The 144,179-nt window shown below is 41.5% G+C and overlaps 1 protein-coding gene across 1 annotated transcript; it reads left to right on the forward strand.

The window, feature by feature from the left end:
- Positions 1–38,063: 38,063 nt before the first annotated feature.
- LOC126260380 (matrix metalloproteinase-18-like) lies at positions 38,064–97,950 on the forward strand. The gene is made up of 4 exons (XM_049957707.1): positions 38,064–38,226; positions 47,341–48,711; positions 58,379–58,663; positions 97,844–97,950. Exons 1-4 carry the CDS (start codon positions 38,064–38,066, stop codon positions 97,948–97,950), a joined length of 1,926 nt encoding a protein of 641 aa, XP_049813664.1.
- Positions 97,951–144,179: the final 46,229 nt, after the last annotated feature.

A 144,179-nucleotide genomic window follows, 5' to 3' on the forward strand; every position in this document is an offset into this window, starting at 1 on the left:
AGTTCGACGACGTTTGCAGCTGCATGGACTATCAGCTCTGAGACCACGGCTGCGGTTACCCTTCACGCTGCTCACAGACGGGAGCGCTTGCGATGGTGTACTGAACGACGAACCTGGGTGCACGAATGGCAAAACGTCATTTTTTCGGCTGAATCCAGGTTCTGCTTGAACAGTGGACGTTACATTTCTGATGTGTTTCGACCCGTGGCTCTACCCTTCATTCTACCCCTGCGAAACTCTACATATCAGCAGGATTATGCACGACCGCATGTTGCAGGTCGTGTACGGGCCTTTCTGGATACAGAAAATGTTCGACTGCTACCCTGGCCAGCACATTCTCCAGATCTCTCACCAAGTGAAAACGTGTGGTCAATGGTGGCCGAGAAACTGGCTCGTCACAATACGCCAGTCACTACTCTCGATGAACTGCGGTATCGTGTTGAATCTACATGGGCAGCTGTACCCGTACAAGCCATCCAAGCTCTGTTTGACTCAATGCCCAGGCGTACCCAGGCCGTTATTACGGCCAGAGGTGGTTGTTCTGGGTACTGATTTCTCAGGTTCTATGCACCCAAATTGCGTGAAAATGTAATCACATGTCAGTTCTAGTATAATATATTTGTCCAGTGAATACCCGTTTACCATCTGCATTTCTTCTTGGCGTAGTAATTTTAATGGCCAGTAGTGTAATTTTACTCTACCAAGAAGGTTTAATAGACTGCACCAAAATGTTATTGCTGTCCACCTACTTCTTCTAAAAATTAAACATCCTTACGGGAGACCGAGTGAGGTGACGCAGTGCTTAGCACACTGGACTCGCCGCATTCGGGAGGACGACGGTTCAATCCCGCTTCCGGTCATCCTGATTTAGATTTTCCGTGGTTTCCCTAAATCGCTCCAGGCAAATGCCGGGATGGTTCCTTTGAAAGGGTGCGGCCGACTTCCTTCCCCGTCCTTTCCTCATCCAATGAGGCCGATGACCTCGCAGTTTGGTCTCTTCCCCCAAACAACCCAACCTTTACGAGAAACAGTAAAATATGAAAATCAAACATTTGACGTTATTGAAACTACGCTCTTGAGCCATGCAAAATTATCTTGTCACTAAATATTTTCTGAATCGTACTTTGTGCTTGATGACCATTTATAGACATCCCTTGCTGGTTTTCGGGATTCCTGTCATAGTATTTTCACTACTTTATCGATGACTAGGGGCTTCTAGACTACAGAAAATATTCCTTTATCTTGAAAGGCATTGCTAGGCAGTAAGAGAATCATCGATCCTAATGAGATCTACTGACGTACTTTATTACCAATTTACTTGTTATCTTATCACTGAGTAAAATCTACATTTACTGAGTACTGATGCGGTGCTTCTGAAAGTAAGTAAATCGGTTTGTTTGATGTTTTTATTTCTACAGTAGCTATCTGTTTCGCTTACGTACCCTTAGAATATGTCATATTTGAGAAGAACTCTGTCTGGTATTGATTTTATTTTAATTTATATATGCCTGCAATGTACCAGTAGTTTGTGGCTCTCGGTTTTCTGCATGTGCCTTTTAATTGGGAATTATTCTTTGAATAACGAAAATCTTTTTTTATACACCCTTCTCTTTATGTTATGAGTTGATCCACCATTTATAGAGTCTGAAGATCGTGAATAGCAGATGTATCATCTGGCTAGAATGTGTAAAGTCCAAAGGGAAAATCAAGGCAATTTAATTTTTTCAGGTGAATATATTCATTTTTGTCGGTACTGCGTAAGTTTGTAACTAATTTACGTAGGAAGATAAACGATAGATGTTTTTACATTACAAATTATAGCTGTAAGTTCTGAATATAGTGTTTTTTATCGATACTATATGGCGTTCTCATATATACGTACACTTATTGACTACTGCGTAACTACTTCTATAATCTTCAGGCATGTGTTTTGGCATACACCACGTTAAAGCTCACTAAAATGCTCATAGTGTCATAAAGAATAAAAGAATTTGTAAAGTGTTAGTGAAGAATCGACAAACTTTCACGCGGGTCCTTTTGGAGGAACGTTTTGATGCAAATGTAGCAAAGGAGGTTGTTACAATTAATAAATCAGTAAATCAACAATTGTAAAATTAATCATAGGTTATTTACTGCGATAAAAAATAGAAGTGAGAAGGAGTATCATTTATATGAGATACTTTCTTTCCACTTACATGAGTTACCTGCTTTGAACAGTAATATTCCTTTTTGTACGAAGCAGTCTTTCTGGATACTTAAGTACAGTGCTATGGACAAATCATACATCTTCGTACATTCATTTCGACTTAACGTTTAACGTCATTTTCGTTCATATCTCATTATCGTGTTGTTTCTTTTTTCTCATATATTTTCTTTAAATATGGGTTTCATCGAGATACGATCTATTCTGCACCAAAAAGAAGAGCTTCACGTACTGATATGAAATAAGTTGATTTGTTGACAGCCGCTGTACTAGTCATATATTCTCTCTGACATGTCGGTGCTATGTCGAACTTTTTTGAACTAGTTTTTTTGGAATTAGCGTTGCTAGCTACAATGTAATATAGTGCCTAGTGTTACGTTTAAGTACTCAGATTGAACTCTGCTTCCGAGAAAAATTTCGCTTCTCAGAAATAAACCACATATTCTTTCAGAACAATGTTGTTCGTCAAAATTCGTGTGTGATATGTAGGTGAATTAATTTACAGTAAGATAGATAAATACCCTATCGCTGTCGATAAGTTCACATGTCAACGGTATATCATGGACGCTTGATAGGTTGCTGAAATATTCCGACAGGCGTTCATCGGTGTATATCTCATCGGAAATAAATGAGTTGTCATCCCATTTGACATGAGATATGTGATTTGGGGGTGGAGGTTGGAGGGGGTGGGCGATAAGGCTGGGAGATGATAGGGGAATATTGGAGGACGTAGGAAAATAGCGGCTGCTGTCACATTTGGACAGCAGTTAGCTTAATGGGCATAAACACGTTGAGAGGAGAGTTATTTTCGGTCGTATAGGTGACATAAACTTGCATAAAATCTGTTTAAGACTGTTAAAACGTCTGGATCCACTACGAAGTAATAGATCCTTCAATTGGATATTTATATTAAACTTAATGGTCACTGCTTGAGAAGTCAGACTAATAAGTAAAATATTTTAAGGCCAGCTCTCGATTGGTTACAGCATTTTTTTCTGATTACCTTTACTTTTGAAATAGCGCCTTGTTTATCGGACATGCAAAACTTTTCGGTGGTTTGATTTTTCTACGTTAAAAATTAACTTCTCCATTGGACAATTTGCGTAAACTTGTTCATTAGCGTATGAGAAATGATAGTATTTATACGGACCTTCAAGTTGATCACATAATGGGAACAATGCCATGTGCTGAATTCACCATACACTGATGAGTATTTTGAAGGCTTTTTGAACAAACATTGAACAAATATGTTTGAGAAGGCTGTGCGCAGAACCGCTGTTGGGGTGGGGGGGGGGGGGTCTTGGTGCTCGGTTCCTATTTGAGATAGGAACATGGGGTAAAATTTCTGGTTTAGGCCAGATGAGCGGCTATTTGTACAGCCATTCGAACATCTGTCTTACGGTTACTATGTTACAGTATATTAAGGAAGTTTCGAACGGCGAACTGGAGCTTGCACCGAGGCAAATTGAGCGAATCGATTAATTCCTTTTTCAAAAGACGTTAATCTGACTGAAACTGATGCTGAGCTAATGGTATCATTTGTATATGCACCGTTCACATTTTACGTACAAATACGTGCAAAAAAAAAAAAAAGTTTTCTGGGAGGCTTTTGAAGGGCGCCTCTGCTGTTCTTCAAACTTGAACGGATCGGTTCAAACATTGCCGTATGGTAGATAAATGGATAAACTCAGAAACAGTTTTTCAATGCAGCCGAGATACGAAGGTTTAAAGTCGAGCTAATGTGGCACGTAAATTTAATTATAACGTGAACTGAATGCTTGGAAACGGTTTGAAGCGAATCAGATAGACAGATAATACATTCTTACGAAAAAATTGTAAACTCACTCTCAAAAATTTGGCTTCATTTGGATTTTATGTGCAAAAACACGTTTTTTGTAAGAGTTTTTTTTTTTTTTTCGTGCGCCACTGTTGTGTTACAGACATGTGCGAGTCAGTTCAAATTTTGAAGAAGGTAGACAGATACAGCTAATTAATGGTCGTCCAGTTAATTTGTGAAAGCTTCATCCCTCGCCACGATACAAAAACCTATACCTGATCAGTCGTTTCTTAGTCAAGAAAAATCTACATCGATTCACTAGCTATGGCCGTCTAATGTCAAAATTACAGTAAGAATTCGGAGCCAGATTAAAAATTTTCCTATCATAGCACAAAAAAGGCGAATATGTCCTGGGTAGAGTTAGGTATTTAAAAGGAAGGGTTTTTAGATTTATCTTCTAGCTTCAAAGACGTATAAATCAAAACATCTTGACATATTTCCGCCTTTTTACGAGTTAATACTACTTCTACAGCGCAGTGAACTCTTTTAGCTGCGTGGTGCAGGAACACGTGCATCTTGGTATGTGTAGGGCCGGTCGAAGTGGCCGAGCGGTTCTAGGCGCTACAGTCTGGAACCGCGCGACCGCTACGGTCGCAGGTTCGAATCCTGCCTCGGGCATGGATGTGTATGATGTCCTTAGGTTAGTTAGGTTTAAGTAGTTCTGATGACCTCAGAAATTAAGTCCCATAGTGCTCAGAGCCATTTGAACCATTTGCTATGTGTAGGCTGAAGTCCCCGATCCTGTGCGCAAAATCCAGAAGATTCACCAGCCACAGTAAATATACGTATCATCATATGGCTGAAGAGCATACGTGTAACAGCCGCAAACGTTATTGTGGGGAGACAAAATTTCTGGGAATGGATTTGTTTCAGAGGGAAGACATCACACATTGTGTGAAACGATGCATTACATTACGTGACATGGGTATTAATACTGACGCTTATGGAAGCTCGAATATGTCAAGCTGTTTTGATTTAAATGTCTTTGACGCTTCCTGAAAAGTCAAACGCTAGTTCCCTTCGCCTTATTGTGCTATGATAGGAGACTTTTTCATTCTGGTAAGAGTATACTGATAAACGTTTGTGATGTTACAATTGTCTATCTTTCCCCGAAATAGTGTGATCAATTGTTATCTTACCTTACCTTACCTACCGATTCGAAGTTCGTATTTATTACTAAGTAGCCTCTTTTATTTCAACCTCACTAAAGTTCCCTCACTAGTCTAGCATTGTAGTAGGAACGAACGAGTAGATAGGTCGAATTAGCAACAAACACAAGAATGAAACTTAAATGAGATAACTGTAACGTAAATGTATAGTTGCTATCCATCCAGAGGTTGGTATGCAGTACATCATGCGTTATTAGGCGTAGTCCTATTGGAGGTAGTACGACGGTTGCCCAGAAAGTAATGCACCGATATTTTTTTCTTCAAGAATTGTTTATTGAACATAATGAGAATTACATACACGAAATAATGATGTTTTATCTACACACCTATTTTTCCACGTAATCTCCATCCCGTTCTATGGCCTTCTTACAGTGCAAAACAAGGGCATGAATGCCCAGTCCGTATCAAACCTTGTCCTGGTGGCGGAGCCAGTGCTTCACCATGTGAATAACCTCCTCATCGTCCTCAAAATGTCTTCCACGAATGGGATCCTTTAATGGCCCAAGCAAGTGGAAGCCTGAGAGGGCTAGGACAGTGCTTTTAGATGTGACAGCCGTGGATGGTCACCCCGACCGCTGCAAATCGTGCAGCTCCGCGGAACCGACTTCTGATGACCTCACCCTCCTTGCCCAGCGACTAACTGTACTTTTGTCTATACCAGATGCTCCATAGACTTTGCACAAGCGATTGTGAATATTCCCCGCAGTTTCTGTCTCTGTAATGAGGAACTCAATGACGGCACGTTGCATGTGACGTACATCACCTGCAGACGCCATTTTTAAACTGTCCTGCAGCTACACTATCTGTTGGAAGTGACAGAAAGTTGGCGCGCTCACTCAGGAGACTTCAAATAATACATACGTAACGTTTCGCATTCGCAGAATTGTTTTCAGCTGAGAAACATAAAATGCGGTGCATCACTTTCTGGGCAACCCTCGTATATTGTAGCGACCTTTCGGTCTTTTAAACTGAATAATGAGAGTAGTTGTAAAGGAACCTGCAGTTTAAAACAGAGGCCGAACTACGGTGTAATTACGAATTTTCCGAAAATTCGTTGTAAGCGGAGAGCCATCAGTATTGTGATTGGTTTCCTGCGCCCCGCCGTCGTTTCCTACATGGGTCATTTTCTTCATCTCAGAGTAGCATCTGCCACAATGTCCTCAATTATTTGCACTATTTATTCCAATATCTGTCTTCCTCTACAATGTTTGTTCTTTATTACTCACTCTAGTACCATGGAATTTATTCCCTGATGTCTTAACACATATATTTACACAATACCCAGAGGTTTCCTATAAAAGCAGTTCCACTCAACACTGTTACCCTTTCACAGAATTTAATATTTGTGATGATCATGCATGCCAATGGAAAGTAATCGGATTATAATTCGTCACCACAAGGGTGAAGTATTGAAAGAACGCAACAGTTATTCTAGGGGGAGTTGAACTGACGATACCATAATTGAAACATAAAGCTGTGATCATGAGAAATAAGTAGGTCGACGCCTAATTAGGAGAAAGTAAATGTACAGCAAACCCCTGTAAACTAACTGCTGTATTAAACTTATTTCAATTAGAAATTTGTCTCGTAAATCGGACACGAAAACAACAACACACAATACCATGTATTAGCAAAATGAATAATTATGAGCAGAGCTGCTTAAGATCAGTGGCAACAAGTTATTTCATACTGACCTACACTGTCTACTTTGATGTATAGAGGAAAATGCTAATTACAATGTCTCACTCAACAGAAGAAAAGTACTGAAGATTTGGACATGGGGTGACTCCAACACTTCACTACTGAGAAACAGTAATTTTGAAATAGTTACCAAGATGTTACGTTAACTAACAGGAACGCTAATTGTTTGGGTAGAGCATACATAAGATTTTGCACTGTACAGAGCGTATGAGGACCCTAAATCTCATAAGGCTTAGGGGAAATATTACCACTCATAATCTTGAAAGCACAAACATTTCAGAAACACTTAAGTAAGCTTGACACTAATTTTCACAATTAGTTTTTCTGGCAGAATGACTAAAACTGTGGGACACTGAAACTGTTCTGTATGCCTCAACATATTTTCAGAATAACTCTTTCACTAAAAATCATACTAACAAGAGACAAAAGAAGGAATATACATACAAAAACACTGGTTACAAACCTAATACATCAATATGACCGTCGTAGGCTTTGAAACTACTAAGGTCTTGACTTTGTTTCTGTCATCACTATTCTGTAGTAAATTGTATATCCAGAGAAATAAATTTTAATTATCCATGCTAATTTCGCTTCAAATTGCTATTTTAATTATACATTCTTTTTCTGTAACTGAACTTAAGAATTTTGGCTGTTATATGGAGTACTTCACTCAGAGGGCTACTTGAAATACCAAAACTTATTCACGGGGTTATCAATTCTTTTAATGATTGTGAGTAATCGTTTCATAAGAGGAAAACTCGGAAAATTGTTGTGGCAGGTACGCGATGCTATGAATGTAAGTGATTTGGGACGAAACACCATTCGTGATACAAAGATAGATTTCAGTGCTTATTATTTGATATCTTCAGCAAACACTGGTCCATTCAAGCTTTTACAAAATTAATTGTTACAAATACATAATTTATCTTATGCTGGAAGCAGTTGTGGTCTTCTGTGACTATAGAACAAACAGTAAGATGTGTCCATGGTTCTTGATGCAATGTGCTCTGCAGGATATCTTCTTGGAGTCGTAAACGTAGGTTCTAGAGCAACCCAATGAAGACCGTGATACACCAGTAATAACAGTCTACATTCGAGGCATGATTACTGTTCTTTTCCAGATATCCTTGCCTCATTGATCACTCTGAATGCTGACTCGTCGGGATCTAGCTACTGGCTGTATGTGCTACAAGGATTTCCCGCGCCAGTTCACGCCCTTCTACCTCTTACGTTCTCGCCAACCTTTTCATTGTGGAGGCACTTCCCACCAACTTCCGCCAGCTACAGTTCTAAATTCACAATGCACGAACCAGTTAAGTTTCACAATTCAGTACAATGCAGCATCGGTTAATGGTGGTATGGATTCCACCCTTAGGTTTTGTTTCATGGCTTCCGTAGCCCCGCACTTTGCTCTCTTTCTTTATACCTTTTGCTACAACTATAAGCATGTTTTTAGTTATGTGCGTCTCCAACTTGACGCAACGAGGGAACTAACTTGTTTTCAGTTACGTACTGTTAAAAAAATTTTAAAAATCAAAAACAAATAAATAAAATAACAAAAAACATTCACAATAATACACCAACTGCATCTTTTGTACCACATCCCCAGGATGGGAGGGAGGAGACTTCGTTGCCAGGCCTCGGGTTGCGACCCCTGCCCGTCTTGCCTCCGCAAAAAAAGAGGATAGAACAAAACAGAAAAAATTAAAAAAAGAAAAATAAAAAGTCTAAAAATAAAAAGAACAAGTAACAACAAAAAAGTGACAAGGGAGCTAGACTCCCGTCCAGGCGACCCTGGTTCGAGACCCGTCTGTGCTACTTTTGTATTAAATTGATTAAAAAGAATTGCAAGCCTCTATAAATCAAAATTTACAAATTGAATGTCACTTTTGTTTCAATCTTTTTGTTTTTTTTATTTTAACAGGAAATTAACCGTAATGTAATTTCTTGAAATATTTTATTATTGTTCAATTTGTTTTCGTTGTATTTTTAATTTTGTTCCGTTGAGGTAGGGAATATTAAAAAAAAACCAACGAATGAGGAATTAAAAATATGTTTCATTTAATGGAAAGTTAATCGATATTTCCTATATTTTGACAAGTACATTCCGACGGATGATACTTTTTATAAAAACAATCAAAACATTTGTACTTTCGACACCACGAACATCGTACGAATGCACATTCATTTTCGTCGCAATCGCATCTGTATTTTTTCAAGTCCGCAGGAAACGCCATTGCATTGACGTTATGGAATACTTCTTTTTGCGATGGATCTAGCGTCGCGCAAACAAAAGTAGCATAGACGTGTCTCGAACCAGGGTTGCCTGGACGGGAGCCTCGCTCGCTTGTCACTGGACTACTCGGTCACTTGCCACAATAGTGAAACTTTTCTGTATGTACAGAGCTGCCCAAACTTTAACAGACAATGTTTCAAAAACGAGGCCGCATTGGCACCTACAATTTTAGGGTATGATAGGTACATACCCACACTTTAAGCAGGAGAAGTAGGAGCTCATAACTCGATGCACCTGCCAGAAGGTCCCCTCGTAAGAATTTTTTTTTTTTCATTTCAAATCAAACGAATGACATAATACGGATATTAAAGTATAGGTATCCTTTCTTCTCCGATTCTGCAGAGGTCCACCTAATTTCAGTCATTAACAGTATACTTAATTTTCTGCGCTCTTTTGTGAAACTCTTTGTTTCACTTCTTCTTGGTTTTCTCTGATATACTTTCGTACAATGAGTCCCCAGATGCACATTCTCAGAATTTTGTTTCTCAGGTTCAGGCTTATGTTTGATACAATTTGACATCTACTGGCGAGGGATGTTCTGTTTGCATGTGCTGCTCTGTTTCTTGTCGTCCTTGCTTCGTTGTCATGCGTTGAAAAGTTTGCTTTCGTTTCTTCTGTTACGTGGTGTCCTGTTTTGATATTAAGTTGAGGTCATTTCATTTCAGCTACACCTCAAAAACTGAAGGTGGCATTTTCCCACTTACGCTTAAGAGAACCAACATCTACGAAACAAATTAAGAACAGCTCATTTCGTGGGCGTACCCTCATATGGCTAGAGTTGCGGACACTTCATGCACCCAGGAACGTTATCTAATTTGATGGTTTTGGTGGTCCGGGTGTTACGGTGTGGGAAGGCGTAACGTTGCTTGGACATATTGACCTTGAGATCTTTCAGTAGGGTACATTCACCGGTCAGCTACATACTGACACTGTATTCCTTCTCCGTGTACGTCTTTCCACGGGTGCGTTCGGCCCTGAGTTCATTTTTATGGATGACAATGCGCGACCTCTCCGAACACCGCAGGTGGAGGGGCACTTGGAAGGTGAGCACTTATGGGTTGATTTCACAAGACGTATTGCACCACTTTCATATGCACCAACGATCATCCAGCAATTGTCGAGCACGTTGGAGGAAGAGTCGAAGATCTTACCAAAGTTTTGGCCAGCATGGGAACACGTTACAGAGCATGCATTGCCGTCCGTGGGCATCACAAACCTTGTCCTGCAATTTATAATGTCCTGGGAACCATCACAAATTTCGGTGCCTTCAGTGTACTTTTTGTCTTTGGGTAAAAGCGTCATTTCTGTTCGCTTCAGAGAGTATTTCTGTAAGTTACCTTCCGTACTATAATGTAACGGTTCTTTCTATACAGGGTGTCCCATTTATCTTGACCACCCTAAATAACTGTTTGTCCAGATGCAAATTACAATATGTTTCTAGCAAATGTTCTTTAGCCGTCAGGGGGAGATCAATCAGCATGATTGCCCTCGTTGTACCTTTCTTTTTTACAAAGATATGAACAGCGGTACGACTTTTTTAAATGGCACCCTGTATTTTTTATTCGGTAATTCATTTCCTCTCCTAAAGACCTATTCAAAATTGTATCACAGTGTACCATCCATTGAAACACAACGTTTTTAATTACACAACACAACATTGACGTTGTCGCTCCCTGCGCTTAGTGCTGGCATTCGGGGTAATGGAACACATCCACGTGCTGACGTCGACAGAGAACAAATGTAAACATAAGTAGAATGCACACCCGTCGTTCCGTCAACAATCGTTAGTTGAAGAGTTGTTTGAGTAGAACGTACACCAACGAAGAGAAGGTAGAAATGCTACTCATCTATGTGGAATGTAAGTTAGCAGAACAGTAATACTGTTTTCTTATGTATGGGTACATGTAGTGCGTTAGTTTAGTCCTTTTAAATACTGTTGTGTAGAGTATGCACACAGTAAAGGCTGTCCTTCCTACAAACTGCATCGACATAACGTTTCTTTTATTGTTGTTGTTGTTGTTTTTGAAGGCAGACGAAATGCTACGCAGGAAGCGGAACTGTACAGAGAGAGATATCCTGACAAGAACCCACCTTCCCGACGGATGTTTTCTCGTCTTGTTGCGACGCTTCAGGAAGCGAGAAGTTTCAACCCACGGCAACGCAATCATCGTAGCACTAGCACAGACGAAGCTGCCGAAGTTACTGCTCTCGCTTCCGTTGCTATGATCCACATGTGGGCACGCGACAGCTTGAACAAAAGATCGGCATTCCTAAGACCAGTGGACATCGTATTCTTACACGTCACCGGTTCCATCCTTACCATGTACACCTACATCAAGAATTGCGTGGGAATGATTTCCAGAATCGGGTACAGTTCTGTCAGTGGGCACAGCAGCAAATCCTCGCCAGCCCGAACTTGTTCTCCAATGTTCTATTTACCGATAAATGTTACTTCTCAAACGAAGGACAGGTAAATCCTAGGAACAAGCGTTATTGGTCCAGCGACAACCCACGATGACTTAGACACGTTGAACATCAGTGTCAATGAAGAGTTAACGTCTGGTGTGGGATGCTTGGTGCTACAGTTATTGGCACTTATTTCATCAGTGGTAGTCTAAACGGCACAGCGTACGCCAACTTTCTCAGACGAATTCTTCCTCCTCTTTTGGATGAAGTGCCGCTAAGAACCAGAATGCTTATGTGGTATTAACACGATGGATGTCCAGCCCATAATGCCTTGCGTGCACGTCGTGTTCTGAACCGAAGGTATCCCGCCAGATGTTTTGGTCGAGGAGGAACAGTTACTTGGCATGCTAGCTCTCCTGATTTAAACCCTCTGGACTTCTTTCTTTGGCGATGCATTAATGACGTTGTCTATCGCGATATTCCAACAATTCCAGAAGACATGCAGGAACGTATCGTGCTTGCTTGTAATTCTCTTCAGCAGGCAACACTGGAAGCAATAAATAATTCTTTCATTCAACGAGTGCACCAAAGTATCGGTGTCCAGGGTCACCACTTTGAGCATCTCTGAATGTTCTTCATGTCTATTGTCACACAGTCAACATGGATTTAGAAAAAAATCGTTCTTGTGAAACACAAGTATAAGCGTTGAGTGCTATTGACAAGGGATTTCAAATTAATTCCGTATTTCTTGATTTCCGGAAGGCTTTTGACACTGTACCACACAAGCTCCTTGTAGTGAAATTGCTTGCTTATGGTATATCGTCTCAGTTATGTGACTGGATTCGTGATTTCCTGTCAGAGAGGTCACAGTTCGTATTAACTGACGGAAAGTCATTGAGTAAAACAGAAGTGATTTCTGGCGTTCTCCAAGGTAGAGTTATAGGCCCTTTGCTGTTCCTTATCTATGTAAACGATTAGGGAAACAATCTGAGCAGCCGTCGTAGGTTGCTTAAAGATGAGACTGTCGTTTATCGACTAATGAAGTCATCAGAAGATCAAAAAAAGTTGCAAAACTATTTACAAAAGATATCTCTGTGGTGTGAAAATTGGCAGTTGACCCTCAATAACGAAAACTGTGAGGTCATCCACATGAGTACTAAAAGGAATCCGTTAAACTTCGGTTACACGATGTAATATTATTTAATAAAATTTTAAATTTATTTTCTCTGCTTTGATAGTTATTAATGAAATGACGTCAAAACAAAAGAGAAATAACTAATAATACTATGAACAGTGTAATGTATTTTAATTTAGCCCAACGCGGATCTGCAATCATCAAATTAGCTAAGTACTCAGGATGGTTACGGGATTATAAATAATTAATTGTCTCTTTCTTGAATCATCACAGATATTCCCCAATGTACATATATCCAAAGTATAGTTAAAACTCATGTGCTTATAGCACCCGATAATATTCCGTGTGTCAGTTCAATGAGAAGTAATGAAACCCGTAACGCAAGATTGTGGTTTCGTCTCGAATACCAATATAAGATAAAAAGCCTAAACTTTTGCAGATGAAATCTTATACTAGAATTAGAATCCTGTGAACGGGCCTTTCTGCCTGGGATTTTATCTCGTAAACTTGAGAAAATGTGAAAATGCAGTATATTAAATTATTCATAGCGGCTGCATAGCTCGTGGAATCTGAAAGTTTGGTGTCCTAACCGGCTGCACGTCTCGAAGATAAGCTGAAAGAAAATTACTAATAATTTTGTAGTATGGCGCCTAACAATGGTCAATATTCCGTTAAGGCCACGTCTACTCAGACCAAGCAAGGTTGAAGAATACACATTATTGAATACGGTACACACATCTTAAGTTACGAATCACTATATTTTTTCTTTGTTTTAAACTTACATGGACAATTACAGCAAGATGAACTTCAGACAATCGTTCTTTTCTCTTCAAGTCCACTAACAGAAGAAGACGATAAAAGAATCGAGAGTTCAGACACAGAATCTCGAATGTCCATAGAATTGCTATAAAATGCGTTTGTTTACGCCCTGGCATGCTTCGCCAGCTATTAATACAATAATTATCGAAACATGGCATTCACACATTTCAAGCTCATGACCACCTCAGGAGATACAGTACAACGATAAATCTATCAAATCTAAAGGGCGTAAATACAACTAAATACCAAGGAATTACAATTACGAACAACTTAAATTGGAAGGAACTCATAGAACATGTTGTAGGGAAGGCTAACAATAGACTGTGTTTTTTTGGCAGGACACTTAGAAAATTTAACAGATCAACTAAGGAGACTGCCTATACTACGCTTGTCCGTCTCTTTTATAATACTGCTGCGCAGTGTGGTATCCTTACCAGATAGGATTGACGGAGTACATCGAAAAAGTTCAAAGAAGGACAGCACGTTTTCTATAGCTGCGGAACAGGAGACTGTACTGAAATGATACAGGATTTGGGGTGGACATAATTAAAACAAAAGCGTTTCTCGTTGCGGCGGAATCTGCTCACGAAATTCCAAACACCAGCTTTCTCCTCCGAATGCGAAAATATTTTGTTGACACCGATCTACATAGGGAGAAACGATCACGATGATAAAATAAGGAAATCAGATCTCGTACGGAAAGATATAGTTGATCGCTCTTTCCGCGCGCTATATGAGATTGGAATAATGGAAAACTGTGAAGGTGGTCCGATGAACCCTCTGCCAAGCACTTAAATGTGATTTGCATTCATATCGATGAAAATGTAGATGTCTGTATACGCACAGCCTCAGGATAAAAATGTTATGAGGTGTCCAGTATGAAGAAGATGATAATTTCGTGTTCCTTCTGTTCACTCTCAATCCATTTTCTCTCCTCAATAGATTGTTCCTTCCATTGAACAGATACTGTAAATCTGTCTCATTTTCACATACGTCAGCAATGACATTCCGCCCTAAACTTTATTCCCATATCTGAGTTTTTCATTTATTTCCGTCGGTGCTTCTCCGATGTGGAACAGGAGAAAAGAGAGACAACTTCTCTCTTACACCCGTTTTCATAAGAAGGCTTCTCTCTTGATCTTCCATTTTTATTGTTCCCTCTTAATTATTCTATATATTGTATATTATCCACCTTTTCCCTTAATGCATGTCTATTGTTATGTGATTTTTAAATACCTTGTACCAATTAAAGTCGTCGAACGCTTTTTCTGGGTGGTATGAAAGTGGCATGATTTTTCTTAAGTCACGTTTTCATTATCAAGCGCAGCGTCACCACTGCTTCTTTGGTGCCTTTAGTTTTCCTATAGCCAAACCTTTCATTATGTAACAGGTACTCAGTTTTCTTATGCATTCTTCCCCTTTTTTTTGGGAATTTGTGGTAAGTTCCTGTGGGACCAAACTACTCAAGTCATCAGTCCCTGGCTTCATCACTACTTAATCTAACTTAAACTAACTTACGCTAAGAACAACACACACACCCATGCCCGAGGGAGGACTCGAACCTCCGACGGTTAGCGCCGCGTTAACTGTGGCAAGGCGCCCTAGACCGCGGCGCTACCCTGCGCGGCAGTTTCCATTCTTCTCCATATATTTCTTGTTAGTAAATTGGATGCAGAAACTGTTAATCGGTTTGTACGAACATTATGTTCAAAAAATGGGTTCAAATGGCTCTGAGCACTATGGGACTTAACAGCTATGGTCATCAGTCCCCTAGAACTACGTAAACCTAACTAACCTAAGGACATCACACAACACCCAGGCATCACGAGGCAGAGAAAATCCCTGACCCCGCCGGGAATCGAACCAGGGAACCAGGGCGCGGGAAGCGAGAACGCTACCGCACGACCACGAGCTGCGGCCGAACAGTATGTAACAGGTACTCAGTTTTTCTTATACATTCTTCTACATTTATTTCTTGTTAGCAAATTTGATGCAGATGCTGTTAATCTGTTTGTATGACAGTTTTCGCATTTATCTTACTCTGATATCTCGTGGATTATGTAAATATTCTTTCGAACGTCTGATGGTAAGTCTCCAGTCTCAAGAACTCAATACACTTACTTGAATAGCCATTCTGTTGCCTCTCACCCCTTTGATTTAAGGAATACTAGATGCCCTATGTCCAGCATATCGGTACGCACTTCTTCTGTCCTCTCGATAGACGCCCTCACAGCACTCTGCGCACCTATCCCTCCTCCCTACTGAATAGTAGAATTCCTTCGGCACCGTAGCTTTTATTTTCATCCATATCTGTTTCTGCATTTCTACAAGCACTTGCTCTTCGATTTCTTCACAGTTGCCCTTCAGTCATTTCGCTTTAACTTCCGAGTACTTCGTGTTGATTTCAATTTTTAAGTTGGAAATTTTGACACAGCCATTTCCGCCACGAACATTTTTTATGTGCTTCTTCTGTTGCTCGAAGTTCTTCGCAGCTGCCTTTCTTCGTCTGGCCAGTTTTTCAGATTACTTTGTGTAGGACTTCAGCTCCTCACTATACGAACTGTTTACTGTGGCTGTGGTATTCATTATCGCAAAATCTGTACCGTCGGCTTACTCCAGATGCATATGATCACCAGTATTCCGCATCCTTACATGGTGATTGTTTCTAACGATTATCTTACACTTCTGCCTATTATTCATCGTTACTAAATTGTGATTGATGCCTATTACTGTGCCTGGGTACGCTTGACAAACCAGTATCTGATACGAGAATCTACATCTTACCCTGTGGTAATCCAAATAAAATCTCCCCATTTCTTTTAGCCTTTTCCAAACAGTCTTCTTCCTCTTAAGATTCTTAAACAGTCCGTTTGCTAGTACTAACTAAAGCTTACTGCAGAGTTGAAGGAGTCTCTTTGCTCTCACATTCCCACACTATAACGCTGCAAACTCGCTTGATTATTAGATTTTCATCTCGGTTTGAATAATGAATTGTCCGCCCCCGTAGCCGAATGCTCACTGTAGGCAACTGTCATCCAGAAGTCCCGAGTTCGATTCCCGATATGAACAGGGATTTTTCCTTGCTTGCAGGACTGGAAAAGGGTCCAGTCTCCCCCGTGATATTAACTAAAGACTGAGGAGTAGCGTTTCCAGGTCTGCTAACTCATCAACGACCAGGAGAGCTGTTTCTTGTCTACACGTTCCTTCCATATTGGACCCAAGCGGGACCGTTGATGACACGCAGTCAGTGAGCCACGACTGTACCGTCTGTTGCCAGAAAGGTGGAGCTTTTACATACCGAATTACGCCTTCAGTGGTTGTCTTCCTCATTACCGCCTGCTTTTGACGAAAAGCTGTGAGTGACAGAAACTATCCAAGGACGAACTAATTGTGCCTCAATCCTTTGTATTTGCAGTCTGACGTCTATTGAGCCATCATGTCACACTGTTACGCGCAGCGACCAAAGACAATGTGGCCACATTAGCTTAGTTTTGGGGGACGAAAATATTAGCCTAGGCTTACCTGAAAGAAGATCGGAGAATACTTTCAATATATTCCTTCGAGCCCTTGCTGTTTCTTTCGAACTGTTGCCGAACCTGATAAATTGCGGAATTTCAGAGAAAAATCTTGTGTAGATTGTGCTCTGGCTTTATGAGAGGCTCACATTCGACATACTCTCTGAAAGCAAGCAGATGGTACTGAAAAGCAGCAATTTTACGATTTTCAGAGAATGTCGTCTAGGAAATTTTAAAAAGAAAACAGTCTAGACTGCAAAATAATGAATATATCATGGCACGTTTTATCCTATCGCCGGCCGGAGTGGCCGTGTGGTTCTAGGCGCTACAGTCGCAGGTTCGAATCCTGCCTCGGGCGTGGATGTGTGTGATGCCCCTAGGTTAGTTAGGTTTAATTAGTTCTAAATTCTAGGCGATGGATGACCTCAGGAGTTAAGTCGCATAGTGCTCAGAGCCGTTTGAACCATTTTAATCCTTTCGGAGCATAGTGAGATTATTGACAAAGAAAGGAGAACATTAATAAGAATAGGGGTAGCGGTCTATCTGGCACCTCTACAACAAGTAAATAAGTAATTCAAAAAACATCGTAAGTGAAAAATTACGTAGGCTTCCTACGAACGAACATTCCCCAAAAAAGATGCGACATAGGGCGTGGACCCATAAGGCAAAGATAACGGCAAGAACATTTTGAATGTAATAGGTAAAACTGGACAAAAAGCGCAAAGAAGCCAGAGCAACAATCGCAACTTTACCTAAAACATACCAGCAACCTTGCTTTGTAATTCCTTTAAGCGTGTGTAGTTTTTATTGTTGAAGTCTGTTATAACTGTTCGTCGTATCTTAAATGTAATGTCTGTGTTAATGCATGTCCCAGCACTTACACTACTAAACTTCACGCAGCTTAGAATTTTACTCCAGTTCGACGTACATGCTTACATCTGTATTTTGAGGAAACTACTGCAGTTTAGACAGAGGTCATATTCGTGCAGATTTGTGAACTTGGTCTAATTTCTGCGCTTCTACGTCATGGGATCGCGACATGAACATATACAGATGGCGGCAGAATCGTGTACACAAGGCATAAAAGGGCAGTGCATTATCGGAGCGGCCATTTGTTCTCAGGTGATTCATGTGAAAAGGTGTGCGACGTTGATTATGGTTGCCCGACGAGAATTAACAGATTTTCACCACGGAACAGTACTTGGAGCTATAGGCATGGGACATTCTATTTCGTAAATCGCTAGGGAATTCAATATTCCGAGATCTACAACGCCAATAGTGTGCCAAGAATACCAAATTTCAGGCATTACCTCTCACCACGCACAATACAGTCGATGGCCTTCATTTAACGACCGAGAACAGCGACGTTTGCTTGTCGGTGCTAAGAGACAAGCAATACTGCATCAAATAACCGCAGAGATCAATCTGGGACGTACGACGAACGTATCCGTTAGGGCAGTGCGGCAAAATATTGGGTTAATGTTTCATGGTAGCGGGCGATCGACACGAATGTCTTCGTTAAGAGCACAAGATCGCCTGCAGCGGCTCTCCTGGGCTGCTGACCATATCGGTTGACCCTAGACTACTGGAAAAGCGTGGGCTGGTCAGACAAGTCCCGACTGCAGTTGGCAGGGTTCGAGTGTGGCGTAGGCACCACTCAGCAGTGGACCAAAGATGTCAACATGGCAATGTGCAGGATGGTGGCGGCTCCATAGTGGTGTGGGCTACATGGAATAGAGTCGAACATATGGTCCAGCTGCGTCGATCATTGACTGCAAATGGCTACGTTCCGCTACTTGGAGACCATTTGCAGCCGTTCATGGACTTCATGTTCCGAAACAATGATACAGTTTTTAAGGATGACCGCCGGCCGCGGTGGACGTGCGGTTCTAGGCGCTACAGTCCGGAACCGCGAGACTGCTACGGTCGCAGGTTCGAATCCTGCCTCGGGCATGGATGTGTGTGATGTCCTTAGGTTAGTTAGGTTTAAGTAGTTCTAAGTTCTAGGGGACTGATGACCTCAGATGTTAAGCCCCATAGTGCTCAGAGCCATTTGAACCATTTTTTTAAGGATAACATTGCTCCATGTCAGCGGGCTACAGGTGTCCGCCATTGGTTTGATGATTAATCTGGAAAATTTGAAAGAATGATTTGGCCACCTAGATCGCCCGACATGAATCTCATCGATGGTCTATGGGATATAATCGATATATCAGTGCGAGCACAAAATCCTGCAGTGGCAACCCTTTCGCAATTAGGGACGGCTATAGAGCATGGTTCAGTATTTTTGCTGGGGACTTTGAGCGACTTGTGGAGTCCATGTCACGATCAGGTGCTGCACTACACCGTGAAAAAGGAGGTCGGAAACGATATTTGGATGTATCCCATAACTTTTGTCCCCTCAATGTATTTTGAAAGCAAGGATGTTTTTCTTTTGAATGTAGTGTCTAGGAAACCTGCGTACTCGGTTTGCTAGACAAACAGTCAAACAAGTCGTATTAAAGAGTTTTGTCGCAATAAGAAAATTACAATACTTTGATAACTACACATATGTGTCACGAGCAAAGGGCGATATACGAAATAATCAGTCTTCTTCGTTATAGTCAGTCCCAGGTCTTTGCTAAATAGAGTACAAGCAAAGTGATCTAGCGTTGATGCTGCTATCGAAGCCACTAATATTGAAGCTGCTATTGAACTGGGGCGTCACCAGTCGGTCGCGGCGCTTATGTGCTCTTCACATGGGGGCCGCTGCTGTAGCGTTGTCGTCCTGGAGGGAGGTCCTGACTTCTTCTCAAAGCCTTCTCTGCTTTGTCGTTCCCGACTGGCGTGCCGGCGCTTGACTTCACGCTGTAACATTGACATAAATTGAAATTGTTGCTGTACATGCCAGCCAATAGAGTGGAAAAGATTCGGATATAGTGATTACTTACATCTTAATAAAATCACAGGGAAACTAGAGAAATTAATGACTCTGCCATTTGCAATAGGCGTAGGAACGAGAGCTGTTGACTTTGGAATACTATATGTGCTGCGGCATATTTTATAAGTAGTCTTGTTTGATGCAAGTGGAGCTATAGTGACAGAAGAGTGTAAATTCGAGTAGTTTCACACATACTTGTTAGGCTGTACAGATTCCTCCGCTGTAGAATCTAGTTGCAGTGCTTGGATAAGAAACGTTACAGCGGTGTGGAAGTTCAACGGCCACGCACTAAATGCTCTTGACGCGGTGTACTAACGACACAATTTCGCTTCCTGTCCGCCAGACGAATTTGCCTATTAGGGTGATGAAGTGTCGCCCAGGCGTGGAAATAATGGGGCGACGGTCGAACAGGTGACCGTGCAGGGATTTAGCGGCGGCCGGCGTCCATCGGGAGCGCAGTAGATGGCCGGCTCATCTGTTCCCTCCCACGCATACATCGGACGATGTCGCATGGCTTGAGCTATTCTGTGATACTAAATTCCGTGGCGACTTTTTTTTTCTAGAGTAAAGCGCCTTTGTATACGTGTCCCCATTACGTGACTTACTATATATCACTTCCTCGTTGCCGGAGGTAGAGAGTGAAATAAGAGTAGAAACGCTGGACGTCTCTTATCCACCGTGTGGCTCGACAGGATCCATGGTAAAATCTTTAGGTAAATAATATACCGTATCGTATTATACAGAGACGATATGTTGACTTTAACACGCAGTTGGGTAGATGTGACCAGATATTGTAGTGTGCGAGATTTACGAAATAGAAAAAAATTATTTATCTCCTTTTAATGATATCCTCATTGGCTAGTCTTAAAAATCGAGACAGTGGAATGAATAGAAACTGTATTACTAAAATACGTATACTTTATTTCAGACGGTGTTTTCACTTCGCCAATGTACTCGTGGAAGACCAAGAGATCAATACACTAAGCAGATTCAGAAGGATGTAGGTTGCAGTAGGTACTGGGAGATGAAGAAGCTTGCACAGGATAGAGTAGCATGGAGAGCTGCATCAAACCAGTCTCAGGACTGAAGACCACAACAACAACAACAACAATGTACTCGTATATTTTTAAGTCACGATTTCAGCATCATATTAGAAGTATAATGTCGTAATGAGATCACAAGGGAGATCCCTTTTCAACAATCAAATGCCCTTCGATGAAATTATGCATCGGTAAAGCAAAAATCGCTGTTTAAAACATTATAGGCAGATTTTATTATGATGTTGTAAGCTGTTATCTGTTTATTCAGCCTGGCAACATTAACGCCATAGTCGTCTCTTACGTATAGCCAGACGTTCCTCACACTTTTTATTGCACTCATTATGCCACACTCGTTACGGGTCGTCTTACATAAAACATACGAGCTAAGAATTAAAATAGTTACTACAAAATACCAAAATCAGCTACAGCTAAAGAAGGAAAACGCTGAAATATAGAAGTATAGATTAATAAAGACAAATACAACACCGACATCTGCTGTGTCTAGGAATCTCGCATACTCAGTTTGCTAGACAAACAATCAAACAACTCGTATTAATGTGTGTTATTACACAAGACAATTGCAATACTCAACTTTAATAGATGTGCCGCAAGCAAAGGGCGACATACAAAATAATTAGGCTTCTTGAGAATAGCCAAACATAAGGCTGTGCTACATAGAGATTCCTAACCAAGTGGCTAATGTTGACGCTGTTAGCGAAGTGGGCCGCCACCAGTCGGGTGCGGCTCTTACGTCGTCTTCACGTAGGGGCCGATGCTGTCGCGTTGTTGTCCTGGAGAGGGGTCGGTCAGCGTGCCATTGGCTGACCTCTTCTCATAGCCTTCTCTTCCTTGTCGTTTCCGACTGGCCTGCCGGCGCTGACTTCATGCCGTAACAAAATCAAACCGCACAGTTGTCGCTTTCTTAGACTTCATCACCGTGTTCAGTGAACTTCATGAATACTGTGTGAATAGCGAAACAGTTATGTTAATCGAACAGGCCTCGACAGACACGTTATCTAAAGTAAAATTCATGGGTGGAATCTCCGAAACTTCTCAAATTAGAAATGGAGTAAAAGAGGGTGATGGACTGTTCTCAGTACTGTTCTACCCAGTGCTCGATAAGATCATGGAAATTTGGGAGCAAGTAATACCTGGAATAAGTATGAGAACGAAAGAGAAACGATTCAACATTAAGTGCCTTCCTTTTGCTGACGACCTATCAATAATTACAAGTACTCCTGAGGAAGCCAGCCACGCCTTCGATTCGTGAGACCGCCATAAAGACATGAACCCATATCTCTTAAAAAACTCAATTCATAGACTCCAAGAGCCCAAACCTGTCATCACTTGCAGTCATGTATGGTAACATAATAGAAGTTAAACACTTCAAGTAGGTAGATAAAATTACTGGAAACACTAGCAATGAAAATGTAGCCAACAAAGCACTTGCAGAAAAATTGCATAAGACCTTCACAATTACACGGAATATGTAACACAATAAATCCGTGTTCATCAAAGCCCCACTTTGTCACAACCACAGTGCCATTCTTACGTAAGCACTCTACACAATGGAGACGTCATCATTTACTACCAGTTTTAAAGACACCGAGAAAATAGAATGAAAAATACCGAGAAAAGTGTTTAGATGCAAAAATTCACGATGGTACCCGGATGCGCCAAAGGTCAGAAGAACCGTATTCACAGACCGAGCGGTTAACCTCACATGCATGGTAAAAAACACATGAAATTCTACGGTCATATAGACGAAAGGATGACTCTCGCTTGACCAAGAAAATTTTCCGTATCAGCAACGGAACACGAAGCTCTAAAATATGTTGGCTGTAGACACTCAAAGTGACCTCAGAGAAATCGGCATTGACACACTGGAAACAACATGGACTATATACAACCAGAAATCAACACATATAACTTTGTGCAGAAGAATCCAAACAGAAAGGAATTGGAAACTTAACAACGCATGGACGCAAGAAAGAAGACAGGCCAAAAGTGAAAGACCGAGGAAGGTTTAAGGAGTGGGTTTTGGCAGCAACGGCAATGGGAGACGAGATGGCAGAGGGCGTATAATCTTTCCTTAAACAAAATTCCAAAATCTAATTCTTGAATACATTTGTCTCACAATGATCGATAAGTCCAAACAAAAAAATAAAAAAACAAAAATATTCCTGATCTGGATGTCTGATGAACCAAGAATACGGCCGCAAATACGACCAACTTTGTCATAACCTGTATTCCATTCTTCACAGACAGCACAATCATAGCAATGTAAAAATCAGTTATTTTTCTTCCCACAATAAATTTTCCATTTCGATAATATAGTTCCCAAAAATCTGGTGCAAAGTTCACCTCTAACTCATCTCTGAGTAGCGCAGCTTCTCTGACGAGGCTGCGCACGCATGTCTAAACAATTAAAACCTTACGAGCGCTATTTCAGAGATCCAAAACAAGAAAAATTCCTACGTAAATTAACATTCACATCTAAGAACCACAAATATCACGAAAACGGAAAGTGCTATTCACGGCGGTTTTCACAGATGGGATTCCTAGTTGGAGGCTCGTAATGTTAGCAAATCAACAGATTGTAATAACACTTAGGAAATATATTTCGTGTGCAAATATACACATTTTTAAACGGAATAATGCCTATTGACTTTAGTGTAAGTCAGAATGTCAGTGCTGTTGGTTGCAGGATTCTAGTGAGAGTCGTTTACTAGATATCGTGTTTTGAAAAGTTCCCACATCGAGTTTGTGCTATTCAACTTGCGTAGTTGCTAGGTACGATGTTGTGTTTGCTTATAGTACGCTTGTGTATTCATTGATTGGACTGTGACTATGCTAGTCGGTCAGTGTGTAACAGTCCAAGTAGTAGGTCACCAGTGGACGATGGGATTTACCAATGCAATATAAGCCACATGTGCATAGTGTATGGAGAGTATAGAAGTAATACATTTCGTCCTTGTAGGGTGCATGCGGCAACGTATCCCAATACAAGTCAACCATCTAGGTAATTATTTTCAACCTCTTAAGTTATAGAAATAAGAGTGGTAATACAGCACCTAGACAACATAACAGAAGGAAACAAGTGAAGACAGAAGGAGAAATTAATGTACTTACTGATTTTGCAGTTCACCGGCACGGTAGCTCCCATGCAAACGCATGAGGAAGTTGCGTGAGGCAAGCAAGTGTCCTACGAATTCTCCATCGACATAGATTGTATCCCTATCGTACCTTTCTCCATAAAAAGCTACATAAAAACGATTATGAGAATCATATTAACTTCTGTATGTGTGTATTATGGCAGCATACTCCAGATTTATCACCTATTTTTTTAGTGATGAAACCACATTTACCAATCATGGACATGGAACCGCGCGACCGCTACGATCGCAGGTTAGAATCCTGCCTCGGGCTTGGATGTGTGTGATGTCCTTAGGTTAGGTTTAAGTAGTTCTAAGTTCTAGGGGACTGATGACCTCAGAAGTTAAGTCCCATAGTGCTCAGAGCAATTTGAACCGTTTTGAACCAATCATGGACAGGTAAACCGTCAAGACATGCATTTGTTGGCTTCGTCAGGTGGAGTGTCATCGTCCATGTAGTGTAAACCTGAGGTGCGGGATAGTGAACCATCAGCTCACAGGTTTGTTTTTAATAGAACGCTGAACACACATAATTATAGCAGCCTCCTTACAGATCATCTTCCGCTTTTAGAAGACGTTCCTCTGCAGGCATGCAACATGATGACTGTCTAGTCCATAGTGCACGAAGTATTATGGTATGTCATCCACGAATTGTTTCCAAATCATAGGATTGGACGCAGAGGACCTTCACCATGGCCGGTCTGTTCCACAGGTTGGCGCCTGTAGACTTTTCTGTGTGGAAATCTGAAAGACTTTGTCTACAGTGACATGCCTACTACATCTGATCATATGCAGTGACATTTTATGGCAGCCCACTCGGACATCCCCTCTTTAATGGTAGCAAGTGTGCAGTAGTAGTTCCATACCAGACTCTAAGTATGTACTTCCGCTGCCGGTGATCGTTCTGAACTCAACCAGCGGTGACCAGTTATCTTGTCACTGGTCAGAATCCAAATGACTAGTGTATGTCGGTGTGGGAACTTCTCAAATTACGGTATCTCGTGAACGCACTAGAATCCTGAAACAAGCTCCATTGAAATTTTCACACGTATTAGGCCGATCCACGCGCAGATTCAAGCAGGTCGCCGGAATGATGACACCCAACGCGTTTTTCGTTTGCTTTCCTGAAACTGAGCAAGACAGCGATACAAAATTCGGAAATGCGACGGTACTAAGCATCGAACCCGAGCCAAAGTCTCTTGCGATTTCGTCCACGCTGTGAGAACAAATGACAAGGACCGCTTCAATTTGCGCTCTCAATGGCCAAGTGGTTACTTCAATGCTATTTATTTCGGAAACGGCGAACAGTTATATCTCACCACAACCTATACTGACAGCACCGTTGTCGTTCCAAGCATTCCGCTATATTATAGCTGGACTTAAAAAACTCACCCAACATTTTTATATTCTCTCGCTCGCAGCCCTACAAAATTTATGTAGGAAATTTAATGTAGTTGCGGGATGTACGTATAAAGCGACAGTCGCAGGAGCAACTTAACATACATGTACACTGGAGAGCCAAAAAATTGGTACACCAGCTTAGCTTCGGGGAGAGCCTCAACGAGCACGCAGAAGTGCCGCAACACAACGTGGCATGGACTCGGCTAATGTCAGAAGCAGTGCTGGAGAGAAAGGACACCATAAATCCTGCAGGGCTGTCCATAAATCCGTAAGGGTACGAGGGGATGGAGATCTCTTCTCAACAGCACTTTGCGAGGCATCCCAGATATGCTGTAATGTCCATCCCTTGGGAGTTTGGTTGACAGCGAAAGTGTTTAAACTCAGAAGAGTTTTTCTGGAGCCACTCTGTAGCAATTCTGGACGTGTAGGGTGCCGCATTGTCCTGCTGGAAGTCAGTCGGAAAGCACAATGGACATGAATGGATGCAGGTAATCAGATAGATTGCTTACGTACGTGTCACCTGTCAGAGTCGTATCTAGACGTATCAGACGTCCCGTATCACTCCAACTGCACACGCGACACATCATTACAGAGCCTCCACCAGCTTGAACAGTCTACTGCTGACAAGCAGGGCCATGGATTCATGAGGTTGACCATCTGCACGATAAAATCTGAAACAAGACTCGTTCAACCAGCCAACATGTTTCCAGTCATCAACAGTCCATTGCCGGCGTTGACGGGTGGAGGCGAGACGTAAGGCTTTGTGTCGTGCAGTCATCAAGGGTACACGGATGGACCTTCGGCTCCGAAAACCCATCTCGTTGATTTTTCGTTGAATGGTTCGCATGCTGACACTTGTTGATGGCTCAGCATTGAAATCTGAAGCAGTTTGTGGACGGGTTGCTCTTCTACCACGATGTACGATTCTCTGCAGTCGTCGTTAGTCCTGTTCTTGCAGGATCTTTTTCGGGCCGCGATAGTGTAGGTGATCTGATGTTTTACCGGATTCCTGATATTCACAGTATACTCGTGAAATCGTCGTACGGGAAAAGCTCCAATTCGTCGCTACCTCGGAGATGCTATGTCCCATCGCTCGTGCGCCGACTACACCATCACGTTTGAACTCACTTAAATCTTGATAACCTGCTACTGTAGCCGCAGTAACCAGTGTAACAACTGCGGCAGACACTTGTTGTCTTATATAGCGATTGCCGACCGCAGCGCTGTATTCTGCCTGGTTAGATATCTCTGTAATTGAAGACGCATACCTATACCAGTTACTTTGACCCTCAGTTGTTTGTAGCTAGCGCCGTTCCTTCCATCTCAACCTCCGTAGTTCCCAGTCATCCAAAATCCCACTTCAAATTCCTAGAGTTCATAGCTTTCTTGACATCTAGCTGCCGTCTTCCAGGAGATCGACTTCGTTCCCTTTTCCCCTCTGGGATCAACCTGCAAGTCTTCTTTTGTCATTTTTTGTCATCCTTTAAATGTCAGTATCATGGTAGCGTCTTCCTACAAATAGCTTTCACGGTGTTCCCTACCATTTCTATAATTTTTTATGATTTCTTATTTCTCGTACGATCTTCACACTCCTGTATTTCGTCTCCGGTATTGGCATGGACAGCAGTTGTTCCTTTTCTTGTTGCGCAAAGTTTCTCATCCTGATGCATCCTATAGTTGTTGTGAGTAATGACTTAATTTAATTGTGTAATCACACACTTACCTTGTCCAGTCTATTTTCTAATATCTGCTACACTCTTTCCATTCGCAGACATGTTTAAAAAGAGAGCAATATATAATACTAAATAAATAATACTCGTGTCTCTACCCACTATCGCACATTCAGTTTTCTTTGTGTTTAAGCTCTGTTTCTCATATTCTTCCAACAGCTTTAGCTACCTTATTCACCCGAGTACACAGAAGTTTCTCCATGTCTTGATCGTTCGTCTAATGGACGAACGTTGATACGCCTCACTATTAACATCAGGGTAATTGAAAAACAGGGTGTTTGTAACTCGACGTCGGATGTCACACAAAACCGAGAGACAGTAATTACTTGAAATCATGACAGGGATGAAAGTGCAAAATCTTAAGGTAGAAGGAAAAGCATTTGCTTGGAATTCTAAGATCAGTTTAGCTGTTATGAATTGTGTATAAATGTATGAATCATAATATTTATTGAACAAAGAACCACAGAGAGCTGGGCTGGCGTCTAACTTTCACCATATGTTCCAATCATTGGAGAGAAATGTGCGAGTTGTAGTTTTTTTTCTGGCTACCATAGAGGATTCGCTATTTACATCAGAAAATCCTACAGAACTTAGCATAGGAGCTCAGCCAGTATATAGTTAAGATACTTCAACGATTCATCGCTTCTACTGATATCCATTGGTGGACGACAGTTTCCCGGAACTGTCGCTGCTGTGTACAGATCAGATTGATATCTATTCATGCTCCATAATACCCCTCGTCTATAGGCTAGAATCTAGTCTCGGGTCTAACTCAGCTCGATTGTCTGAGATCAATCTACTGTACAGGAAGAGACAGAGTGGTATCTGATAGATCTGAACAAAAATAAGCAGAATAGGAAACTTTAAGAGGAAGAGGTTCACGTTCGAGTGGCGAGTGGCCAGTCCTGGAGAACAGCGAGAGAGACACAAATGGTGAGAAGCAAAGGAGGCGAAGGTGGTGCGATCGTGATACCACGGTTCCCAGGCTGTAAGTCTCAGGAAGGTTGTATTGGAAAATTGCCCCAAAGACTCGATAGACGAAATTCCAAAAAAATATTTTACACGAAAATCCTAAATATGCCCAGACTAACTGGCTATCCTGTACACCAACAAAGACTAAAGACACTGCAATCGCTATCAGGGCAGAGAACATTCCACTCTTTTATTTCGGGGCAGGCCTTTGCTGTACCTCTCGGATGATGTTAGGCCTTCCACCTTGTACGTGTCACATGAACGTTCTAATGACGTGCCAAGGTCTTTAAAATTTCTCTTTCACCCGTTTTGAAAGCTATGATCAGTGGGTGCATGACCCTTCGTTCGTTGCACTGCCAGTTGCACATCTTTTACATGTTACGCTGTGGTTCAGCAACTCGTTTCTCATTTGCTGAGGGTAAATGGTACTGGTAGCTGACCCTGCTACTGAATTGAAGGACTTAGAAAAAAGAAATTCATATTTGTTAATATTCTCCATGACCCACGATAAAACGAAGCTATTTTCGTATCAAGATATGAAGAGATTGACACACGAGCGGAAGTAGTGGTGGACTGCAGTGAATCAGTCAGAAGACTGATAATCTAAAAGAAACTGGCAGGTGCGAGTAAGAGTCGCGCTCTCTGGATTCGGTACAGACTTAATTTTATATTTATCACATAATCGTCTTGAGAGATTTAGCAACTGTTTAGATAATTAAGGTAATTCTCAGTTATTGCTCCGTCTCAGTTACACATTTCTAATTAGATTACTCTAATATGTGGTCCTCAGTAGTCAAGACGACTTGCTGACGCATCTGCTTACATCTGAAGACGATCCAGAGTGATCGAAGCATGTAATCTAATTAAAATCACCAAATGAGACGAGCAATAAATGAGAATTATCTTAATTAATTTGATAACGTAAAGGGAAATTACGGTGTCTTAAGTGACTACAATACTTGACGGGAAGGACTGGGCCTAAGGGATATCAAACGCTTCACTCACTGGTTTCATATAAACATATAATGTATGCAACAATCTTCGTTACTAATTACACTCAGTTTCTCATAAAACTTAAAATAACGTAAGAAATACGATGCAACAAACAGAGAAATTACACCAAGTAACATGTTACTTTAAAAAATTACAACCAATTAGAATACAAATGAATAACAGTCCTAACAGGAGCAGTTAATCTGAACTTATGGATTAACAATATGCAAATGCCCCTGGATAACTGAACACACAATACTCAGTATTGCACAATACAAATTTGAAAACTTGCTTTGAAATAACAACGGACCTGATCCGTCCTTTAACAAAGCTATTAAAATAGAAACTTGCAGTTTGATTTAAATAAATAATAACTTACACTGCAGTTTCAAATCGACAAGGAATTAAGTTAAATTCCCCTACCTTACAGAAAATACCTGATACAAATACAGAGGAGTCCAAAAAATGTATCCACTGTTTAAAAGTCCATAACTGGCAAACTAATTGACGGAGTTGTCCCATCTTTGGTAGTGTAATAGTTTGTAATTCCGGCAATCGCCACACAAGCGTTGTATTGCGTCGTTTTGTTTTCTCAGATGACTGTCGCCAGATAGTCAGTGTTTTGTTCTTAGTTGCACCTAGTTACTGGAGTAAGCATGGCTGGCGCAAGGCTTACATTCGATGAAAGGAAGTTTTGAAGTGGTATTATAAGTACGGAAACATTAATGAGGTTCAACGGCAATGGCGAAATGAGTATCAAACAGACCCACCGAGACGTTTAACTATTCGTCGCATTCGAGACAAATTTGAAGCCGAAGGCTGTGTTAAAGATGTACACAAACAACGAGCTGGACGACCTGTAACAGTAACAAGTCCAGCTAACTCCCGTCGTGTGTTACAACAATTCACTCGCTCACCACAGAAGTCTGTGAGACAGTGTGCCCGTGAAACTGGAGTGAGTCGCTCAAGTGTTCGGCGAATTTTGAAGACAGCAAAGTGGAAGTGCTACATCCCACGACTGCTACACGCAATGAACAAGGACGACCCAGATCATAGAATAGAGCAATGCGTGTGGTTTACTAACATGGTACGCAGTGATGAAGAGTTTGCAGAGATGATTGTGTGGTCTGATGAGGCACAGTTCAAACTCAATGGTACAGTAAATCCCCACAACTGCATCTCCTGGGCCGCCGAAAATGCGAACGTCCATGTAGACAAAGCCGTGAATTTGGCCAGGAGTAAATGTGTGGTGTGGGTTGTCTTACCGGGGCTTGATTGGGACATTCTTCTTTGACGGCACAGTTACCGCAGAGATGTACCTTCAGAAGCTTCAGAAATCCATTTTACCTGCCATCCGAGACTTTTATGGAGACGGAAGAATTTACTTTCAACAAGATGGTGCCCCAGCCCACTGCCAAAATCGTGTTAGGGCGTATCTCGATGAAAATCTACTAGGAAGATGGATACACCATACAGGTGCTGTGGAGTATCCACCAAATTCCCCAGACCTAAATCCTCTGGACTTTTACCTGTGTGGAACACTAAAGGACGTCGTGTATCGACAAAAGCCACGCACATTGGATGAACTTCGAAAATTCATCATACATTCATGTGCAAACATCCAACTGAAAACGTTGCAGTCAGTAGTTCGTGCTGCAGTTTGTGTGTGGATGTTAATGGTGACCATTTCGAACACCTACAGTGATATCTTTAAGTTGGACTATAAGCTACACTTTCACCAAAAATGAGACAACTCCGTCAATTAGTTTGCAAGTTATGTATGGACATTTACACAGTGGATACATTTTTTGGACCCCTCTGTAGTGTATTAATTTACTGAAACTGAATTTAGCTGTGATAGAACGACATTAAGAATGGCTGAGGACCCACTTAAACGGGTTAATCCTTAGAGACCTCAGGTAGTCCTGAAATATGACACTCACGGAGTGAGTAGAAAATCGATATGTCCAAATCAGGGTAACGTAACTTGTCCACAATACAGGTGAGCGGAACTGTGGCCGACGTCGCGCCTCGGTGAACGCAGAATGTCGTAGACGTGTGGCGGCAAGAGGGCAGATACTGCGGCTGTGTTGAAATACAAGGACAGCGCGTTAGCGGCACCAGCTTGGCCGACTGCCTCAGGTTGAGTAGGCCGCTTCCATACGAACCGCGTCACCGATTACCCCTTAGAGAAATCTCAATGACATGCTCCTGCAGTACAGAACATTTACCGTAAGGTTATATTAATAAAGAAACTACAAAGTGATACGCTCCAAAATAGACACTGAAGCGCCAAAGAAACTGGTATGGGCATGTGTATTCAAAACAGTGATACGTAAACAGGCAGAGGACGGAGCTGCGGTCGGCAACGCCTACATAAGACAACAAGTGTCTGGCGCAGTTGTTACACCGGTTATCGCTACGACAATGGCAGGTTATCAAGATTTCAGTGAGTCTGAACGTGTAGTTATAGTCGGCGTACGAGCGATGTGACACAGCGTCTCCGAGGTAGCGATGAAGTGGGGAGTATCCCGCACGAGCATTTCACGAGTGTACCGTGAGAAAGTATTTGTACGGAGTGTAGCCATGTATGGAAGTGAAACATGGACGATAAATAGTTTGGACGATAAGAGAATAGAAGCTTTCTAAATGTGGTGCTACAGAAGAATGCTGAAGATTAGATGGGTAAATCACATATCTAATGAGGAGGTATTGAATAGAAATGGGGAGATGAGGAGTTTGTGGCACAACTTGACAAGAAGAAGGGAGCGGTTGTCAGGACATGTTCTGAGGCATCAAGGGATCACAAATTTAACATTGGAGGGCAGCGTGGAGGGTAAAACTCGTAGAGGGAGACCAAGAGATGAATACAATAAGCAGATTCAGAAGGATGTAGGTTGCAGTAAGTACTGGGAAATGAAGAAGTTTGCACAGGATAGAGTAGCATGGAGAACTGCATCAAACCAGTCTCAGGACTGAAGACCCACAACAACAACAACAACAAACCGTGGATATCAGCAATCCTGCAAAACATCAAATCTGCCATTTCGCTGGGGTGGAAAAATACTGCAAGAACGAGACAGAACTGTAGCCCTTCCGCAGATTGCTGCAGATTTCTATGCTGGACCATCAAAAAGTGCCACCGTGCGAAACGTTCAACGAAACAGCATCGATTTGGGCTTTCGGAACCGAAGGTTCACTCGTGTGCCGTTGATGACTGCCCGACAAAAAGCTTTCCACCTCGCCTGGGCCCGTCGTGTTCACATTGGATTGTTAATGATTGGAAACATATTGCCTGGTCGGACGAGTCTCATTTCAAATTGTATAGAGCGGATGGATGTGTACGGGTACGTAGTAAACCTTATGAATCTATCGACCTTGTAGGCCAGCAGGAGCTGTTAGCTGATGGAGACTCTGTAATGGAGTGGCGCGTGTGCAGTTGGAGTAACACGGGACCCTTGAAACGTCTAGATACGACTCTGACAGGTGACACATACTAAGCATCCTATCTGATCACATGCATCCATTCATGCACGTTGTGCATTCCGACGGACTTAGGCAATTCCAGCAGGACAGTGCGACACCCAACAAGTCCAGAATTTCTACAGAGTGGCACCAGGAAAGCTCTTCTGAGTTTAAACACTTCCACTGGCCACCAAACTCACCGGATATGAACATTAATGAGCATATATTGAGCATATGTTGCCTTGCAACGTGGTGTTCAGAAGAGATCTCAACCCCCCCCCCCCCCCAATTGCTCTTACGGATTTATGGACAGCCCTGCAGTATTCATGGTGTCATTTCCCTCCAGTACTGCTTCTGACATTAGTCGAGTCCATGCCAAGTCGTGTTGCGGCACTTTTTCGTGCTTCCGGAGGCCCTACTCGATATTAGGCAAGTATGCCAGTTTCATTGGCTCTTCACTCTATTGTGTAACGTATACACTCCAAGAGGTCTAGAACGGCCTCCTTTAAATAGAGAACAACAATGTAAAGGCCTCAGCAAGGCCGAAAAACACCAAGGAATGTTTTACTTTTTTAAACTTGTAGCTTTAAAACAAAATTACAACTAAAATAGTGAAGTTGTACCTCACAGTGTATTTGGGGAAGGAGTAGAAGCCCTTCTACAATCGGCTGAGCACGTCATAATCACGTCAGTTACTCGGGGAAACATTGAGACAATGGTATGCAGTGGATGCTGAAACAGACTGGTTATTACGTGAGCCACTGTATTACAATACGCATGTAACATTCAGCCACTTCAGCAAAATCACAATTGCAATAATTTTAATTTTAAGCTAATATTTAAGAGAAACTGTATACCGTGATTAAGCACGCTTTAAACATGCATAAACGAATAACATCTTGTTTATATTTTAAATAATAAAATAATTCTGGGACTTTGGTCAGCAATACTCATTTCTCGGAATGGGTCATTCTCTTGAAACATTTGACTGAGGGCGTCGGCAACTTGATTGTGAGTACCTTTAATATACCTAATAGCAAACGTGAACGCAAATATACGGACCGACCACCGCTCGAGTCTCCCCGTTTGCCTAGCGCGCCCTTAAACCTAGCTGAAAGCTTATTTGTTCCTCTCTAGCTGAAACTCCTTATGTTCCAAATAAAATCCAAATTTTTCTAACGCAAAGAACACGGCAAGGGCTTCCCACTCTTACACAGAATACTTTAGTTCGACAGGAAATAACCCCTTTGATGCCCGTTGATGGGACGTCTTTGGCCCTCAAACTCTTGAAGAAGGGGGCAGCAAATCCTGAGTTGGAGGCATCCGTTTGGACGATAAATGGAAGTTCAAAAAAAATAAGGGGTTCCAAAACGGAGAGCTAGCTAGTGCTTCCTTAGGAGATTCAAAGGCTGCTGTTGGCTCTCAGCCTATGTAGAGGACTTCTCATTTTTACGCAGGTTATTAGGATGAGCTGCTAATTGCGGAAAGTTCGGAACGAATTTGTGGAAGAAGTTTGCCATACCAACAAACCTGGCCACTCCTTTTTTGTACTTGGGAATGAGAAACCTACGCAAATGACGCGTAGGTTATTGGTCATTTCTGACCCCGTCAGCTGACACCAAATGCCCCAAAAAGGAAATTGAATGTGGTCTAAGTTAATTTTAAATGGTTTAACGGTAAAGCCAGCTCCTCTAAGGCGAAGCAAAGCTTGTTCAAGATGACTAAAGTGCTCCTCAAAAGTTACACAATAAACTATAATATTGCGCAAATAATTACAAACATATTTAAGTTTGATATCTCCAAGAATATTATCCAACAGGCGAGAGAATACCGCAGCCCCTGTAGAAAGATCAAAAGGAAACGTGTCAAGTTCATAAAGGTTCCAATCGTCACAAAAGAAAAAAAAAAATGGTTCAAATGGTTCTGAGCACTATGGGACTTAACTGCTGTGGTCATCAGTCCCCTAGAACTTAGAACTACTTAAACCTAACTAACCTAAGGACATCACACACATCCATGCCCGAGGCAGGATTCGAACCTGCGACTGTAGCGGTCGCGCGGTTCCAGACTGTAGCGCCTAGAACCGCTCGGCCACACCGGCCGGCTCCAATCGACACAGATGAAGGTAATGTGTTTGTAGTCCTCTGTTAAAGGTATTTGGTAACAAGCTTGATTTACATGTAGGACTGTGAAGTAACACGCTCCAGAAAACTAACTGAAACAGTTGTGGAGATCCGGCTCATTCAAGAGCCCGTAGTCAACAACCGTTCGTTAACCACCTCCCTCCTTTTTAGGAACCAAGAAAACTGGAGAGGCGTAGGGAGAAGTAGGCCCCTTAATAACTCCCTCACGGAGCTGCCATTAATTATTTCCCTCAGAGCTTTCAACTTGGGTGTACATGTCCCATATGAAGCTTGTCTCTCGGGTACATAATCTTTTGAAGTGGATCTTTACTCTACGGGTTGACACCAAGACTATTGGTTAAAACGTCAGGGAATCCCAGGTGGGCGAGGTCGAAGCAGTCACTTTGCTCTCCCACCAAAAACCGCCCCTGGTAAGAACACAAGGCAAGACGTACACTAGGAGAAAATTAAAAACATGTAGTCTAGAACAAGGCCAGTACGTCGTATAAATTCACAGCCCAACAATAGGTTACCAGTAAGACCGTTAACCACCAAAACATTAATAATGGGCCATGATAACTACAGGATAGTCCATTGCACCCGCACTTCATCCGTCAGAGGCAACATCTGCCCATTCGCCTCACGACATCTCTGATCGGAAGCACATGAGGAAGGCAACTTACGAATAGCTCTAAATTTATGGTGTCATTGATAATCAAGAAGGGAAAAGCTACTATCTGAATCAAGTAGAGCGCAGACAGGCCATCGATTACGCTGAGCACAAAGGTAAGGCGGCGTTCGACCTACGACTGGTCTGATGTGATCACAGCGTCCAGGTGGCTCGGAAGCGCTACCCACGCTACGCCTCTTTCGACGTCAGTTGTTCGGACGGGGACCTTGCTTCATCGGGCAATCTCACACTAAATGCCCTCCGTCACCACAGTGATAACATCTGCTAGCTTTAGGTTCAAAGGAGGGGGCATTTACCAAATACTTGACATCGTCGTTAGCAAGAGGGACAAGATTACCGACTTTCTCAGGGCTTTCATCGGCAAACGTCAACCCCTCAATAGGAACTAGTAGTTCATCCAGTTCCGTCAGGGAAGTAGGGTTATTAGAAAATACGACCCATGAACGATCCTCGGGTTTCGTGACTCCCAAAATATTCTGGACAATATCTAACGCGCTGACTTGAACTCTAGTGCAGCAAAGGCGAACGGAACCTCTCAATATATTCAGCTAAATTTCCGCAAGTTGATTGTATACGCAAAAAATATTTGGGCTTAAGCTCCCATTTAATACAAGGAGGCAATTTAATCTGTGTTATTTCCTTGCTCAAGTCACTGAACAAGCCTTGATTTAACAACGCTTCCAAAAAAAATTCTATTTAACAATCCATGGTTAATGTTTATAGTAATTCAATAATGACTCTTTGCGAAGCGCCTAAACCGTTCGCATGATATTCGAAGCGAATTGTTAATCACAAAGAGCTTTCGAATTGGACATACTGTTCAACAGAAAGATCAGCAGTTCCCGCAATAAAGAAAGAAGGGGGTTAGGCAATTTAGCGTACTCCTCGGAAACAACGCTACTTGCCGAGAACTCTCCCACTCCAAAGGTGTTTTGCGAAAGCTGTCTAGTAATTCCGCCCCGGTACAGAGTAATAGTTTCAGCCTCTTTTCACTCTATGACACTGACACTAACCTGCAACTCTCCAACTTGATTAAGAAACATTTCTACCAAATTAATCTTCTCCGCAGTTAGACCTGCAGATCGTGGTCTAGTGGCTAGCTTTGCTTCCTCTGGGTCACGTGGTCACGGGTTCGAATCCCGGCCGGGTTGATGATTTTCTCTGCCCGGGGACTGGGTGTTTGTGTTGCCTTCTTCCTCCTCCTCATCAGTATCATCATTCGTAACAGTGGCTAGATAGAGTTATGTAAAAATTGGACTGTGAAAATGTTGGGACTTCGTACGGGTGCTCATGATCTCGCAGTTGAGCGTACTAGAAACCAAACATCATCCGCAGTTAACTGTAGTTGTTTTAAATCGATTTCCTCAATGCGCCAGTTGCACTTTCACCCGAAACAGCTGTTTCCTAATAGGCTGACTAACCTTAAGAAACATTATGAGTCAGTTCTACAACAAATGAAAAATAACAATCAGTAGCCGGACCTGTCGCACCGGTTCTGTCAGGGGCGATACACACAGGAAGCTCAAGAGCGAGACGTGTAAGCGTGCTGCCAATACACTGACGGTTTCTCGGTTGACTGACCATGAACTTAATGTTCTAGCTGAAACGCTATTCCCGGGCACATGCGAGCTTCCATGGCACAAGAGCGTTTACCTGCAACAGTATAATTCTTAATAACTAATCTTGGGAAGCAGCCACCAGTGAATGAAGGTACCTAGACAAAACAAAAATCTCCCTCACCACAAGAGCGCAACTACGCTCGGGTGTAAACCAGTTGTAATGGGAAATTACAGCCTCTTAAGTGGCCACAAGACTTTACGGGAAGAACTAGGCCTAAGGAATTTCAAACGCTTCAGTCACTGGTTTATTACACACACAAAATTAAGAACCAATTTTCGTTACAGATTCCATTAACTTTGGCATAAAATTTAATACAAGGTAAGAAATAGACTGTAGCAAACAGAGCAATTACCCCGAGTAAGAAATTACTTTAAAAATTATAAACACGTAGAAAGCAAATAATTAACAATTTTAACAGGAGCAATAACTTAGAACTGACGGGTTAACAATATGTAAACGCCCCTGGATAACACTAGACACAGTACCCAATAATTCACAGAACAAATATCAAAATTTACTCACAAATGACAACGCACATGGTCCGTCCTTTAACAAAGCCTTTAAAATAGAAACTTTCGGTTTGATTTCAGTTAATAATAACTTACATTGTAGTTTCAAATCAACAAAAGAAAATACCCAGATTCACTTTAAAAGAAACACTTCTTCGTAATAATTTACTAACAGTGAATTTAGCCATGATAGAACGGCAATAAGGATGGATAAGGACCCATTTAAACGGGTTAATCGTCAGAGACCTCAGGTAGCCCTGAAATCTAACACTCACGGAGTGCCTAGAAAACCGGTGTATCCAAATCACGGTAACGTAACTTGTCCACAATATAGATGAGCAGAAATGTGTCTGGCGCTCCGCCATGGCCAACGCAGAAATGACGCGGATATGTTGTGGGAAGAGAGCAGTCACCGCGGCCGAGCTAGAGAGCACCAGGGCAGCAGGACCAGGTAGAGAGGGCCGCTTCCATACGAACCCCGTCACCGACGATCCCCTTAGAGAAATCCCTATGATATGTTCCTGCAGTAAAGAATAGTTACCATAAATGTCGACTACTCTAAAGACTCTACAAAATTACCCTCTCCCATATATAACCTAACGCAGAGACTAAGAGATCGAGAATGGTCTCCTTTAAATAGAAAATAACAATCTAATGGCCTCAGCAGGGCCCGCAAACTGCAAGCAATCTTTTAAAAAGAATTTTTTTCTGAAAATTATAGGCTTAACACAAAGTCAACACAAAGTTTTATCTAGCATTGCATTTGGTGGAGGCGTAGAAACGTTTTTCCCGTCGGCTCAGCACCTCATAATCAAGTCAACTCTGCGGAGAAATCTTGAGACACCGGTATACAATATATGCTGAAACACACTGGTAGTACGTGATCCATTGTATTGCAAATACCACATAGCATTCAGCCACTGCAGCAAAAACACGACCTAGATTAGTTTTAATTTAAGCTGGTATTCAACTCACATGCGCGCTCGCCTGTGAATGAAGTGCGCCAGTCAAAAATAACATTGTCTTGTACCGTTCCAATGTTTTACAACTGCGAGCCCGTATTTATTCCTTCATTATTGCTTCAGTTAACACAGTGAGATGTCGTGTTGTCATACGTCCAAGTGGGCAGCAGTAATATAAAATAAACAGTGAGTATATCATCTTAATGTGCAGAGTACTCCACGCGCTAGGTCATATGAATAATATTTCCTTCACTTTCATTTCGTTAACTTTTGTGCGCAGAAAAATATAACTCCTAGCAAGCGGGTTGATATCACTTTGAACAGGACGAGGTCAAAACTGACCGACAACGAACTTGAAAGGCTACTCAACGAAGCTCCAGGTTTCAACACCGTTCAGGCAATGAAAATGGCGGATGACCACTCTGAGAAAGAAGCGGAACTTATCACAGAAAGTAACCACGATTCAGACTATGAACAAGAAAACGATTCAGATGATAACTGTGAAAGTCACTGTCCATTGGTAATACCATTATTGGGAGGGATAACTATTATAAATGAAAAAAATTGATAATGTGAGAACAAAAAGAAAAAAAATAGAATATTGTAAATATATTTCCTGGGCCTAAACGTCTTGACAGAAGAATCACAAGGCTTTATGGACAATACTTAGCCTGGAAATGACTGACGAAATAATAAGATACACGAAATTGTACATTAGGTCTAACAAAGGAAGTGTACAACATTCTGGAGAAAAGGGTGCTAAGGAAACTACTAAATGTGAAATAATGCTTTGCAACGATCTATTGCCGGACCTATCTCTTCGGAGCTAGGAATCCTAACCACACTAATGTCATTGAACTGAAGACAGGAGATGGCACAGATATGGAGGTTACGAGAGCTGTGATGATCTTCAGAAGATTTCTGTTCCTTATACAATGGGTCTGTTTTGACAACAAGGGCACAAGGCAAGAAACAAGAATAACTGATAAACTCGTTGCAGTACGGCAAATGTTAGATCAGCTTATGATGAACTGCAAGAAGAACTACAGCGATGGCAATTTTGTGACGAGTAGTTGAGAATTGAGAGACCTAGCGCATTTTTCATATAATCAAAAAATCGCAATAAATCAAAGATTTCTCGTAATTCACACACAAAAATCAGAAATAAATCGATTATTTTTATACTTTTAAAAAATCTCGATTTTTTGCGCCAGCCAAGCCTGAACGAAAAATCGCAAAATAAAAGAAAACAAGAAAATTAATTAAAAATAACATCAAAAACCTTAAAAAGTCATCCATTTAATCAAAATTTGAAAAATTACCCTGCACGAGCCTGCATCAGCCTGCACGAGCCTGCACAAGTAAATATATAAGTAAAAGAACACCATTGAGTCACTCATTGGATCGACCCTCCTTAAAAGAGCTATCTAATAAAATAAGAAAAAAATAAAAGAAACATTATCTTAAACTTGAGATTTCAAAATTTTTCATTTTTATCACACTTTTCTTTCTTAAAATATTTCACAATGAAATATAAACATGCTGTGAATACATCAACGACTTTCTCTAATTTTTTATTCATTTATTTAACTAAAAATTTTCGGTAAGAATTCTGTGTTGTGAGTCATATGTTAAATTTCTTTTCCCATACATAACTATATAAGCTAATGTTTTATCAGGTATCTTATCATTAAAGACAGCGCATAACTTCATTGTTGTTTTTTGAGTTGCTAATACATTCTTTCTACGGGTCATATTTATAACATAAATAGGACAGTTGGTAATAAAATTATATGGATTAACATCAATATCACCCTTCAACTGTGTAACACGTTTAAAATCTCTAAATGCATCATAAGCTTTCATAAAGTTATCTGGTGGATTCAAATTCCACATTTCCTGAGGAAAAACTTCATTTCTTCCATTCTTCAGATAAATGTTCTGCAGTTTAACATGATCAAATAGTGACGAATCTTTAAGCTGATTATTCTTTCTATCTGTTTGAAATACTACAAATATGAAGTAAGGCATATCAAATTCCATTGAATTATAATAATTTGTGATGTCTAATTCAAAATGTTTGCTACCACTTAATCCAGCAACCTCTTGAGTCTGTAAATCATAAAAAGATATTGGAATCTTTGGATTTTTAAGTCTTTCTTGTTCTAATTCAAGTTCATATTCAGGTTCATATTTTACGATTGGAACTCTAATTTCCATGCTGTTTATAACCATTTTACCTTCTTTTGGAAGTGTTCCAGCTACTTCACTTCCATCTGCATTTGTACTAGACCATCTAAGAAGAGCATCAGCCACAGATGAACTCCATGTAAAAGATATGGTTAAATCACCTTCCCACATCATTTCCTTGTAATCCTTGAAGAATCCACCAAGCAGTTCTAATGGATATAGAACTTCATTCTTCTTCCTAATTATTTTCCCATTGTTCATTATAATACCTTCCAAAGATATTTTATCAGAAAGAGATGAAGTTAACTGAAGTAAAACTGTTGAGGAAATAAAAGGGTTCTCAATTCTAGAAAGGATATTATTCCCCTTCTTTATTGTTATCAAATCAAAAAGCTTTGTAACAAAATTGTCAATTAATTTTGCGTTTGTTTTACCCTCATATTCAGAAAAATCTGTTCCATCTTCATGAATAACATCAAAACTCATATACAGCTGAGCTCGATTAGGATGTAACCAACCATCACCGATATTGATATTAATCTCCACATCTTTGTTGGGAACATTCAGATTAAACTTACTCTTCTCGTTTACTGGAAACGACTGAAATTGATAGCTCTCGATTCTGTTCATTTATATAGGATTAAAAATACTCTTATTTCATTTCTAAAATAACTGTCACATCAGCTCCATTAAAATCGATTATTTCTTCATTCTCATCAGTTACAGTTATTACTATATCCTGAACTTTATCATGTATTGGTACAAATAATGGATGACTCGGTTCATAAATAATGGGAGCACCAAACTCCACATTCGGCTTAAATGAAGCAATAATATTCGTTTCTCTGTGAAAATGATCACCATTTTTAACAAACATACCATCTGCTAAATTAAAGCTTACATTAATCAGTTCAAATGGAATAATTTTGGGAACATCAGTAGCAACAGTCTTTTCATTTGCATTAATTGTCTGATTACTAAAGCCTAACAGACTTCCAATACCATCCTTTACATCCATATATAATTTAACATCACTTTCAATAACAACTCTATTTAAAACTTCATCTGGTTTAATACTTATATTAGGTTTGTTCATGTGAAAAAATCTTTCCAAATTTTTCAAACTATACTGCCCTTCTGGAATAACAATAGTCTCTCCATCACAATACAGTTTATTATTTTTAGCTGTAACATTTGGTGTGAGAAATGTTGAATAAAAGCCAACTAATGCAACTTGTTTAAACTCATCTCTTAATGGAACATTTAATCGTTTTCTCAATACTGAGGTCTTACCATTCAATAGAAATAGTCTACTCATTTAAATGATGAAAAATTTATCTAAATAAATGACTAACTGGGAACCGAAAATACGCCTAAAAGAAAAGAAAACGAAAAATAAGCATGGGGAATTATTACCTAACTCAATAAGATGTGCAATTATTGGTCCAAGTGGATGTGGAAAAACTACTCTAATGATCGATAACTATATATTAGCTCCAGGGTGGTTAAATTGGGATAAAATAAATCATTTGTATGTTTATTCTAAAAGTTTGGATCAGCCAAAATACCAACAGTTTATAAAAAAGTGTAATAAAATTGAAGAAAAAATTGATGACAAAATTGTTACTTTCATTGATAACAATGAAGATTCAATAAGTCTAGATGAATGTGAAGATAATTCAGTTGTTTTGTTTGACGATTTCATTCTTGAAAATCAGGACATTGTTAGAGAATACTTTACTAGAGGTAGACATAAAGGAATAGATTGTTTTTATTTAGCTCAGACATATTCCAAGATTCCAAAACAATTAGTGAGAGATAATCTCAACTTCTTGAATATATTTCGACAGGATGACACAAATTTGAATCACATTTATCACGAGTTTGTAGGTGGAGATCTGAAATTCGATGAGTTTAAAGAAATGTGTAGTAAATGCTGGAATGATGATTTTGGTTTTATTACAATAGATTTAACAAGGAAAGCGAATGATGGAAAGTACAGAGATAGAATAAAAAATTTCTTGCTATGTAAACATAAACATTAAACATGAACATCAACATCAACGTGAATATTAAACACGTATGTTTAAGATGATTAATAAACATTGACAGAAATGACAATATTTTCTCCTTAATAAATGTTCGCAAAATACGATCACTCTAAGGAGGTTAGTAAGCATAGTGGTTATGATCCTGAAATTGTTAAGAAAGCAAAGAGAAATAGAAAGAAAAAAGAAGAGTTGAAAGAAGCTTTTCGAACATGGAAGAAACAACCAAGAACAGAGTATGAGAAATATAAAAAAGAAGATCAGCCTGTTATTGATGCAATTCAACAAGTTAAGGAAGGAATTGAGGGCTTAGGTGATAATGTGTTGAAAGCAATTGAAGAAAACAGAGAAGTTGAAAAACAGATGGTTCCTTACCATCATCATCATCAAGAAAATTATGATGATATATTTCCGATTCCTTCAACACCAACTGAAACATCATTTGAGAGAAGTTTATTCCCTAAAGATGATGATATTCCAAGTGTTTCTACTCCATCACCTCAAAAACAGAAACAACTTGAACAAATGCTGAAAAGTGTAGAACAAAAAGAAAAACAAAAGATGAGTACAGAGAAATTATTGCCTCCAACTACCTATATTGGTCCAACAGTATCAAAATACCTTGGAGCTCTTAATGACAGAGTATTTGGGCTACGATTTGAAAATGGAAAACATTATATAGGCGATTCACAAGTTAAATTTAATAATGACACCATTTTAATCAAAGGAAAAGTTTACAAAGCAACAGATGATTTAATGAAACTCTTAACTCAAAATAGTGTTGATGGTGATGGATATTATGAAGAAGATTTAGATACATATGAAGATATTTTACTATTAACTAATGCAATATTTCAAAACAATGATCCAGATTCTAAGAAACCCAAATCCAGTGTAAGTGATAAATATAATGAATTAATTAAACCGATATGGCAGAAACTGAGAAACAAATCAAGCCCAACAAGATCTGGTGAAGGATTGATAAAAAAGTATACAGAGAAACCTGTTGAATATGTTTGGATGAATGATGTGAGAGATTTAATCGATCGATTAACTGTTATTCATGGAGAAGAATTAGCTGGAAATAAAAACTTTCACAATGAAAAGGTGGCAATAACAAAAATGTTAACAAACAAATTTAATGATTTTATAATTAATAATCCTAAAGGTATTCCATATTTAATCAGATTTTTGAATAATTTACCACACACATTCTGGAAATCAGAGAAATATGGTAAAGGATTAGTCAACTGGGTTTTAAACAATGCACCATTTCCTGAGATGCATATTCCAGGATATTCATATTGTGGTCCCTTTACGAAGTTAGAAGAAAGATTGGCACGAGGGGATAAAGGAATCAATCCATTAGATGAGGCTTGTAAGAAACATGATATTGCATACAGAGATCATAAAGATTTAGAACATAGACATGAAGCGGATAAAATTTTACAACTTAAAGCAAAAGAGAGAATGCACAGTCCAGATGCTGATTTGAAAGAGAAAATAGCAGCAACTGCTGTAAGAGGAATAATGTATGGAAAAAGAAAATTAGGAATGGGTATTGAAATGGATGATAATGGCTGGGGACTATAACATAAATTTTTTTCCTATATAAATGAAAACATTTTCAATTGACTATAATATTACTCCAGGTGGTAAAACTAAACCAAAATCTGTAAAGATAAAATTATCCAGAGATGAATTAAATAAATATGATTTCCTTGATAATTATTAAACTGATGTTCAGAAGAGACAAAAGTCCAATCAGATTAAAAAAGGTGGCTCTCTTATTCTGACATTAGGTATTCCAGTTATTAAAAAGATCTTTGAATACTTGAAACAAAAGAAAGAAGGTTCTGGTTTAAATGAACATGAAGGAGGTTTTCTCCCACTATTATTTGCGGCATTAGGTGCATTAGGATCATTAGCAGGAGGTGCTGCAGCAATTACAAATGCAGTTCAGAAGAAAAAGAAAGATGATGCTGAATTGGTAGAACAAAAGAGACATAATTTGGAGATGGAGAAGAAGAAAGGTACTGGGATTAAAAAAAAATTTCAAAAAAATAATTGAGAACTATAAACACGCTTTAAGTAATTTTGATATAGAAAAATTAGTAAAAGAACTGAAAATTAAGAACTTTAGAGGTGTTTTCATGATTGATGAACTTCCGTTAAAGCCAAATAGAATTGAATGTGGTATCGTAAATTTAGATACATCAGATCATGTTGGCACACACTGGATTTGTTATTATAAAAGCAGTAACAAGAAGTATGTGTTTGATTCATTTGGAGGAAATATTCCAACAGAATTGGTTAAATATCTAGGATCAGATGAGTTGTATTATAATGTAGACAGGATTCAAAAATTCGATGATTATATTTGTGGACATTTATGTTTATTCGTTTTAAAACTGTTTTCCGATGGTTGTAAGTTTGATGAAATTTTAAATATATTAAATGGACATTTTTGGAAATAAGATAGCTGAGACAAGTGATATAGTGTTACCCGATTTAGACAAGCTGAAAGATGTAGAAAAGAATTTTCTCAAGTTTCAAAAGTATTTTACAGATCTTCTTAAGAAATCAAAGAGTTATATCAATTTTCTGGGAAGAAGAATAGTTAATATAGCTGATCCAATAAGTGGATATGATGCAGTTACAAAACAGTATCTTGAAAACAAATTATTGGATGTTGTTAGTAAAGCTGAATACTCAAGTATTCTAACACAGTTCAGTAACTACTACAGTAAAAAAGAGATTGAGAAAGTTTTATTTGATTATTTCACAAAAACTGATTTAGCACCTTACATTGCACAAATAGACAATTTTCAGAACAGAGTGTATGATAAACAGATAATTGAATTCACTTTTCATACTGGAGCTGAAGAAAAGATGCATACTTTTGAGTATAACTTCAAACTAAGAAGAATCATGGTACTTGGTAAAAATATAAATAGTGATCTATTTATTCAAGATTTTGATATTGCTATAAGTATATTTGACAAACTAAGCTTAATCAACTCGGAAAGTCAATCACTAGTAATAAGTAAAGGAAATTTTCTAACTATAAGGCTTAAAGAATCAGTTAAAACAGTCCCTGTAGATGTTGTAATTTATGTATTTGGTGAATTATTATCTGAAGGAGAATCATCTTAAATTATTTTATCTTTTTTATCACTTATAAATGAATGATCACATTTGGTGTTTAAAGTGTAAGAAGTATACAGAGACACATCATCCTCAAAGAGTGACAACTAAAAATGGTAGACAGAGAATTGAAGGTATTTGCACAGTATGTCAAAGCAAAAAGAGTAAATTCATTAAAAAAAATTTTGTTTAGATCAAAATAAAGTTGGTTCTGGAAGTGTGAATATTCGTGAAGAAATTATAAATGAATTGCATAAACCAATGAGGAAAAATTTTCCCAGAAGAGAGGTTATTTCACTCGGTATTGATGATTTATGGCAAGCAGATTTAGTAGAAATGGATTCTGGAAAACTGAAAGGAATTTCAAAAATAAATAGAGGCTATAAATATTTATTAACAGTAATTGATGTTTTCTCAAAGTATGCATGGGCTATTCCAGTTACAGATAAGAGAGGTAAAAATGTAGCTGATGCTTTTCAAAGAATATTCAATGAAAGGTATCCTAAACATCTACAAACAGATAATGGTAAAGAATTCTATAATAAAGATGTTGAAAAACTCATGAAGCAGTATGATATCAATCAATATTCTACTTTTACAGAGATGAAAGCATCTGTTGTAGAACGATTTAACAGAACACTTAAAGAGAAAATGTGGAAGAGATTCGCTCTTCAAGGTAATTATAAGTGGATTGATTTAGTCTCCAAATTGGTCAATGATTACAACAATACAAAGCATAGAACAACAAAAATGAAACCAAAAGAAGTTGATAAGAATTACAAACCACAGAGTGTTGTTACAGTCACTGAGAAAAATAAGTATAATGTTGGAGATAAAGTGAGAATTAGTAAACTGAAAGGAATATTTGAAAAGGGATATACTGCTAACTGGTCAACAGAGATATTTGAAATAACAGATGTTGTGTTATCCAATCCAGTTACATATAAATTAAAAGACAGTAGTGGTGAGGAGATAAAAGGTTCTTTCTATGAATATGAATTACAGAAGACAAATTACCCAGATGTATATCTTGTTGAAAAAATATTGAAGAAGAAAGGTGATAAGGTATATGTTAAGTGGTTAGGCTTCGATAATTCTCACAATGGTTGGGTTAATAAGAGTAATGTTATCCTGTAATTCTTTTATCTTTCTTTTTTATTTTAAGTGTAGACATTGGCTATTAGTACACTAAAGACAATAAATAATGCGGAAGTAGAGATTTTTTTATTTTCTTATTCATTCAATAATTTTAACCTATATAAATGAAAATATTAATTGTAACCTTGTTGTTAGTGAAGATAGCTACAGGAGAAGATAGTAATGAAAAAGAAAACATTATAAAGTATTTACAGGAATTTGGATATCTCGAAGCAGAATCAACAAATATTGGTGAAATTTCAGATATCAAAAATGCCTTAATTTTATTCCAAAAGAAGTTTAATTTGAAACCTACTGGTGAAATAGATCAAGAAACTTTAGATCTGATAAACAAACCTCGATGTGGTGTAGAAGATCATGCAGTATCTTTTACCTCACATATTGCTAAATGGAATAAGAAAACTATTAAATGGTATTATGCAGGTTCATCGAAAAGAATGAAAGAATTGAGTGAAATTGCTTTTAATACTTGGAAAGAGCATACAGATCTAATTTTTGAAGAAGATAGTTCAAATTATGACATCATCATTTCAAATAAGAGACGTTTGCATAGGAAAGAATCAAGTGGACAACATTATTGTCCTAAACGATTTGATGGTAAATCAGGTGTACTGGCTCATGCAAATTACCCAAATTCTAATAATGATGTTGTTGAAATCCATATGGATCAAGATGAAGATTGGTACTTTGAGATTGATACAAATACTCCAAAAGAGAAGATAAACTTTTATGCAGTTTTAGTTCATGAAATTGGTCATACATTAGGAATTCCTCATTCAGCAGAAAATACCTCAATCATGTATCCATTATATAACAGTTCCAATATTGAATTAAGTAAAGATGATATTCTTGTAGTACAAAGCTTATATGGGAAACCAGTTGTAGGAGATGATGATGATGATGAGGAAGATGAGGAGACTGATGATGAAGAAAAAGATTTAGATCCTCCAGAATTATGTAAGCTGAATAATAAAATTAAAAACTTTCTGATTGTCGATCAGGTCCTATATATTTACTATGAGAAATGGGTTTGGATAATGGATTTGGATAATTTAGATGTTCGCACTAAACCACAACTTATAAGTGATTGGTTAACATTTCTTCCAAAAGGATTTAACAATATAACTGCTTCATATCAAAGACCATCTGGAGATGTTATTTTATTCATTGACAACAAATTGTATATAATGGAAATACCCTCTTTTAGGTTAAAATTTGGTTATCCAACATCTTTAACATCTCTTTCATTACGAAAAAATGTAATTCTACATTCAGCTGTGAACACATATTCTGGTAAAAGCTTTATATTTTTTGATGATGTTTATTATGTAGAAATTGATGAATGTAAGGGAATAAGTAAAAAATATGGACGTATTACAAAAGAATTTTCAGGAATACCTCCAGGTATAGAATCTAGTTTCAGATATACAAATGGATTATTATACTTTATTAAAGATAAAACATTCTATGAGTATAGTGAATTTACAAATTCTGTTGTTAGAGCAGGTAAATTTGATCTTTCATTATTTGGAATAGATTGTTCAAAATCTACTTCCAAGATGTTGGATATCATAAGCAATTTGAAAGAATCACTTAATCAATTAGAGAATTTCAACTAATGTCATTTATGTTGTTGATTTACTATAATGACCATATGGTAATGTATCTATTTTATTTTCTAAAACAATTCTTTTATTATCATGAGGACTTAGAGCTTTTTTATTTACTTCTACAGTATATATCTCATGTTTCTCACTTCTAATGAGATTCATTGTTCTGTATTTTTCCCTATTATTAAAGAGGCAATCTTTATAATCTTCTAACGATATTTTATTTTTCACCACACATTTCTTCACACCTTTAGATTTTTTATTCTCTTTTTCGTCTACTTTATAGGCATACATTTTTGCTCTTAACCCTACAAATTCTGTCATAATTTTTCCACTACATTCATCTTTCATCTTACCCAAAACTTTCTTATTCACTTGTGGTATGCTATACTGGTTATCTTTTGGATAGTCACTTGTATCAAATAGTTCAACCATATCTTTCATATCTTTGTAGAAATCTTCAGTTTTTATGTTATATATGAATGAGTCAGTGTCTTGATAACACAGTTCAATATTATCCCCATACTTCGGTTTCATAATATTGTAATGGAAATCATACATCAATTCTTTTGATAAATCTAAGATACTCATACCCACATATATTGGCTTATTGAACTGTATTTTTATCTTCTGCATGTGTATTGCAACCAATTTTTCATTGAATATTGTTCTAGACTTGAAATTCGGTTTAGCTATTAATATATCACATACTTCAGCATCAGATACTAACTTTATATCCACTCTGTTCCTTATATTCTCCATCGTTTTCCCAAACACTGAGTTATTCATCAGTTTATAGAAATCTTTCTCAAAATCATTTGTTGCCTTAGTTCTCATTTGAGTATTCAAATCTATGTATTTCTTTAACCAATCTGACTGTTTAAATTTGAGAATTCTATGAATCTTTGTCATCTTTATCCCCAGTTTTAAATACTGTTTTAAATTTCTGTAATGTATCACATATTTCATTTTGTTTTGTAATGTTGTTATTAGTTTTGACTCTTTTGTTCCTGAAATAATTTTATTTTCTGGAGCAAGTGGAAGATCTTTATGTACATCATGTAATTCTTCTGGATATTCTAAATCCACTTCAAGAATATATCCATATTCAGAATTATCTTCCATTTTCATAATGTTTTTTCTCCAATGGTTTACATAAAATTGAGGATAATTCAACCATTCAAATTCACCATAAGGTAAATATTGTGACATTGCCCATCCATATAGATTATTAGCATCAAGATACATTAAATAATTTGAGTCCTTTTCTTTATCAAAATCTTTTATATATTTGTTATTTGCTTTTACATATCTCTTACAGCATTGTGATATTCCACCTCTAATTCCTTTCTCAATCATCAATATCATATCATAATCATGTAATAAATCAAGTGGTTGTTTAGTCATTTTCAGCATTGCATCCCAACTTAATCCTGGTGCTGTGTAGTACCATGCTGGATCCAAACTATATGCTTTCATGCATGTTTCTCTAAAGTTTTCAAATACATCAGCTAGTAATAGAACATCAGTTTTTAAATACAAGTCGTGGTATTCTCCAAGATTTTTGATATTAAACTTTTCCCAAACTAATTTCGCATGTTCATAATCTTCATCACTTATGTCACAATCACTCAGTTTACTATAGAATTCAGTTTTTGATGGTAGTTGTGTTTCTTCAAATCTTTTCCAGCTGTCCATGTAATCGTATGGATAAACACCTTTTCTGATAACCAGATCCACTTTACCTTCTGGAAAGAACTTTTTGGTATTTTCCATTTGATCTTTCTTCAAATTAGATGAGAGTTTATCTAAAGAAGAAGCCATGAATCTGAATGAATCTAAGAACTTCATCTTTATATTTTCAGTACATTTGCCAAAGCTTATGTATTTTTCTTCATTATTTGGAATCAGATCTATAGGTTTCTCATCATATCCAAGTTCTTTTACAAATAAATGTGAATCATATCCTGAGAGATTGTGGAGATAAATGGGGACAAATCTTGGTAACTGATATCGTAGGTTACAGTAACTATGTGCAGCACCTCTGAATAAACCAGTTAAATGATCATGATCATGAACTTTTTTAATATTACCTTCTGCATTATCATTGAAAGTTTCTAATTGCTTATTATTATATTGTAATGAGTTTTTATATCTTTGTACCTTCTCATTACTTTCATCTATATTTCTTTTCCTTAATGACTCCAATTGACCATTAATGTGTTTTATTTTATTTTCTATAGAATGTTTTAATCTCATCAATAAAGGAGGTAATTCACTTAATTTACCTTCACAGATATGACATATCTTTGCTTTAGAATATGCTTTTCTTTCATCTGTTGTTAGTGGTTTCATTGGTTCTTTTTCAGAATAAATATCACCTATCACCTCCACTTCTTTCTTAATCATCTCAATGAATTTGCTTTTTGCATCTGGCCCTCTATATATAACTGGATCTTTATAATGTCCATTAGCATACTTTATATAATAGCAGAATCCACATGGTTCATGTTTCTGATACTTCATCGTATATGATTCATCTGGATTTGGTTGACATGTGTCAATTTTATTTAACAAGCTCTCAAAGTCTGCATATATGACAAAAGGAACTTTCATTTTATTCTTGTAATTTTCAAATGTGATTGTGTCTCCTTTAGATGGTAGTTCTACTTTAACCGGTTTATTTACTAAGCAATCTGGAACATGTTTTTTCAATTTTTCTTCAGAATTGAAGTGGAGTAAACACATATCACAAATAAATTTGCGACCATTGTGTTTTGTAATCTGCATTGATGCTAATTTTGATAAGTCTTTAATCCAACAATAATGTCCATTGTCTTTTTCTTTAAAATATAGTAAGTTAATATGTTTATCTCTTTTATTTCCTGTCACTTTTAGTGGGTAGACAGAATAGAAATCATTATAAGAATATACATTAAATGAGATATTCAGAAGATTTTCTATCTTTTTAATGTCTTCTATTTTAATTGGATACTGGAATTTATTTAGTTTTTCATCAATTTCAAGTCCAACTTTTTTATATTTGGTCACTCTTTGTGGATCCTTTTGTACTGGATAGAGTGCTGATTTAATAGCCCAAAGAAAACATTTTTGGTCATTATTTTTCACATTAATACATGCTTTTTTATTTTTTATTTCCTCTGGCAATTCAATATAAGATGATCCTCTTAGAGGATTATATCTGTTAATTGCTATTTGTAATCCAATAACTCTTTCTAAAGTCCACCCTGATCCTCTTGCTTGAAACTCTGTTAGCTTTGGTAACTGTTCTCTTTTTGAATTCTTTAAAAATTTGTTAATATCTTTCTCATGAGTAATTGTATGATTGTATGACTGAAATTTAAATGTTTGAGTTTTATTGTTATTGGGTAGTTTAAATTCACAGAATAATTGCATATTCACTTTTAAGCCATTGTGGATCTTTAAATTATCTTTTATTAATTTAAACACATCCTTTTCAACAGAAGTAAGGAAATACCTTGGATCTATCAACTTGTTAGTATTTTCAATATTGATGGTTTGCAATCTGTTTGAAAAAGCTTTCTCAACGGAATAACTCCTGTTGGTATTTCTTGTTCTAGGCTTTTCAAATACATTTGTTGAGAAGGGGAATATTTCCTTCAACTCCTTCTTTGCTGTTGTTTGAAATATATCTGTAGAGAATGGAAATATATTCTTCAGATCTTTCTTTGATGGCTCTTGAAATACATCTGTAGAGAATGGAAATATATTCTTCAGATCTTTCGATTCTGCTTTATATTCTTCTTTTATATCTGCATCAAGAAATGGTAGAGTATCAAAATTTACTTTCTTAACTTGGTTAACATTATAATAATGTCTAGCAATAGTTCTGATTAATTCATCTTTTGTCATTTTATAATATCCTCTTATACCAAGAGACCTAGCTAGAGGTCTAAGATCAACAACTCTCATAGTGTTGAGATTCTGAGCTCTCAGATTTCTCTCCATTTATTAGGGGAAAAATTTATTCAATAATTATTCAATAACTTCAGTGTTCTCCATTTTCTTGATTTTCTCCATATTCTTGAGCCTCTCCATATGGACACCTGTTTGTTGATGTTTTTTGAGATATGTTTTACATACATATTTACCACACTCACAAGGAACTTTCTCAAGCAATTTTTCCTTATTTTCATGGTATTTTTTTAGCTTTTCATTATTTGTGATTGCATACCTTTCTGGATGTCTGTCTACATAGTTATGAAAATATGCTCGAATTTTTTCTCTATTATTTCTGCAGTATTCTTTATGTATCTCATCTGAACAAGTTTTACATGCAGTGGAACGTTTATCTTTTGTATTCTTATTTCTATAGAAATAGTCCAAGCTCTTGGTCTCACCACATTTATTACACACCTTTACTGACAGTGGAGTTTTTTCCTCCATTTATTAAGAAAGAAATTTTTTAATAAATATTTAGTAAATTTATTCCTATACAAATACAAACGAAAATGAATAATCAATTGTTCGCTAAGTTAAACAACTCATATGAGTTTATAAAGCTGAATGAACTTGAGATTAATAGAAAGTATAAAGCATCTAACTTTGAAATTGCTGATACTAACTTCGGTAAGAAAGTTAAGTGTATCCTAGATGGACAATTTAAAATTACATTACCAGATAGATATGTTAAGATATTTGACAAACATACTCTGAAAGCAGTGAATGATGAAAAAAATATTTTCTTCACATATAAAGGTTTAAAAGAAACGAAAACTGGGAAACCAATGCATGAAATACTTTTAACCAATGAATGAATCAATGATGTTCTTTTACTTATATATTTACTTGTGCAGGCTCGTTCAGGCTAATGCAGGCTCGTGCAGGCTGATGCAGGCTCGTGCAGGGTAATTTTTCAAATTTTGATTAAATGGATGACTTTTTAAGGTTTTTGATGTTATTTTTAATTAATTTTCTTGTTTTCTTTTATTTTGCGATTTTTCGTTCAGGCTTGGCTGGCGCAAAAAATCGAGATTTTTTAAAAGTATAAAAATAATCGATTTATTTCTGATTTTTGTGTGTGAATTACGAGAAATCTTTGATTTATTGCGATTTTTTGATTATATGAAAAATGCGCTAGGTCTCTCAATTCTCAACTACTGTGACGGCAAGAAGAACTACAGCGATGGCAATTTTGTGACGGCAAGTTACAAGATTCTCGGGGTAGCTGTCCTTTTGTTCAGTATATTCTGTAGAAACCGGATAAATGCGGCATAAAAATTTTTGTTTTAGGGGATGTTAAAACATTCTTCACAAGTAATATTGACGTGTATTGTGGGAAACAACGTACAGGACCAAACAATGCATCCATTTCTCCCTGTGATGTCGTAGGGAGCCTTGTTACTCACATTGATGGCTCTGGAACAAACTTTACAATGGGTAATTGGTACACCAGGAATTGCTTAGCCACGTCCTAGTGCACAAGGCAAGAAACAAGAATAACTGATATACTCGTTGCAGTACGGCTGAAGTGCATCGGTACATTGAGAGAAAACAAACACGTGATCCCACAAGAATTTTTGCCTGAGGAAGGTAGGGCTGTTCACACCTCTCTGTATGGTTTCCAGAAAGATATGACGTGAGTTCGTACGTTCCGAAAAAAGAAGACAGGTTTACTACTCTTAGCTATACACGATTTTGGAATTTTTGACGAAGCTACAGGTAAACCAGAGACAGTTTTGGATTATAGTGTAACAAAGGAGGAGTCGACACATTCGACCACCTAGGAGGTGCGTATTCCGTCGGACGGGTGACAGAAAGATAGCCACTGGTCGTATTCTACGCGCTAATGGCTATAACTAGAGTCAATGTTCAAATCATTATTCATGCAAATGAGGGAAATCCAAAATAGAAAAGAATGATTTTCTTCAAAGACATAGCATTTTCCCTTACGAAGCCTCAGCTAATGGAAAGAGCGAATCTTTCAATTCCTACCGACATATCAACCTTTCTTAAGACATACCAAAAACCACGAGTTCAAAGAATTAAGGAGTCTGCCACCAAGAAAAGAGGACGGTACGTGACACGTGGACGAGCAAGAACCATCTCTCCTGCCATGAGCTGTGACCCATGCCATAGCTTTGTTTCCAAAGGACATGTGAAAACAACACATACATATGGGATGTGGAGAGCAGTTCTCGAAAAAAATTCGCAGATCCAAAGAAATTTTTGATAACTGATACTGCCTCTATATAGAATGCCTAAGTTATGTTGCAATGCAATGAAAGAGTGTTGTTGTGCTGTGTGTGCTTTAGAAACCTGTTGGTATAGATTAATGAAGTCATCCGTGGCAACGGAGTGGTATAATGAAAGTTTATTTTATTACTTTTTAATTATAAAGTGATTTATCTCATGTAAGTTTATTCTACTTCTGTTTAATTCAACTCAAATTACCCTACTATTTAGCTCATAGTGGTTTGCCTAGGTCACAGAAAGACAGTTATTCTTTGCATGTGTACAAAGTACGCCACGCGCACGTTTGTGTTACGAAAAGCGGCGCGTCCATTCGAGGGTTAAGAGAAGTAGTACATCGTGATCAATCACTCATTAAACATGCATTAACTAGTAAGGCTACATCAGCCGGGCTGCATAATTTAGTGCCGACATGGCAAACTAAAGCCAACACAAATATGAAAATTAATCTCACTAAAATAATTGGGCACTGGCTAGAATTTATATTAATTCGTGACTCGTGTCTGAGACACGCAGGAGAATTACAATTTGAAGATCCTTTAAACACCAAACTGAGCTACCAGATAGCCATGAGGGAAAAAGGTGGGCACGTAAGAACACAATAACAGGAAGGATCGCTTAGCATAGTGGTCTCCTCCTTTCAAGAACACTTGACATCAGTTACAGGCAAATAAAATAATCCAGTAAGATAATAAAAATCCATACACACGGCATATCATAGCAAAAGTTCCGGTACGCAATTTGAAAGTCTCATAGGAACAAAATTCAACAGACCTTAATGTCAACTCGCTCTTTTAACCATAGGAAAACCACAGCAGTCTACCACCATGGAGACTAAAATAGTCACGAATCGAACTTAGCAGTAAAACACGCGACCGGCGACAGCCCAGTACATCCCTCGTATCCAACTCCACACTCCTAGAAGACGCCAAGCTATGAATACTGGGTTCGTTCAGGTCGCGATGTTGAGAGTCTGTTTCCTCTGTTGTACGAACGAGAGCGGACACCGCCAGAAGAATAAGTTTTTGATTCCGCTCCAAAGCCCTGCGGTGAAAGATGAGACTTCCAATGTCATTATCGCCCAAAAGACAGCCACGGCTCAGCTAATAACAATAATTTCGTGTAGGTCAATGGCCAGGTGGAAATCTTTTGAATTGGACGCCATTTCGGCAACTCTCGTGCTCCTACCTTCCCCAGTTATCCATCTGGGGAAAGGAGACCTACAATTTTGCGTAAATCCGAATCGCGTGTTGTTCCTTGCGATTCCTCATATCGTTGAGAGATGAAGGCTAGATTAAAACGAAGACTGTAAGAAATCATAGCCCCAGAGAACTTCGATCGCACGACTTCTGTATCCCTGTCATGTCCTTAACTGCTAGACCACCAGGTCCAACATGTAATACGTATAATATTAGTTCATCTATAGGTTTTAATGAATGAGTTTGCGAGTATGAAAATATGTGATATATATTGCCGTATCTTTTGACTGCTTTTGCTTATGCTATTTACACTGCGAAAGGAACGTAGAGAATATTCGACAAAATATTCAACTTAATACCTCATTCCATCAGTACCACCTGATGACGGTGGAACGATTGTTCGCCGAAACATCGTGGAACTTTGACGATTACATCCGGCAGTACACCCGACAACCTTGGAATCTTAATACCTCTACCTGTTTCTGAGAAAAAGAGGTACTTGCAGATAGCCGAACCTTTTGATTGTTTTGACTCGGAAGGTTACATTTTTTACCCCAAATGGACTTTAGTCCTTAGTATGTAACATAAATTTCAATTTGATAACTATACCCGTTCTTGATGGAAGGACGGACGCACAAACACAAGGACAAGAAATGACAAATAATTATAATTTTATGTGACATTATTAGAAGTTAACAGTTTTTGGGTTATTTTCCTTTACTTGTACTGGGAAACCTAGCTTCTATTCCAGTTTCATGGATATAGGTCGACAGAAAGTAACCCACAGATTTTGATGAGAGAAACTGCAAGTATCGAAATATGTGACATAAAAAGCCGTATATTTTTATTACATAGACTTAGAAGCTTAAATATCTCACATCCGAAGAAGGAAGATTGAGCTTAATGTGCCGTCGACATCGAGGTTATTAGAGAGTGAATTCAAATGGCTCTGAGCACTATGGGACTTAACTACTGAGGTCATCAGTCCCCTAGAACTTAAAACTACTTCAACCTAACTAACCTAAGGGCATCACGCACATCCATGCCCGAGGCAGGATTCGAACCTGCGACGGTAGCGTCAGAGAGTGAGTACAAGCTTGGATGGCATCACAGACGGGAAGGAAATTGGCCGTGCCCTTCCAAACGAACAATTCCGGCATTTGCCTGAAGCGATTTAGGCAAATCAAGGTAAAAACTAAATGACGATGGCCGGACGCAGGTTTGAGCCGTCGTGCTCCCGAGCACATCACCAAGCAAATGGTTCAAATGGTTCTGAGCACTATGGGAGTCAACTTCTGAGGTCATTAGTCCCCTAGAACTTAGAACTAGTTAAACCTAACTAACCTAAGGACATCACACACATCCATGCCCGAGGCAGGATTCGAACCTGCGACCGTAGCGGTCTCGCGGTTCCAGACTGCAGCGCCTAGAACCGCACGGCCACTTCGGCCGGCCATCACCAAGCAACCGCAGATGTCAGCGTGTAACGTAAGCTACAGATTGATATCTCTAACCGTTCGTGAGAAAAACGGGTCTAAAGAGAGAACAAAGTGATCATTTAAGGGTTCAGTTGCTACGATTGAGGTACGGAACCCCAAAAATTATCTATACGTCAGATAAATTTACCTGTCATGAAACTATGACTTCCACTTATGTCACATCATTCCCTTTGGTTTTTGAGCTTCATTATTCCTAACATGCTGCACACAGAGTCATTAGCACTAGGTGTGGAATGTCAGTGTAGCAGCATCGCTGTGGACATATGAGCGATAAAGAAGAGCGAGGTCGATTCTGATGTGTCCTTTTTTCTGTTAGTGCAGGCTAGAGTTTCAGTCCCAAATAGACCTCCTTAGAAGCACACGAAACTTCCACATGAACACACCACTATGCTAGCTAAAACGTGCACGATACTGCAATGGACCTACTCCGCTACGATGTAAATCTCGTTGAGGGGACTCGTGTCGTGGAGCGATTGCAGCGGCTCCGAACGATACACACCTGGGATGGAGGAGTCTCTGTAGACTGTAGCAGCATATAGCCGATCGGGACTCGAGCAGCGGAACGGCGGACACGTCGGCGTCTGTCAGTGGGGTGGCCGACCGGCCGGCTAACGCGTCGCCGATGGCGCAGATAGGCGGCCCGCAGCAGGCGCGCCGCAGATGGCGCTGATCGCCGTCCGCCATCGGCCGGTACTGGGCTGGACGTGGCGGGACGCGCGGCGACGTGCGCTATCTGGCGGCCATCGGCGGCCGTCCGCCGGCGCAGGCAGCCACGCCGCTGGCAAAAAGGAACGACCCGCTCCCCGGCCGAGCGCCGCTGCGGCTGCGGTGTCGGCGCGACACGCCGCGGAGGGCGGCTGGCTCCTCCAGGTCGTGCGCGCCGATGAAGTGCTCGAGCACTCTGGAGTCCTGCCTCGTAGGGATACTGGCTGTTCCGCAGTCGTTTCATAAGAACTTAGATCGACCCTACTGGCCATTAAAATTGCTACACCAAGAAGAAATGCAGATGGTAAACGGGTATTCATTGGACAAATATATTATACTAAAACTGACATGTGATTACATTTTCACGCAATTTGGGTACATAGATCCTGAGAAATCAGTACCCAGAACAACCACCTCTGGCCGTAATAACGGCCTTGATACGCCTGGGCATTGAGTCAAACAGAGCTTGGATGGCGTGTACAGGCACAGCTCCCCATCCAGCTTCAACACGATACCACAGTTCATCAAGAGTAGTGACTGGCGTATTGTGACGAGCCAGTTGCTCGGCCACCATTGACCAGACGTTTTCAGTTGGTGAGAGATCTGGAGAATGTGCTGGCCAGGGCAGCAGTCGAACATTTTCTGTATCCAGAAAGTCCCGTACAGGAGTTGCAACATTCGGTCGTGCATTATCCTGCTGAAATGTAGGGTTTCGCAGGGATCGAATGAAGTGTAGAGCCACGGGTCGTAACACATCTGAAATTTAACGCCCACTGTTCAAAGTGCCTTCAATGCGAACAAGAGGTGACGGAGATGTGTAACCAGTGGCACCCCATACCATCACGCCGAGTGATACGCCAGTATGGCGATGACGAATACACGCTTTCAATGTGCATTCACCGCGATGTCGCCAAACACGGATGCAACCATCATGATGGTGTAAACAGAACCTGGATTCACCCGAAAAAATGACGTTTTGCTGTTCGCGCACCCAGGTTCGTCGTTGAGTTTACCATCGCAGGCGCGCCTCTCTGTGATGCAGCGTCAGGGGTAATCGCAGCCATGGTCTCCGAGCTGATAGTCCATGCTACTGCAAACGTCGTCGAACTGTTCGTGAAGATGGTTGTTGTCTTGCAAACGCCCCCATGTGTTGACTCAGTGATCGAGACGTGGCTGCACGATCCGTTACAGCCATGCGGATAAGATGCCTGTCATCTCGACTGCTAGTGATACGAGGCCGTTGGGATCCAGCAAGGCGTTCCGTATTACCCTCCTGAACCCACCGATTCCATATCCTGCGAACAGTCATTGGATCTCGACCAACGCGAGCAGCAATTTCGCGATACGATAAACCGCAATCACGATAGGCTACAATCCGACCGTTATCAGAGTCGGAAACGTGATGGTACACATTTCTCCTCCTTACACGAGGCATCACAACAACGTTTCACGAGGCAACGCCGGTCAACTGCTGTGTATGAGCAATCGGTTGGAAACTTTCTTCATGTCAGCACGTTGTACATGTCGCCACCGGCGCCAGCCTTGTGTGAATGCTGTGAAAAGCTAATAATTTGCATATCACAGCATCTTGTTCCTGTCGGTTAAATTTCGCGTCTGCAGCACGTCATCTTCGTGTTGTAGTAATTTTAATGGCCAGTAGTGTAGCTATAGTTCATTAGTTCATTGGTGAGATTAATTTACAATAAGGGAGCCCCCCCCCCCCCCCCCTCGCAGTCAGTAGATTCTCAAACTCCGGTGGATACACTGAGTAATTACAAGGATTGGGCAAAAATACTGAAACACAGTGAGAGACGCATGCTTGAACTAAATGCAGATGGCAGCCAAGCCTGCAGGTCGATCTGCTGCGTTTGACCACATACGGTACCTGTACAATGTCCTCAGTACTCTGGAAGTGTCAGTCGTCGTCAGAACAGTGTACTGCGCACGTCAAATATATTCTTAGTTGTAAATATGGAGAACCTTCAGCTGTATCGTGTTACATGTTCGAAGGAACAATGTGTCATACTTCTGAACAACACAGGCACTGCGATACCGTAGTGTGCTGTGCAGTTGTTAGCGTATTATGTCGGCGCTAAGTGAAGTCAAATGCGTAGAAGTTGGTGCTCGTGTGGGGCCTTTTTCATAGCCAATGTAGCCAACGTGTTTGGTGCCTCTAGAGGTAGAGTATCGAAGATTTATCCTATGTATAGGGAAAGTTGGAAAACACCATCCACTAAGCCACCACGGTAAGTGATCGTGACACAGTCACTGATGGGTCATCATTTTCTTTGTGCCTTTGTCCTACTTCAACAAGGGGTCGGTATTGTTACCATGGATTTGGCTATGTTAGTGTCAGAGGATGGCCAGAGGCTCTTCCCGTCGCCACACCGCCCCCCCCCCCCCCCGGGACAGAATTAGTGTACCCCAGCTGTTGTGTCCAGTGTAAACCATGAACCAGTGCGAACGTTTTCAATCGTCAGGCCGGCCGCGGTGGTCTCGCGGTTCTAGGCGCTCAGTCCGGAACCGTGCGACTGCTACGGTCGCAGGTTCGAATCCTGCCTCGGGCATGGATGTGTGTGATGTGCTTAGGTTAGCTAGGTTTAAGTAGTTCTAAGTTCTAGGGGACTGATAACCACAGCAGTTGAGTCCCATAGTGCCCAGAGCCATTCAATCGTCGGCGAGTCGTGTAACTGAGGCGGGACGTTGGGGCCAGCGCAGTATTCACCTAGTGGGATGTGGAAAACCGCCTAAAAACCACATCCACGGCGACTGATACACCGTCACTCGTCGTTAATCCGCCGGGCGGTTTCGATCCGAGGCCGCCGCGCCTACCGGAGTCCAGGAAGCAGCCCATTAGCGCCCTTGGCTAACCTGGCGGGTCACACGGTCACTGAAGAGTATCGTGAAGAAAAACTAGAGGACGACAGCTGCAAAAGTCACTGCAGACCTGAATGTCGCACTTGCGAACACTGTCAGCAGCAAAACAACACGAAAGGAGGCTCGGAATTTCAAAGCGATCTGGAATTCCAAAACCACTTATCAGTGAAGCAAATTCCCGTAAGAGAATAGTGCGGTGCAGAAGCCATAAACCCTGGGCAATGGAGCAATGAACGAAAGTAATTTCGTCGGAGGAGACGTGTTTCAACCTGGTTCCTAATTCTGGCCGAGTTTATGTCCGAAGAATCAAATATAGTGGTGGTTCGGTGATGATTTGGGCAGTCACATCACGGTATTACATTGGCCCCCATTGTCGCTTTACTGCCAAGGACGATGATCGGGTTCATCCCCTTGTACAATGTTTATTCCTCAATGGTGTTGCTCTGTTCCAAGACGACGGGGCTCCTATTCACAATGCTCTCTTAGTGCAGGACTGGCTTTGTGAGCACGAGGAGCTACAGTCGCATCTCTGCTGAGCACCACAGTCACCAGATCTAAATGTTATTGAGCATTTGTGGCGTACTTTGCACAGAAGTGTGAGTGATCGTGTAACCCTACGCTACTGCGCACGATACTTATTAAAGCCTGTACTATGGTAAGTTGACGGGATTCACCTTATAAGAAAGGATTTTGGTATATATGTTGACCGCTTGTACCTGAATGGAGGCAAAATCAGACTTTCACCCACTCAGTGTGGTGTCACCGCTAGACACCACACTTGCTAGGTGGTAACTTAAATCGGCCGCGGTCCTGTAGTACATGTCGGACCCGCGTGTCGCCACTGTGGGATCGCAAACCTAGCGCCACCACAAGGCAGGTCTCGAGAGACTGAGGAGACCTCAGCCCCAGTTGTACGGACAACATAGCTAGCGATTGGACGTGCTAAGCCTTGCTCTCATTTGCCGAGAGATAGACAGTAGAATAGCCCTCTGCTAAGTTAAATGGCGACCACCTAGCAAGGCGCCATTTGTATCAGTGCCTATAGCTTACTAATATTCAAGAGAGATGTATTCCAAGGACTAATTAAAAGTTAAGTAACAAGCATCTCCGTACTTTTCTTCTTATTCATTTATAAGTTCTCATGTTCCAGACTTCACGCCCGTCTGCGTTAGCCTTGCGTGCCCTATCGGCTACAGCATTGTGTCTTGGCTGTATGGTCTAGACACAACACTCAGTAACAACAATGATACGTCAAGCAAGTCTGAAGTGCAACTACACGTTAGGACGGACAAGAAACAACACAGCAGATGCTACCAAATTGTTAATAATACGGTCGCCAGCCTAATTAGGCATTAACTGAGTTTCTCCCCTGTACAAGTTGATGTACTTTTATACAAAACAACACGTAATAACACTGCATAATATGGTAATTTTTAGAACCAAAATTCTACTGAACTAATAATTTCACTTTCTGTACTAATATGGACAAGCCATAAATACACAACAATACACTATAATGTTTACTACAAACTTCGTACTGTCTATTGATCTGATTAAAATCGGGCATAGGTTACCCTAGAAATAGCACTTTCGAAACACACATACAATGTCAATTTTGGAAAAAGTAAAACACTAATAAATTTTGATTTTATATTGACTTTAAATTTGCTGGTCGAATCAGTTCAGTACACTTCAGAATCTAACTGAATAGAAAAGAAAAGGTGGGGGGGGGGGGGACCCTGAAACTGTTATGATCACTGTACTGAATTTTTTTTTTATTATCGAAATCGTTAAGCACTCAAGATTTCCAATATATGAGTTATAGCTCTTTTTGGCTTATTTCCTGCTCATTTAATTACCATTATTTTTGTCTCAAATAAATTAAACTTCATTACTAAACCAATTTCAACATTATCTTCCAACTTTATCAGACCTTTGTTCTTTACTTATATACTCATTAACAATAAAGTTCATTAAACATCATACTAACACCGCTAGGTCTGCAGGTACTTATTATTAACATAAACTTTAAATCTTCATCTCGGGACACTCGGATTGCACAACATTTGGAAAGGACCCTGTCTAGGTTAGTGATGAGGATAATTAAATGATAGGACAGTTCTGGTAAAAGTTAAGTTGTTATTGAACGGTAAGGAACAAAAGTAACACTGGTCCACACGAATACAGTACTAAATGATTCAACCTGTTCGTATCGATGCGGCGGTTGGCGGGCGGCGAGATGGCGAGGCACAGAGCACACATACAATCACAGCTATGGCTCCTGATGTATCGGCACTTTACTTCTTCATAGCGTCGCAATATTTTTCCATTTAGTGCCTACGTAATTTTGCCATGCTGTATGGTCGTCGGAAACGGCACATCCGAGGCTCAATGAAACTACGTCTTCCAGGAGAGCCTCCTCGGTCCAGAACGAGTTACTCAGACCGATGCCCAACTCCGACTACCACTGCTGAGCCCGTTATGCCGTGCTGCGCCCGTGTGCATTTTCCCGCGCTCGCCTGCCATCCACCTTTTACCGCTCCCCTACAGACAGGGAATTCACCCGAGGTTTTGCATTCTACATATCCTAATACATTACCTACGTATGGATCAGGCTCACAATTACAACTTTAACATCTTACAATAGTTTCAACATTTCTTACATTTCATTTTGTTATAACATTGCTTGAAATTTCACATAAATATTAATATTCACATCGAAAGTTGTTTATAGTTTCCTCAACACAATTACATAAAAAGAAAAAAGAAACGAAATCAGAACATCGCTTACACCAATTTACCGAAAATCAGAAGAAAAAATTATTATATGTACAATAGAATAGCGTTGGTGTTGTTACAATCGCTATACGCCCTCATTATTGTTAACAAGACTTGTCACTGATTTGTAGGAAGAATGGTAAGAGATGTTCCTGAAAACCATAAACTGCCCATATTTGTTGATTTTATTGATTCTAACACGACTGGAAGCTGTATCGAGTGCCAGCGGGTTTCCTGTACCGCATTACGCTCGGTAATGTGTTTGCCGTGTATCCATATTTTTGACCAACCCCTTTAATAATGTCCACGGAACATTCCAAAAACTCGGTATGGATAAGTGACTACGAGCAATGTAATAAACGGGTGGGTGTGAATGACTAACTCTCACAACGTTTTTACATTGTTTACAAAATACTGTTCAATTTTTCCACCCCTCGTCACACGGGATGCATCGAATCGGTTGCTCCTTACTGGCGATACTCGATATGAGTGGCGGTAAGAACAGATGCGACCACACGGCGTCGCAAGTTGCGAAAATGTTACGTACACAATTGCGAAATCTGCTACCAGTTTCAAGTTGTGGCGTGAGCCACAACTGCACTACGTCGAGGTAGGTGATTGGCCTACAACCGACTCTTAGCGGAAAAGAAGGGTCCGTACACTGATCAGGCAGAACATTATGACCACCGAATCACTATCTGCACAAACCCCTCCAGGTAATGGCAGCGTCGCCTGTTGAGGAATGACTGCTAGTGAGACACATGCACGGCGCATGTACTCGTAGTATCAGTGAGAGTGCTGTCCCTGTGTAGAATTGGGAGGACCCGCAATCTATCTGAGTCTGAGTGACGGCACATAGTGGTGCACTAGAGGCTCGGAACGAGCATTTCCGAAACTGCACGACTTGTCAGATGTTCGAGGAGTGCTGTGGTTAGTGTCTTCAACACGTGGCGAAATCAAGTGAAACGGTGTCCAGACGTCGTGATGTTGGGCGGCCAACCCTAATTACAGATGTCGGACATCTTAGGCTGCTCACACTACTGAAAAAGGAACAGGCGGCGAACTGTGGTGGAACTAACACCAGAATTTAATGCTGGTCAGAGTAACAAGTGTGTCTGAACACACACTGCCCCGAACACTCCTGACGATGGGCCTCCGCAGAGCCAGTGTTAACACCACGACACCGGCAACTAAGACTGAAATGGGCACGTGACCATCGGCGCATTGGCAGGGCGTTGCATGGTCAGATGAATCCCGACATCTTCACAGTCATGCCGATAGGAGGACACGTTTCCGTCGTCTTCTAGGGGAACAGCTCTTTGACACCTCTACCCTGGGATGGATGAGGATGTTTAGTTTGTGGTGCACTCAACTGCACGGTCATCAGGGCCTGTACAAAGTCCCACTTTTTGCGCAGTCCAATCTAGTCACTGTCACGAATGATGATGATGATGATGGTATGATAAGGACAACGCACACAGCCAGTCCCCAGGTAGAGAAAATCCCCAACCCTGCCGGGAATCGAACCGGGGACCTCGTGATCCAGAGGCAGCAACCTGCGGGATGGAGACAAGCTGGCGGAGGCTCAATTCTGCTCTGGGGAATCTTCATGTGGGCATACATGGGTCCAGTGGAGCTCGTGCAAGGTACCATGACAGCTAAGAAGTGTCATACACTGCTTCATGACGATCATGTCTCCCGACGGTAGAGACATTTGTCATCAAGATAGTGCTCTCGTCACAAGACCAGAAGTATGATGGAGTGGTTCCAGGAACACAGTGGCGAGTTCCAGTACGTGTACTGGCCCTGAAACTCGCCAGATTTGAACCCGACCGAAGATGGTGGTGGTGATTAGTGTTTAACGTCCCGTCGACAACGAGGCCATTAGAGACGGAGCGCAAGCTCGGGTTAGGGAAGGGTTGGGAAGGAAATCGGCCGTGCCCTTTCAAAGGAACCATCCCGGCATTTGCCTGGAAGGATTTAGGGAAATCACGGAAAACCTAAATCAGGATGGCTGGAGACGGGATTGAACCGTCGTCCTCCCGAATGCGAGTCCAGTGTGCTAACCACTGCGCCACCTCGCTCGGTGAACCCGACCGAAGACATCTGGGATATGATTGAACGTGGCTTCAGAGCTCATCGGCCCCCTCTTCGGAATTTACGGGGATTAGGTGATTGGTGTATGTAGATGTGGTGCCAGCTCCCTCCAGTGACCCTCCAAGACCTCATTGCGTCACCACACGACGCGTTGCCGTTGTTATCCATGCCAAAGGTTGACGTATCGGCTATTAGGTAGGTGGCCATAATTTTCTTTCTGATCAGTCTATACTGTCTGGTTGGACACGGCACACAACACACGATTTTCCTTAGAATTCGCCTTAACTGATTTTTTAAAATGTTTGATAGGCGTTATTATTTCCCTCTATGTAGAATGTGTCTAGGGTTGCGGGTCCATCGCTTCATCTTTTGAGCGAGATGTTGTTAACTTTATAGGTAACGAAAGAAGAATTTTATGTAAATGGTGGGAAAATCTTGTTAGTCGTAAGACCGAGTCATCGTGTTGGACGTTTAGAGCCCCGGGTTAAAATTATCTTCAGGATTCCACTTATGTTCCGGGACAGATGAACAACCCCACACCCTTTTTCCGAGATTATTGTAACTGCACACATTCTTCGATATTTTGACTACTTCACCAACCTCCGTTCTATAAATATTACTTTTTCCCGCTAGGACGGGCTATGTTCTTAAAATCCGTGGCCTGGTCCTATTTTTCTTGGTGCTCCGCTATCGCTGATTGCATTTTCTGTCTTAAACGTATGTGGCGGAGCATCAAGAAAAATGTGACTGGGTTATACAGATTTTAAGAGCATACGGAACTAGCCGTAGAAAGTAATATATACAGCAGGAAGGTCCGCGAAGCGGTGGAAATGTCGAAGTTTGAGTACAGTGTCAATAGAGATAGCGGCTACAGGCTATCGTCTTCATGACTACCCGCTACCATGAAACTAAACATTCCGCCACGGCTAGAGAAGAACGTCAACAACATCCAGCAACCAACAGAGACGGCACAACAGCAATACGCGGTTAGCGAAATGTTTGTTGATATAGTTCGATACAAAGACAATAATGTGAGAGCGATCCACTGAAGTATCCCGCTACATCAGTCTTCCCATCTACACAGTAGGCAAAAACAATACAGCGTCATCTTGGAAACATGCACCGGTGTAGATGTCAAAGGGTCTGTTTGCTACATCCGTCGATATCACATCAAGTCTCTCAACTCAAATGCCCTCCATTATCTGGGGCTGCTTCTTTTACAATACTGGCTTGTGACGTCATTTCCAAGGTCTCAAAAAAAGAGCTGCGTCAGAACTACGACGTGACTTAGAGGGGTAGGACAAAAATATGGAAATACCACGGGAAATTCATGCTTGAATAAAAGTGCAGATGCTAACCAAGCTGCAGGTTGCATCTGACCACAAACGGCACATGTGCAATGCTCAAGTGTCAGCTGTGGTCGGTAACGTGTTCTGTGTAGCTGTCGTGCATTATGTCGGAGCTAGGCGAGCTTGAACGTGGATAAATTATTGATGCTAGTATAGTGGGTGCTTTTGAAACCAAGGCAGCCGAAGTGTTTTGTGCCACAAGAAGCAGCGTATTGAACATTTATAATGCATACAGAGAAGAACAGCTTCCACCAAGTCACAACGCAGACTCAAGTACGTTTTAAATGATGGTGACAGGCGGCCATTGAAGAGGATTGTGACGAAAAAATAGAGGACGAAATCTGCAAAAGTCACTGTAGAAATGAATGTTGCACTCGCGAACTCTGGCAGCACCAAAAAGAGCTGGAATTCTGAGATCACTCATCGTTGTTGCAAATGCCCCAAACAAGACAACATGACAAAGCCATAAAACCTGGACTAACGAGCAGTGGATGAATGTGATTTGGCAGGATAAGGATTATTTCACACTGTTCCCAACTTCCCAAGAGTGCAACATTGCGGTGGTACGGGGATGAGTTGGACGGCCATATCGTGGTATTCTATGGGTCCCATGTTTATTCTGCAAGGTCGCAGTACGGCCAAGGACCACTTGACCATTTTGGCTGAACAGATCCATCCCACAGCACAATGTTACTTCTCCAAAGACTGTGTTCCAACATGACAGAGCCCTGTTCACTCAGATTGCATTGTCCAGGACTGGTTTTACGAGCACGAGGATGAAGTGTGTCTCCCCTGGCCACCAAGGTCACAAGATCTCATCATTAAAGAGCATTTATGATGCACTTTGGAGAGAAAGGTGAGTAATCGCTATCCACCTTCAACATCGTTAACTAAACTTACCACTATTTGGTAAAAATAATGGTATAGGATTCCGTTTAAAGCAAAGCAGAACCTATATTTATCCATTCCGAGAGGACTGGAATCTCTTTTGAAAGCCATGTGGTTTCTAACACCGTATTAGGTATGGTAATGTGTTCTGTTTTTGGTGTCTCCATATTTTTTCTACCCCTTTTAAGAAACGTATATATTTTCTACAGTTTACAATCACGTCGATTTCCAGTTACATTTTAACTCTCTACATGACATCGGAGCTGGTGAGTAGCTAGTGCAGCCACGCTGTTGTTTCATCGCTGACAGTCTATTGCAACTGAAATTGTAAACCTACTGTAAGATACACTCCTGGAAATTGAAATAAGAACACCGTGAATTCATTGTCCCAGGAAGGGGAAACTTTATTGACACATTCCTGGGGTCAGATACATCACATGATCACACTGACAGAACCACAGGCACATAGACACAGGCAACAGAGCATGCACAATGTCGGCACTAGTACAGTGTATATCCACCTTTCGCAGCAATGCAGGCTGCTATTCTCCCATGGAGACGATCGTAGAGATGCTGGATGTAGTCCTGTGGAACGGCTTGCCATGTCATTTCCACCTGGCGCCTCAGTTGGACCAGCGTTCGTGCTGGACGTGCAGACCGCGTGAGACGACGCTTCATCCAGTCCCAAACATGCTCAATGGGGGACAGATCCGGAGATCTTGCTGGCCAGGGTAGTTGACTTACACCTTCTAGAGCACGTTGGGTGGCACGGGATACATGCGGACGTGCATTGTCCTGTTGGAACAGCAAGTTCCCTTGCCGGTCTAGGAATGGTAGAACGATGGGTTCGATGACGGTTTGGATGTACCGTGCACTATTCAGTGTCCCCTCGACGATCACCAGTGGTGTACGGCCAGTGTAGGAGATCGCTCCCCACACCATGATGCGGGGTGTTGGCCCTGTGTGCCTCGGTCGTATGCAGTCCTGATTGTGGCGCTCACCTGCACGGCGCCAAACACGCATACGACCATCATTGGCACCAAGGCAGAAGCGACTCTCATCGCTGAAGACGACACGTCTCCATTCGTCCCTCCATTCACGCCTGTCGCGACACCACTGGAGGCGGGCTGCACGATGTTGGGGCGTGAGCGGATGACGGCCTAACGGTGTGCGGGGCCGTAGCCCAGCTTCATGGAGACGGTTGCGAATGGTCCTCGCCGATACCCCAGGAGCAACAGTGTCCCTAATTTGCTGGGAAGTGGCGGTGCGGTCCCCTACGGCACTGCGTAGGATCCTACGGTCTTGGCGGGCATCCGTGCGTCGCTGCGGTCCGGTCCCAGGTCGACGGGCACGTGCACCTTCCGCCGACCACTGGCGACAACATCGATGTACTGTGGAGACCTCACGCCCCACGTGTTGAGCAATTCGGCGGTACGTCCACCCGGCCTCCCGCATGCCCACTATACGCCCTCGCTCAAAGTCCGTCAACTGCACATACGGTTCACGTCCACGCTGTCGCGGCATGCTACCAGTGTTAAAGAGTGCGATGGAGCTCCGTATGCCACGGCAAACTGGCTGACACTGACGGCGGCGGTGCACAAATGCTGCGCAGCTAGCGCCATTCGACGGCCAACACCGCGGTTCCTGGTGTGTCCGCTGTGCCGTGCGTGTGATCATTGCTTGTACAGCCCTCTCGCAGTGTCCGGAGCAAGTATGGTGGGTCTGACACACCGGTGTCGATGTGTTCTTTTTTCCATTTCCAGGAGTGTATAATAGCCTGTAATAACCAAGTGTAGACTGCGGTATTTTCCTGGTAGTATTGGTCAATTAAGATCGTAACCGCACTACCTGTACGTTAAGTGTGTTGCGAACACATCCGGCGTTACCTTATTTCGACCGCTTTGCCTTTGTATGTAACTAGTGTCTTACCAGAATCCGTTAAGAACCGGAAGCGGTGAACCGTTTGGAAACTGACTTAAGGTGTGTAAAGTGCTGCTTAACTTACGGGACATTTTTGTTCTACATAGTTAACCTCTTGTCTGTTACATAAAAATTAACAGTATTCATAGAAAAATAGAGACTGTGAATGTTTAATTCAGGTTTTATTCGAAAATTGTTCATTTGTAACGTGGAAATAAAACAATGCAGATTTATCGTACTGCTCTAGAAAATGCAATTGCCTGAAAAAAGATGAAATTGAAAAAAATCGCGAAATAAAAACATATAAAACATCTATACTTTGTCGAACTTATATAAAACCTGTTTTTGTTAATCATTAACAGCTTTCACAGAAATAAAACAGGGAAATCTTGCCTTTCATTATGATGAAGAACGTTCTATTGAGTATGTAATAACAACAATATTTACATAGATTTTTAAATATATTTGTATCGGTAGAGTGCAATTCTGGTAGCGGCTCTACGACGGCAGGTTGGTTCCTGTCTGCTGTTGGGGTCACTATGCGGCGATATTAAACGAGGAGTCCTAGACATGACTCGTTAAGAGTATTTTAAAACAATTCTGAGGAATTTTACGCACTTTTTCACAGTCTAATGGAGATTACAAGTACCGGAATCCACTGCTTCAGACGAAAGTTTGCGTGACCATGGTAACCTGAGTTTTCACATATTTGTTTTTCATTCTCCTTACTTTTACGTCTACATGACTACACTGCAATTCACACTTTGGTCCCTATCAGATGGTTCATCGACGCGTTTTTCGCTCTATTTATGTACCGTTCCATACTGGAACAGAGTGCGGGAGATACGAACACTTAAATCTTTTCGTGCGATCTTTATTTAGATATGACAAATCGACATTATACATCAGCGTGTCGACACCTCTTTGTAAATGCGAAGATGAAGGGAAATGCTTTGCTGACTTGACCATGTCAGAAGCTACGGTATCGGTGCTTCGGACTAAATGCGACATTATCGCATTAAAAAGAATATCCATTGCGAAGACACTCGCTGTTAAAGAACGAGGTAAACGTTGACCACGATGGTGCATTTGTAAGCCGGCGTGTCACAGCAGAACAGTTCGAATTGCAAATAAGCAGTAGGGCAACCAGATTGGTCTCTTGAACAAGAGTGCCTAATGTGTAATGCACTTCGAAGAGTGGCATGCACATAATTAAAGGCGTACATCGGTTGCAGAATTCTGGCACACTTTTTATGTTTGCATGTTATGGTATATCTGGAGGACAAAAATGATCTGTAGGAATCTATATGGAATTTGTAAACAATAAAACTAAGGTCTCTCGTCCACGGTATCCCAAGTGCTGTAATTAATTAAGTACGCCTAGGCTGATGACACGTTGCTTGTCACATACATAACTCTTTTTTCTTCGCTCAATTGGGACAAAGTGTGAAGTGTGCATAAGTGATTTGTAACCGTGGTGGTAGATCGTTGCAAGGTTGGTAGATTTACCGAAAGGCAATGTAAATAAAATTCATTCTTCCAGCATAGTGTAAGGATTTATTGATAGAGAATCTTCCAGTCTTCGTAAATCATCGTACATATTTGTTAAGAAGTAATAACGTAATTTAAGACTCCCTACCTAAAGAAAAACTGATCGTAGGGTACCTGAGTAACTCACTTCTTAGGTTCCATAGTGGGCTTCAAGCAAGACTTTACGGATAATGTCAGTTTTTGCGAACTATATTGCCATGTAAAAGGAACATTCCTCGATAAATCGCAAACTGGGTAGGGCATAGTGCTTGCTTTTTTTTCGACTGCGTTAGGATACTGATTACTCATTCTTAATTCATTCAAGTTTAATTTGCCAAGTGTAGCGATAATGTTCGTAGTAAGAGAGAATGAAGCATGGTTTTAAGCACGTAAATTTAATCTGTTATAGGGTATGAATATTTCGATTGTCATTTGAAGTCCTGCAGTTATTTCGTATATTAGTATGACAAAGGCACCTCATCGAAATCAACTTACTTTCCCAACCCCCCTTCGTGTGGTGCGCTTGTATTACAGTAACGACAATTACGACTGTCCGCAGGACAAAATTAATTTAGTAACTCGTAAATTTGAACTGAAACTTCTTGCCACACGTGGTGACATTTATGCAGAACTAGCGGTGCATGCAGTTCAAAATGGGCTACGTAGGAAAGCACCAATGAAGGAAATGGAAATAACACCTGTATCATTTCGCAACATATACCTTCACTGTGCTAGCATTACCCGTGCTCCTGGCGGTACCACGATGCCACTGCAAAGAGTAACACACGCTGGGAAACGTACAGCCGCAGGCAGACGTCCTTGACAGGGAGACAGCTTCGCTCCCTGTAGTTTTCTCCTTGTATGGATACTTGCCTCCACAACGTGTGCCGATAAATACGTGCTAATGGCTGCTAAGAACAACCTGTCTTAGAGCAGTTCTAGAGGCTGGCTCTCAGCCTCCGTGAAAATAACTGGGGAAGGTTATTTTTATACTTTAATAGCTTCTATTCAGTAATCATTTTATAGACAGCATTAAATTCTTCATAAAACGCAAGACCGGATCTTCCATAAGTCTCGTTCCAGGACGTGGCAAAGAGCGGAAAAAATTTTTCCAGCGTTTTTTTTCCCCATTAATCCAGATGAATCATTTGAAGTATCTCGTATCCTTCAGATGAGTTTTTTCAGTCTTTAGATCAATTTTTTTAGAGCAGCATGAGACGAAGATAGAGATTTGTGATATTGAGAAGGATGCCAGCTATAAGTTTAGACATTATTAGAGTGCATCGTCCTTCAACTTAGTACTTAAAAATTATAAGGCAATAAAAATTCAATAATCCTTTGTGACCCTCAGAAGATATAAAGAATATACAAGCTAAAAAGTAATTCACACTCGGAGTAATAAATTCGATGAACAATGGTTCAAATGGCTCTGAGCACTATGGGACTTAACATCTAAGGTCATCAGTCCCCTAGAACTTAGAACTACTTAAGCCTAACTAACCTAAGGACATCACACAACATCCAGTCATCACGAGGCAGAGAAAATCCCTGACCCCGCCGGGAATCGAACCCGGGAACCCGGGCGCGGGAAGCACGACCACGAGCTGCGGACTTTCGATGAACAGACAGAGTGTCTGTGATCAGGAGGATGTTGTTATATTGGTGACATTTCTTCGAGATGGGATGGAGTTTGATAGCAATCTGAAGTCGTCACTATGACTAACTACAATTCGGGTGCTGCACAGTGCCACAGGCGGATATGTCCACGGACCTGATCAGCGACAAGTCAATGAATACGGAACAATAGAAGCGGTGTTGACGTCTCTTTGACGTTGCGGTGATGGATGCAGAGGGCAGTGACTGCTCTGAGGAAAGCAATCAAGTGGGGTCGTCGCCTGTTTATGAGAGTGATGTGTAGCTAATTAATTTCAGATTCATTAGCAGTCTTGTTCGCACATTCAACGTTCTTGGAAGTGCAGGAACGAGACAATAGCATTCATTGCCCTTGTTACTGGAGGTAAGGTAATACTAACCGTAAAATGTTTTACCTATTAGGAAGTGTTTAATGCGATTCTGAAGACCATAGGAGATCCAACAGTCAACGTCGTTTGTAGTTCGAATCACGTAGGATCGTAAAGGAGTATTTACGTACAAGGAACAAAGTGGGCAGTTTCTCTTCGGATACGCTTGATATAAGTATGAAACCTTATGTAGAGGCAGTTTTTTTTTTTTTTTTTTTTTTTACAAATACCACATGAAGAGGCTATCAGACGTATAGGTGTGGCAAGGGAACTATGGGAAAGTCTTAGCAATATGAGGCATTGTAGATTGCATCCAGATACGTGTGAAGCAGCAGGGGGCAGAAACTGACAAGTAATTTATTTATTTAACCTGGAAAGATTAGATGGTTTGTTTGGGGAAGGAGACCAGACAGCGAGGTCATCGGTCTCATCGGATTAGGGAAGGACGGAGAAGGAAGTCGGCCGTGCCCTTTGAAAGGAACCATCCCGGCATTTGCCTGGAGCGATTTAGGGAAATCACGGAAAACCTAAATCAGGATGGCCGGACGCGGGATTGAACCGTCGTCCTCCCGAATGCGAGTCCAGTGTCTAACCACTGCGCCACCTCGCTCGGTGGAAAGATTAGACCTGTCACGTTTTCCCTTAGATCTATCCAGGAATCCCTCATATTTACGTTACATTAATCACTGCAAAAAAGTGTTACAAGTTAATATTTAAGATACAATCAAACGTTTAAAAATTATTATAGTGCAGATGGAATATAGTTTACACTAGTTAATGAGAATTACAACAATAAAGACGAAAAGGCAGGTAAATAAACTACTGGCGCACGCAGCAGTGAACATGACAGAAGGGATGGAAGAGCTACAGAAAGAGAAAAATGATAAAATAAAAATTCGGGAAAAGAAAGTGGCAAAACTGATTGAGAAATCAAAAGAGAATGGGCCATAATCAGGAGAGGATGGAAGCATTTGCCGCACAGTTTGACAGAAGGAAACGGGCCGTATACTTTACTTTTTTGGGGACAGTTATAAGAGTAACAGAAAGAAGAGCTTCAGGTTCGTCTTAAATGTAACAGGGCATCGAACTGTGGGTAGAGTGCAGTGTATCTTGTCCCAGAGGCGAACAGCAGCAACAGAGAATGACGTCAGCTTTATTTAGTATAGATCTACTAAGAGTTGTGGCACATGAAAATTTGTGCTGAACCGGGACTCGAATCGGAATTTCTTGCTTATCTTGAGCGGTCACCTTCACGTCTTCCGCTATCCATGCACGCTCTCCACACCGATCCATGCTCTCGTATGTCACATTGTCTTTATCCTTATATAGTAGTCATCTGCTGTGAAACATCAACAGTGCCTGTACTTACAGATGTGCATACAAATATTACAAGCCTAGGCGGGTACTCGACGATAACAATATTGACCGCGATTCCTTGTTGTCTCATTCCCCCGTCGCAGAATGCATGTTATGTTGCGAGCATAAGATGATGAATTTAGTGGATTGCGATACAAGGATGGGACATATTAGAGTCTGGGTCGTTCTGGGGAACGTGCGAGCAGTAGTTAGCGCTTCTGCTCACCCCAAGCGGGAAATATGGTTTCGAGTCCTACCCCAGCACATATTTTCTTATATCACTATTGGGCAGTATATCTATACCTAATGCAGCTGATGCCAAGGAATTCGCAGCCAGTGAATAAATATGGAAGTATTCCTTGTAGCTGTAGATCGTCAACAGTTTTTGATCATTCCGACGTGCAAATAAATAAACAGAGAACTAAATTGCAGATTTTCTTTCTTTTTGTGTTCTAGGTAAGCGAGACCTTGTGTTTCGACTGCGATGACATGAGACATGACAAATCTTTGATGCGAAGTACAGGGATGCTTGCTCACTGATGAGGGGATGAAGTACATACAGTGTGTGATAGTAACGCAGCTTGTCTGGCTGTAACCAATATACAGATAAGATTAGAACGAATACTGGATGCAAAGAGCAGGGCAACGTAGAGGTGAAGGCACTGATCTCGTATTCGGGAGGACGGTGGTTCGAAATCCAGTCCAACCATCCAATCTACTTTGTCCGTATTTTTCCTTAATCGATTAAGACGAATTCCCGGATGATTCCTTTGAAAACTGCGGCCCATTTCCATCCCCATACTTTCTCAATCCGCGTTGCTGCTACGTTCGCAGGTTCAAATACTGCCTCGGGCATGGATGTGTGTGATGTCCTTAGGTTAGTTACGTTTAAGTAGTCTAGGGGACTGATGACCTCAGATGTGCCACAGTGCTTAGAGACATTTGAACGACTTGAACACAGTCCCTTTGACTGTTCAGAGATGTCACTAAAACCGCCCAAAGATGTAAACAATCATGCACGAACATGGCCTACTAGACGAAGTGAGTCAGACAGCCGACCAGTTCCAGTCATTCCACCAGGAAGAAGGTACACGGGTCGTGTTGTCTGTAGTTCACCCATGCCTAGACGGTCAATACCGCGGTTCGATCGCGTACGCATTATTACTTTGTGCGAGGAAGGTCTCTTGATAAGGGAAGTGTCCAGATGTCTCGGAGTGAACCAAAGCGATGTTGTTCGGACATGGAGGAGATACACAGAGACAGGAACTGTCGATGACATGCCTCGCTCAGGCCGCCCGAGGCCTACTACTACAGTGGATGACCGCTACCTACGCATTAAGGCTCCGAGGAACCCTGACAGCAACGTCACCATGTTAAAAAATGTTTTCGTGCAACCCCAAGATGCCGTGTTACTACTCAAACTTTGCGCAATAGGCTGCATGATGCGCAACTTCACTCCCGACGTCCATGACGAGGCCCATCTTTGCAACCACGACACCATGCTGCGCGGTACAGATGGGCCCAACAATATGTCGAATAGATCGCTCAGGATTGGCATCTCGTTCTCTTCACCGGTGAGTGTCACATATGCTTTCAACCAGACATTCGTCGGAGAAGTGTTTGAAGGCAACCCGGTTTGAACGCCTTAGACACACTGTTCAGTGAGTGCAGCAAGGTGGAAGTTCCCTGATGTTTTGGGGTGGCATTATGTGGGGCCGACGTACGTCGCTGGTGCTCATGGAAGGCACCGTAACGACTGTACGATATATGAATGCCATCCTCGAACCGATAGTGCAACCCTACCCGCAGCATATTGGCGAGGCACTCGTCTTCATGGACAACAATTCGCGCCCCCGTCAAGCACATCTTGTGAATGACTTCCTTCAGGATAACGACATCGCTCAACTAGGGTGGCCAGCATGTTCTCCAGACATGAACCCTATCGTACATGGCTGGTATACATTGAAAAGGGCTGTTTATGGACGACGTGATCCACCAGCCACTCTCAGGTATCTACGCCGAATCGCTGTTGAGGAGTGGGACAATATGGACCAACAGTGCCTTGATGAACTTGTGGATAGTATGCCACGACGAATACAGGCATGCATCAGTGCTAGACGACATGCTCTTGGGTATTAGAAGTACGGGTGTGTACAGCAATCTGGACTACCACTTCTGAAGTTCTCACTGTATGGTGCTACAACATACAATGTGTGGTTTTCATGAGCAATAAAAAGGGCGGAAATGATGATGATGATCTCTATTCCAATTTTCTGTACAGGTTCCGGAACTCTCGGAGCCGAGGTGATGCAAAACTTCTTTCGATGTGTGTATTATGGACAAATACTGAAGCTTAAATGATACAAATAGCAGTGCTTTGCGGGTAGCAACAAAATAAACAGTCCTCTACTCAGAAACAGTTCTTACTTAAAAATGAGCATCTCAATAATAATAATAAGGAAATATATTTTAAACAGGTATAATATTGTAAAACACTAATTTCACTCGGTCCCGGTGACATAAGTGCCCACTGACCCAGAGCAAATGAACAGAAACTACAATATTCACAATAACAGGGCGTAGTAAATTTATAAGTGTGCAATCAGATTAACACTGGATGATAAATGAACACACACCACAACAAGAGCTGCACTCTCCTATCAAGGGTCTCCACCAACTACTTCCGTAATACTAAAGACAACACGATCACATAGCTACCTAATACTGAAAACGGTCAACAGCACAACACGGAAACCTTATGGCTACGTAAAACGATCCAAATACAGAACACAATACAGAAATCACTTGCATTTGACTCATGGCTATTACGTGCAGGACGGATCTCACAACTTATAACGGTGAAACCATTTACGCAAACACAACAACAGCCAAGTTCAAAAATGGCTCTGAGCAGTATGGGACTCAACTGCTGAGGTCATCAGTCCCCTAGAACTTAGAACTAGTTAAACCTAACTAACCTAAGGACATCACAAACATCCATGCCCGAGGCAGGATTCGAACCTGCGACCGTAGCGGTCTTGCGGTTCCAGACTGCAGCGCCTTTAACCGCACGGCCACTTCGGCCGGCTAACAGCCAAGTGATGCCGTCACTATTGTGAGTGTCTGCAGCACAGTAACTCAACCCTGACAGCGCCTGTCAGTTGCTAATCGGTATAAGTGGTTCATAAAAGCACAACACTTAGTGCTCTGTACAGTACGGCAGTAACTAGTCTGAGACTGCGGCTACCGTCTTCTTCTGATCACTGAGAGCAGATACCGTCCGCTCTCCAAGTAGGCGATGTCCACGAACAGCTTGGCCACGCAGCATGTTGACCGATGTAACTCTACCCACGCTGCTCGACCCCAAGGTAGTCCACGATTCCGACTGCTCCTGTTTCCGTCTTACTTGGTGACCGCCTCGGCCCACGGCGACTTCTTCGACCAGCGACTTTGAACCTGAAACAAGAGCGGCGAGTGCCCGAACGTAGCCCGGCGCTGCCCTGCTACTTGTCAAGTGCGGAACAGTCAAGCTGTCTGCTCTGCACCACTGCCTGCCGCATCCAGGACCTGACCGCCGACAGACAACCCCTTTGGTTGCTTTAGTTTTGGCCCCTCGCGATACGCCTCCGCAGAGGTCACAGCTATGACCTCCCCAGATGGTGCTGACGGTACTTCTCCGTTCAGCAGAATGCCCCTCACTGAATCGTAGTGACACAACAAAGCTCGGAGTGGCGCTGCTGCTAACCGCTCTCCGCCAAACGCTGTCCCCCACGAGACTCCCGAACACCAGACCCATCATGCGTTCACGACCAGTTTAGGCGCAGAGGAATGGAAACATGCCACGAAATTCATTTTCACTGCACAATGTCATACTACGGTTAGTAAGCATCAGCATAAAGTAGCAAGAGAATCAGTCAAAGAACTAATAACTGCATATTAATTAGTTAGTGATGACGGAGCCGTGAACAGACTGAACTAGCAAAATTATCCCCTTTGTGTGGTGTTCGAAGCGTGACCTACGAAACGCTCTCGCTTATACATCCTAAAGATCTTTTGTCAGACTGGATTTGCATTTAAGATATTTATTCTCTGTATTATGTTTAATATACGCTGATGAGCCAAAACATTATGACAACCCGCTTAATAGTTTGCTTGTCTGTCGTTGGAATGAAATACATCACTGATTGTGCATACCAGGCATCTGACGATTTGGTGGTAGGTTTGTCGAGGTATACGGCACTAGATGTCTCCGCACATGTCATGTAATTCGCGTACGTAACGGACCGCTGATTTGCGTACGCGATGATGCGCCCGATAGCGACCCAGATGGTTTGGTTCAAATGGCTCTCAGCACTATGGAACATAACTTCTAAGGTCATCAGTCCCCTAGAACTTAAAACTACTTAAACCTAACTAACCTAAGGACATCACAAACATCCACGGTCGAGGCAGGTTTCGAACCTGCGACCGTAGCGGTCCCGCGGTTCCAGACTGCAGCGCCTAGAACCGTTCGGCCAAACCGGCCGGCCCCAGATGGTTTCAATTAGATTTACATCAGGCGATCGTGATCGTTGTCTCTAGTAATAATCTAAGCATACCAGTCTTTGAATGCTGGCCCCTGTTTGGCTGCACCAAACGTAGGAATCTTCCTACACGAAGCACGTCGGTCAGGAGGCTTGTAGATGGCGTAATATATCGCCGAAACTGGCAGCCCAATAAAATAACAATGTGGAAATTTAGATGTGTGAAAGGTGTTTGATTTGACATTCTTCACTGAACAGCCTTGGTTCCACAACCATCTGAGAAAAGATGGACGTACAGAGACTTACGGCAATCTGTCTCGCTACGACAACTCTGTGCTCATAGTACCCTGTATCTGTTTTGATGCTCATTATTGGCTCAGTGTTACTTGTTGCTAAGATGTCAAGAGTGTACTCACAACCGTTTACTATGAAAGAGGGCTCATGAACTAAATGCTCGAAATAATGTTCAGAGAATGCTTTTAGCACAATTTCGGATGATATTTTATTCGTATTAAACATGTGTTTCCGCCAAGGTGTCGAGGCAAAATTGAAGTCACCGCCAACTATAACTGTATTAGACTTAAGTTTCCTTTGAACTGTTCAGTAGCTGGGAGGTCAGTAAAAGGATGCCATTATTATTTTATTCCGGCTGTCAAGAGTGACCTCCACCCAAACTAACTCACAGGAACTATCTACTTCAATTTTGCTACAGGATAAACTACTTCTAACAGCAAGAAACACGCTACTGCCAGTTGTGTTAGCCTATCCTTTCTGAACACCGTTAGGTACTTCGTAAATATTTTGGTTGAACTTACCTCCGGCTTTAGAACCTATAACGATTCGAACATCAGTGCTTTCTATTAGCGCTTGGAGCTCTGGACAATTTTCAGCTCGTAGACCGATGGTTTCTAGATCAACGTTCTTCCTGCGTTGGACCTGCACAGATTGAGACTGAAGGCCGTTTTGTGTTTCCCCGAGACCACGCCGAGTCCACGCCACACAGCCCGTACTGCGAATGTAGCCGCGTACTGTGTGTAGTGCAGTCCTGACCTATTTAGCTACTCGACCTACACATCCAGTCTTCGGTACCACATTTCGAAATGTTATAGTCTCTCCTTGTTTGAACTATTGTTGACGTTTCTCTTCGGTACAAGGCTACATTCCAGGCAAATACCTCTACGAAAGATTTCCTGACAGTTAAATTTATTTTAGACGTTAAATATTACCCTACTGATTGTCTACTTATAATAGCCAGTACGCATTTTATGTCCTCTCTACTTTGGCCATCATTTAGTGTTTTGGTGCCCAAATAACAAAACTTATCAATGCTTTCAGTGTCTCATTTTCTAGTCTAGTTATTATCGCCTGATTTAATTCACCTGCATTCCATTATCTTCTTCTTGTTCAACTTGTAACCTCATATCAAGACATTATCCATTCCGTTCAACAATTCATCAAAGTCATATGTCGCCTCTCACAGAATTACAATGTCATCGGCAAACCTCAAAGTTTTTATTTTTGCTCCCTGAACTTTAGTTCCTTTTTCAAATACTGAATAACATCGAGAACAGGTTACAAATTTGTCTCACCGGAAAGGACAGTGTCTTGAAAGGAGGATATAAGATGAACATCAACAAAAGCAAAACAAGGATAATGGAATGTAGTCGAATTAAGTCGGGTGATGCTGAGGGAATTAGATTAGGAAATGAGACACTTAAAGTAGTAAAGGAGTTTTGCTATTTGGGGAGCAAAATAACTGATGATGGTCGAAGTAGAGAGGATATAAAATGTAGACTGGCAATGGCAAGGAAAGCGTTTCTCAAGAAGAGGAATTTGTTAACATCTAACATCGAGTATAGATTTAAGTGTCAGGAAGTCATTTCTGAAAGTATTTCTATGGAGTGTAGCCATGTATGGAAGTGAAACATGGACAATAAGTAGTTTGGACAAGAAGAGAATAGAAGCTTTTGAAATGTGGTGCTACAGAAGAATGTTGAAGATTAGGTGGGTAGATCACATAACTAATGAGGAGGTATTGAATAGGATTGGGGAGAATTTTGTGGCACAACTTGACTAGAAGAAGGGATCGGTTGGTAGGACATGTTCTGAGGCATCAAGGGATCACAAATTTAGCATTGGAGGGCAGTGTGGAGGGTAAAAATCGTAGAGGGAGACCAAGAGATGAATACACTAAGCAGATTCAGAAGGATGTAGGTTGCAGTAGGTACTGGGAGATGAAGGAGCTTGCACAGGATAGATTAGCATGGAGAGCTGCATCAAACCAGTCTCAGGACTGAAGACCACAACAACAACAACAGCATTCTCAACCATTACTTCCCTTTCATGTCTTTGGACTGCTATACCTGTGGTCTTGTTTCTGCACAAGTTATGGACGTCCATTCATTTCTGTATTTTACGCCTACTGCCTTCAGAATTTCTAAGAGTGCATTCCTGTCAGCACTGTCAAAAGCTTTCTCTAAATCTGCAAATGCTGTAAAGATAACTTTGCCTTCCTTTACGCTATCTTCTAAGGTAATGTGTAGGGTCAGTACTACCTGCTGCGTCCCAACATTTCCCGGAATCCATACTGATCTTCTACGAGGTTGACCTGGACCCGTTTTTCCATTCTTCTGTAAATAATTCATGTAGGGTATTTTGTAAAAGAGACATTAAACTGATCGTCCGATGGTATTCTCATCTGTCAGAACCTGCGTTCTTTGGATCTTTTGAAGTCTGAGTGTGCTTCGTCTGTCTCAGAAACTATAAGCATCACGTGGAATAATTCTGTCATGGCTAGCTCTCCCATGCTTCTGAATAATTTTGAGGTAATGTCATCCGCTCCAGGGATCCAGTTCACCCGAGGTTTTTCAGTGGTATGCCAAATTCTTCTCGCAGTGTCACATTTCCCCAATCACATCATTTACTACCTCTTTCCGCTTTTATAATATTGTCTTCAAACTCATTTTCGTTGTATCGATATTCTTTAGGATGTTCGGAAATTATCGTTAAAAAGTTCTAGGACTTGTACAGGAACCAACGTCCGGAAACGTACCGTTCGGTGCTACAGCCGTTTGAAAGCATATTAATAGGTGGGCATGAATAGGGTGCCAACGGCCTTGCCACAGTGGCAGCTCCTGTTACCGTCGGTCACCGAAGTTAAGCTGTGTCGGGCTGGGCTAGGTCTTGGATGGGTGACCATTCGGTCTGCCGAGCGCTGTTGGCAAGCGGGGTGCACTCAGCTCTTGTGAGGCGAACTGAGGAGAAGTAGCGGCTCTGGTCTCGTAAACTGACATGTGGTCGGGAGACCGGTGTGCTGACCACATGCCCGTCCATATCCGCATCCACGGACGCCTTCGGGCTGAGGATGACACGGTGGCCGGTCGGTACCGTTGGGCCTTCATGGCCTGTTCGGGTGGAATTTTTTATGCAATAGGGTAATAATGGTGTGGGGTGGTTACGTCGGATCGACTGATGTCGTTTGACGTCTATCCAACCCGTTGTGACCCATCTGGAGCCTTACTCACTTGTCTGTGAGTATTAGAGCGACGTGTTGAAGACTCGTTTCCAGAATACACCGGTAATGGAAGAGCTGCTCGTCGTCTTTATCAATATTAATCACCATAGCCCCCGACTTCATAGCATACCTTTTTCGCAGCAATTACGCAACGGCTTCGACAAAGGGCTACCTTCAGCATCAGCAGGCGTGACTGTAGTGATTCAAGGAGATGTCGCACACTGAATTGGAAGAGGCCGTACTGCACCACGCTAAAGGGACCCCTTCAATTCGTACATGAGCAAATTCTTTCGCTATTAATGAGTGAAACTGTAAAACAAGTGACGTACTTGACCACACCTAATCAGTTGCTTGTAAAAGTGATCGTGTTACCAAAATGTTTTCAAACGATTGCAGCACAGGAACGGTATATTGGTTCCAATTCGAAATCTTAACTACTCCCTCTCCTCTACAAGTTCTAGAAGTCTGCAACGAGAATTTGCGAACACTGTGTATCTTACAAGTACTTCTGCCTTTCGGCTTTCCCTCGTTTACTTAGTAGTTGATTACCATCTGAGCTCTTGGTATTCATACAGGGGCTTCTCTTTTCTACAATGGTCACTTCATTTTTCCTGTACGCGGCATCTGTCTTACCCCTACATGTGCATACTTCAACAACATTACATTTGGCTTCGGGCTATTTCAGCTAAACCATTTTGCGCTGTCTGTCCGTCACGTGTTTCAGCTGTCTGTATTCCCTTTCGCTTGCTTCATTTTTACTTTTTTTAACGGTATCTTGGTCTGATTTCATTGCTGCTCACATTGATGTTCATAATAGATTACCAACATTCGTATTTTATTATTCATCATCAGGTCAAGTTCTCCACCCCGTCTCCCTGCCATCGCAATTCGCTGATTCCCGCTACATTTAACTTCAACCTACGATTGATATATTATTTGAAATATTTTCTCAAGGCCGTCTCTTTCTTTAATAAATGAAATACTGACTGAACTTTCGTTGTCAGATTTTGTTTACTATTGTTTTGTGGTTATCCTTAGCGTTTCTTCCTGTACAACTTATGATTGTTTCATAAATGATGTCACTTTACACAAATTTAATTATTGTCAAACAAATGTTTGTCAAGTACTCTTCCTCTAGCGTAGTATTATGTATAGGGAATTATTTCTATTTTCAACGTTTATGAACGCAAGAAGGAAGAATGCATTTGTTATGGAACTCAAGAACATCCGATACATGTGTGGAATACAAACGATCAGAATTACACTGGTTATTGTTATGTATGGTTTTAAATTTAGTTCATTCGCTGAGTGATTTTCCTCTATTTATGGGTTGCAACCCCGCATTTCTGCTAGTCACATACGTACACCCGAAATACTTATACACTCCTGGAAATTGAAATAAGAACACCGTGAATTCATTGTCCCAGGAAGGGGAAACTTTATTGACACATTCCTGGGGTCAGATACATCGCATGATCACACTGACAGAACCACAGGCACATAGACACAGGCAACAGAGCATGCACAATGTCGGCACTAGTACAGTGTATATCCACCTTTCGCAGCAATGCAGGCTGCTATTCTCCCATGGAGACGATCGTAGAGATGCTGCATGTAGTCCTGTGGAACGGCTTGCCATGCCATTTCTACCTGGCGCCTCAGTTGAACCAGCGTTCGTGCTGGACGTGCAGACCGCGTGAGACGACGCTTCATCCAGTCCCAAACATGCTCAATGGGGGACAGATCCGGAGATCTTGCTGGCCAGGGTAGTTGACTTACACCTTCTAGAGCACGTTGGGTGACACGGGATACATGCGGACGTGCATTGTCCTGTTTGAACAGCAAGTTCCCTTGCCGGTCTAGGAATGGTAGAACGATGGGTTCGATGACGGTTTGGATGTACCGTGCACTATTCAGTGTCCCCTCGACGATCACCAGTGGTGTACGGCCAGTGTAGGAGATCGCTCCCCACACCATGATGCCGGGTGTTGGCCCTGTGTGCCTCGGTCGTATGCAGTCCTGATTGTGGCGCTCACCTGCACGGCGCCAAACACGCATACGACCATCATTGGCACCAAGGCAGAAGCGACTCTCATCGCTGAAGACGACACGTCTCCATTCGTCCCTCCATTCACGCCTGTCGCGACACCACTGGAGGCGGGCTGCACGATGTTGGGGCGTGAGCGGAAGACGGCCTAACGGTGTGCGGGACCGTAGCCCAGCTTCATGGAGACGGTTGCGAATGGTCCTCGCCGATACCCCAGGAGCAACAGTGTCCCTAATTTGCTGGGAAGTGGCGGTGCGGTCCCCTACGGCACTGCGTAGGATCCTACGGTCTTGGCGTGCATCCGTGCGTCGCTGCGGTCCGGTCCCAGGTCGACGGGCACGTGCACCTTCCGCCGACCACTGGCGACAACATCGATGTACTGTGGAGACCTCACGCCCCACGTGTTGAGCAATTCGGCGGTACGTCCACCCGGCCTCCCGCATGCCCACTATACGCCCTCGCTCAATGTCCGTCAACTGCACATACGGTTCACGTCCACGCTGTCGCGGCATGCTACCAGTGTTAAAGACTGCGATGGAGCTCCGTATGCCACGGCAAACTGGCTGACACTGACGGCGGCGGTGCACAAATGCTGCGCAGCTAGCGCCATTCGACGGCCAACACCGCGGTTCCTGGTGTGTCCGCTGTGCCGTGCGTGTGATCATTGCTTGTACAGCCCTCTCGCAGTGTCCGGAGCAAGTATGGTGGGTCTGACGCACCGGTGTCAATGTGTACTTTTTTCCATTTCCAGGAGTGTATATTGTGCGAACCTTTGTTTATGTAGAACACCTTAGGCACTCTACACATTGCAGTTACTGCTATCCTGCGTAGGTTCTGTTACGTTCAATACGGAACTTAATATTTTTCTTTGGCAACAGTCTGTTCATACGTGGTCGGTGCGTTGTCATGTTCCAGTAATGATTTCGGATTCCTGTGTCAATGTTATTCGTACGTAGGAACGGATATTTATTGTCTAGCTTAGTTACTAGCTCTGCACTGATCTGAAACTTCCTGGCAGACTGGAAGGAAAGAGATGAGGTACTGGCAGAAGTAAGGATTTGAGGGTGAGTTGTGAGTCGCGCTTGGACAGGTGAGTCGGTAAAGCATTTGCCTACGAAGTACAAAGATCCTAGGTTCGTGTCGCGTTCCGGCATATGGTTTTAATCTGCCAGGAATTTTCTTTTGTGTGTGTTTTACCTTACAACATTACTGAATCACTTACTTGCTCATGACTACCTTGTACTAACCAAGAGCGCCTCTCGTATATGTTATCTTTCGAAGCTGCAATGCAATGGGTACCTTCAGTATGGCAGCTATGTACATGAACTGAATTCCTTTCCATTTTTATACAGCGAAAATATTAATTACGAACAATTTTTGTGTAAGTATGATTGACAATTATTTAAATATTTGTAAATTGTGACACATATCTTTGATATGATAGGAATTACCAAGTAATACACAGGCAGTGTGCATTGGCATCGAGTATTGTTCTACATGCTGTTAAGATACCTTCTATACATCTTACAAACCTACACGAAAAGGATTTACTCTGTTTCGTGATGATGCATATATTAACCCTTTATTTGGCAAATGGTGAAAATAAAAACAAAAAAAGATTCAGTGCTTATATTTATTTATTATGCTTAAAGAAATACAATTCAGTCAGTTTTAGAAATTTTTGACAAAAATTATGAAAATTATGAAATGTTGCTTACAAGCAACATTGCCAGCAGTAGACCACATTTATACATGTTATAGAAAAAAAGTATTTGCCAATAACCTCAAGCAAAAGGTTTCCTGTAGGTGAATAATTTAATTTATAAACACATTCATGCATTCCTGCTGTGTAATAGAACTATTTCATTTTCCCTTATAGTTCTTCTTGCAATGGAATTTTTTATGCAGTTCCTCTTTGGAGCGAAGCACAATACTAGATTGCATTTTGAACACATGACTGTAGAATAACCACATGGACAATAACGACAACGACCTTTGGGACCGTATACAGGCCAATGCTCCATATTATCAAATCGGACATCTTGTGTAACAGTCGGAGCTGTTGGCTTCCTCCTCTTCTTTTGTGGTGGTGTTATGTCTATTGAGGGACTTCCTACTTTCCTTTCTCCTGAAAACATCAAACCATTGGCAATATCTGCCTTCAATGACTTCAATGAGGTCTTTTTGTCCAGAGATTCTCTTCGAAATACCAGCCAGGCATTTACAACACTCAGGTCCTGCATAAGCCCAAAAAGTCTCATGTACCAACGCCTCGTTTTCATTGGTACTCTGTGGAGCTCTATGAGGATACCAGCAAGATCAACTCCTCCCATATGCTTGTTGTACTGACGTACAGTACTGGGACAGGGCACGTCAGTTCTTCTTTTTTCATTGCTGTCCCATCGTTTTACTGTTGAGAGTGGTTGGACATCACAAAAATGAGCTTGCAAGTATCACGATTTTATTGTCTGCCCACCTTACTAAAATGAGGTCTGAATGACTGTCCTTCCTGTAGTCATCGCTGCCTCGTTTCAGTAACTGTTTCTCCTCTTGTAGAGGACAGTTCTGTATTCGGTTCTTCCTTATGGTGCCCATGGACTCAATGTTTTGATTTTTTTAAGTGTGTTATAAGTTCAAGGCTGCAAAAGAAATTGTCAAAATAAACTCTGGGAGAAATATCTCTTGGAATACTTTTGCAAAGTATAAGCACAACTTGTCTTCCAATTCCAAATACTTTCTCGTCATCAGCAAGATCAGTTATCATCCCCTTGCCAGTATAGGGAAGAAAATCATAGACAACTCCAGACACACCAGCACGAACAAAAATCTTAAAACACCACTTGTGTGGCTTGTTTTGAATATATTGGCCCAAATTACCTGCTCTTGTACCTTTATATGGAACTATCATCTCATCTATAGAAAATTCCGACTCTTGTTTCTGCTCACGGCAGTTCTTTACAATTGACTCAAGAACAGGTCTTATTTTGAAAAGTCTGTTAGAAGAGTTCACAGCATTCTCATTGTTCGTAAAATGCAGGTATCGGCGGAGTTTCTGAAAGCGCTTCAAACTGAAAATGCTGGTGATTTTTTCACAATTCATTGACTGAGTGTACGAAGGCATAGAAACAAGACCCATGTATATCAGAACACCGAAAAATAGTTCCATTTCATTTATATTGGTGTTTACTGATGTGGTAGTTCGTTGCACAGAGTATAAGTTCGTTTCCTGCACAATTTTGTCAATTAGTTCTGAATCAAAGAATCTTCTTAAATAACCCAGTGGTGTATTGCCTTCATCAGAAAACACAGGCGAGAGGCTTTCTGCCCTAGCAGTTATATCTTCCTTTACCCCCATGTAAGTGACTACTTTTGTAATTTTCTTTTTCACTTGACTGGCACTTGCACTAGAAGTATTCACTGCAGAAGGTTCTTGCCCATGTTCAGCTTCTGAGATTTCACTTCCTGAATCAGAATCAATTTTTGGTATAACTAGGTTATAGAAATGAGATTGACGCTCCGGAATATAGGCTGGATCATCATCACTACAGTCTGCCAAAACTTCGAGTTCAGAGTCAAAAATGTTCAAATGTGTGTGAAATCTTATGGGACTTAACTGCTAAGGTCATCAGTCCCTAAGCTTACACACTACTTAACCTAAATTATCCTTAGGACAAACACACACACCCATGCCCGAGGGAGGACTCGAACCTCCGCCGGGACCAGACGCAAGTCGTCAGATTCGCTTAGATCAGACAAAGCCGGGTTTTCTGGTGGAACTACTATTCCTCTCGCTTTTTTAATTCCATAAAATATTCTGGAATCCACAGCTAAAACGCCCCTGAAAATAAAAATGTCTACTCTGTCACGCCGTAAGCATATGTAATATACTAATGGCACATGTCTCAACTATGGGCAATGTTACCCACAGGCAACATAAAAATTTTATACTATTTAAGTAATTCAAAACAACATGAGATTGATATTTTTCTGCTGTAAAATCACCTCTGGGTATTTGTTGAAGAAAATCTGCTAAGATTACTGCCAATTTATACAAATCCACTCTTTCATAACCAAAATAAGACACCCCTGTTGCTCACACGAGGGGATCTCTGTAACACCACTGCACAAACTGCCATCTCGAGTGGAAAGCCTTGAACTATTACAAAAACTGGCATTGGCAGTGTGTAAAGGAACGTTTCCTGGTGGCAACAATGCCAATAAAAAGCACTGGGAAGTGCTTGTTGTCCCATAAGGCCAACGTAAATTAGATGTTGCTTGAGAGCAACCTCCCAAATAGAGGGTTAATAACTAAAATGTGTAATTTCACAAGCTGCGATATCGTCGCGAAAAAACACAGTGACCCGTATATGTAATACGTTTCCTTTAATTTACGTCTATGGTCACAATCTTTTTTGTTTAACAGATTACCGGTTTCGGTCTTTAATGAACCATCATCAGATTTGTTTCATAAAAACAAAGTCCTAATGTACTGCAGCCATAGTGGCATCGTCAAATGTTAAATGCGGAATCAGCACCAGCATCGTCAAATACATACAAATCACATCACATGCACGAGTCATGTTTTCAGGAAAACTACTGTTAAAAAAAATGTATTTGACGATGCTGGTGCGCTGATTCCGCATTTAACATTTGACGATGCCACTATGGCTGCAGTACATTTGGCTTTATCTAGCTCGAGTACTGACACCATAAAACTAAATCTGTGCTTCCTCCACTTTTCGAATATTTCCTTGCCAGTTATTACGAAAGTATTTTAGTTTATATTAAAGCCCGCTTATGTTCTTTCGATGGCGTTATTAACAGAGAGAAGCGACCTACGACTTTTTCGATTTAGATACGCAGAACGTCTAACACTTCTATCCAATGACCTCGTATCTCAATTACCTGGTTAAGGCAAGAACGAAGTTTGACACTCATAAAATTTGACGAACTCGATTCTGAGACTGGTTGCAAGTGGAAGAAACAAATAAATGATAACAATCAATAAAATGAAATCCATAATTCAACAGACAATATTAAGCAGCACAAACAACTTTCATTTAAAGCTTCCTGAAAACGAAATATGGTGCAAACCGCAAGCATAATATCGGTAAAGGTTTTCTTTTCAAACATCTGTCTTTTGACTGGTTTGATGCGGCCCGACAGTAACTTCATGTGCCAATCATCTCAAAGTAGCAATTTCGGCCTACGTCGTCAGTTATTTGGTGCGTATACTTCCGTCTCTGTCTTTCTCTACAGATTTTACTCTCTACTGTTCCCTTAGCACCATGGAAGTTATTTCTCGGTGATTTAAAAGATGTCCTACCATCTTGTGACCTCTTTTTTTCAGTGTTTTCCATATGTTTCTTTCTTCACCAGTTCCGCGCAGAACCTCCTCATCCCTTACCTTACCAGTCTACCTAATTTTAAACATCATTCTGTAGAACCTCATCTCAAACGCTGCATTTCTCTTCTTTTCCGGTTTTCCCACAGTACATGATTCACTACCATACAATGTTGTGTTCCAAAGGAATATTATCAGAAATTTCTTCCTCAAATTACCGCCAATATTATATATACATAGACTTTCTTGCCAATGAATGTCCTTTCGCCTATGCTAATCTGCTTTTATGTCGTCCTTGCTTGACCCTTCCTAGGTTATTTTGTTTCCTTAACTTTGTCAAATTCGTGTTCCCCCATTATAACGTTAAATGTAATGCTAATTTCATTTATGATGCTCATCATACTTTTTTTCTTTCTTCGGTTTACTCTCAATTCATATTTTGTATTCTTACACAGTTAATTCCATTCAACACGTCCTGCAATTCTTCTTCACTTTCAGTTGGGATAACAATATCATCAGCGAATCCTACCTTTGACATCGTTTCACCCTGAATTTTAATCCCATTCTTGAACCCATATCTCAAATAGGTCGCCGCTTCTTCACTGTATAGAGCGAACAACAGGGCGAAATACTACATCCTTGCCTTACACTCTTTTTAATCAGAACAATTCGTTCTTGGTCTTCCAGTCTTATTTTTTCCTCTTGGCTTTTGTAAATATTGTATATTGCTCGTCTTTCCCTTCAGCGTAGTCCGATTTTCCTCAGGATTTCGAGCATCTTGCACCATTTGACTAGGTGGAACGTATTTTCGAAGTGGACAAATCCTAGGTGTGTGTCTGGATTTGTCTGTAGTCTAGCTTCCATTATCAACCGAAAAGTTACAATTGCGTCACTGGTGCCGTTACCTTTCCGAAAACTAAATCTATCGTCACGTAACAGACCCTCACTTTCTTTTCCCATTCTTCTGTCTATTATTCTTGTCGCGATTTGGGGACCTGAGACGTTAGGCCGATTGTGCGCTACTTCTCGCACTTATTTGCCTTTCCTATCGTCAAGAAGACGTTCACCGTATTTTTCCGAATGTCTGATAGTATGTCTCCGGACTAAAAGATTCTACGCACCAACTTGACAAGTCGCTAGGTTGTCACATTTACCAATAATTTCAGAAATTTTTAAGGAATATTACCCATCGTTGATTCCTTTTTTGATCCCACGTCTACCAAACCTCTTTGAACTCTAGTATTGGATCCCGTTTGACACACATATCAACTGTCATTTCTTTCTGATTCACGTCATTAGACAAGTACTCGCCGTCGCAGAGACCTTCAGTGTACTATTGCTACCTATCTGCTTTCTCCTCTGCTCTGAACAGTGGAAGCCGCATTACACTCTTAATTTTGACGCCCTTACTTTAAAATTCACCGAACTTTGTTTTGAATTTTCTATATGCTGTATCATATCTTCCGACGTCCACATTTTTCCTTCAGCCATTTTGCCTTAGCTTTCAGGCACTTCGCCGGCCGCGGTGGTCTCGCGGTTCTAGGCGCGCAGTCCGGAGCCGTGCGACTGCTACGGTCGCAGGTTCGAATCCTGCCTCGGGCATGGATGTGTGTGATGTCCTTAGGTTAGTTAGGTTTAAGTAGTTCTAAGTTCTAGGGGACTGATAACCACAGCAGTTGAGTCCCATAGTGCTCAGAGCCATCAGCCATCTTTCAGGCACTTCCCATTTATTTCATTCCTAAGGGACTTAAATTTCTGTATTCCTCAATTTCCCTGACGATTTTTGTACCTCCTTCTTTCCTCTATCAACTTGCATACCCGATTTTCTTCGTAGTTACCTTCCTTAAACTTATGTTTGTCTTCCAGCTTATGTGGTTATCCTTTTTAGAGGATGCCCCTACCTGTTCAGCTAAACTGTCTACTGTGGTATTCATTAGCGCACTGTTTATAGGCTCAGAGAATTTCAATTGTATCTTATCATTATTCAGTACTTCAGTACCTCACTTCTTCCCACACTGATTCTTCTGCACGAGTCTCTTACACTTCAGTCTGCGTAAACTCTGTTTGACCATGGTGTAATCCGGCTAGAACTTTCTGAATCTCCATACCTTTTCGAAGTATACCTCCCCGTATTGTGATTTTTTTTAGCTATTACTAGCAGAAATTTACTGCAGAATTCGATGTATCTGTCCCCCAATCTGATTTCTACTGCCAAGCTCATATTCCTCCGTACTCTTTCTTCTAATGCTTCCACTACGGTCACATTCCAATCGCTCGTGATTGTTTGGTTATCATTTCCTTTTACATACTTAACCAACCGTTCAGTATCCTCATATACTTTCTCTATGTCTTCTGCTTGAGACATCGGCATGCATGCCTGACGTATAATGGTTGGCGTCGTTTCTCCATCGATTATGATGAGAACAATTCAATCACTGAACCGTTCGCAGTAGCTCACTGTCTACCCTATATTATGGTTCATAACGAGGCCTATTCCCGTTATTTTCTGCTGCTGTTAATATTACCCTATATCGTCTGACCAAAAATCCTTTCTTCTTTCCACCTCACTTCATTAATACCCTCTATACCTAGCACTGCAATTCGCTTTTCAGAATTTCTAGCGCCCGTGGGCTAGGGGTAGCGTCTTTGATTTGTAATCAAAACGTCCTCGGTCCCGGTTTCGAACCCTTAATCTGCCAGGGGCCATTTCAAAAAGAGCTGAGGAGCGCAGATAGGTTTAGGGGACTCTCTTGCCTTTGGGACGGAAAACTATCCCTAAAATCTGGAAGACTCAGCAATTATCAACGGCATGAGGCTGCACAAGGCAATGGGATCCACTGCATTAATGACACACAATGTGTATCTACAGGACATGATGATCTCTCCTTTGGCAAAAGATTCGCGTCTCCAGGAGGGGACTGACAATGAAGAGCTGACCGTGAGAAAAAGATTGAATAAAAAACGAAAGGATGACGTTTTATGAGTCAGGGCATGGCAGGTCAGAAGTCCGAAGGTGGAAGGAAACAAGAAAATCCGAAAAGAGAAATGTTAAGACTCAACTTAAATACAGTGGCAATGAACTGAAATGAAAAGAAGATGGGTATAAGGTAGTATCAACAGCATCAGAAATTGATGTAACAGAAGTAGGATTCGTTATGAATAGGAACGTAGGGCAGAGAGTGTGTTACTGCGAACTTTTCAGAGACAGGACTGTTCTTATCAGAATCGGCAGCAAACTGGCACCACCAACCATAGTTCAGGTATACATGCCGACGTCCCAAGCAGGGATACGAGGATATTGAAAGGGTAATTTAGCGTGTAGAGGGAGATCAAATCAATTAATCATGAGATATTCGAATGTGGTTGTAGGGGAGGGAGTAGAAGAAAGGGTTACCGGAGAATATGGGCTTGGTAGGAATCAAAGAGGAGAGAGACTGAGTTGTGACATTAGATAGTAATAGCGAATCACAAGAAGACAGTGTATACTTGGTAAAGGCCGGAAGATAAAGCAAGGTTGCGGTAAAATTACATCATAGTTAAGCAGAGATTCCAATGTCAGATACTGGATTGTAAAGCGTACCCAGGGATAGATACAGACTCATATCACAATCTGGTAATGACGAAGAGTAGGCTGAATTTTAACAGACTTGTCATGGAGGATGAACGCGCAAAGAAGTGGGATACCGAAGTGCTAATGAGTGAAGAGATACGATTGAAGTTCTCTAAGTGTATAGATAGTGCAGTAAGGAATAGCTCAGTAGCAGTTCAGTTAAAAGGAATGGACATCTCTACAAAGAGTGATACGAGTAGAAAAGAAAAACGTAGGTACAAGGATGGTAACTGCAAAGAAACCGTGGGTAACAGAAAAAATATTTCAATTGATCGACGAAAGAAGTAAGTGCAAAAATGTTCAGGGACATTTGGGAATACAGAAATATAAATCGTTTAGGAACGAAATAAATAGGAAGTACAGGTAAGGAAACACGAAATAGCTACACGAAAACCATGAAAATTGAAACAAGAAATGATAGTCGGAAGGACTGACTCAACATGCAGAAAAGTCAACAACCATCGATGAAATTAAAAGCGAGGGTGATAACATTAAGAGTGCGACGTGAATCCCACTGATAAATGCAGAGGAGAGAGCGGATAGATGGAAGGAGTACACTGAGGGCTTCTATGAGGAGGAGGTGGACTTACCTAATGAGGTGACTGAAGAGGAAACCGGAGTCGATAGGGAGGAGGTAGAGGGTCCAGTATTAGAATCAGAATTTAGAAGAGATTAGGAGGACTTAAAATCAAATTAGCCAGAAGGGATAAATAACATTCCATCGGAATTATTAAAACCATTGGGGGAAGTGGCAACAAAACGATTATTCACACTGGCGTGCAGGATGTATGAGACTGGCGATATATCATCAGACTTTCGGAAAAACATCATCCACACAATTCTGAAGATAGCAAGAGCCAACAAGTGGGAGAATTATTGCACGGTCAGCTTAACAACTCACGCGCCTAAGTTGGTGACAATAATAACATACAGAAGAATGCAAAAGAAAACTGAAGATGTCTTGCATGATGATCAGTTAGGCTTTAGGAAAGGTAAAGGCACCAGAGAGGCAGTTCTGACGTTGCGGTTGATAATGGAACCAAGACACGTTCATGGGATTTTTCGACCTGGAGAAAGTGTTGGACAGTGTAAATGGTGCAAGATGTTCGAATTCATGAGAAAAGCAGGATAAGCCAAGTGGGGAAAGATGTTCGAAATCCCGAGAAAAGTAGTGTAATGCCCCACATTTTTTCTCTCAGAACGTATTTATTGTTAAGAGTCAGAATTTGGTGACCATCTACATCAACATGCCCATGGCCTGTTTTTATACTTAGTCTCCATCACGTTCTATCTCCGTACGCCAACGTCGTAGAAGAGCATGTATTCCCTGATGGTAAAAGCTGTTGTCCTGTAGACGTAACCATGTTTTCACAGCTTGACTGACTCTCTCGTCATATTCAAAGTGTGTTCCTCGTAGAGAATCTTCAAGCGGCTCAAAGAGATGGAAGTCCAAGGGTCCTAGGTCTGGACTGTATGGTGGATGGGCCAATGATGTCTAACCCAATCCGGTAATGTGTTCCTGGGTGCCTCCCATAAACTGCAGCATCGCCATACACTGCATACAAATGTTTATGGATGTTCACCACGTTTTCTTCTTCTGCACACAAGAATTCAATAACAGCATGCTGCTTGTAACGTGAGTCGTATGTAGACGCCATTTTGACGCTTTACACCGGCGCAGAGAAGAAACATCAAATGTGAGGCACCAACAAGGACGTTTGTCAGTGTATATTAAAGGCTTCTTAAAAATATGTGGAGCATTACTTATTGAACGACCCTCGTACATAAAAAGACGGGTAATATACTCGTACAATGTGTATAAGAACCAAGAGGCCACAATTTACAGCTGTTTGTTTCCTGTGCCCTCCGGGTCGGATGGGAAGTCCCTTCAAAAAAACAAAAAAAAAAGAAGTTCAAATGTGTGAAATCTTATGGGACTTAACTGCTAAGGTCATCAGTCCCTAAGCTGGCACACTACTTAACCTAAATTATCCTAAGGCCAAACACACACACCCATGCCCGAGGGAGGACTCGAACCTCCGCCGGGACCAGCCGCACAGTCCGTGACTGTAGCGCCCGAGACCGCTCGGCTAATCCCGCGTGGCGAAGTCCCTTCCTCACCTTGAATTACTCTCGCAGGCATATGCAATGGATGTTTCCATTTCCCTAAAAGGTATTATTATTCCCCGTATTTTTGAACAACTTATGGTATAAAACCCCAGCACTCACTCCGTCCTTTTAATCCTGCGATCTGAGCTACTGCACATGTGGTCATAGGTACACAAGCGCCAAAGATCAACGGCAAAGAAATAAATATATGCAGGAATTAGATATTAGGTTGCGCAGTTTATGCACCCTGCGATATCGATGTGTATCTGTAAGTTACAATTTGGCGACGTCTTCGTGTGTATATTACAGAAGCCGCTGAATTCTATTGATTTATCGAAGCTGAGGCCGCTACCTCTATTAATTAAATTCGTCATCAAATGGATTTCAGCTGCTTCTTTCACAACATAGTCGCTAAAAGATTCAGTAGAAGAGACATAAAGATCTGAATTCATGGGTTTCTTGCTTTATGTCTTTAAGCCTGTCGATAAAAGTAGTACGGATCTTCAGGAAGCACAAAGTAGAAGTGGTTTTCCGCCCTCCGCCAAAGACAGCAGAAATCTCGGGCTTCGTTGAAGATGATTTGATGCTCCTGAAGGATGCAGTTTACAATATCCCCTGCAAATGTAACCTTTCATACATGAGGCAGACGACTCGTACAGTCCATGAAATGTTCACGGTACGTAGCAAGGAAACCTGGCAATGCAGCCAAATAAATCGTCTGTGGCAGAGGACTTTACTGACGTCACTCTGTGTTGTAAGAAAAGACGAAATTTTAGCGTCCACTTCATCTTTTGGGACCTGCCGGAGAAAGAACAATAGAAATTCGTTTAGTGACGAATTTAATTAACAGAGATAGCGTCTTCAGCATGGATGAGTCATCGAATCTGGTGCTTTCTCTAATAAACATGCAAAAACGTCGCTGCAGTGCAGCTCACAGCAATACATCGACTTCCCAGTGTGGGTCGATCGCCACAGGTCTGATTCGTGCATATGTGTACTTCTTTGCCGCCTATCAACACCTCTGGCGCTTGTGTACCTATGACTGCATACTCAGTGGCGCGGTCGGTGAATTTAAAAGGACGGAGCGAGTGCTGGAGTGTACACCCACATTAGCACCTACTGACTAGGCGTCTCTGTCTCTAGCTTCGTTTTGGCCACTCCTCTAAGCTTTGCGTAAGTATCTGTTGGTCTACAAAGATTGCCTGTGTCGTAGAGACTGTCTTCTGTGTGTGGGCATCGACCACTCGCGTGTCATCGTTTCCTTGTCGCCGTGGCCCACGTGGTCAGCTATCTTCCCATAGTCGCAGCCACCGTCACAAACGCCGCAGCAGTCGTCTCTCCACCGCCCTTGTCGCCATCGCTGTTGCCGTCATTGCCACCACCACACCACAGCCTACTCACCGTTACCGCCTCCGTCTTCGTCTTCAGCGCTGCCGCCGCCGCCACGACCACCACCGTCCTCATCTGCTGTCATCACACCACACAAGACGTCGCTGCCGTCATCCCCCACCACCCTGGTTACGTTCGGCCTCTGATAATTATTGTCGACGTTCTGTCCTCTGCCTCCTTTGACCCAAAATGGACAATCCAGCCTTTTCCATCATGTGCAGCCCCTCTTCTCCCACCATCACTAAACGGAGTGCTCCCTCTGGCCCACCAACATATGTGCACCCCCACCCCCTTCCCCATTCTTCTTCTTCTGCAGTCACATCGTCTGCCTCCCCTCCCATCCTCCAACACCTTCCCTATTCTTCATTATTTCATTTGCTGGTCCTTAAATTAACCAGACTAATAACCTTCAAAGCTACAATTAAAAGAATAATATCAAGGGCTTTAATAAAATTTTACACCTCTAGATTTGCAGCCTAGAATCATAATTGAATACAATATCAACAATGGGAAGAGAGCGACTCTTCATATGTAAATTTCTAGTCTTCCACCTATAATGTACCCGTGGTCTAGGGATAGCGTCTTTGATTCATAATCAAAACGTCTTCGGCCCTGGGTTCGATCCCAGATAAATAATCAGCATTGGCAGCCGAAAACTTCCGGCATAAGAAGTCAGCCCCATTCTGCCAACGGCCTTGTCAAAGAGGGCGGAGGAGCAGATAGAGGTTCAGGGCACTCTCTTGTCCTAGGGGTGGGAAATTGCCCCTAAAGGCGGAAGAATCAGCAATAATCAACGACATGAGGATGCAGAAGGCAATGGAAACCACTGCATTAAAGACACGTAACGCGTATCCACAGGACATGTGGCCTGTAATTGAAGAAGTGTCATGATGACCTCTCCATTGGCAAAAGATTCCGGAATAGTCCTCCATTCGGATCTCTGGGAGGGGACTGCCAAGGGCGATGTTACCACGAGAAAAAGAATGAATAATCAACGAAAGAATAACGTTCTACGAATCGGGGCGTGGAACGTCAGAAGCTTGAACGTGGTAGGGAAACTAGAAAATCTGAAAAGGGAAATGCAAAGGCTCAATCTAGATATAGTAGGGGTCAGTGAAGTGAAGTGGAAGGAAGACAAGGATTTCTGGTCAGATGAGCATCGGGTAATATCAACAGCAGCAGAAAATGGTATAACAGGTGTAGGATTCGTTATGAATAGGAAGGTAGGGCAGAGGGTGTGTTACTGTGAACAGTTCAGTGACCGGGTTGTTCTAATCAGAATCGACAGCAGACCAACACCGACAACGATAATTCAGGTATACATGCCGACGTCGCAAGCTGAAGATGAACAGATAGAGAAAGTGTATGAGGATATTGAAAGGGTAATGCAGTATGTAAAGGGGGACGAAAATCTAATAGTCATGGGCGACTGGAATGCAGTTGTAGGGGAAGGAGTAGAAGAAAAGGTTACAGGAGAGTATGGGCTTGGGATACGGAATGAAAGAGGAGAAAGACTAATTGAGTTCTGTAATACGTTTCAGCTAGTAATAGTGAATACCCTGTTCAAGAATCAGAAGAGGAGGAGGTATAATTGGAAAAGGCCGGGAGATACGGGAAGATTTCAATTAGATTACATCATGGTCAGACAGAGATTCCGAAATCAGATACTGGACTGTAAGGCGTACCCAGGAGCAGATATAGACTCAGATCACAATACAGTAGTGATGAAGAGTAGGCTGAAGTTCAAGACATTAGTCAGGAAGAATCAATACGCAAAGAAGTGGGATACGGAAGTAATAAGGAATGACGAGATACGTTTGAAGTTCTCTAACGCTATAGATACAGCAATAAGGAATAGCGCAGTAGGCAGTACAGTTGAAGCGGAATGGACATCTCTAAAAAGGGCCATCACAGAAGTTGGGAAGGAAAACATAGGTACAAAGAAGGTAGCTGCGAAGAAACCATGGGTAACAGAAGAAATACTTCAGTTGATTGATGAAAGGAGGAAGTATAAACATGTTCCGGGAAAATCAGGAATACAGAAATACAAGTCGCTGAGGAATGAAAGAAATAGGAAGTGCAGGGAAGCTAAGACGAAATGGCTGCAGGAAAAATGTGAAGATATCGAAAAAGATATGATTGTCGGAAGGACAGACTTAGCATACAGGAAAGTCAAAACAACTTTTGGTGACATTAAAAGCAACGGTGGTAACATTAAGAGTGCAACGGGAATTCCACTGCTAAATGCAGAGGAGGGAGCAGATAGGTGGAAAGAATACACTGAAAGGGTCTATGAGGGTGAAGATTTTTCTGATGTGATAGAAGAAGAAACAGGAGTCGATTTAGAAGAGATAGGGGATCCAGTATTATAATCGGAATTTAAAAGAGCTTTGGAGAACTTACGGTCAAATAAGGCAGAAGGGATACATAACATTCCATCAGAATTTCTAAAATCATTGGGGGAAGTGGCAACAAAACGACTATTCACGTTGGTGTGTAGAATATATGAGTCTGGCGACATACCATCTGACTTTCGGAAAAGCATCATCCACACAATTCCGAAGACGGCAAGAGCTGACAAGTGCGAGAATTATCGCACAATCAGCTTAACAGCTCATGCATCGAAGCTGCTTACAAGAATAATATACAGAAGAATGGAAAAGAAAATTGAGAATGCGCTAGGTGACGATCAGTTTGGTTTTAGGAAAAGTAAAGGGACGAGAGAGGCAATTCTGACGTTACGGCTAATAATGGAAGCAAGGCTAAAGAAAAATCAAGACACTTTCATAGGATTTGTCGACCTGGAAAAAGCGTTCGTCAATATAAAATGGTGCAAGCTGTTCGAGATTCTGAAAAAAGTAGGGGTAAGCTATAGGGAGAGACGGGTCATATACAATATGTACAACAACCAAGAGGGAATAATAAGAGTGGACAATCAAGAACGAAGTGCTCGTATTAAGAAGGGTGTAAGACAAGGCTGTAGCCTTTCGCCCCTACTCTTCAATCTGTACATCGAGGAAGCAATGATGGAAATAAAAGAAAGGTTCAGGAGTGGAATTAAAATACAAGGTGAAAGGATATCAATGATACGATTCGCTGATGACAGTGAAAGTGAAGAAGAATTAAATGATCTGCTGAACGGAATGAACAGTCTAATAAGTACACAGTATGGTTTGACAGTAAATCGGAGAAAGACAAAGGTAATGAGAAGTAGTAGAAATGAGAACAGCGAGAAACTTAACATCAGGATTGATGGTCACTAAGTCAATGAAGTTAAGGAATTCTGCTACCTAGGCAGTAAAATAACCAATGACGGACGGAGCAAGGAAGACATCAAAAGGAGACTCGCTATGGCAAAAAAGGCATTTCTGGCCAAGAGAAGTCTACTAATATCAAATACCGACCTTAATTTGAGGAAGAAATTTCTGAGGATGTACGTCTGGAGTACAGCATTGTATGGTAGTGAAACATGGACTGTGGGTTAACCTGAACAGAAGAGAATCGTAGCATTTGAGATGTGGTGCTATAGACGAATGTTGAAAATTAGGTGGACTGATAAGGTAAGGAATGAGGAGGTTCAATGCAGAATCGGAGAGGAAAGGAATATGTGGAAAACGCTGATAAGGAGAAGGGACAGGATGATAGGTCATCTGCTAAGACGTGAGGGAATGACTTCCATGGTACTAGTGGGAGCTGTAGAGGGTAAAAACTGTAGAGGAAGACAGAGATTGGAATACGTCAAGGAAATAATTAAGGGCATAGGTTGCAAGTGCTACTCTGAGATGAAGAGGTTAGCACAGGAAAGGAATTCGTGGCGGGCCGCATCAAACCAGTCAGTAGACTGATGACAAAAAAAAAAAAAAAAAAAAAAAAAAAAAAAAACATAATTTTAGCCATCTTACCGCAAAAATGATTATATCCGGAACCTTTCCCACAGTCACCACTGCCCCTGCAACATCCACACGAGTTATAGCTCGCCGCGCCACCATCACTACACTAGACGCCATTACACCATCTGCTGGCAGTCGCACTGACTCCAGCCCATTGTAAGGACCTATCATTCGCCATAAACCACCTTCTCCTATTCCTCACCCCATCCCACAGTCATCAAAATACCCCAGAAGCGACCCAAGTAGGACACCATACGCAGTATTACCACCAAAAAACCTCAAACCAACCCAGACCCCACTGAACACATGGATACCATTCCTCCCCCACACCCTCTCTCCCGACTCTCAACACGTTCCTCCTATCCCACCCTGATCCTCAATTTCTAAATGGCATATCCACCATCTGTGAAATCAGAAAGCGTGTCCCTCACATTCCTGTCACCCATATCATCTCCTGCAAAGACTGGGTCCTCATCAAATCCATCACTCCCACACAGACCTTCTCCTTAAATTCCTCCATGTTACATTTGGTCGTCATGCCACTCTCACTCCCTTCAACACCACAACCCCTCCATCCAAACAACTGCAGCCTCCTCACCATCCCCCACTCTTAATGCTGTGATAATAAAGCTTGGCCGTGAGAACATGGCAGAGGAGTTGATCACAAAACTCAATTCCCACCCTTCCATAGATATCTGTGCCACCCACCACAAATTATCACAGAGCATGCTCCTATCATCTATCACCTTCTATTCCCACATTCTGCCAAAACCAAGTACGTTTCGTTTTCGCCTGTCTTGACACCCTTGTATAAACCTCTCCATCTCTAAACCTTCACAGTCTCTCATTACGGTGTGACAGCACTACCACATCCTATGTAACAACATCCACTCCCTACCCACCAGCAAGCCTCTTTTTATGCATGCCCTACTCCAACACAATAAAACGTTCCCCCAACAGCATCACACCACCTGTACCTCACCTTAAATCCTCCACCACACCGATTACTCTCTCTCCCTGGACAGAGGTTGAATAGTAATAGCCTGCTCAGTCACAACCCTTAATCAACAATCAGACCAAATACCTTATCCTTAGCCTCTGCTTCGAAAGCTCACTGTTACCTGTGCTACCATCTACATCCAACTAACAGTCCTATCCTCTATCATTTCGTCATCCACAAAGATCATACCTTTTCCAGCTAAATTATTGCACTGACCTCAATATTCCTAGTGTATCCCCAGCAGAGATCCAGCAGTGGTGTCAGTTTACTGAATCCCTCCATGATGACATTGTCCCCATCTGACAGCACATCTGGCCTGGAAGCAGCATCTCCCTACCTCCTGACGTTTCACTGCAGAAAACCGTGATCCACTTGGGAGTGACAACCTAGATGTCCTCCTCACCATATCCTATACACTACTCCATCCACATGCACCCCATCCTAATCTCTATCCAAACGTTATCCACAACTGTGCCGAATGGACTGCCTGTGGGGAATTCATAGCTACCCAGATTGGAAGCCACCTTCTGACCTTCCAGCAACCTGAGGATATCCCCCATGCCACAGCCTTCCTGCAACAGACCTTGCCAGATGCTGCCATATATCCTCATAATGCTACTCTTACACCGCAAGATGCACTCCTTCTCCATGAATCACACCACTTATATCACTCGTTGTCTAAACTAGAGACCGGAATACACTCACGCTACCATCAAATACAGGGACACATTAGAAATTTACTCAATGCCAAAAAACGCTGGGACTGACGCCAGACATGAACCAGATGCAATGTTACACACCAGTTAACTTTTCCAAATACTGGAATGCATAACACCGACTTACTGGCTCTTATCCCTCAATGTCCATTCCTTCACAACAACCTTACCTTACTTGACGACCTGAGTAAGGCCAGTCACTTTGCATCATATTTCTCCAACATCTTTTCCATCCCTGACAACCCTCGCTTTGACTACTCCCAATTCCCTACTTTCCCTGAACACACAGATACCACAGTCCCACCCCTGGCTCTCAGCTTCTGGTACTTGGACGACATACCAGAAACAGAATTAAATACCACTTCACAGCACAGGACATAAAACTAGTACTTCACAGAAAATGCAACACATGCCCTGCTCATGACCTTACTACCTATTGCCACCTCAAAGAATGCCATATCTCCTTTATCATCACCCTAGGAACCATGTATACCACTATACTGTCCACAAGCTACTATCGAGACATGTGGGAAATCTCCAAAATCCGACTTTTCCTCAGACCAATCAGCCCCCCCCCCATTGATATCTCCCTGTACTGTCCCATCTGCCTCACCTCAGTGTTTAGCAAAGTCTTTAAATCCATTCTCACCCAACGCATCTGTTGCAGTTTGTTCCAACACAATCTGCTTTGTATTACACATTCTGGCTTCTGCCACTCCTTCTCTGTTGATGATCAACTCCCGAACCTGACGCACCTACTATCCCAATGGCTCAACAACTGTAAATCCGTCATCTTCGTCTCCCTTGACCTAGAGAAAGCTTACAACCGTTTTTGGTACTCTGATCTCCTTTCCAAACGCGAGACTTATGCGCTTCAAATCAATTATGTCCACCTTATTGCATCCTTCCTCTCCAATCACCCAACCTATGTTATTGTTAATAATACCAATTCGCAGAACTTCCAACCCACTGCAGAAGTTCCTTAAGGTTTAGTTCTCTCCCCTCTCCTTTACCTCTTATACGCTGCTGATATGCCCAAACCTCCTCCCATCCACCTCATTCAGGACTCTGATGCCACCACTACCCTCACCCTCTAACCCATATTGCAGAAACCCTCCAAATCGATCCCAATCAGTTTACCTCCTGGTGTAGCCAATGGTCCCTTACGATTAACCCCTCCAAAACCCAGGCAATAATTACAGGACGCACCACCCACAACTTTTGTCTCCGTGACTTCTGGAGCACCATTTACGACCGTCCTATCCAGATACTAAAATACCTTGGACTAACCTTCGACTGACAACTAACTTGGTAACCTCAGCTACTAATCATCCAACAGAAAGTCCACAATAGTGAAACTACTAAAACCACTAAACAGCCGAACATGGAGCTACACTCCTCCACTGTCCTTCACACATACAAGTCCCTGATCAACCCAATCCTTTTCTATGCAAATGTTGCATGGGTATATGCCTCTCGTAAGTCATTTAAACCGCTTCAGAACCTCGAATGCCATTCTTTCCACCTCGCTTTCTGAATCTGCTTACCTCCCTCAACAAGGATCTTTTACCACATCATCAAATTCCCACCTCTCCTTACTCGCATTGAACACCTCCAAATAGCCTATACTGTCAGCTCTCCATTCCAGTAGTAGCGTTCTACCGCGCCTCTGTCTACATGTCCCACTAATGCTTCACCTACACATCCTTCACATCCTCTCCCAAAAATATTTCAACCGTCTCCCTCTCCTGGATTCAGTATTTATGGATGTGACTAAAACTGAATCAAAATAATCTCCACCTTTGTACATAATAGTCCTACCAGTTCTGAATCTCTCTTACCCTACCCACCCCACAAGACTCTCTTCTACTCCACTCTCCTCTTCGTTTACCACACCTCAGCCTGTTCCCCTTCCATGTCGCCCCCACCCGCTTCTATTCTCCAATCTATAGCTTCCAATATCGGTTGCTCCTCTCTCCTTGTTCTCCACAAACACCCCTGTTTTGTCACCACCATTTGCCAGTTCTCCATCCCCCTCCCCACCATTTCCCTATCTCCACCCATACCCACCCTTCTTTTCATCGACATTCCACCGTCCTAGGACATGTCTTTTTCCACCTCTAGTGAAATTGCATGATGTTCCGTTTTTAACGGTCAGTGTATCTTCTGTCATGTTCAGTGCTTGTAGTGTCTAGTGTTCTTCAAGTGTTTTTGAAGTGTTTTTAACTGTGCTGACAGTCTACTTTTTATCACTATTTTTAATTCATGAAGGCATTATGACATTATTCATATTTCTCCCATTAATGTCACCTTTTCAAATTATTTTAAATTCATAGTACGTAATCATTTGTTTTTTGTATTTGTTTAGTTAGTGTTAAGTTCTACTAGCTCACGAGCGGGTGTTTGTACCACTGCCAGCCGCCCCCCCCCCCCCCTGGAACGCATGCCTTGGCGAGAGGCGGATTAAATAACTACAAAGGCGAAAAAAAGCTGGAGCGTCAGTCTAGACTCACTCGGAAGATGGGTGGCCGATATACAGCCGAAACATTAGCAGAAGAAGCGAAATTTATGCGGCTGCACGCACGAAATTAAATGGAGCAGTTATTGCTCCTTATTTGCAATGTATAAATCACCTCATTTATGGGCAGATGAGAGTGAAAGGTTGAAAAGTATCGCGCTAAGTAATTTTTTGTAGTTACTTTATCTTAACAGATCTATATTTTGAGAAGAAATTATTGGAAAATTGTAAAACTGCTACTACGAAAATAGTTTTCGAGTTAAGTCATTGACTGAATGCTTTATGGAGAGATTGGGAGTGGTAACACTGGGTTGCTTATGTAACCTGCGTTTTACAACAATTATGAAAGCCGGTACACAGTATAAAATTAAACTAGCAGCCACATAACTATGAAAGCCTTCAATGTCAATAAGCATAAAAGCCTTTTCAGAGACAAAGCTCATGAACGGTATAATAATTTTACAATATACAGGTTATTATACAGTATTGATGGATGTGATTAATACTCTATCAAAATTAACTAAAAATTATTGAAATTCCATTCAACAAGCAGTGAGCCCTCACAAAATGAAGATTCTCTTCCTAATATTGACAACAGAACTTGGAACACACTTAAATAACAAATGATAATGTATAAGGGTACCAAGTGACACACCTAATTTGACCTAAATCTTACTCGTAAAAAGTAAGGCTAGTAAGTGCACTGTAAGCATGACGGCTTCGGGGAAATGATCAACCAACTTCTAACAAGGGAACCTCCCCATCGCACCCCCCTCCGATTTAGTTATAAGTTGGCACAGTGGATAGGCCTTGATAAACTGAACACAGATCAATTGAGAAAACAGGAAGAAGTTGTGTGGAACTGTGAAAAAATAAACAAAATATACAAACTGAGCAGTCCATGGGCCATATAGGCAACATCATGGAAAGCGTAAGCGTAGGAGCGTCGTGGTCCAGTGGTAGCGTGAGCAGCTGCGGAACGAGAGGTCCTTGGTTCAAGTCTTCCTGGGAGTGAAAATTTTACTTTCTTTATTTTTGCGTAGTTATTATCTGTCCGTTCGTGCATTGACGTCTCTGTTCACTGTAATAAGTTTAGTGTCTGTGTTTTGCGACCGCATCGCAAAACCGTGCGATTAGTAGACGAAAGGACGTGCCTCTCCAATGGGAACCGAAAACATTTGATCGCAAGGTCATAAGTCAACCGATTCCTCCACAGGAAAACACATGTGATATATTCTATACGACACTGGTGACGGCATGTGCGTCACATGACACGAATGTGTTGTGGACCCACCTAACTTGTACACTTGGCGAATGGGTAAAAAGATTCTTCTACCTTGCCCGATTTAGGTTTTCTTGTGGACGTGATAATCACTCCCAAAAAAGTGGTGAAAACATAAGAGTTTGTCACATAAACTGAAAATAAAAAACTAAATTTTTCACTTGATGGAAGATTTGAACCAAGGACCTTTCATTCCGCAGCTGCTCACGTTACCACGAGACCACGGCGCGACTGCGTTCCCAGTGTCCTTGATGTTGCCTATCTTCCCATGAACTACTCAGTTTGTATATTTTGCTTATTTTTTTCATAGTTCCACACAACTTCTTCCTGTTTTCTCAATTGATCTGTGTTCAGTTTTTCAAGGCCTATCCCCTGTGCCAACTTATAACTAAATCTGAGGGGGGTGCGATGGGGAGGTTCCCTTGTCAGAGCCACACGCTGCAGGAGAGGTGCTCTGTATCACGATGTGATTTACTGTTGAAGTTCAGAGACCGCACGTTCCTAGAATAGTCACATTCGCGAGTGCGACAGGAAATGAGGGGGGGGGGGGGGGGAGTAAGAGCTGTACACATATTATACTTGAATGCGTAGCGTATCGCAGGAGGTAGGTCAGTATTAAAGGATATGACAGGAACAATCATTCGAAATAAAAAGTTTCGTAAACGTGGACGCTAAAATGCACTCTTTAAGAGTTGTGAGCACTTTTTCACCGTCAATTGTGTGAAACAAATCTCTTCTACTGCAAGCTCTTTGCTTTCCATATTTTGAGAGGTGATAGTATGAACCAAAGAAGGAAAAAATTCCACTAAACAAGGGCTCCAAATTGCATACATTAACAGATACGAGCATTTGTTCATCTTCGCTAACGTGAAACACATCTCTTTGTAGATGTAACTGGCGACAACACCTGACATGGAACGTACATTACTGTCACTATGTGGCCACATCATATTCACCGACACTTCCAAATCGACGCCCAGGTGCAAAGATGGACGCCCCGACCTGGTAGCTGCTGTTCCCTCCAACGCGACCGAGGCGTGTGTCCCGCCTTCGGCGGTGCAGGAACAGCCGCGCCCTGCATACGGCCTGCTGATGTTGCTAAACACGGCCACCAGGAAATTCAGATCCGCTGCTGTTCGGCGGTACCACTGTAACCGTGCCGCTTCTATTAGGGCACAGTATGGTTCAGGAACTTACCACGGTTTAAACTAAGACGCTCATCATATAGTGACCATATGTCTTATCATCATCATCAACACATGAACCCTAATATCAATAAAAAGATATCTGTCGACCTTATGTGTGAATATAGCTCCCGATGCGCTACGCCCGTTCTTGACACCGAGAGATGTGGCGTGGTGGTTACCGCACTGGTGTCGTATTTGGGACGATGGCGGCTCAAATTCGTGTCCAGCTGCCGATTTAGATTTCCCGTGATTTCTCTAAATCGTTCCCGACTAATTCTGAGGTAGTTTCCTTGAAAGGGCGTGATCTATGTCTTTCCCAATCCTTGGATGGATCTGAGGTTGTGTTCCGTCTCTAATGACCTCGACGTCGGTGGGACGTTAAATCCGAATCAGCTTTCCTATTTTTTTCAGTAAAATGTGACTGACTCGGTCCATCTTATACGTACACATGCTTCTTCCCATCCTAACATGTTTCATAAAAGAGTTGTCATCCACAGTGGACATTTATTTATTTGCTGTTTTAATTACGTTTTGTTTTTCTATAGCAGTCTCTCTGTTTAAACATAGCTCTGTAATGACTATAGCATGCTACTGTTGCAGCATGCTCAGAATGCTATGAAGTCTTTTGAAGAGGGTTAGGCCTTATAGCACTTTTCCATTTTGACCGTGTTTACTCGAACTCTTTCGCCTGTTCTTAGCTGATATTTGATTCTTAACGTAATTTACAGACACCTTCAGTAGTTACCCACTCCTCATTAACTTTTGGCTGCTTCTGCATTTGTTTCAAAGTATTCTTACTTCTGTTATCTCCAGCCACTGCATGCACGTTTCAGGTGACTGTCTTCTGGTTCACTTCGTCGAAAACAGCGTCGAGAGTTAACTCCATACGACACTCACTGATCAACCAAAACATTATGACCACCTACCTAATAGACGGTATGTCCATCCATGGCACGGATAACAGCGGCGACGCGTTGTGGCCTTGAAGCAATGAGGTCTTGGTACGTCACTGGAGCGATCTGACACCACGTCTGCACACACAAGTCACCTAATTACGGTAAATTCCAGGGAGGGGGCAATGAACTCTGATACCACCCTCAGTCACATCACAGCCATGTTCAATCGTGTTCATATCTGGCGACATGGGGGCCATCATATCAATTGGAACTCGCCTCTGTACTTCTCGAACTACTCCATCACACTCCTGCCCTTGTGACTTCGCGCATTATATTGTTAAAAACAATGATAGTCATGACGGGGTGACGTGGCCTGCAACCATTATACGATACTCCTTGGCATTCATGGTGCGTTGCATGAGCTCCAGAGGATCCACGGGTGCCCACGTGGATGTTCTCAGAGCATAACGGAGGCACTGCCAGTTTGCCAGTTTGTCTCCATCCCGCAATGCATGTGTCAAGCACCTGTTCCTCTGGGAGACGACGGATTCGCATGATGAAGAAGGTATCGGAATTCATCAGACCATGCAACGCTCTGCCACTGCACCAACGTCCAGTGCCCGTGTTCACGTGTCCAATTTAATAGTAGTTGCCGATGTCGTGGTGTTAACATTTGGCACGCGCATGAGTCGTCAGCTGCGGAGGCCCGTCTTTAAGAGTGTTTGGTGCACTGTGTTTTCATACACAGTTACACTCTATACAGCATTTAAGTCTGATTTTAGTTCCGCAACATTTCGCCGCCTATCCTGTTTTACCAGTCTGAACAGCCTACGACGACCATCTGTAGTGATGTTTCCAGAATGAGATTTTCACTCTGCAGCGGAGTGTGCGCTGATATGAAACTTCCTGGCAGATTAAAACTGTGTGCCCGACCGAGACTCGAAATCGGGAGCTTTGCCTTTCGCGGGCAAGTGCTCTACCATCTGAGCTACCGAAGCACGACTCACGCTCGGTCCTCACAGCTTTACTTCTGCCAGTATCTCGTCTCCTACCTTCCAAGGTAGGTCCCGAGTTCGAGTCTCGGTCGGGCACACAGTTTTAATCTGCCAGGAAGTTTCATCTGTAGTGATGTTGGTCGCCCATCAACACGGCGTCGGGACGTGGTTTCACGTTGGCTTTTCCACGTGTTGAAGATACTCACCACAGCTCTCCTCGAACACCTGGCAAGTAGTGCAGTTTGCGAAACACACGGGCCGAGCTTCCGGGCCATCACAATCTGTCTTCGGTCAGACCCAGATAGATCGCGTGCCATCCCCATTCTACACACGGACAGCACGCCCACTGGTATTACAGGCATTGCGCGTATGCCTCACTAGCGGTCGTTCCTCACCAGGTGATTGCTATCTCCTGGACGGGTTTATATTGATAGCCGGTGATCATAATGTTGTGGCTGACTAGTGTATGAAACCTCCCACGCGTCATTCAAACATACCACCCTTTGAGTTGAGTACCACTGGGCAAATACCTGTAGTGCTTCATACACGTTGCCTGGTCCATTTGTTCTTATAGCTGTCGCCCACAGACATGATCTGTATTATTCTGGAATACCACTGGTAGCAACAATAAGCGGCTGCATATACCACAGTAAACTTTCGTCACTCTATTCTTACTAATTCCACAGTGGAAGAGTGAGAAAAAGAAGAGATGTTCTTGCACCGTCGTCACACCTGCAGCAGGTAAGTTAGACCTCGTGTGATGATGGTGATTAAAAGTGGCGTGAACCTCGTTGCCGAAAATAGAGATATAGGATTACAATTTTACTGAACGCGCGTTTTATTTCAGAACCAAGGCTGCTGGAACGATGTATGGCCGTTAAATTGTATGGCTCTTGTTTGCCCCAGGGAATGATCACATATGGATGCACTCTATTACACTCAAGTTTAAAGTCTCTGATCCTAACATCTGTCACTATTAAAATACAGGCAGTCTGTGATCAATAATTGCAGCTGACACTGCAGTTGAGTACCACTGGGCAAATACCTGTAGTGCTTCATACACGTTGTCTGGTCCATTTGTACTTATAGCTGCCACCCACAGACATGATCTATATTATTCTGGAATACCACTGGTAGCAACGATAAGCGGCTTTTGTTTGATGTTCTGTTTAATTAACAAAATGCAGCACTTAATATCGGCAGTGATGTTATCTTATAAATCGAAGCAACAGAAGGGCCCAGAAAAATGTAGATACTCTTTGCTTGTTAGTATATTAGAAACAAAATGACATATCGTTGCAATTTTGCGCGGTAGCTTATTCCTCTGTTTTCTCAACAGATCATAGCTCACGATTTCCAGCAGATGAAAGTGCAGCAATGAATTAAATAAGATTGTCGTTTGAGCAACGCAAGGTCGTATTGAAGTGATACTTGGTGAGGTGTATCTTCACATGCTACAAACATCGATTTTACCTGTCATTCGAGAGGAGTTTGTAAACGAAAGATGAAATGTCTGGGCTAGCAGGACAGAGCGGATTAGGTTGTGGAAAGGGGCCAAAATAAGTTCCTGTCAGTTGCACTCAACGCACAAACTTTATTTATCAACACACAATACAGCAAGAATTCAAAACACTCAAAACTTTAATTGACCTCATTTGATTAACTTTAAATCGGCTGAAGCCCTCATTCAAAATCCAAGACACAAGGCCTAAGCAAAATTGAAGTACAAGATTTCTCTGGTGGTTTTACCCAAGAATACTTTCTAATTCTCCAATCTAATCGGTTGAAGACCTTAGCAATTTAATTTCAGTTCAACTAGGCTGCAGGTCGCATATTAAGCAATAAGAGGAGTTAGAACCAAAAGGCAGAAGACCTTATCTTAAAACATTTCATGCAAATTGGTGTGAAGGTCCATACAAAGCATAACAATATTTGCCTTAAGGGGAAGAGAAGAACATTAATTTAAGAGATATTAAAACTCGGCTGAAGCCCGCTCACCAACAAATAATTTAAGGTATTAAGCCCTAGAAAGAAGAGTTTCAATTTAAATGGCAGAAGGCCCTGTCTTAAAACTTTTCATATAAAACAAACAGTAACAATCTCATGCCTTAAGGGCTAGACGAGGACTTTAATTTAAGAATATCAATACTCAGCTGAAGGCCACACATCAACCAAATAACTGAAACCCAAACAGGGAAATTAATACATAACACACAAGGTCGGCGCTCAGAAGTTTCCAAGGTTCGGCCTAGGATTGTAACACTAATGCCCATTTAGGTGACACAGGCAGCCTGTCCAACGACTTCTTAATCTGGAGGAAACCCAGCCGACAGACAACCGACCAACCAATTAACCAAATCAGTTCTGCTCCACGCAACCACCAAACGACCACAAGATTTCAATACAATGACACACAGACTATTGGCGCCCACAACGACCAACAGCACCTCAGCTGTCAAAATGGCTCTGAGCACTATGGGACTTAACATCTATGGTCATCAGTCCCCGAGAACTTAGAACTACTTAAACCTAACTAACCTAAGGACATCACACACATCCATGCCCGAAGCAGGATTCGAACCTGCGACCGTAGCAGTCGCTCGTTTCCGGACTGAGCGCCTAGAACCGCGAGACCACCGCGGCCGGCACCTCAGCTGTCGAACTACATGCCGTGCTGGACAGCAACAGCACTAACAAGGGAACCTCCCCATCGCACCCGCATCAGATTTAGTTATAAGTTGACACAGTGGATAGGCCTTGAAAAACTAAACACAGATCAATCGAGAGAATAGGAAGAAGTTGTGTGGAACTATAAAAAAATAAGAAAACTATACAAACTGAGTAGTCGATCTGCAAGATAGGCAACATGAAGGAGAATGTGAGCGCAGGAGCGCCGTGGTCCCGTGTTTAGCGTCAGCAGCTGCGGAACGAGAGGTCCTTGGTTCAAGTCTTCCCTCGAGTGAAAAGTTTTATTTTTTTATTTTCAGACAATTATTATCTGTCCGTACGTCCGTCCGATGCGAGGTAACTGCGCCGTAGTATGGGGACGCTACACCGAAACAAACATCGAAACACACGACGTCAGTCGACTACAGCGCACGGAAACCTAAATCGGGCAAGGTAGAAGAATCTTTTTACTCATTCGCCAAGTGTACAAGTTAGGTGGGTCGACAACATGTTCCTGTCATGTGACGCACAGGCCGTCACCAGTGTCGTATAGAATATATCAGACGTGTTTTCCTGTGGAGGAATCGGTTGACCTATGACCTTGTGATCAAATGTTTTCGGTTCCCATTGGAGAGGCACGTCCTTTCGTCTACTAATCGCACGGTTTTGCGGTGCGGTCGCAAAGCACAGACACTAATCTTACAGTGAGCAGAGACGTCAATGACCGAACGGACAGATCATAACTTTGCGAAAAAGAAGATAGTAAAATTTTCACTAGAGGGAAGACTTGAACCAGAGACCACTCGATTGGTAGCTGCTCACGCTAACCACGGGACCACGGCGCTCCTAACTTTACACTCCCCTAGATGTTGCCTATCTTGCACATGGACTACTCAGTTTGTATATTTTGATTATTTTTTTCATAGTTCCACACAGCTTCTTCCTGTTTTCTCGATTGATCTGTGTTCAGTTTTTCAAGGCCTATCCACTGTGCCAACTTACAATTAAATCTGAGGGGGGTGCGATGGGGAGGTTCCCTTGTAAGAGGAAAATACACTGCCTGCACTGCTGGTGCGTCTCCAACTCACGACGACCTGGAAATAACATCGGTCGCTCCAGAGATGGTACGACAGTGCGCTTACCGATGCGCGCAGCTGCTGCCACTCACGGGCAACTAGGGCAGGAAGTTAGTGACGCCAGTAAATGGAGTAAGAAAACGAATCGGCACTACCGTAATACAAGATGACAAACAATAAATGGCATTAACACGAGCTGTGCACAGCCCTAAAGATTTTACCTACAACAAGATGGCGCTCTGCCTCACTACTACAGAGATGTCAGCGCCTACTTGGATGAAAATCTACCTGGACGATGGATAGATCGACGAGAAGCACCCACTACAGTCTCCATACCTTACACCTCTTGACTTATACCAATGGAGATTTTGAAAAATGAAATTTATCAACAGAAGCCAGCTAAACTGAAAAAGCTACAACAGACCATCGAGGCGCCCTGTGCAGTTATTGCACCTGCAACATTGACAGCTGTAGCTCAGTCTACACTTCAGAGGCATCGACGTTGCTTGACTGTTATGGGGGTCACTTTGAATGTATAAGATAACCTTCCCCCGAACAAGAATTGTAACGGTATGTAATTTTGCTCCATTAATATTGTCTATCAAAGAAAATCTACATTTTCTGGGCCGCCTGTAATTCAGCAGATTTTAGCAGTTATAAGATGAAGACCATCACAGACTAACCAGTAAAATTCAGAGTTCCGACAGTTCATACTAAATCGCTAAGCCTCGCGGGGTAGCCGTGCGGTCTAAGGCGCTTTGCTATGGTTTGCGCTGCTGCCCCAGTCGGAGGTTCGTATCTTCCCTTGGACATAGGTGTCTGCATTGTCCTTGACGTAAGTTAGGTTAAGTCAGATTGAGTAGTGTGTAAGCCTAGGGACCGATGATCTGAGCAATTTGGTCCCACAAAACTTACCACAAAATTTCCAAAAAATAAATCGTTAAATTTCTGTGCCACTGCACGAATACTTGGAAGCGATCTTCTTATTTTTCTTCTTCTTCTTGTTCTTCATCTTCAGTTGAAGCAGTAGGATTATAGCCACCTTTTCCGTGGTCTTCATGTGACTCTCTGTTTTAGGTTTAAAGACTGTTACATGTCTCTCTACCGTTTCTACTGCCTTTCTGTCAATATGCTACCTCCTTTTATGATTCCGTGTTCTATACTTTTTTTCATGCAAAATATATTTCATTCTTTCTGTTTTTGATGAGATATGCCACGTGGATAATTCACAGACTCGTGCCAACACACCGAGCGAGGTGACGCAGTGGTTAGCACACTGGACTCGCATTCGGGAGGACGACGGTTCAATCCCGTCTCCGTCCATCCTGATTTAGGTTTTCCGTGATTTCCCTAAATCGTTTCAGGCAAATGCCAGGATGGTTCCTTTGAAAGGGCACGGCCGATTTCCTTCCCAATCCTTCCCTAACCCGAGCTTGCGCTCCGTCTCTGATGACCTCGTTGTCGACGGGACGTTAAACACTAACCACCACCACCACCGTGCCAACACACATCGATCTTTACAAAGTCTCAAACCTGCACTCCTGCAAAACTGTTCAAAATTCAACACTGCAGCATCTCACCTACCCGGAATCTGTAACATCCACTAAACTTTCAGTCTCAAATAATATGCGAATCCGTCTTACGTAACCCCTGGTTTGCACACTATCAATAAGCGTGCCTAATTGCTATATAACGACAGCCCAACTCTGGCTCCAAATACCATACTTTTTTTGTTCAAATGCTGAAAGTGAAGATAAAAGCTACGTTTTACAACCAGCATCAAAAATATTGTCACCATGATGTGCCCCTTTTAAAGCCGCATCCACTGACAGCAAACCACGGTGGAGTTTGCTTTTGTTGTTTGGCTTCGGTAATCATTTACTAAATATCTCTTTTCATTGCTTTACATTCGTTCCCTTTAGAAGTATAATTAAAACAAAGCATGAGCCCATTAGTTTCACAACGATTTTTACAGCACTTCCCACTGATGAACCCTCTATCTGGCCCTAATTGTGAATCGCAGGGTAATCATGCAGATGTAGATGATTACCTTTGTTCCTGACTTTACTAGTTCTTACTGAATATTCAAACTATTTATACTTAAGACTTAATGTCTAATCATTTCTGTGAAATAGGCATTAACCTGTGTTTTGACCGATGCACAATGTTTAATATTACTATTCTCTATGGCAGGGGCGTCCAGAAACTCGGTATGAGGACAGCACTTTGGCACGCAGGCCGCTCTCTCTCGTCTGGCTGCACACTTCCCCCACTATCCCGCTATACTGAGCGGCAACGGTGGCAGAACGCACCAGTTAGATGGCAGAACAGTCATGCACACAACACAAACTGACTTGTAAGTGGCTTGTTTTCATATTATGCTGTATTAGGAAATACGAAAACTGATTCTATGTATCATGAGGAGTGGTAGTGTACTCTTGCTGATCGTTTGTACAAGAAAATATAGCTACAAAAATAAGAAATCAAAATGAAGTGTGAGCAACGTTGTTCCATGTAAAATTCTTGTAACATTTCATGTGAGATACAGAAATAGAGGCAAAAAGATATAGTCTCTATAGCATGCTATTAGAGGTGGAGTAACATAACTAAATATGAAGGAAAATAATTATATCGCCTAACGCTTCACTACCGACTGCACTATGGCTACAGTATTCAACAAAATACATCACAGACGAAACAACCTTTAGGTTCGCATAATACATAATAAAAGTGACGACTGGTACAAACTGTCGGCACACTGACAGGCGCAGTCAGTTTATCAGTTTGTTGCCACTCAGGCTGCCAAGGGGTAATCATGACTTACTTAGTATCGTTATCGAAAAGAATCTTTCTCACTCATAAGTTGATCCAAATGATCCAATCATGGATATCACTTTTTCAGCTTCATTGTGGAGACGTGGAACCTCTTCCCAAGGTAAACCTTCGTAGAACTCATGGGCAGTTTTAACGATCGATCAGTTCCAGATGACATGTGCAAAGGGCGCTTTCAACTGAGAACACAAATGGGTTTGAAAACGTCTCTGAAACAGATGCAAGCTTAGCAGATTCCTGAAAATGATTTGAAAACTGTTACTCTATTTCTTCCAATACCGAAATAAATTGTTCAAAATTCGCATTTTCCTTAACGCTGGAGAGCTTAGGGAAATGGACGGTGTTCTTTTTCAGAAGTTGTCTATCCCCCAAATTGATTTTCGTTTTAAATGCATCCAGCGTTCTCATTAAACCAGATATTTATTGCTTCTCGCCCTCTCTTACTGAGGGCGTTCAAACGTGTAGTCAAGTCAACATAAACACGAGATCTGCAATACATTCCGGATATTCAAATGTCGGTTCCTGCTTTCATTTTCCTTCATAAATTGAACAATAGTAGGGCTTAACTCGAATAACCGTTCCGGGCTTGCTCCGCCACTTAACCAATATACTTCACAGTAGGAAATCACTCTTCCATTCTCTTCTTGCAGATCCTTCAAAAACTGTTGAAACTGATGATTTAATAAACTAATAAGGTGACTTAAGGTAATTTATTATTCGGACCACCATTTTAATGACGTGCTCCATCCCTGCAAATTTAGCAGAAAGTGCTTCTGGATGTACGAAATAGTAAATTCTGTAACATCGTCTGTTGATTCCTGTAGTTTGTTCCGGAACAATACTGTCAACCCATCTTGTCCCTCTAGCAACGCTGGCACTCCATCGGCGTACCTCAGAGCTAAATGTTTCAATTAAGAACAACTTCTTCAGTTGGCTCTTCAACAGTTTTCAGCAAGTCGATCCCTCTCCTTGTGTCTTTCTTTGGCACCAAATCTAACAGTTCTTCTATTACTTGCAAATTGCTGTCGACTCTACGAATATAAATCGCAAGTTGTGCCGTGTCCGAAATGTCGGTCGAGCCGTCTAAGGCAATCGGGAATACAGTGAACTTACTGGCATTATTAGTTCACTGCTTGTACATATTTGCTGCCATTGCAGCTATGCGGCGAACTATTTTTTGCCGCGAAAGACTTATTTCGAAAAACTGCTGTATCTCTAAAGGCATCAGGAGCTCCCACTGTGTGAGTAATGCACTCTGTAATGAACTCGCTGAAAGGTTTACTAGGTCGGCAATTTTGAGCGGTGTTTTACAGCTTGCTTTTAATGACGGGCTGCTACAGTTGGTTGTGTTGTGGTCTTCAGTCCAGAGACTGATTTGATGCAGCTCTCCATGCTACTCTATCCTGTGCAAGCTCCTTCATCAACAACTGCAACCTACATCCTTCTGAATCTTCTTAGTGTATTCATCTCTTGGTCTACCTCTACGATTTTTATCCTCCACGATTCCCTCCAGTACTAAATTGGTGATCCCTTGGTGCCTCAGAAAGTGTTCTACCAACTGATCCCTTCTTTTAGTCAGATTGTGCCACAATATCCTCTTCTACCCAATTCTGTTCAGTACCTCCTCATTACGTGATCTACCCATCTCATCTTCAGCATTCTTCTGTAGCACCACACTTCGAAAGGTTCTATTCTCTTCTTGTTCAAACTATTTATCGTCCACGTTTCATTTCCATACATGGCTACACTCCATACAAATACTTTCAGAAAAGACTTCCTGTCTCTTAAATCCATACGCGATGTCTACAGTTGGTTGCCGGATAAAAACAATATAGAATGGACTTTGAACACATTGGATTTCTACAAGGAAATACATACAAACAGCACAAACGCACTGTTTTTCATGGGTTACTCACTTTGAGACCGGATCGCTTTGCAGCACTACGCCTTTTGATGTCCGCCAACACGTTTACTCTTTCATGTCCTACTAAATCTTTACATTCCTTTTGCACTGTAGTGTAATGCTTTTCCATAGCATATATGCGGTGCCTGTCGATGATGCGACTATACAACGCACTGAAAAGTTTCAAGCTTCTCTTCGAAAAAGTACTGTAATTCCCATGCATATTTAAATGCTACTGACAATATGTCTCTATTCAACCTTTCTTTGAGCGTTTGTGACATTGCAGCAGCCTCTGTTCTTTTAAACTTAAAATTTATCAAAATGATTTGTTGTCAGTTTACTCTAAAACCAGTTATTTGACCATCAGTTCTGTCAAATAATTGCTTGAGTTTTGTATACTGATGAAACTTTTCATACATCACTCGCTGCCACATGAAGCGTGTCATCAAATACCATCTTGACTACAGTTGTGACATTTTTTTCAGTGAGAGTTATTAATTCTCAAAGCAAATGTTAAACATTTACTTTCGTCTTGTCTAGGTCATGTATTATCCGGTGGGAGGCGTCCCTATTTTAAACCATTTGTATGTTATTTTCCGAGTCGAAAGTGTTTTCTGCTACCCGATACTAAGGATACTGTGCCTAGGAACACATGATATTTCATGGTCGGTGTTTCAGTCTAGTGAATAATTTAAGAATCGCTTGAATGAATGCGCACTAGAAACCAGCTTAAGCACTTCTCGGTATTATACAGTGTTTTTGTTGTTGTGAGACATGAGTTTGTGTTTCGTATAGCGTTTGTAAATGTTGCGGGCTCTGCTTATTTAGGTGATGTATAATATATTAATACTATTTGGATGAATTGATTGTTCTTTAGTAACAGAGTCTTATGGTGAGTAAAATTCTGTATCTTTTTAAAACTAGCCGTATTATATGTGGGATGTTAAGCTGTGCACCATCTTGTACCTTAAAATGGAAGGTCTTCTACCCTGGAACACGTCAAATTTGAAAATGAAATGAGTTCCTTCATTGTCTTAACAATTTTCCCTATCTTGGAAATATGTGTTGGCTGCCAGCAGTTTTCATTCAAAACATTTTTAACCTGTAACTGGTTTTTGGTAATAATTCTTAATTTCATTTCACTTACTGATTACTGATACGTAGTTGAGTAATGAAGTAACATAAAGCCTATTAAAAGCAATATTGGAAAGGTTTTCTTGGCTGAAACATTTTTACATTTGAGTAGAATATTTGTTCCTATGTATGTGACGATGCTGTACTTTGGATCAGTTTTTCACATCTGGAAAATTTTATTTTCCTTGAGAAATTTTTCTAATTTCAGAAAAAGACTACAGCAGATTTTAAGTGAATGCAATAGTATAAAACTGGAGTAACAAAATATAATAGAAACGTATTACAGGCCTGGCTAGAGGTGAAAATCTAAAAACCGTTGTAACGTACAGTTCTGTCTGCTACATGTGTTGGTGGCAGGATACTGAAATGACGGTATTCTCCGGCAGCACCCAGCGGTAGGCACCGGGCAATGCTAAACAGTGAACTTCGGGGAATTCCACCAGACGAACAGGCCTGGCGCAAGCTTTGTCAGTGCTGGCTCGCATGCACAGTCTCTGATCAGCCACGTTCACGTCTGCTGTCACTGTACTAGTCAGCCGGGACCACCTTCGCTCAGGCTCACTCATCGCTAGTTCGAGATGAGCACCATTATGTAATGTCTCAGGCTTTCACTCCTCAAAGCTGCGGCAGAGAAATAGCGGTTTCCGAGCGCGTCTTACTGGCCGGGTTGTGGGCTACGTAGTTGATAACGAAAACCTTCATTATGAATTACATTGTGAAAGCCCTTTAATCGCCCCTACTGTATAACAGGAGGATGTAAATGTTGCATTTTCATGTAGTATTGATGCGCAGACGGTATAGGTTTATTCTAGTGGTTGTACGTGAGGCTACGTTTCCGAAATATTAAATATATCGTGGGCCAATATAATTGGTACTTATCCCTGTTGTTCGTCGTAATCATGTAATAAAAATAAAACCAGAATATGGCAGATTAAGGTCGGAGAATTGTAATTACACTGAAGCGCCAAAGAAAATTTTAGAGGCACTTTTATTCAAGTACAGATATATGCAAACAGGCAGAATGCGGCGCTGTGGGCTAAATAAGACAAGTGTGTGGTGCAATAGTTAGATCGGTTGCTGCTGATACAATGCTAGGTTATCAAGATTTAAGTGAGTTTGAACGGGGCGTTATAGTCGGTGCACGAGCGATGGGACAGAGCATCTCTGAGGAAGGGATGAAGTGGGGATTTCCCTGCACGACCATATCACGAGTGCAGCGTCAATATCACGAATCCGATAAAACAACAAATCACCGACATCGCTGCGGCCGGAAAAAGATCCTGCAAGAACGAGAATAACATCGAATGAAGAGAATCGTTCAACGTAACGGAAGTGCGACCCTTCCGCAAATTGCTACAGATTTCATTGCTATGTCATCAACTAGTGTCAGCGTTCCAACCATTTAACGAAACATTATCCATAAGGGCTTTCGGAGCCAAAGACCCACCGTGTACTCTTGATAACTGCCTGATTCAAAGCTTTACGCCTCGCCTAGTCCGTCGGCACCACCATTGGACTTTTATGACTGACAACATGTTCAAATTGGAACAAGCGGATGGACGAGTACGGGGATGGAGACAACCTCGTCAATCCATGGATCCTGCATGTCAGCAGGGAACTGTTCAGGCTGGTGGAGGTTCTGTAATGGTGTGGGGCGTGTGCAGTTGGAATGATATGAGACCCCTGATACGTGTAGATGCGACTCCGACAAGTGACACGTCCGTAAGCATCCTGTATGATCGCCTGCATCCATTCATGTCCAATGTGCATTCCGACGGACTTGGGCAATTCAAGCAGGACGATGCGACGGCCCACACGTCCAGAATTGCTACAGAGTGGCTCCAGGAATACTCTTCTGAGTTTAAACACTTCCGCTGTCCACCAAACTCCCCAGACATGAACATTATTGAGCATATCTGGGACCCCTTGCAACGTGCTATTCAGAAGAGATCTCCAACCCCTCATATTCTTGCGGATTTATGGACAGCCCTTCAGGATTCATGGTGTCATTCCCTCCAGCGCTACTTCAGACATTAGTAGAGTCCATCACACGCCTTGTTGCGGCACTTCTGCGTGCTCGCGAAGGCCCTACATGATATTTGGCAGGTGTACCAGTTTCTTTGGCTCTTCACTGTAGCTGGCGTTCGCAATTCGTGGAATCAAATCGTAAGTCATTTAATGGCCGATTAAATGTTCAATCCGCATTCAGTTCCACACAGAGGACGAATGAATATATGGAACCATCAAAAACACATTTTTGTAACTAATACACCATATGAAAACTGATGGCATTCAAAATGGCTTCGGCGGCCGCTGTGGCCGAGCGGTTCTAGGCACTTCAGTCGGGAAACGCGCTGCTGCTGCGGTCGGAGGTTTGAACCCTGCCTCGGGCATGGATGTGTGTGATGTCCTTAGGTTAGTTAGGTTTAAGTAGTTCTAAGTTCTAGGGGACTGATGAACTCAGATGTTGAGTCCCATAGTGCTTAGAGCCATTTGGACCATTTTGAACAAAATGGCTTGCAGTCGTCCCGGAATGGGTAATTACGGGTTCCGTATGGTTTTCAAGGGTTCCTTATACCATTCTTTCTGCAAAGTATGTAACCTCCCCACAAAAAAAATGTTAATGAAAATTATTCAAATGTTAATGGACATAGTGCCATGTGTTACCTCCCGGAGAATTTTGAAAAGACATTAGTGTAATTTCACCGGAGAATTTTTCAATGACAATACTTAAATGTGAATACTCATCGTGCTAAGTGTAACCTCCCAGCAAAAATATAAGTCAATGACAATAAATGTGAGAACTAGCAATCTGAGCCATGTGTAAGCTCCCCACAAAAATGAAAGTCAATTCAATAAAAATGAAATCTCAGTGACAATGAAAACGCAAATAGACCGAAATGTCGATCTTAGGCCCTGTGCAACTTTGAATTTAAGTGAAACTTTTCTTTAAGGAAATGCATGGGAAACTTTCTTTCAATTCAAATGATTGTTTTCTTAAAAATTTGCTTTGAAAATAAAATTATTATTGGGGCATTTCTTGGACAAATTATTTACAGTTAAGATATATTACATTCTCAGATGGGCGCAATGCTGCTTCATTACCTTATTTAAAAAATATACCTCGTCCTGTATCTTGACCAGAGGCCCATGTCGACGCCCGCCGACTCCTCACACACAACTCCGACTGTCTCTCGCGCGCTACTAGCACTGACTGAGTGCAACTAGCAACTACTACTACTGACTCCCTACATGCAACTGAACTCTCGCGCGGTCAAGCGCAGACTAGCAACGATAAATAACTCTCTGGTCAGAGATTCTGTCATGCCTCGCCATCGCTGTACTGAATACATACGCGTTTCATAACCCTCCACTGGGGGGGGGGGGGGCAAAAATTTGGCAGCGATGGTGAGTCATTTGGACTTGCCATGAGCAACAAATTTTTTCTTAATTAATTAACTTTTACAATTTACAGAATATTCAGATGTAGTACATGAATTAAATGTGGTGCACATGCACCGAGTACAAAACATTTCAGACAATGACAATGAGTACAGAACATATGACATAAGTGCACATGCACTGAAAAATTCGTCAACGTTTTCACAACAAATAAATGTAATGGCAAAAAATCATCAAATCACAAAATGTATATACAATATAAATGACAAGCGTGCACATATACTGTACTTCAGAATATATCAACTAATCAAAATAAATGTACATAGAATGGGTAGAAATCATGTTACAAAAATGACAAAAATGCACACGCACTGAAAAACTCTTTAGCATTTTCATAACAAATAAACGCAATGGTAAAAAATCATTTTGACAAGTGACATAAGTGCACATGCACTGCAGTTGAGAATATATCAGCAAATCACAAAATGTATATAAAAAGAAATTATGTTAGCAAAAGAAATGATTTTCATTATGTTACAATAATTAGGATAGGAAAGGGAAGGATTGCATCATGGTTGTAGCACTTTAGGTTGCACGCAGCTGCTCTGAAAGTCCATATCTTTCCACAGAAGTACAACACCAAGTGAGACAATCGGAAGTTCTTTTCCCAGAAGTATTTATCAGCGTAGCCAAGACACTGAAATGTCGTAGTAATATTCCCTGTTATCATTTTGGCAGTACATGAGGTACACCAAACAGTGGGACCATAATAACGTCTCCATCGCTCACGGTGGTGGACAGCATGTCGTGTCAACACCACGCTCTTACAAGGCACACCAACGTAGAATTAGTGCAAAAACAAAATATAGTGCTCCATGATCATGAGGATGGACAGGACAAATGGATATTGCAGTAATTCAGGGTAGTTAGGTCAGTAGGTGAAGGACATTAAGTCACATAGTAATCTTCATTGAGAATTACATTAGTAGTTTGCGGCATTCATAGCCCAGTTATTGAACATTTCTGTACCATGTATTTAGTATTACAGAATAATGTTCATAAAATTAACTGAATATAGCAATTATTGGCATCATGGGTAATCGTGTTACAATAAACAGTGGCAGCCCTTGGCCAGTTACAAAGCATATTTAGTATGACAGAATAATGTTCATAAAATTAACTGATTATAGTGAACATTGGCACTTATTGGCCGGTTATAAACCATCAGAAGTCATCATTGAAAAGGAGAGTCAATTATTGGCATACCATTAACATAATTCATTTAGTTATACTAATTATTGACACTCATTGGCCAGTTACAAAACATCAAAAGTCATCATTGAAAACAGGAGCTAATGAATGGCATAGTATTAACATAATTCATTTAGTTATACTAATTTTTGGCACTCATTTGCCAGTTACCAAAACATCAAAAGTCATCATTGAAAATAGGAGCTAATGAATGGCATAGTATTAACATAATTCATTTAGTTACACTAATTATTGGCACTCAGTGGCCAGTTACAAAACATCAAATGTCATGATTGAAAATAGGAGCTAATGAATGGCATAGTATTAACATATTTCATTTAGTTACACTAATTATTGGCACTCAGTGGCCAGTTACAAAACATCAAAAGTCATCATTGAAAACAGGAGCTAATGAATGGCATAGTGTTAACATAATTCATTTAGTTATACTAATTATTGGCACTCATTGGCCAGTTACCAAAACATCAAAAGTCATCATTGAAAATAGGAGCTAATGAATGGCATAGTATTAACATAATTCACTTAGTTACACTAATTATTGGCACTCAGTGGCCAGTTACAAAACATCAAAAGTCATCATTGAAAACAGGAGCTAATGAATGGCATAGTATTAACATAATTCATTTAGTTATACTAATTATTGGCACTCATTGGCCAGCAAGTATTGAATAGTACAAAACATTGTTCATCATTCAGTATTATTCAGAACTCTCTTAAATGGGTAGCATTATTTGGAACTGGTGATACATTTTTTTTTGTTAGCAATGCATTGCTTTGGGTAATTATAAGGGAAAGCAAGAACAGAAAAAGAAAAAAAAAATTGCTTCTGGGTTGTTCCTGTAAATGAAAAATGTGTAACGTCATTCGTCATGAGTCAGCTGTAGCAAGGTTATGAAACAAGGAAGTATATGTGATCACAATTATAAATTATAGACACAACTGGGTAAAAAAATGCAAGTACTAGTACAGGTTTAATAAGTAACAGGTTTACTAAGTATCATGAAAAGCTTCTCCTGGAAAAAAAAATACAAAATGGATTATTGAGCTGAAAGAAGAAACGCATACTATGCTGAAAAGTAGTGAACTTCGAATTAACAGGTAGTGAAATGTGTATAAAAAATGTGTTCCATAGCTGTCCTTTCCAAAACCTTCAGTCATCATACCATACGATATAAAACATACTGTCAAAACAAACTGCAACAAATACTTAAATAACTACATAGTATAAATACATAAACTTCAACATCATCCTCATCTGTAAAGAAAAAACTTCATTATCCATCACTTCATTATCCATATTATCATAACTTCATTATTATCATCACCTGTAAAGAAAAACTTCATTATTCATAGTAGCATATTCTTCATCATTACTCTTCATCAGCATTCATTATCATCTGCAAAAAATCACTTCATTACTCATTACATAACTATTCCTTATCTCTAGCATATTTCATCACTAAAACTAAGATGTGTAGTTCTGTCTGACAGCCTGCATCAATCGCCTTGTATTCTGAAAGAAAAAATTAGTTAAGACTGCTATTCTACGATGTATAGTATATTCTTGTTAATGCTTGTTAATTCTGATCCATTTACTCTTCCTCATAAGGTTTTTGTATCTTCTTTCGTCTATTCCGTAGGTGAAATTCCCATTTCTGTTTAATTTATTTCCTTTACACGTTATTTCTTTCTGAAAATGATGAACAAAGATTAATGTCTTGCATTGACATCATATACTTACTAAATAATGACTGGTTTATGGTAACATAATTAAGCATACAGCAGAACATGACAGAAAACGTAATATGTCAAAAGCATAGACAGTGTTCAAAGGCAAAAATGTACACAGAATATCTCAATGCAGCAGCAAAAAAAAAAAAAAAAAGTAAAACAGTCACGATATTGAGATATCATAAGGCAAAAATGTTAAAGTCAACTGGTGTTTGCTATGTCTTAACCATTTCATATTGCATACAAACAAAACATGAAACAATTGTATATACATAAGAAAGACAAAATGTGACGTCCGTTGTGTTCAGCTTGTATGTAGTGTAGTTAATAGAGGCGAGAATTAAAGACTTTAATGGAGAGAGAATTTGATAAAATTAATACTTCACTACATAGAATTGCATAATTATTCATACAATACGTAAGTTTGTCTGGAAAAATACGATAGTCATCAATAATTAATCATGTGAATATAATTGCATAAGTGGTCATAAAATGTGTAAGTTCATCTGGAAAATATGCACGGTCTGATGTGTAACGACAAGAAAAGCGACCTGCTAACCTTACCTTGCCGGGCACTTGCCAAGAAAAAATACGATAGTCATCAATAATTAATCATGTGAATATAATTGCATAAGTGGTCATAAAAATTAGTAAATGGCATCATAGCATGTTAAATCATAAAGTGGTTTCATTCAATAAAGGGTTTAACGTTCGACACATGGTGGTTGCCCTTACTTTTCCTGGTTCTCAAAGTTTCGACGTGTACAACATTGGGGTGAGGAATGCTGCGAATCCGATATGGACCTGCGTATAGAAGTTCAAATTTACTGCACTTACCTTTTATTCTGCTGGATAAATAGTGTGTACGTACTAATATCTTCTGTCCAATGTGAAAGTCACGGCGTGCACAAACCTGTTTTTGCTGTCTTCTCCGGCGCTCTGCGGCACGTTTGATGTTGTTCAGCGCAATGTTAATTATTTCATGGTGTCGTAATCGACGAGATGTAGGAAAGTGTACTAATTCTTTAATTTTGTTAGGTGGTTCAGCATTTTTCAGTATAACAGTCGGAGAGAGCATAGTGGATTCATTTGGTATGGAATTAATTACATCTTGGAATGAGAATATGTGTCTGTCCCAGACAATATGTCTTTTGTGGCAGTATATTCTACACAGTTTACCAATTTCTTTCATTAATCGTTCACAAGGGTTCGAAGAAGCATGGTACTTGGATATATAGATCGGAGAAATGTTTCTAGCTCGTAACATGCGTGTCCATATAGCAGATCGAAACTGTGATCCATTGTCGGAAATTAATTTCATCACATGCCCTACATGAAATAGAAAATGTTTTACAAATGCTTTCGAAACAGTTTTAGCAGTAGCTTTGCGTAACGGAGTGAAAGTAACAAATTTCGAAGTGAGTTCAACAGCGACAAAGATGTAGCAAAAACCTCTATTAGTTCTGGGAATCGGACCAAAAATATCTACTGCGGCCATATGTCTTAATTTAACAGGTACAATGGGATATAATGGAGGAATATGTGAAGTGGTGTCTGACTTAGCTTTCTGGCAAATTTTACATGACGCTAAAACTCGTGGTATACGTTTCTCCATGTTGACAAAATAACAGTTCTGTCTCAGTATAAGAAAACATTTCCTGGCTCCGTAATGTGCATAACTTAAATGAGTGTACCAGATTAATTTGTTAATCAGTTCGTCAGGAATGCATAATAACCAATTGTTGCTGTCAGGATGAGAGCGGCGAAATAGAATGTCATTGCGTACAGTGTAGTGGTTTCTAATCGTAACATTATTCTTATTTTGCCAGAGGTGTTTAATTTCTTTCCACACGTTGTCTTTATTTTGCTCTTTTGCTATGTCCTGTAATGACGACGAAATAAAATTTTCAAATGCAACTTGTTGAATGTACATAACGCTGAAATTTGCTTTGCAGAAATTGGTTGCGATGTCATGCTGATTGTTGCTGAGAGAACGAGATAGTGCGTCTGCTATAACATTTTGTGTGCCGGGAATGTGAACTATTGTGAAATTAAATTCCTGTAAATAAAGTTTCCATCTGCTTAACCTGTCGTGTGTAAATTTAGCGGAAAGTAAAAATTGTATAGCTCTATGGTCCGTGTAAACGGTGGTGTGTCTTCCATAAAGAAAGTGCCGAAATCTCGTAAAAGCCCATACAACACATAATGTTTCCAGTTCTGTAACGGAATAATTTCGTTCAGCAGGTGACAGAATGCGGCTTGCAAATGCGATGTTTTTGATTACTGTAGACCCATCTTCTTCAATTTCCTGGAAAATATGTACGCCTAAAGCGGTGTTAGAACTATCGGTGGCAACGGAAAAATTTCTGGTAAGATGTGGGTGCGATAAAAGTGGTGCATTCAACAAAGCATGTTTCAGGTTCATAAATTCAGAATGTGCTTGCTTATCCCAGGACCAAATAGTGTTTTTACCTGTTAACTGGCATAATCTAGGTGTGTCTAAAGCAGAGTGATAAATAAATTTGCGAAAAAAGTTAATTAAACCCAAAAAACTGCGTAATTGTTTCTTCGTCGTAGGAACAGTAATGTCACGTAAAGCTTGAAGTTTTTCCGGATCAGGCGCAATGCCTTCTGCTGAAATTACGTGTCCAAGAAATTTTATAGAAGTTTTGCCAAAGTGCGATTTACTAAGATTAACTGTGAGTCCTTGTGCATGAAAGGTTTGCAACAGTTGTTCTAAAATCAGATTGTATTCAGTCCAGTTAGCTTCTGCAATAAGAATATGGTCTACGTACGTCGTAATTCTGTCTTTAAGTTCTGTCGGAAGTATTGTGTTCAAACCACGAATAAAAGCTGCTGAAGAAATAGTTAAGCCGAATGGTAATTTACAAAATTGATAACAGTCGCCAAAACAGAGAAAAGCTGTATACTTTCTGCAATTCGGATGAAGTTGAATTTGCCAAAATCCCGATTTTAAATCTAATGTAGAATAAATAGCCGTACCGTGAAATTTCTGTAGTAGTTCTTCTAATGTCTGTGGTCGATCTGTTTCATTAATAATTATGTCATTGATGTGACGTGAATCAAGTACGAGGCGAAGTGAGCCATCTTTTTTCTTAACAATATGTAGCGGGTTTATGTACGGACTAACTGCTGGTTCTATAATTCCTTGGTCAAGGATATCCTGCAATTCTTTCTTAACTTGTTCTCTGTGGATATATGGAATGGGATAATGTTTAGCTTTAAATGTATCGTGCTGTTTAACTTGAAATTCATACATAAATCCGGACACAGTACCAGGAATATTGTCAAAAACTGGAGCTTGCTGCAAAAGAATTTTGTGAAGTTGCGTGCGTTCGTCGTCTGTATTTGCACTGCATTGTTTAACTTTATCAGAAATCATCTGCATTACGTCGTAGTCAGCTTCGTCTGGAGTATTATAGTTATGTACGTACGTATCTGTGAACAATGTGGAATTACAGTCTATGTTACGTGATACGGAAATGACCTCTGTGCGATTAATTGTTTGTTCTTCCGCAGATAGTGAGTGCTGAAATTCCAAAGCCAATTGTACATTTTCATCCTTTAGCATTAAATAAGAATTTTGAAAGTCAATAACTGCGTCGTGTTGTACCAGAAAATTCGTACCTAAAATAACGTCTGTTGTCAATAAAGGAACAATCCAAAAATTTGAGTGAAATGTGTGACCTGCAATACAAAATGATAAATGCGTCTGTAATTTAACGTCTACACATTTACTCGATACTGCTCCTTTTACTTTCGTTTTGCCTAATGGTAATGTGGGATAGGTATTCTCTTTGTTACACTCGTTAAAAGTTTCTTCATTTATTACTGACATAGGTGATCCGGAATCGATTACTGCTGAAAATTTCGATGAACCTATTTTAATTTCGATGACAGGATGTGAAATGATTTTCTGAACAACTGGTCTTTCCTGCAAAAGAGTGTCCCGTATGTCGTCAAAACTAATTACATTTTCGTGAACAATATTCTGCGTGTCGAAGGTAGTGCCTGTGTTACCGGAAGATGCGACCTGTACTGTATCTAGTCAGATTCTATCTGACGTGTTATTATTATCAGGAGGATGTTGTGGCATTTCTACTATTTGAACTGTTCTATTACTTCTTCCAGACGTATTACGCTCTGGATGATACCTACTGTCGGGTTCATTCAGGAGAATATGTTCTTGCTGGTCATTTTGCTGCTGGTAAGACCGATTGTTATTAAATGTACGCTGAAAATTGTCCTCATTGTTTTTACGTCTGTCGTAATAGTCATTCCTATACGGTGCATTGCGATACGAATTCAAGTACTGTGTTTTCTGCACGTAGCTATTTCCTTGCTGGCGTGCGTTACTATTTGTTGTACCAGGGACTATACGTCCACGCGGTGAAACATTAAAGCTTGGTTGACCTTGTGCATTACATTGTTGGTTAGGTATGCTAACCGGATGGTTTTGTTGCTGTTGTTGTGAAAAACCTCTGTTGGTACTAAAATGTGGTTCCTATTGCTGAAAATTTTGACGATATTGATAATCAAAATTTTGTCTGCTATTAAAGTTCTGGTGATTGTCGTTCCTAATGCGTCTGTTACCTTTCCTATTGAAATTACGTGTCTGATCATAATTGCTGTATGTTTGTTGACCTTGGTTATTATACGAAAAGTTTTTGTTTACGAAGGAATAATCTGATTGCTGCACTTCTAAAAGCTGCAACAGACCCCTGAATGCCGAAATATTTTCCTTCTGCTGACCCGTTAGAAGTGACACTCTTAATGACCGTGGTAATTTAGTTGAATAAGTGCAGATTCACTCTACGGTTCACTTAGGTACTGGCTTTGTTGCACCATGTGCTCAAAAAATTGCGTGACACTGGGAAAATTGGTGTTCTCATAATTCGGTAAGCTAATTAACTGATCTTTAATTCCGCGCTGTGTCGTCTTCGACCAATACGCTGATAGAAAAGCATTTTGAAACTCTTCTACTGAATAGCATTGCCTCGCGATCGGTCTCATACGAGTTGCTGGTTCGCCTTCCAAAAAACTGCAAATAAATTCAAGTTTATGCGTAACGGGCCAAGTCGGTGCAAAAGCAAAGCTAAATTGTTGAATCCAATCCAGTGGGTGAATCTGTGTTCTGTCATACTTAAACACTTTAAATTTTCTCACTGACAGAAAATGTTTGTAATCAAAATTGTCGTCTGTGTATGATGGAACAGGTTCACGATTGAAAGAGAATCTGTTGAACTGTGGTTGTTCGGAATCTAAGTCCCGTACTCTCTGTAGATTACTCAAATTATGCGCGCTGCGTGAGTCTGACAAATGTTCGAAAACTGGCGTCTGCTGTGATGTGTTACTAACTGAAATATTTTTCATCTCTGTTACTTCTTGCTGTAAACTTGACAATTTTCTACGCAAGGTGTTATTGGATGAATCAATCTCATTAATTGTCTGCTGTAAATTTTGGAATTCAGGTGTTTGGTTAAACGAAATCGGTGCAGTATTGTCTGATTTATTGTCATTAGTACTTTCGATAACATCAATACGACTGGCCAATTCATCACATTTTTCAGTCAGTATTTTTACCTGATCATCGGTTTTAGTGTCAGAGGCATTAATCTGTTTTTGCAATATACGTGTAGTTTCCTTCAGTTTTTTAACGTCAGTTTTGACGACGTCGAAATCCTGTGTTAGTTCTAATTGTTCTAGTCTGTCGGTCACTGTTTGAAAATCTGTTCTGTATGTGTCTGTTTTTGATTTAAGATCGGAAATTTCGTCACGTAATTCTGTGTTCGACTGTTTGATGGTATTAATTTCGTCGGACACTGTAGCAATATTGTTGTCTACATATGTTTTTGCCTTCGCAAACATTTTACGTTTGTCTTCTTGACTCTGTGCAGTGATTGTTTCCATGACTTGACGTTTTACTTTATTTTGATCCTGAATAAATTTGCGGAAACGCGTATCACTCTTTTGTATGTGCTGATTAAAGCTCTCGTCAATTTGAGTGTTCTGTTGTTCGAATTTCGCGTCTATCTTTGCGTCCATTGTGCGCGAAAGTTCTGCTGTTATTAATTTAAATTCGTCGCGTAATTGTGTAGCTTTTTCTGAGCATTGTTTAGCGACTCCGCTAATTTAGTTTCTAAGTGTTTCTGTTGTAGCTGTTTGCATTTCCCTTAATTCCTGAGCAACAGACCTAATTTCTTCGCTACTTTTTCTTCAACAAGCCTCAATTTCCTCGCGCAACTGTTCCTTAGTATCATGACATTGTGCGGCAACGACTCTAATCTGTTAACTAAGCTGTCTGGAATTGTTGTCTAATTTTTCATTTAACTGTTTGGAATTGTTGTCTAATTTTTCATTTAAGTATTGTTTGAGTTTTTCGTTATCTTGTTTGTTATCTTCTCTCTGTTGTCTGACCTGTTCACTAAGTTGTTTTAAATCTTCACTCTGTTGTTTGAATTTTTCATTAAACTGTTTGTTATTTTCACTAAATTGTTGTTGTAGCAATCTTGCCATAATTTGTTCAAAGTCAATATTAGCATTTCTATTCCCCGTGTTGTTTAGTGGTGTACCTGCAATTGTCACATTTTGTGTGACCATTTGGTCATTCTGTGGCTCACAAAAAGGTCTGCTTATCGAATGTGCACTGTGCGTCGCTATTTCGGAATTAAATGTATCCATCGTACTTTCATTACACTGTCTATTTTCACTAGAAAAATTTGTCTGTACGTTATTTGAATTTTCCAAACCGGGTGTGTTAAGCAGGGCAGCGCTCATTACAATCGAGTTCGTTTGTTCATCATTAAGGTCTACATCATTATTAATGGTTGGAACGCACTGATTGTCAGTGAACGCAGGATTGTCATCATTACACTGCGTGTCACAAGTACTATCGGTGAAGTTGTTTAAGTCGGTTATTTCGTTCATAATACCTCGCGATACACTATTCACAGTCTTTCGCGGCATTTTTACAATAGTCACAATTATTCACAAAACAAATAAGCACAACGCAAAAGCAACACACAAATACAAGTACAATAAAGAGCAACGAATTGCCGATGATCTGAGGAAAGAAAGTCACAAAATTAGTAAAAGCGTTGCGCCAAAAGCTAATTATATTTTAGTAAATAAGAGCAGATATCTGACTGTTTCTTAGAAGATTCCCAAAGTAATACGATCCTGGACCGGATGTCGCCAAGTGTAACCTCCCCACAAAAAAAATGTTAATGAAAATTATTCAAATGTTAATGGACATAGTGCCATGTGTTACCTCCCGGAGAATTTTGAAAAGACATTAGTGTAATTTCACCGGAGAATTTTTCAATGACAATACTTAAATGTGAATACTCATCGTGCTAAGTGTAACCTCCCAGCAAAAATATAAGTCAATGACAATAAATGTGAGAACTAGCAATCTGAGCCATGTGTAAGCTCCCCACAAAAATGAAAGTCAATTCAATAAAAATGAAATCTCAGTGACAATGAAAACGCAAATAGACCGAAATGTCGATCTTAGGCCCTGTGCAACTTTGAATTTAAGTGAAACTTTTCTTTAAGGAAATGCATGGGAAACTTTCTTTCAATTCAAATGATTGTTTTCTTAAAAATTTGCTTTGAAAATAAAATTATTATTGGGGCATTTCTTGGACAAATTAATTACAGTTAAGATACATTACATTCTCAGATGTGCGCAATGCTGCTTCATTACCTTATTTAAAAAATATACCTCGTCCTGTATCTTGACCAGAGGCCCATGTCGACGCCCGCCGACTCCTCACACACAACTCCGACTGTCTCTCGCGCGCTACTAGCACTGACTGAGTGCAACTAGCAACTACTACTACTGACTCCCTACATGCAACTGAACTCTCGCGCGGTCAAGCGCAGACTAGCAACGATAAATAACTCTCTGGTCAGAGATTCTGTCATGCCTCGCCATCGCTGTACTGAATACATACGCGTTTCAAGTAGTGTCCATTTCACGTAAAGATGATTGAGGTTGATAGCGCCCACTCGTCCTTCCCTCGAAAGTAGACCACAAAGGCTCAGTAATAATGAGATCAGGTGATGTAGTGCCCTCGTGCTCACAGAACCAGTCCTGGACGTGAGAACAGCGTGAAGATGGGTACCTGGAACACAGCATAGCCAGTGGAGAACAAACATTTTGCCATGGGATGGACCAGGCCAGCAAAATAGTCACACAGTCCTTGGACGTAATGAAGCCTTGCAGAGTAACCATGGGGTCCATGAAATACCACGAAATTGTTGCCCAAATCACCACCGAATCCAAGCTATATTTCAGTCTCGGTCCGTAAACTCGGCCACAAGTTGGAAAAATGTGAAACAAGACGCATCCGAGTAAATGACTTGTTTCCATTACTCTACACTCCTGGTTTCATGGCCTCGGCACCACTGTTTTCGGTTAAGAACATTTGCATCACTGATGAATTATTTTTGAATTCGCTCTGCAGTTCCCTACTCATGGAGCTCTTTTGTGTTGTTTTGCTGTTGAAAAGGTTGGCGAATGTGACAATCTGTTCTGCAGCTGTTTTTGCAGCTCTCGTCCTCTTATTTTCCGTCACAGTCCTCTTCAATCGACGTCTGTCACAATCATCCGCATTATGTCTTTTCAGATCATTGTTTTTTTTCCTTTCTCCGTGTGCGGCGTAAATCTTCGATAAAGTCCTTCTTGAAATATCAAACACTACGGCTGTCTTGGTTACGGAAGCCCCCACCATAAGAGCATCAACAATTTGTCCATGTTTGGTTTAATTTAGCTGCGACACAATGCATTCCGAACTTTACAGAACATTTCTCTGGCCACCATTGGCAACTGCAGCGTATTAAGGATATAGCACAGAAGCCATTTGTGGTGTAATACATTTGCATTTACGTCCAAGCAAGCATTTCTCGCAGATTTTCCATATTTCTATCCAACCCCTTTATGGACATCCTTGCTTCTTTATAACTTGCAATACTTTCTCTCCACGTCGTTTCCTGGTGTTTTTGTTGTCGATATTGATGTATAACGTTTTTGGGTTGTTCCTCACAAGGGAACCTCCCCATCGCACCCCCCTCAGATTTAGTTTTAAGTTGGCACAGTGGATAGGCCTTGAAAAACTGAACACAGATCAATCGAGAAAACCGGAAGAAGTTGTGTGGAACTACGAAAAAATAAGCAAAATATGCAAACTGAGTAGTCCATGTGCAAGATATGCAACATCAAGGCTAATGTAAGCTCAGGAGCGCCGTGGTCCCGTGGTTAGCGTGGGCAGCTGTGGGGCGAGAGGTCCTTGGTTCAAGTCTTCCCTCCAGTGAAAAGTTTAATATTTTTTTTTCAGTTTATGTGACAAACTCTCATGTTTTCATCACTTTTTTGGGAGTGTTTATCACATCCACAAGAAAACCGAAATGGGTAAAGTAGAAGAATATTTTTACCCATTCGCCAAGTGTACAAGTTAGGTGGGTCGACAACATATTACTGTCATGTGACGCACATGCCGTCACCATTGTGGTGTAGAATATATCAGACGCGTTTTCCTGTGCAGGAATCGGTTGACCTATGACCTTGCGATCAAATGTTTTCGGTTCCCATTGGAGAGGCACATCCTTTCGTCTACTAATCCCACGGTTTACCGGTGCGGTCGCAAAACGCAGACACTAAACTTATTACAGTGAACAGAGACGTTAATGAACGAACGGACAGATGATAACTTTGCGAAAATAAAGAAATTAAAATTTGCAATGGAGGTAAGAACTGAACCGAGGGTCTCTCGTTCCGCAGCTGCTCACGCTAACCACGGGACCACGGCGCTCCTGAGTTCATACTATCCTTGATGTTGCCTATCTTACGCATGGACTACTCAGTTTGTATATTTTGCTTGTTTTTTTTTCGTAGTTCCACACAACTTCTTCCTGTTTTCTATATTGATCTGTGTTCAGTTTTTCAAGGCCTATCCAGTGTGCCAACTTATATCTAAATCTCGGGGGGGTGCGATGGGGAGGTTCCCTTGTCAGTAACACGTGGTCAAACATTGTGTGGTTTTAGCAATTGGCTATGTAGATTTAAACTGATATCCGTTAATCGAAACTCCAATCGTACTGCTTTTGTTTATAGTGTAGTGATTTACATAAGACTGTTAATTTCGTCGAGTAAAGGCAAAAAATTTTCACACCTTTCCTTCCATGATTCCGTATGCTCGTAATTATACATGTAGACAACAGTTAACTCTTAGCATGCCACAAGTAGATTATAAGGTAATTTAGTCGCTGTACGAGTCCACGAGATGCGGGACTAGATCATAGAATATTTGTTGCGCATAATCAAAAATCACAATTAAAAAGTCGCAGTCTAGGGACATAAATTTGTCAGTAATTTTATATTGATGCTAGTGTTCAGTTTTTAGTTTTTACCACGAACTAAAACAAAACTAAACTCCGCCCCAACAGACCATGGATGCCCAACGTCATCGACTGGCCGCCGTGCCATCCTCAGTCCGAAGGCGTCAGTGGATGCGGATACTGAGGGGCGTGTGTCAGCACACCGCTCTCCCGGCCGTATGTCAGTTTACGAGACCGAAGGTGCTATTACTCAATCAAGTAGCTGCTCAGTCTGCCTCACAAGGGCTGAGTGCATCCCGCTTGCCAACAGCGCTCGGCAGACCGCATGGTCACCCATCCAAGTGCTAGCCCAGCCCATCAGCGCTTAACGTCGGTGATCTGACGGGCACTGATGTTACCATTGCGGCAAGGCCGTTGGCTATCATGAAGTAAGGCCAGTGCATTTAGATAACGTCTAGTTCAAGTGGCATTAGGTTATAACTTACAAGCATTCCGTTAAAATGACGATGCAAGATCGACCATAAAATTGTCGACATGAATTGTAAAGTGGACGGAGAGTTACACCACACAAGGGGTCATTTTCTGTACCACATGATGAATACTCTAAACTGACCTGAAGAGCAGGAACCTAGCCGTGGCAGGCCATCCATTCCACCTCAAATGGGGATAAAATACTAGCTTACCTTTTGGGACAACTCAAACTCACAAAAGCGTTGTTCTGTGGAGAAAAATAGGTACTGCCGACGTCGCAGCATAAGCAAAAGGGAGGACACGGTATGGTGAACATCGTCAGCGTAATCGGGTTCGCCTGTACTTTTCTTATTATATGTCCTGTTTATAGCCAGCTCTGGCAGGGCTGATAGTCGTCCCTCCGTCTAGTTCTAGTTTCGTAAGCGAGGCTCGCGTACGCGGTAGAAACAGATTGACGTAGTAACTGCGGCCCGTTGGCGAGACGGGTGAAAGGGGTCTGGCGGAGGAGGAGGAGGAGGTGGTGGTGGTGTGTTTATTCCTTTCGCAGAGGCCCCTGCACCGAGATGTCAGAGGAAAGAAGGCAGGGTGGGGAAAAAGCTGGAATATTGGATAAAGGCCGGAAGGAGAACAAAGAGGGCCGCGGAGGAGACGGCGGGCGGGCAAGACTTCATTTCGGGGATGCCTTTGATGGCGGCGGGAGGCCGATCCGTCATCCCGCGGCGCGCAGCCTCCATACCCAGGGCGGCCGTATTGGATTACCGGCCGCCCTCGCGAAAAACAAAAGTGGGCGGAAAAGAGGCGCACGCGCGCGCTCACTGCACCCCTAGGCAGGGGTTTGGCCGGGGGCGCGGGTTGCGATTGCCGCCCCACCACAGGTACGCCTGTGCCACGCAGTGGTGCGATCGCAGCCAGCGAGACAATATAAAAGGGGGTCCGCCAGGTGCAAGGGGTTACACAGTGATACGGAAAACATCAAACACGGTTTTTGCTGACTAAAATAGAATAGTGCCTTCAAGAGAGCACTCAGCGGCTGTCAGTGCGAATTGACACTAAGCCCAGTTGATTGAAACGTATTATTCGAGGATACGTCGCCCAAATTGATATCGCATACTGACCACTGACACTGCAAAACGTATGGTTCCAAGTCCAGTGAAGATACGAATCTTCATTTTTTAGAAACGTGCGTTTGAAGGAAAAATATCCATTATATCAACTACTGAGACTCAATTTTAGTATCACTGGATCACATGAAATATCTCCGTAGACCATATAAATTACCTTTCATTATGGAGTGTACACAGGAGGGGCAGAAAACTACAGCTGAACCGGCAGCTTTCCCAGATGATGCTCTGCATCCACGTCAACATCCACATCTACTCACATTCTCCGGAAGCCACCATACGGTAGTCAACACATCAGTATATACAGTAGCATACACCCACATAAAAGAAACATATGATGATGATGGGTCCCATACTTCTTTCTTCTTTACAGAGGGTAGGGGACCCGCGCCGCCTTACTAGGCAAGGTCCTAAAAAAATGCCTCTGAGCACTATGGGACTTAACATCTATGGTCATCAGTCCCCTAGAACTTAGAACTACTTAAACCTAACTAATCTAAGGACAGCACACAACACCCAGCCATCACGAGGCAGAGAAAATCCCTGACCCCGCCGGGAATCGAACCCGGGAACCCGGGCGTGGGAAGCGAGAACGTTACCGCACGACCACGAGATGCGGGCGGCAAGGTCCTAGTGGAGGTGGTTTGCCATTGCCTTCCTCCGACCGTAATGGGGATGAATGATGACGATGAAGACGACACAACAACACCCAGTCAACTCGAAGCAGGAAGAATCCCTGACCCCGCCGCGAATCGAGCCCGGGACCCCGTGATCGGGAAGCGAGAACGCTACCGCGAGACCACGAGCTGCGGACAAGAAACATACACACAAAGTTTTTGTTTTTGTTTTGTATGAGACTATGACTGACATCGTGCCAGAACTAAATAAAAAAAACCCCAATCCTCCAGTTCTGGCAGATCTTTTTCAGGAACGTTTTGTGTGTGTGTGTGTCAGGTAAGTGTCGGAACTGGTTAGCGGGAACCGCTCTTTGCCACTAGCAACTCTTCTGCCAATTTTTTCTCTTTTTTGAGTCATCAGTACTCTGACTCGTTTGATGCGGCCGGCCACAGATTCTTCTTTTGCGGTAGCTAAACTTCATCATCTCTGAGTTTTTTTCCAGTCTTGCTTTCATTATCAACAGCAACGTTTGTTGCAGCCAAACTGATCCTGTTAGCAGCTTGGGTGCATGGGCCGTTAAGCTGATTGAACGACAGTTCTCCCACTTACCTGCGCTTCTGCTATTGGCTGAAAAGAATACCGACTCTAAAACATTAAAGGGTCTCTACACGAGGCTTTTCATGATTTTGCTTAACATTTAACATGTTGACATATCCCCACCTCTGGCACCTCAGTTCTGGGCACAAACTGTGAACTACATAAAAAAAACTGAGCAACTGGGTGTGTCTGTAATGGCCACAATGTATATTACTTTTATGTATTTCACTTCACATTTCACTCAGAGTTTTGGTAACTGTCGGAGCCCCGTACGCCTATTCAATATATTTATGAGCAATATGTAAATGTGTACGTCCCTTCCTACTCTCATCTGATGAATGTAAAGCATGAATGACAGTATACAAGATAAGTTTCAGTATGTAGGTCTGTGGGAGTAAAAAGTAGTCAGCGACTGTGGCAGAATGGCCAACCCTATAAAGCACGTACCAGATGGCAAAGAGTTTCTGTCCGCTTTAGACGAAGCTCCTTTATAGGTTGGCATCAAGTAATTGAAAGCTCTCTGGGCACCTTCGGAGGAACGGGCCACGTGGGTTTCAAAAAAGTTTACTCTGCAATGTTCAAGGAGACACAAGACGGGCGACACCGACTACGTGTGAACGTGACTGTTCATATTTAATTCATTATCTTAATTTTTTGTAGATTTCAGCTCCAGTCAAAATTAACGTTTGCTCTCATCGCTCATTGCTCATCGAGAGGTATATGGTTTTTTTTGTTGCTTTCGGAACATTATAGTCAGTTGCACATAGCCACACATGCACTACCTCTGTTCAGACAAGTGGATTCGTGATGTATCTTCTCAGTTCAGTCTGAATCAGTTGATCTCACGAGTGTATTATAATTGAACAGATTTCTGAAAGGTCACTAATTTCGATTTCAGTTCGCAATCTAGCTTCCACATGTCTTTGTTGTCTCAGCACGTGTGAAGTACGGATGTGAGAGCCTTAAGTTCGCAGATCGTGTCCCACAGTAATGTGGTCCAATTTGCTTAGCTGTTCTGAATTTTACCCCTCATTTTATGCAGAATTTTTGTTTGTGACAACCACGTGTTCACAGATTGTGAGGATCGTTACGTGTCGCAGTTACTGACTCTCTGGGTAAAAGTTCCAAATTAGTTTCTGAATTTGTTCTACTATGCAACTGTTAACAACTTCTCCTGATCGGTGCATTCTTGTTCACTTGCTTCTGGCACTCAAGCCAAGGGAACGATCGTTTTCCAACCACGTACATACTGGTGAAGTTTTCCTTTGTTCTTATATTTGTCCTGAATCTCTAGTATATGTGTATATGTGCGTGAATGTCGACATTGAAAGATTCCTCTGACCCTTCCATAATTAATAACTAATGGCAAATCGTTCTAGGGTCACCAACACGCAGCTGAAAATGTAATTTTGTGAAGAACAGCATCCATCACCCATTTATTAGTTGTTTAGTTGATTAGTTTGTCCACTTGCGCCTTCAATAAACTTGAAAATTTTACCAGAGCACGTGCTTACGTATTCCCTCGCAAACTTCCTACTGCTATCCTTGTGCAACAAATAAATATGGCCGAGTTATTTATTTAATGTTTATTCACCTACCATAAATGTGCAGATCCGGTAACACAGTTCATTTAAACATCAAGGGTTCTTCTTTCATATATACACTCCTGGAAATGGAAAAAAGAACACATTGACACCGGTGTGTCAGACCCACCATACTTGCTCCGGACACTGCGAGAGGGCTGTACAAGCAATGATCACACGCACGGCACAGCGGACACACCAGGAACCGCGGTGTTGGCCGTCGAATGGCGCTAGCTGCGCAGCATTTGTGCACCGCCGCCGTCAGTGTCAGCCAGTTTGCCGTGGCATACGGAGCTCCATCGCAGTCTTTAACACTGGTAGCATGCCGCGACAGCGTGGACGTGAACCGTATGTGCAGTTGACGGACTTTGAGCGAGGGCGTATAGTGGGCATGCGGGAGGCCGGGTGGACGTACCGCCGAATTGCTCAACACGTGGGGCGTGAGGTCTCCACAGTACATCGATGTTGTCGCCAGTGGTCGGCGGAAGGTGCACGTGCCCGTCGACCTGGGACCGGACCGCAGCGACGCACGGATGCACGCCAAGACCGTAGGATCCTACGCAGTGCCGTAGGGGACCGCACCGCCACTTCCCAGCAAATTAGGGACACTGTTGCTCCTGGGGTATCGGCGAGGACCATTCGCAACCGTCTCCATGAAGCTGGGCTACGGTCCCGCACACCGTTAGGCCGTCTTCCGCTCACGCCCCAACATCGTGCAGCCCGCCTCCAGTGGTGTCGCGACAGGCGTGAATGGAGGGACGAATGGAGACGTGTCGTCTTCAGCGATGAGAGTCGCTTCTGCCTTGGTGCCAATGATGGTCGTATGCGTGTTTGGCGCCGTGCAGGTGAGCGCCACAATCAGGACTGCATACGACCGAGGCACACAGGGCCAACACCCGGCATCATGGTGTGGGGAGCGATCTCCTACACTGGCCGTACACCACTGGTGATCGTCGAGGGGACACTGAATAGTGCACGGTACATCCAAACCGTCATCGAACCCATCGTTCTACCATTCCTAGACCGGCAAGGGAACTTGCTGTTCCAACAGGACAATGCACGTCCGCATGTATCCCGTGCCACCCAACGTGCTCTAGAAGGTGTTAGTCAACTACCCTGGCCTGCAAGATCTCCGGATCTGTCCCCCATTGACCATGTTTGGGACTGGATGAAGCGCCGTCTCACGCGGTCTGCACGTCCAGCACGAACGCTGGTCCAACTGAGGCGCCAGGTGGAAATGGCATGGCAAGCCGTTCCACAGGACTACATCCAGCATCTCTACGATCGTCTCCATGGGAGAATAGCAGCCTGCATTGCTGCGAAAGGTGGATATACACTGTACTAGTGCCGACATTGTGCATGCTCTGTTGCCTGTGTCTATGTGCCTGTGGTTCTGTCAGTGTGATCATGTGATGTATCTGACCCCAGGAATGTGTCAATAAAGTTTCCCCTTCCTGGGACAATGAATTCACGGTGTTCTTATTTCAATTTCCAGGAGTGTATATATATATATCCAAACATCGTTTTCCCACCATCCATCTTAATAGATACCTCTTTTTCCGAACACCTTATTCACGAGCACTGATCACCAGCCACAATGTGTGTATCTGAAGCAGCCCACTCTACTACCTGAATTGGAGAACAAAAGGTTCAGTCGCTAATGATGCGTGGAAATAAGCATTGTTGTTAAAGCTTCGTATATGCTCTAAACTTCAGATTTTCTCATCTAGGTCATTTTGAGAAACATATTTGGAAGTAATCTGTGGTTTGACTCTTCCCGTAACGTACTCTCTCGGATTTTCGATAGTGAATCTCTCCATGATGCACAACGTCTCTCTTATAGCTTGTGTAACTAGTATTTCTTTAGAGTCTTCGTAGTGCTCTCACGTCGACTAAACGAGCCCGTGTGAAAACGCGCGGCTCTTCTATCGACCTCTATCTCTTTTGTTAATCTAACATGTCCAACTTGGTAACATTCCCTAACAAAACTCAACAACAAGTCGAACAAGTGCTTTGCAATGAGGTCGTTTCTGTTTGACTTGCATTCCTTTAAGGCTCTCCCAATAAATCTCAGCCTGACAGCTGCTTTACCTACAATTTTTTTACGCTGTAATTCCACTAAAGGTGGCTACGGATGGTACTCTAAGGCATTTGGCGGTAGTTACTGTTTCTGATGATTTGTTGCCAATAGTATAGTGTATTTATTAGCATTCTGATATGAGCTACGTTAAGTTCTCTACTGCTCTTCTTGCAGTTCTCTGGAGTTGCTACCTTCATTTTCTGACTCAGCAGACTTATGACTAGTATGATGTGGCCCAAAACGAATTTCTCTCCTGTGCCAACGTTTTATCTCAGAGTAGAACTTGCAACCTACGTCCTCAATTACATGTTGGATTTATTCCAATCTACGTCTTTCTGTACAGGTTTACCATCTGCAGTTCCTTACAGTACTACAGAAGTTAATCCCTTATGTGTTAAAAAATAACCAATCATTTTGTCACTTCTTCTTGTCAATGTTTTCCATACATTCTTTTCCTCGACGCTTCTAAGGAAAGCCTCCTCATTCCTTACCTTATCAGTCCACCTAATTTTCAGCATTCTTCTGTAGCTCTATATTTCAAATGCTCAAATCCGTCGAGTCTCTTATATTCCGGTATTCTTACAGTCCATGCTTCGCTACCATACAATGCTGTGCTCCAAACATACATTCTCAAAATTTCCTCCTCAAATTAAGCCTATGTTTGAGAGTCGTAGCCTTCTCTTGGCCAGGAATTCCCATTTTGCCAGTGCTAATCTGCTTTTTATGTCCTTCTCCGTCCGTCCGTCATGGGTTATCCTGCTGCCTAGGTAGCAGAATTCCTTAATTTCACCTTCTTCGTGATCAGCAATCCTCATGTTAAGTTTCTCACTGCTTTCATTTCTGCTACTTTTCATTACTTTGTCGTCAGCGAATCTCACCATTGATACCCTTTCACCCTGAATTTTAATCCCACTCTTGAACCTTCCTTTCATTTCTTCTTCTACGTGCCGATTGAATAATAGGGGCGAAAGACTACATCCCTGTCTTACACCTTTTTCTAATCCCAGCATTTCTTTCTTGGTTTTCCTCTCTCTTTTTTATA

The sequence above is a fragment of the Schistocerca nitens genome, chromosome 5 (assembly GCF_023898315.1).
Source record: "Schistocerca nitens isolate TAMUIC-IGC-003100 chromosome 5, iqSchNite1.1, whole genome shotgun sequence".
Lineage (NCBI taxonomy): Eukaryota > Metazoa > Arthropoda > Insecta > Orthoptera > Acrididae > Schistocerca > Schistocerca nitens.

What these genes read in the sequence shown, in the direction of transcription:
- LOC126260380 (XM_049957707.1), top strand. Translation starts at nt 38,064, where the DNA reads ATGGCCAACGCAGAAATGACGCGGATATGTTGTGGGAAGAGAGCAGTC. An exon ending in AAATTCTGTTGTTAGAGCAG is followed by an intron (nt 48,712 to 58,378) that starts GTAAATTTGATC and finishes CCGATGGCGCAG; the next exon opens with ATAGGCGGCCCGCAGCAGGC. An exon ending in GCACTCTGGAGTCCTGCCTC is followed by an intron (nt 58,664 to 97,843) that starts GTAGGGATACTG and finishes CTTCGTCTTCAG; the next exon opens with CGCTGCCGCCGCCGCCACGA.